The following is a 113,209-nucleotide window of genomic DNA, read 5'->3' as shown; positions in this document are numbered from 1 at the left end:
ATACATATATATAGTTTGTTTACATAATATATATATATGTGTGCTGTGCATATATTTTTTTATTTATAAATACAAACACTTACTGTACATGCATACATATTTAGGAAATATTAACATGTATTTATTTATATTTACCAATAATTTAATTGATATTTAAATGTTAATTATCTATAAGTTTTATATTTTTCTTAAATATATGCATGTATGTTTGTGTGTTTATAAATACAAAATTAATATGCACAGAACAAGACATATATTATAAACACTAACTTTTATTCTGGATGCGATTAGTTGTTTGACTGCCCTAATTTAAATATACATTTATATTATGTTTATGTAAATATTTTTTATATATGTGTGTATTTATACATACATATAAATCTACAAGCCACACACATACATTTTAAAATTAATAATTTATCATGATTAATCAATTTGACAGCACCACTTGAATTCTGTTTTTTCCATAAAGATCAATATAAAAGATTGGGAGCATGTTGATTTAATCCTGTCGATCACAACACAAGGCTTATATAAACAGCCACTTATCTCAAATGCGATTGTGATCTTTTAAGTTGATAACCGGCCCGCATTACATGCAAGATTATCAGCAACATTGCAAACTACACTTAGACATCATGTTGCATACTGTTCACTTATTCAAAAAAGATAGCTGTCAGTCAGTACACCGTAATAAACTACTGTTCTATTCCAATAGCCAACAAGTGAAACTTCAACACAAACGAAGCCTTTGTGACATGTTTAAAACACAAATCTATAAAAACTTCTGCAAGATAACCTTATAAGAGGTATCAGCTTCATTAAGCTTTAATAATTTAATTTAGATACATTTTCATTATTGTTGACAGTCATTACACAATATATATATTTACATAAGTCATTATGAAATATCATTATAATTTACAGAATTTTGTACAAAATTGCCTGACAGACGCCTTGATTGTATGATCCAGATCCTTCACATATTGTTAGTGAACCCAAGTGATAATTACAGTAAATTTTATCGTAATAATGATTTCTTTCTTGCTCACAAGTTTAACTGGTGCACGTTGAAGCCTTTTTAAAAAGATTCGGATCGTTTGACCAATTTTTCAGAAGCAAGATTTTTTTTCAACCAAAGTCTTCAACATTAAGAAATCTAATACACCAAAAAATACGTTTAAATAATGAACCATAACATTAACATCTGATATTATAACTACTGACTCAGAAAAGTTTCTTTTTTTTACCATGATGTAATATCAGCTACTAGTTTTCAACTTATATCTATCAGTAGTGTTAATGGATTACACATATATTTTGTCTTTCGTTGTTGAGGTGAAGCCACCTCATCCAGATATAGTGTGTCAAAAACACTCGAGAGATGTGTTTCCTCCCAGCTGCTCACCACATAAAGTTCACACAGTGCAGAGATGAGGACGGCCTGGGTACATCTCACGCACCCAGATCGGACACCAGGGTCATAATGGTCCATGTGGGTCCTTCTGTGAGTCCTTTGTCATGGCTCAGTCTTCTAATATTTCCATTTTTAATTCCCTGCATCAGATAAATCCTAAATAGGAAGAGTTTCCTTATTGGCCCCATGTCGAAAAAGAAACAAAAAAACAACACTTTTAAAAGGACGTGTTTTGAAAATACCCTGTATGGCTTGCTGACAGTGTCTTTGCATTGTGTCCTGCAAACGCATTTTAAAGAACAGAAGTACTGATAAATTCTCAAATGAAAATGCATTGTGCTGCAGCTCTCCGTAAGAGATAAACGAAACAAACAAACAAACCCAAGCATGCTTTTAAAAGATATATCTGATATACAGCGTAACTATCGGAAAATAGACTTTCAAGACCGACTCCTTTTAAAATCAATTGTAAAGCTTTCTGGGATGCAGTTGGCTACGAAGTGAACATATACTAACCAAAAAAGCGAATGCTTAAAATATATGCAAATACAAGCATAAATATTTGATCCACAGAGTAATCTACATATGACAAATATAAGTGATATACTAAATGGCTGGAACAAGCTGCTGTACTTCATGTTCGTATCCAGTTCCTATGATGTTCCTCGCGGTTTATGTTCTCAGAACAAAACGCAGAAGAGTCCTGATTTTTTTTTTATCATCCAGTTTTTCCTCCACATTTGAAATAAATCAGCAAAAACAGTGTACTGTTTAATTCTCTTTTTTAATTCTCTTTGTTGGTGGTGGTGTTTTTTTTCCATTTGGTCCGTTCCTCTACTCCGACCTTTTTAATGGACATAGTAAAGCCAGTAAACTACGTTGAAGAAGGAAAACACGGTGGGAAAGATCATTCTCGACCACTTGTCGATGGAGTTGACGTCAGACAGGTCAGGTATGTTCACCTTGAGCTGAGAAGCTCGTCTCCTGAGCCGGCTTTTCTTCTGGGTGGCGTGGCGCTCCAGGGCGCTGTGCCCATAGTTCTGGCGGGCCATGGCCGCCCGGCGGTACTGGAGGGTTGAGCTGTCGTATGCTAGCATGGTGCTGCGCGGGTCACCCAGCCCCCTGGACAGATCAGACGGTCCCATTTCATTCTTCATCTCCACCGTGGTCAGCCGGATTTCGTCTGGTGTCATCTGTATTGACAATAAACATCATGGTATCAGGTCTGTGTGATGCTGACATCACTATGATCAAACTGAAGACATGTTTATGAGCCATTACGTGACATTATATTGTTAAAATAAGCATTTTTTTTAGATCTGTTTTTACGTTGAGTAGAGGTTTTAGATGATGTCACTTTTGTTTCAAAGCCAGATATGATTTAAAATCACAGACCGCAGGCCAATGCTGTTTTTCCATATATTGAAATGGGTACATTGATGGATCTACATATTGAAAATAAAATGGACTGTCGCTTTAAAACTGTGATGAATGAAGTACAACTGCACTTGGCGAGAGTACAAAAGAGAAAATGAATCATCTTTGGTTGTTACACTGCACCCATAGTAAAACTGTGGAATAAAGCTTTCAGGCTGTAAATATTCCTAACTATTTCAACCGAGGCATGGTTAAAATTCTGTCTGCATATAAATCAGCCAAATAAATGCAAATAAAAAGAGATCAATGGTGAGGAATCAGACTGCAGAGATGGAGGGAGGGAAGGACAGAAGGAAAGCAGGACGCCTCGTGTCTTACACTTTCAGAGATTGGGTGATTTTTTAAACGTTGCACTACTGAAACTATTTCTTTAAATAGATATTTAAAGATTATCATAGCTTCTCACTATTCATTACAATTACAAGATTAAAATATCGTTGCCCGGTTTACTCACCCACTCAAAGATTAATAAATAGGGTCTCCAAAAATCGAACAAACTTGTGAACAGTAAAACAATCTTTCTCTTTCTAACTATTTGGGAGTATATTTAATACATCAAAGCATGTTTCAACAAAATCTCATTTGCCTAAATTAATTGATATATCAAATTCAGTATATATATTTACTTGAAAAAAACTAATACTACTCCTGGCTATACAAAACTTAACAAAGCTGATATTAAACCCATTATCATTGTAACAAATTAAACTGTAATTTGTTTAAATTACCCCAAAACTAAAATTGCTTACACTGAAGGTTGTATTTGTTAAGTAATGGTTAATGTACAGGCAGCCGATTGTTATTGTGGAAATAAACCAGCGTGATCAGGACCCGACGCGAAGGGTCTTGTATCAATGAAGGGGTTTATTTTGCGATAACAGCCGGCTGCTTGTACATTATCCCGCTTATTACACGGCTACTCGCCACATGAGAAAACAACTGAAACGTGAATATAAAATATTTTATTAGCACATTTTTACCGAATGCAGACATTTACTTTTTAAGGTAAGAAATTACGTCACAAACAGGGAATTTGGTTTAATCATTTGTAAATATAATGTCATATATGTTTTAAAAGACATATTTATATAAAAAAAAAAAAAACCTGTCAAAATGATCGGCTGCATCTTGGTAACCATGTGTTATTAGTTTGGAGAGGTTGTTATCTGGGTTTTAACGAACCTGTAAATGTTGCGAACGTCCAATTGAAATCAAGCATTCCAACGAGCCGTGTAATGAACAGTTTATTCATTAGCTAACATGAATTAAAATAGAAAAACACTTCTGTAGCATTTATTAATCTGGGTTCATGTTAATTTAAGCATTTTTATGATCAGTGTTGGGTGTAACTAGTTACTAAGTAATTAGTTACTGTATTTTAATTACTTTCCCTTGAAAAAGTAAAGTAAGGGATTACTCATATGTATTCTGTAATTTAATTACAGTTACTTTTGATGTACTTGAACTAAATACTTTGTGAAATATATGCGTGTGCAATAGTGTAATTGACATCAAAATTCTTTAAAGACATCAAAAGAAGTCTTTAAAATCTGTGCTCACATTTGTAATACTTTGGTCAGTTAATAATATTATTTATTTGAATGAATTAAATAAGCCGTTTCATGTCTATCCTTGAATCACTTAACTAATCAAGGTTGATGTAGGATATAGAAAGTAATTAGTAATGAGTAAGTAAATACTTTTTGGACAGAGTAATTTGGACAGTAATCTAATTACACTATTGAATATGTAATGAGTAACTAGTACTTAATTACTTTTTCAGAATAACTTACCCAACACTGGTGTAAAATAGTGTAATTGACATCAAAATTCAAAGTCTTACTTTAAAATCTGTGCTCACGTTTGTAATACTTTGGTCAGTTAATAATATTATTTATTTGAATGAATTAAATAAGACGTTTCATGTCTATCCTTGAATCACTTAACTAATAAAAGTTGATGTAGGATATAAAGTAATTAGTAATGAGTAACTAAATACTTTTTGGACAGAGTAATTTGGACAGTAATCTTATTACACTATTGAATATGTATTGAGTAACTAGTAATTAATTACTTTTTCAGAGTAACTTACCCAACACTGTTTATGATAGATGGTTAACATTATTTAATGCACCACGAACTAACATTGACATTAAAGGGATAGTTCATCCCCAAATATATTTTTTTATCATTTACTTGCCCTCATGTCATTCCAAACCTGTATGACTTTCTTTCTTATGCAGAAAACATACAAAGATATTTTGAAGAATGTTGGTATCCAAACAACACTGGTCCCCATTGACTTCCATTGTATGGACCACTGAGGCATTTCTCTAAATATCTTCTTTTGTGTTCCACTAGTCTTATACAGGTTTTGATTTAATGACGGTGAAAAAAACATTTTATCCCTTCAACTAAAATAAATAAATAAAAAGATTGTTAGTAAATGTTAGTTAATGCACTAATTTACTAATGTGAACAAATACAACCTTATCGTTAAAATGTCACCCTAAAATCTAGTATAGTTAGGTTAACAGCCCGTGCACGACGCTACTGTCAGCCCTCTAACAGGATTGGTCGTCTTGGAAAAAGTCTTGGTTGCAAACGGTAACTCAAAAAAAGGGGCAGAACAACGTAATGGTGAAAATGAGGATGGCTACCAATGCTATTCTACAGAAGCAACAGAAACTCATCCAAAGAAATGAGAACAAAAAGAAAGATTGTGGGTGTTTTTAAATCTGATTGCTTATCGATGCAGAGCCATTGCATTTTTGGACTTCAGTACCTTAAGCCTTTGATCGCCTAGTCCTAATGCTGCATCCTCCGCAAAGATCGGATCCCACATCGAGTCATACCCGTCAATTTCCCTCTGTTTCATTCTGGCATAGAGAGCATCATCTCTCTGAACTACACTTCCCACCAACCACTGCAAGCATACAAAATCAGCACTGTTACAGAGTATGCAGCAGTCAGAGAGGGGAGAGAGAACTCTGTCAATAAGATGAGAAGGAAAACCCTCCAGGTGCTGCAGGCTGTGAGCTCGGACGCGGCCCGCCCCGGCAAGAGCCAGCCCGTTGTTTACGGCTAACAAAAGTCTGCACCGATCTACCGAATTTTTCATCACATAAAAATATGATTCTAAGGGGTAAAAGCCATTAGGTTGTGGTGGCGAACAAGCTTAACCCACTAGAAAAAAACAGCTATACATCCAGTGTTTTAACAATAGCCAAAGATCAGTGACCCTCGAAGGACACTGATAGAAATCACAACATATTACTTCAAAGAACTGACCGCCTGCCGACTGCAGGCTTTGCTTAACAAGCTCTAATGATGCGCAGCGTACCTTGTTGGGGTCTGGCCTGAGCTTCTCGTTGTTGGCGGTGGCAGCTTTTTCTGCTGCCTTCTTCTGCCGCTGCGGTCCCCTGCCGAAGAAGATGTAATTGACGAAGGCGTATTCCAGCAGGGCCAGGAACACAAAGACAAAGCAGCCCATCAGGTACATATCTATGGCTTTCACGTAGGGGATCTTGGGAAGGGTCTCTCGCAAGTGCGTGTTGATGGTGGTCATGGTCAGCACCGTGGTGATACCTGGAGTTCAAAGAAATCAAAGAGAAATCAATACATCACTGTGTAGCTCAAGTCTGTGCCAGAGTTTTTTTTTCATAAAAAATATATAAAACTTTGAACATAATTACTCAGTTCAGAGAACAGCGTGACTGTTTCTAGCAAAGTAACAAGTAGGAGCTGCCAACAAAGCAAATAAAGAGGTTATTTGTGTGTCATCTGCACACATGCATTGAAAACCATGAAACTTTTAAGGGATAGGCAAATATAAAAAAACATTCCATAAATGATTCACCCTCGTGTTATCCCCGATGCAAAATAGCTGTAAATTTTAGAGTAACATACTAGCAGCAGGGTTAATGTAATTTTTACAGTAGCATTATTGTAATTTACAGAATTTTTCTGTATTCTCTGGTTTCGGTTCTGATACAGTTTTTTTTTCATTTGTTGTATTTTTATAATAAATTACTTAAATGTGATAAATTTAAAGGAAGTATGTAAAAAGCAGTATATAGAACATATTTTACTGATTGTTAAATATTAATGACTTTTAATTGATATGAACCCATTTTAAATTGAGCCATATTTTAAAGTCATATGCTTTAAAAAAAAAAAATTATAAGCACATACACCAAAAAATGCTGTGTTGTAATAACCCAACGGTTGAGTATGTCCAATTTTGACCCAAAAATGGGTTTAAATAACCCAACATTTCTTAAATTGTGTTTTGTATAAAGCAATACTCACAACACAAAATAATTGAACTTACAACTTGTTAATCTTAAAAAAAAACATTGTCAAATTTAACGTTGATATTTGCATGAAAAAATACATAAAACTGTATTTTTATATTTAAAATTCACAACAAAGGAAATATTTGTAATCACATAAAACAATAAAATGCCTTTATGTTATCTATCAATATTGGAGCCAACATGGCAAACATTCTGCATCTGGTACACACATTTTTAATCAGAATAACTTCATTGGGTTAGTAAAAATCATCTTAATCAAAACAGTATGTTTTTGAGAGAATAAGATTAATACTTTAAATATGTTTAGCGATCGATGCGTTTTATATTTATGTAAAGATGACGGCACAACGGTAACGTCAAATCTCATTGGTTGTTGCGAACAATAGTGGTACCCATGCACTTCTATTGTAGGGACACCCAACCAATGCAAGTAAATGGGTACCACTGTTGTTCACTTAGCAACATTCTTCGAAATATATTTTGTGTTCTGAAAAAAAGTTTGAAATGACAAGAAGGGGAGTAAATGATGACTGAGTACTGTACATTTGTTGAACTATACTTGTGTAGATGACCAATTTTAAAAACCTGAATCTAACCCAAAGTATAACACTCTAGTCATCCCACACAATTTGAATAGTCATTGTTGAGAAGAGGTGTGCTGTTACTTTACTAAGCTATCATATATGTAGGTCGCCTGATGAATAGCAAACCAGCAAAAATCCCACAGATTTACACTGCAGAGAAACCCTGGATTTATCTAAAGACCAGAATATCACAGAGACTGAACACGGGCTCCTCTGAGCAAGCAACTAGCTAGCACAGAACACAGCAACAGCAAAAAAAAATGAGTTGAAATCCACCCACAACACTTTAGCAAAATCAAGTTGCTCAATGTTTCTTCTAACCTCTTGCAATCTTAGCAATCAAACAAATCACCTCTATTTCTGCCACATTAGCACTGTGTTTGGTTTGTTAGTCATCCACATGGCATCCCTGGTTGGCCAAATTCATATTTTTAGACTCTGGCAAACATAGTCGACGCCAAAATCCCTAGCAATTATTTCCCAAGCCACCCAGAGAGCAATGAGAAAGAGATGTCGAGCCTGTAACTTCTAACAGAGCTGCTGTGTTTCTGTTTAAACAATACAAAGCTGAGACATGTGTTTCATTGTCACATGCCTCTCACTGCAGAAAGATTAATTCTGACAAGCTCACCCAAATATAAAAGGCCTGCCTTCCTATCATCACTGATCTATTCTCTCCGAATCCCCCCTCAAGATTCAGTGGCAGGAGGAGCCATTTTGTCATATTGGCAGGAACACGGCCCTGGATGTAAAACTCGTCAGCAAAGAGCATCCGGAGGAAGGTTTGTCAGTTTAATCAGCAGTAATACATCACAGCAGATCAGCAGAGGCTATAGTATGCAGATCTCATAATATAGTTTGGAACTGAAGAGAGGCAAACACGGACAATGCTGCATCGCATTTGCGATTTTAAAATGATAACTGTCCTGTTTTTATAATTAAATCTTGAAATTTTTCTGAATTCTCTGTTAGCACTGACTGGCAATAAGGGGGTTCTGTCAAATAGTAAATGATGAACATATAGATAACATATATTCCTAACAGTTCCTAAATTACTCCTTAATATAACCTAACTTTAACCAAATAATCAGAACTTTCCACAAATCCTTACATTTAATACATATATATATATTGTCCTATTTTTACCTTAGTGTTCCAAAAAAATTACTGGTAATTTAATTTAATTTAATTAATGGTAATTCTGCCAAGATGTTATCTTTAAGGGGCATTTCTGTCAATGCTTAAATATTGCAATTGATTGCAAAATTCAAAATACAGCAAAAAAAATTAAACTTTATAAATCCCCTCACATAAATACGATAGATTGTACCAAATATCACGGATTGTTTTACATTGTGGGGCAACAGTTAAACGAACCCTTTTATGTTGCTTTGTTTATGTTTTTGTTCAACATATAATCAATACAGCCATGTATGTGTTTACTTTATCTCAAATACAATCAACATTTTTTTTAACATTTTTTTTTTAATGTAAAATGCTTTTCGTCTATTGTAAAAAAAAATCTTTCCTTTATTATTTACATTCTTTAGTAAACATTAAAATGGATCTCGCAGACCCGAACATCACTCAAGAATTAAACTCATAAGAGAAAAAACTACAATAACTGATATAAAAGACCAGTGCTAGAATTGAGGGGGGGCATAAAGGGATCCCTCAGATACGTTTTTAATATAAAAACAATGACGAATCAAGAATTTGTGCAGATGAGATATGTTATATATTGTAAATAAATGATTTACTATTTAAAAGAAACTATTTTAAAATATGTTTTAAGATTTGTTGTCCCACCCAAGATAAATGGTGGGGAAACCCCAATAAGACATGATGCAATTCGAGCATTGAGACTGAGACCCTAATTTTAGTAAAAAAAATCATAGTTATTAAAGTATAACCTAATTGAAATGAGAGGTTACACAGTTATCCGCACCTAAACATGATACAGGAAATCAGAAGAACCACCATAACTGACCAAAAAATGACCGTGAGAAAAATTCAGATCCCACCTCAATAAACTTTTAAATAAACTATAAACTATTGTGTCCACCACAAGTCCAGCAAACATTCAGTAGCCGCCTCTTTAAACTAAACTGCAAAATAAAATGCACGCATTGTTAACCTTCTGTACACAAGCATCAATCGAACAGAAGTCCCACCTAAAGCCACACGGGCAGCAGAAGCATCATAGTTGATCCAAAAAGACACCCAGGACAAGATGGTGATCAGAATGGAGGGCATGTAGGTTTGCAGGATGAAGTAGCCGATGTTCCTCTTCAGCTTGAAACTGAGAGACAGACGTGGATACGAACCTGATCCAAAAACAGAACGAAATTAAACAGGACAGTATTAATGTTGTGCTTTTGAATTTCATTATACTTTTAAATGAACAACTCATCCCTACAAAAGGCACAAGAGCTTCTTTTATTGTCTGAGTCATACTTAAGTCATTTCCATCGAGCTGAATGTTTCAGTCTGACGTATTACAGGGCCAAAACAATAAAATAAAAATAAATATGGGAAATGTCATAGAGGACAATCCATTTGCAATATAAACAACGCCCAAAATTCAACACGTCACCAAAAAGGATCAGAATAAGCCCTGTACAACCATCATGTGGCTCATTTCAAAACAGTAGTAACAATTTTGTACTTACTCATTCTTAATTTGACAAAAATGAAGATTCTTTAGTAACAACAGACCACCATAACAGTATATATATATATATATATATATAAGAGTCAGACAGGCAGACTGCGTGACTTTATCTGTGCCTGAAAGGCAGACCAGTGATGATAATAAGAGTGGAGAAAAACACAAATTATGTGCACTTACTCACATAGTTACTCATCGCACACCAACCGCCTCGAGCTTCGGTGAAAGGACACTGTAACAATGTCTGTAATAACGTCGCCAGCATTTCAGCTTGTAAAGATTTTGTGGGTAAACTGTAGGGAGCAAACTGGGGCTGGCTGGTGTGATGGTGTTTAAGGCCTGTGAAGGCCTGCTATCTTATTAATCCAATCGGCATAAGGCATAATTCTTCTTTTAAATGTCAGAACAACAATGAAAAAAATACAACCCGTGACCCAAACACATAAGGATTGGAACAAATTTTGAGGGGGCTTATAATGCTAATGATTTTTATTTTAATGCAATCTTTTGGTGTATTTCAAGTTCAAAATAAAAATGCAAAAATGACTTCTCATTAAAAACGCATTCACGGAAAACATTTTATATTGTTGTTTTCTTGACGCTTTGGAAAAAGCGTCTTGTAAATGCTTAAATATGAATGTAAATGTATTGTAAATGCAAAAATAGTAATTTTTAGTGATTTGCCCATACAACGTTTCTCCACTTATCCTAATAGTCGATTATTCAGAGTGATATTTGCGAATGCCAATTAAATAAATATTTCTTATCTTTCTGAATGTTCGTAAATATATAATGACTGTTAATTTTGAACATCAAACTGGTGATGTTTCTTAACATTTTCTATACATAGAGCACAAATTCATTGTATTTTCCTGTCCTCTCTTGGTTGACAAGATGTATCGGCCATGATCATCGGCTGTATTTAATATTTTAATATTTAATATTGTGAATATTGCTTTTATCGATCGATGATTATTGGCCGCTCTATCAGTTCATTTCTAGTCGTTTCAAAACCACCGCCTTCTACTATAGATCAAACTAAGTAAAAAGTAAAGCTCAACCTGTAGAAAAGACCACGTTCTTGGAGATGAGTTTATAGTCAACGATGGAGAACTGAGGAAGTTCAATCTTCTCCACCCCAGTAACGGCTCCATCTCCCCCTCGCCAGTAAAACTCGATATCGTCTGTGGTGTAGCCATCTGGAGGATCCCAAAGACACAGCGTTACTGAGAGAACATCTCCAAACATCTGATCACATCTCAACGACCGAAAAAAAACACAGAAAATGCTTGAGATACGGCCGGGATCAATCTTGCATTACTGCACCTTTCTCCATCCAAGCTGTATTAAACATTGACAGTGACATTTAGATTTCAAAACAACAAATCGATAAATTATGTATGGGACACTTGGTTATGAAACAGACACAAATGCACGTCTGTGAAGGAGTGTGTTTGCATATTCTTCATCTTTACTGAAGGTTCCCTGTATGTCTGTACCAGTTTGTCTGCTTGCAACTTATAATGAGAACCAGTGACCTATTTAGTGTATTGAATAATTAAAGATGAGCTTCTGATTTCTTCATATTCAAGGGAGTTATCTCTGTATGGGTTAGCATCCAGGTACCAGGACTTGAAACCAACAAAAGCCTTTAAGTAGGAAAACAACAATCCACCAAAACATAAATATTCTGACATATTTTCATGTTGTTTCGAATGCCAAAAAGAGGTTGAAAGTGTACCATGTGCCTTTTTCCGTGAAATTACAATGAATCAACACTGAAGCTATTTTTATGGGATTTGTTTTAACATCCTGACCACCTTGACTTCAATATTCCTTGTTTATGGATAAAAGCTTTCCTGTAGCTCAGTGGTAAGAGCATTGCGTTAACAACGTGGGTTCGATCCCAGGGGATTGCAAATAACTATGTAAAATGTATAGGATAATGCAATGCAAGTCGCTTTGGATAAAAGCATCTGCCAAATGCCTAAAAATAAAAAAAAATGTAAATGTTTTCCAAAGTCATGTGATGATCCGACTATTAAGTTATCCCTAATCTTATATCCTCCATTAAGCTTTTAACTCAAGTACCTCTGATGTTGTGTGGAATATAGTCCGCAAGTCCTATAAACCGCTTCCATAATTCATTCTGCATGGTAAACCTTAAAAGCTTTCGCAATTGTTTATTGTAACAGCATGGAAAAGAGTGACCAGCGTACTCTTCCAAATTTCTCCTTCTGCACTCGAAGGAAGAAAAAGGTTGTTTGTGTGAATTGTTTATTTAATACACGGCTCAGCAGCATGGAGAAAAAACAAGTCATACCCGGTCGGTTTAATGAGGCAAAGATATAAATATGACAACTGCAGAAGAGCTTCGGCTATGTGACAATCATAAGATCTGCTTTCTTAGCGTGGGAGCGCTGGGAGACCGTAACCGTGAAAGGTTGAGTCGTGTTCACCCCGCTGTCTGAAAAGGCTTTTACATGGACAGCAGATAAAAAAAGAAATACACAAGAGACGCGGGGACTCTCAGGGAAGGACTGGTGTTTCACTTTCCATTAAATCCATTATGTCTGCGGCAGCACGTTTGATTTTGTCAATTGACTGGCTGATTACTGTCAACAGATCCCTTAACTCGGCTCTGAGGGGTTAGCGCTACTGCTCCATCATTCCCTCGGGGCTTGAAAGAAAGCAAAAAAAAGGACGAGAAATAAAGGCAAGCTGGATTCCACATCAGAGGATACTGACTGAAGCGGAGAGATTCTACTTTGCTATGCTTTGAAATCTGTTTCTGAATCGCTGCCATTAAAAATGGATCAAGAATCAAGTTGATCAGTAAAAAGTAGGTTTAAGCTTGCGTCTTAGGCCGAGTGAAATAGCACATACTGACACGAAGCCTTTCTTTTTTCAAGATGTTACATCTGTGCTTTCTAAAAAGCTTTGGTTAATGTATGTAAAAATAACACAATTGGGGTGTCTGCTATAAAAGGGTATAGATAGAGATCTCAACTGAATTGAACAAAGTTTGAAAGAATTGTAATTTGAAAAGAGACATGCAAGGAAACATATAACCAAAATAAGAGCACAGGCATTTGTAATATATTTCATTTTTGCATGCCTCACGTTATCATTAACAATTTTTTAGGAACATTTTTTTTTTTTAATAATCGATGATTGAATCTAAAAACAAATTAATTTAATTAAATATATTCATAGAGCGTTTACTCTATGAACTCGGTTGGTTTCATTTCTCAGAAAACTATATGTTCTAAATTGTTCTAATTTTTACATTGCCAATTAATAAATTGTCATATTTGAAGAAGAAGTCGAGAGAAAATATATATTACATATAATGAATAAATAAGCATAATTAGTCAGAATGATGATGTTTTGTAATGAAACATATGCTGGAATGATGAAATTCCTCTGTTGAATTTCTCACCATACGGACCAAACATATTGATGGCTCATTTGCCATTCTCTGATTTGTATCCAATCAAATACTCTCAAGAATGAAAATGTCCACCCCCTAACATGATATAATATATAATAGTCCATCAATAATGTGAAGTGAACCAAAACTTCTGGCCCATTGATGTCTCATCCAAAATTCCGGCTTGAGGAGGACACACCAATACAAGAAAGAAAATGTCTTTTAAAACCTGTATATGACTCTTTCATCCGTGGAACACACAAGAAGATATTTTGTGAAATGTCTCAGTGGTTTTATGTCCAGAATGGAACTCAATAGGTGTCTTTAATGTTTATTTTGTATTCTGAAGACGAAATAACATCGTACTGGTTTGGAATGACATGACGGTGAGAAAACAATGAAAGTATTTTGGATTTTTGGGTGAGCTACCCCTTTAACATCTGAATTCTGTCCAATGAGACGGAATGAATGAAAGATGGAAAACGGCCAGCAATGAAAAGGCAGAATGAAAGAAAGAGCGGAGAGGAAAACAGCACTGCGCAATGCATTAAGAGCAAAAAGGAAGTCAGGCCTGACCCGCGCTGTTTTTGTGCCGCTTAACGCTTCTGGCAACTTAATGATCAAACGGAGGCAGTCTGTGCTTTAGCATCACATCACAGCGCTGTAATCCATGACTCCAGGGACGTGGATGGAACGCTAAGAAAACCTCTCATGTACTTCATTTTTTATTACCAAAGAAATTGCGTTACACACAATTACGGGCAATAATGGCAAAACAGAAAGCCCATTCATCTTGATAAAGGAGGAGATGATTAGCTTTTGTTATGGCTGTAAATGCATAATTTACCACTGCTGACAGGCACGCTGGAAAAACCAGATCCTCTGTGGCTAAGGTTCTGAAATCAAAGCGATGTGGGTGATGGATTGTTTGGCGTAGGGATGGAGGATGGAGTGAAAGGATGTGGGCCGGGTCAGCGAGGACGTTACGGCACTTACAGCTCTCGATCTCCAGCGTGCAGTTCTGCTCGTCCAGCGGGTATCGCCTCAGGTCCATCATGCAGGCAGCCGTGGTGGTGATCCTGAATGCAAAGCAGAGACAAGGGACTGTGGGGATTACTGAGGCTTCTCAAGGACAACAGGGACGAGGCAGAGCTCAACACCCCTCCTCCTCCTATTGCCTGCATCTGTATCTCACCAGTCTCAGATCTTAAGCTCAGACAAGGGAAAACCTAACAGCATCTATGGGACAAAAATGATGTTCCTGCTGAATTTCAAGTTAGCCCAGCGTACCGCTAACCACTTAGAAATAACTTCTTTTTGGGGTGCAATATCACACCTTCCGAGAGTCGCTGCTAAATTCTCCCCCTCATGTCTCACAGCCGGTGATTGTGAATGGAGAAGTGGTGACAGACTTAACCACCGCATCTGACACTTTCTGTGATTCCCTGTCATGTGTAACAATGTGCAAATCAATGCGAAGCTCGAAATAAGACAGAAATGCTGTGTGAACGTAAACAATTGCAATGCACTGAATTCAAATGCAATTCATGGGGAGACTTTGCCCTATGAATGTGAATTTGTCCCTTCGGGGCTTAACACGGTAAGTATATGGTAATACGCAGCTTCGGTGCGAAACAGATTTGCATTTGGTAAACACAAACTGCTGCATCGGTTAACTTATTTTATCATTAAAATGTATAAGCCATTAAAGGTTTTTTTCTTCTTGGATGAAAAAAACCCCTTTGGATTAGATACTAGCATAACAATTGTCAATTCTCCAGATTCAAAATATAGCTCATTGGTCGCTGGCAATAAGACACTGATCATTTCAGACGCTTTGTGAGTCTTTGAGTTTGCAGGGCCGTTAACTTGCGACCGCTGACTCACGGTCGTGCCAAACGACTTTCTCTAATTCTCCAGCGACTATGCAAATGAAGTGACTGAAATCGGCTAGTGGCAGGGCAGGTTGGTGGAAAGTTTTAATGGTGTTTTCACTTCAGAATGTCATCATCTCTAGTGGATAACCGACGGGAAGCCCAAGTTCAGCACCAAGAGCATCTTCACAGAAAATTAAAAATGAGGTTTTGAGTCTAAAATGTAAAAGATGTCCCTTAAGTTTATGTAGGTTGTTAACTTCAACTGGAGGACAGCTTATCTTCAGTAATTGAACTCACAATGCAATTTGAAAACCTTTGACTCAAACTCTTAAACTAAAAACTTTTACACTGTCAAAAATTGTTCAACATTATAAAAACTAGGGTTGGGAACCGAGAACTGGTTATGTTTTTTTTAAAGAACCGGAACCGTATGCAATTTATAGGTTTCGGTTCCGAAACCGGTTCTGGTGGCTCGTGTGACCAAGCGGTGTGCACATTCCTGTGCCGGCTTTTCCTGTAAAGGCTGTCACAAATCAAGCAAAAATGCTGTGCTGCCTCTTTAATTACGGAACACAGCATTTCCCATGGCACGCACTCCATGGAGACATCGTGCCGATCACTCGTGTCTTTGATAACTGTAAAAGTTGTTTTGTCTGATTGTACACGTACCGGCACCGCGCAGCTCCTGTCACCACTACATTACATTATATTGGTCCAATATTGTCATTGATATATACTGTATTCAACTGACTTCAACCTGGACCACTAAATAAATAGACTGCTATTGCTATGCATGTTCAGTATAAGAGCAAGATTATTTAGAGTACATGTCATTTCAAGAATGATAAACAGAGTGATAGAAAATGAAAATTATAAAATGTAAATAATGTTGAGACTCATTGCATCACACCCTCTTATGGCTGCACTCGTATTTGTAAAATAGAGGCTTTATGGAGTGTGCATGGTTATGAGCATGCCAGTTAACATTTTAAAACAATATTTTATTTATTTTGTTTAATATTTCATTGATTTATGGAAATGAACAAGTGTCTTAGCCCCCGAGGAACTATTTGGCCAACCAGCGTATTTCTGCTTAAAAAGCAGAATGTTATTGATAGTGTAAGAAACATCAACTTTTAAGAACATGTGATTGATGGATTAGCATTACTCAACGTTACTTACTACCTCACAGCAACACTATATTTAATGTAGAAAAAATTGTAAAAAATAATTATGATTCATTTAAATGGTACCAGAATCGGAACGGGAATCATTGGGCAAAACTGGAACTGGAATCGGACAATTTCTTACGATACCCAACCCTAATAAGAACATACACATCCGGTATGAACAAAACGCTCCAGTTTTGCCTTTAACAATCATTTCTGCATGTATTGTGTCCTTTTATTCCACTCTCTTTTAAATTGAAACAACAATAATCAGCAATGACATAAAGTCACCCAACAGGAATGTGAAAGACTGAGAGAATGCAAAAAAATCAAGGTCATTCCATCATTAATTCACTCCTGAACTGGTCATAAAGTACATGTTAAACATTACTATTGTGTTGATTAAAATTGCATCATTTGTGTTATTTAAAAAAAAAAAATATTATTGTTTGAAATTTGGTAGAAATCTTGTCAGTATTCACAGAATAAAACAAAACAAAAACTATGAATAGTACATTTAAAAACACCTTTTCATTTCTGTTATTTCTTTTACTATTTATGACTTCAGAATTTCTATAGACCCTTTTAGTGTCGACGTCACGTTTGAATCATGGCATTAGATGGAGGCAAAACAAAACGAAAACTGGAGGTGGCCAAACCAGCTCTGAGTCGGCTACATAAAATATAAAAATATCATCTTAGTGTGTTGTTGAGTGCCAGAATCAATGGAATACAGGCTCTAATTAAAGTTTTAGACCCGACCTGCTGCCATTAACCAACAAAAATGACGTGGTAGTTAACCTAATAAAACACGTCAAGGGGATCTTTCCACCTCGTCCACAAAACGTATCACAATGTTTGATAACAAAAGAGGCGTTTCATTAAACAGTAATTCAATTCAAAATGGTTGAACGCTGCAATGAACTACAGGCTGTAGCTGCACCATTTGATTTCATAATAAATTTCAGGCGAAAATGACACACTTATTTTTCAGTTTACACCCAAAAATCTGTCATTTTTTACTCACCCTCAGGTTGTACCAAACCTGTATAAATGTCTTTGTTCTGCTAAACACAAAGGAAGATATTTGGAAGAATGCCAGTAACCAAACAGATCTCACCCCCGTTTACTGCCATAGTTGGGTAAATGAATGGGGGACGAGATCTGCCCTGTTGAAAAGAACTGAAATTCTTCCCAAAATCTTCCTTTATGTTTAGCATAACAAAGAAATATATACAGGTTTGACATAACATGAGCGTTTCATTTTTGGGTGAACTATCTCTTTAAATGTTAATGTTGACAGTTAACAGCATTGAAGTTGTCAGGACAAAGAAGCTCTTGTTAAAACCTTTACATTCATAAAAAATCAGCATTCTAAAACACAGATACTCCTGAGACGCCTCGCTCGCCATCCCATGATCATTCCACGGGAAGCTCTGGAAGTACTGGGAGCTCTGGGAAATCAGGAAATTAGGCCAAGATGGCAGAGGTAAAAATAACCAGCTATTTATAGGCCCCTTCATCATCAGCAATATAGTCTCAGTGCATTTAGGTGTCTGTTGTAATAGTGTCTAAGAGATGGATAGATTAGGAAACAGATGGCCTCTAGATGATGAGGTTGTATCTAGAAACACGTTGCTGGAATAATCTTAGGTAAGTTCAAGGTGGAATGTCTAGAAGTACTTCAATGTCTCTTAAGTCGATTGTTTTCTTTTCTTCTATAGCTATGGAAAAATTAAGAGATCTTCCAAATTTACTAATTTAGGCAGCATTTCTAGATGTACTGTGGTCATTCCAGTCCAGTGTCTTTTGAATGTCAATAAATTCAAACCTCAGGAGTGACATAAAGTCATCCAACAGCAATGTGAAAGACTGTCTGCATGACAACACACATGAAAACTGGTTATTACATAAAACAAACAAAAAATATACATAAATCATTTTGAAATGGTCTCTTATTTTTTTCTGCAGCTGTATATCTAAAAAATGGACAATACAAATAGCAAATATTTGCAACCAAAATAGTGCATTCTGCAATGACACTTGATCTTGCTTTTGTAGGAACAAAATGCAATGCAACATTCGATAATTCTGGACAAAAATACAGACTAAACGTCAGCTTCTTCTAAAGCAATACAAACATAACGCTTCACTATGTAAGGTCTTTATACACCTCTGAAGGCATAGCTATGTATATTACTCTTCTGTGAATACTTGACAGACAAATGAGTAAAAAAAAACCTTACTCTCTCTCTTTCTCTCATCAGGTATTGGTCTGGCTATTGTTGAAACTAGTACCATGTATTATTTTACCTATTGTATTATTTCTCGTGTATGACATATCGCTTATTGGTCCCTTAACTCTCTGTCAGTCGCTTTGGATAAAGCGTCTGCTAAATGACTAAATGTAAATATTATATTGCATTTCTGTCAATAGATCTTCCAAAAATTACACACTGGACCTTTAATGTGTTTGTCACACAAATCTGTCAGGTTTATGTCTATAACAATAAACTGTATTATTGAAAACTGGTAATATCCAGTTTTTATTCATATAATACACCAACCTGACTTTATAGCTTTTTGTAACAATTTTATGAAATATGATTCACAGTTTTAATTACATAAAATTATAAGAAAAAAGCAAGAATGCAATATTCATGAGATTGTGCTGAATATACTGTACTGTAAGAATCTACTGTACTCTTTTCCCTTAATATACTGTGAGAATTCACTGCAACAGTTACAACAAACCCCTTTGTAAGGCAAGAGATGCATGCAATTCATCAAAAACGTCTATTGCCAACCCTTTTCAGACTCTCTAGTTTCTCCGCCGTACCCACTCCACCATCTTATCCTTTTCTCTCACTTTGTACCTCTAATATTTGCTTCCTCCCCTCCATTCTCTGCTCTCGCTCTCCCCGCGACCTGCTGCTTACTGGTTGATTTGTATCCGTTTGAAGAGGGCTCGACTCAATATATTAAGAGCAAAAGGAAGCTGGCCCCGACCCTCGCCGGTTAAATGCGTTTTACGCCTCTGGCAACTTGTTTCGGCCTGAAAAGGGGCTGAGGAATAAAAGTCAGATATGTTTACTCTCCAGTTGTGTTGGACTTCTCTGACTAATCTCACCAACACATCAGCCTTCTCCATGTTACATGGCTCTCTGCTCTAACTAAACACAGACCTTATTGGTATACGGCAAAATTATCTGTCTCTTGACCGCCCAACGTTTCACAATTATGGGAACGGTCAACAATGAAAGATCAAATAGTGTTGATATGAACGGTTGGCCGCCACAAGCCCAAAAAGCCACCATTTATCTATCTGTCAGAGTCTGGCTGCAATGTTACGGTTCTCTCGTGCATTGGACAGGTTTGTGTTTGGGTTGGGTACAGACCCCAAGGCACAACATGTACCTTTATTCTAAATGACCTTGTTTACTGAGACTTGTGCTGCACACCACACAGGGTTCTGACTACATTGCGTTATGAGGGATGAAAATAGGAAGCATTGAATCTGTGAAACTGTTTATCTCAGTCCTGTATCGCATCAAGGATTTTGTATATTGAACTACACGTACGTGAGGTTTAAAAACTGAAGCAAGGAGTGTGGAGAATGAAATATGAGGTTGGCATCAAAATGCCTGAAAAACTTTAGAGAGACATCAAACAAGAAAACATTATGGTTAGTTTTAACCTTGCCAAGTCATTATTGACAAAATCCCACATAAACAAATTTACATGAAATTCAGCAATTTCCCTTTCACTGATGCATGGATGGTATTTACCCACATTTACACCGAGAGATGGCACAGCAATGTGTGATTCCACAAAATAAACAAATGCTAGCTATAAATAGCAGCTTATTCGCACCAGAGCTGCCCTGTCCTCAGCCATCTAACAAAACGCCACCAGCCATCTGCACATAATAAAGTCAACCGTTCCGCAAATGAGAATTAATGGACGTTGCTTCATTTTATTGTGAGGCTCATTCACTGTAAATGAGATGTAAATGGAACACCTCTTCTTTTCTCAGTCACTTTGTGAAGTCATTTAGATTTGCTTGAATCTATTATCTCTTAAATGAGTCCGCTGCATTTATAAATAACTTTAACTGCGCTGAAACTTTTCTTAATTGGACCCAGTACACAGCCTTGCTGCACTCTTCATAATGGGTTTATTGAGTTATGTTGTGCGCTAAAATCCTGTGAATGTAACACATGACAGCTAAGTCACTGCTAAAACTATTTGTAATGTAAGCTTTATTCCCACTGAAGGCATTTTGCGAGCATATAAATCAATAAGATTCCATTTGAAACTAGTCTCAGCTTCAGACAGCGCGTCTACAGACTGGCCACGGACCGTATGCTTACCGCGCAAAGCGCATGCTAAACCAGAAAGCACTTTCTTGATATTAGAAGCACTAATCTGATTGGCTGGCTTCACAGTCAATACATTAGTTAGGGCATGTGTTCTTTTATCATTTTCGATTTATCAAAACACAACTGAACTGCTTGGCTGTTTTACATACAAGCCGACGGTTTCTTCTAAATCTTTCCAAAGAGCTTAATACAATCTAAATATATAAAAAAATGAGTAGTATTACTTAATAAAAATAAAAATATTAGAAACAGTTGTCACTTTAGTCAGATTTTACAAGCACAACACAGGACACTCTGCTGTAACACGACCTAATAGTTCATTACGCCCCAGAAGTAGCATTAAACCTGTTTGCTTTCATCTCCTGGGTGGTGTCCATGTTATTGGTTCAAGTCTTTTAGGAGCAGAATAATCAGATCTACCTCCCCGCGCTCAATACTCAGACCGGGCTCTCACAGACAGTTATTACTGACAGTTATTGCACTGTTATTTGCTTCTTCTCCTGGTAATTGAGGAACTTCCTTCGGCAGGTTTAGAAGAGCAGGGCACCGGAGAAACATGGACAACACCAATGTACCCACAACAAACACCCACTCTCACACACATATACAGAAATACTGCTGCACCGCTTTCAAATAGTCTCCAGCACTGTTTCTTAACATTTGCATACCAGCTCGGACTGGACAATATATTTACAGTCAATTTGATTGAGATATAAAATTAAAGAGCATTTAGAATATAGCAATGATTGTAATATGCTTTTTATAGGGATATTAAGTTAAACTTCAGCGTGGTATTAAACTGATTTTTACAACTCCACCACATATCGCGACTCGCAAGCGCATTAAGCTTCCGTAGCATGATTATAGTATGATTTATTTTCTGTTATTCACTTCAAACTATTCATTTTAATGCGTAGATTAAAAACGGATTCAACTTGGAAAGATGACATGTGGTCGGGCTCAACCTCAAGGTTGACTGTTTTATTGATACTCTTGTCAAGGAGAGCAGCTCAAAGTAAACTACAATATTTTTTGGTTTTGTTTGAGATTATTTTGTATATTTATAGCCGCAGCACAAACCATGTTTCAAGTTTCATGTTTTAACAAAAATTAAAAATAAATTGTTGATTGAAAATGTATTGCTTTAATGAATGTTTTGCAGATGGAACCTTGTAATTCTAAGCAGAAAGTGTTTTTTCAGCATCAATATCTATCTGCGTTTGACCTGTTCCCAAAATCCCCATTTACAAATTTCCGAAATGTTGATATTTTACATTTAGAATAAATTAAGAGTCTCTTTCTTTTTCACGTATGAAAGAGATTTGTTCCTCATATCATTTTTACTATATGAAATGCAAAACCTTTAAAGCTCAATGTCTCACAACTATTCAGAATGCATATAGAACCAAGGCGACAAATCGTTAAAATACATAGAAAGTATAAATGTAGATTATAAAGGTTAAATATTCTGTTTTGAGTAAATGTGTGGAAAACTGCATGAGTTCATATTGAAACTTTTATTAATAATGACTTTTGCAGGCTTGGCAAATCTGAATCAAGCTTGTGACATTTTTTAGATTTCTGCATCTTTTCTCAGGAGAATTATCTGAGATGCAGGATACTAAAAGAAAAGTGTTTAATCTCCTTGATGTATAAGATAATAATTGAGATATTAAAGAGATCTCTGTGAAATTTTTGTCTTATAGATATTTATTAAATGTCTACAGTTTGATTTTGTTTTGCATTTTAGATTTTAAATCTCTTTTGCAACATTGGCTTTGTGGTTCCTCTGACAAAAAATATACATTGGGGTCAATGACGTAGAAGGATATTCGTCAGGTAAATTTTAAAATAAAAAAATTATAATATCAATTACAATTATTTAAACATTAAGATGCATTGTATACATAAATGAAGACTTCATTTTTAATTAAGTAATTTTAGTGTTTTTCAGTGTATAGATGAATCGGCCATGTCATGTGGTGCGACCGTGATTTATCTTAAAATCAATTCATTTTTCTTAACTTGCTTAACACTTGTTCTCAGAAATACAGTAATTGCATTTCTTTGAGTTTTGTTAAGTTATGGTCTTACAGTACTATCATTTTGTTCAATAATTTCTTTGTTTTTCCTGTCAATCGCATGATAGCCCACTGTTTCAGAGATCATTTTTCACCCGCAGAAGTTCTATATATTTTATTTTTAATTAAATACGGCACATGATAGGTGGTCGTTACGTCATTGACCTATTTATTATTCAAATATGTAACGTAATTGTATTCTATTGACCAGCTCTAAACACAAGTAAGATGTAATTAACTTCAACCATCACAAAAGAGGTGTTTTTATTATCACCCTAACACACGCTCACACATGCTCGCCTGCAGCCTACGCTGTCTTACATATGAAGGTTTTCCATTGACAGAGCAGCGTTCAGGCAGAACCGTTCTGCGCATCAGGTCACACACTCTCTCACTTTCCATTCCACTGTTTTCTCATGTGTGTTCAGTGTCTTTTCTGTTATGTAAAAATATGTGTACGCTTATGTAATTGGGTACTTACATAATGAAGCGCTATAAATGATATTTATTGACTTTTGTGTAACTTAACAGCAGCGAATTATCTGTTGTGGTGCAGATTTTTTAATGTTTAAACACTCTTCTAACAAGGAAACTGCTGTCAGGCTGGGGAACAGAATGCGCAATATGCCGCCTTGGAATTAGCAACAACAATTTCATCCCTTCTAAACATAGACACCGATGTTGAGTCATTAACACCGGCATAATGCATCAACAGCGAGAGATAATAAAAAAAGCCCTTAACAGCATGTCGTGAATGTGTTATGTGAGTGGTTCGCAAAGAGCACCAGTGAATGGATCAGATCATAAGACTAGTTACCGAGCTTGATGGTGAGCGCAGGTCAGCATCCGTAACAGCAGTAATGATTTTAAAATACGTACCTTAATCCGTACAGAACCGTGCCGTCAGGGTGCAGCCGTATCATTCGGTTCTTGACTGTGACTCCGTGAACGAACGATTTCTTATCGTTCAGGAAGTAGGTGTCGGGCACCCACAGCTGATCGGCCACACGGTTATCCAGAGTCAGGTTGAGCGGAATCTCAGAGTACGACAAGCGCTTGTCTCGCCAGGCTTGCTGGAAATACATGGTCAGGGTGTAGTCCTAAGAATAAAGAGAATATTGTGATCGTCAGGAAACAAGAATGCTGGACATTACACTTTTGAAACACTTGACTGACAAATCTTTCTTATACTCTTAGAAATCTTATAATATGATGTTGAAATGTTCGAAATTATTTTTGTACACCAAAATTGTTCAACATAGTAATTTCTTTTATAGAAAACTCTTTTTATTAAAAAAATTATAATCCTACTGTCCTTCTTAAACATCATATCTCCATATTTGTATTAATAAATTATTATTATTAGTCACCATTTATGTTTGTTACTGGGTTTTGCTCATATCTAAGCAATTAAAAGTATTAAAAAGTTCTTGTCAACTATAACTTCCTGAAAATTCCATTTTGTGCAGGTGCAAAATTGACACAGCACACAGTTAAAGCACATGATGTTATCTCGCTTGGATGTGGTTATCACACTGGTCTGGGAATGAGGGGGCAGTGTGCTGTCTTAATGGTGACAGGCTCTTTCCAGCCCCACATTTATCTTACTGTGCTTCTCCCGCAGTGACCTGCAAGGGAACTCTTAAAACCAGCAATCGTCTTTAGCTCAAAATATCCCGGCACACATGATAAAGTTACTCTCGGGCATAGGAGGACGAAACCCCCCTCTGATTCAAAAGCAACTGGAGGAACCAGCTGTGTCCCTCGGTGTGCATATTTTTGAACAACAACTTCAGCACGACCAGGTATACACGGAACAATACGCACACCTGCGCACAACACACGTCCCATTTCCAACACTTAAAGGCAGGATGGGTAATCCTGTCCAGAATTTTTTTTGTCATGTTGGATGGAAATCTCTTTAAATCCTGATAGGAATCAAGAATTATAGTGGTTGAATAATATTTGTATAACTATATATCGTCTGTGAAAGACGTAGTACCAAAAAACGTTCGCCCAATCAAAACATTCTGGCGGAATGTGTACATTTTCAGCCAACGTATTCTGCATATCACTGCGCACCCTGTTCATGCAGACATCATACTTCATCAGCGCACTCACATCCACTGTGTCAATGTAGGGAGAATGGTGGACAATCAGCAACAATCAAACCTTCCTGCAGAGCGGACAACATGTAAATCTACAAAACGAAAGTCAGTATTTTGAAAAAGCAGTGGTGAAAAAATGTCTTGATCATGAAAGAGGGAAAAACTCAAATTAACATCGGTTCAGCGATGGAGACAGCTCCGGCAGGCAAAGGGTCTGAAAGATGATACCATGGTTGCTCTCTTTCTATTGGACTGGTATGTACACTGTAAAATCTAATTGTTGTCCTTACTTACAAATTATTTGTTAACTTTACTCAGTTGTCAAAATGTATAATTTTACTAGTTTTTATTAAGTTACGAGTACTTGCATGGGAAATAAAACAAATTACTTTTTGCCTTTAGTATATTTTACATAAATCAAGCAAGTAGCGGCAAGCGAAGCAATTAATTTACTACACCAGCGAGAGGCCGTGGAGAGCAGATCCTGCCTGTATGCAGAAAAGAATCCCAGCATGCTTTGCGCCAGACTGCATTAGGAGAGTACATTTTTTTAAATATGATTATTTTATATGTTTTTAGTGAAATTAAAGACTTGATCTGTTTAATGTTTACTTCTCTCAGATATTTAGAAGAGTTTAACATATTTATCAGTTTTGTGGCTACCACTGTTTAGAAGATAGGTGCATGTGATTAAGGTTTGCGAAGCTCATGTGTTTTTTTACCAATGACCATAGTCTGTGCATACATTTCTGAAAGCAGTCTCCTCTTGCTCATTTTGTGTTGCACGAGTCTAGGTGTTTGATTTATGCATTATTAATATAATGTTTATGTGAACTGTAGTAAAATGTAACTAAGCTATACAGTATTCAAAATTTAGTATTGCAAACTTGTCCGGGTTTACAGTGCAATAAATCCAATGGAATTTCTTAAGTTGGTAATAATAGTTAATTCTGAGCACTCCACACTAAGTCAATAGTACATCTGAGCTATTTTTTTAGTTACTTGAACTCAACAATACCATGTTACTTTACTTAGTTTTTTTAATGCAATCGGTTTGCATGCTTTTTTTTAAAGTAAGATCAACTAATTAGATTTTACAGTGTACATACTTCAAAAAGAATTTAATATATTTAGTTTTTAATTTGTTACATGGATTTACAAAATACATCCATGTGTTTGGGGGAGGCGTGGCTTTAGACAGCGAATCGCAAAGAGCAGCCATCCTCAATAGACAGACCGTGGGCTGAATCTGGACCTTTGCTTCGTTCCATCCGGACCGCAAGACATCGGACATTGAGTCGTGCATCTACACAACGGAGAATCACACACACTCTCAGGAACATTTATGTAATTTATCTTTTGCCGCTATATCCTCTCATATCTTTTTCTAGCACCAAACGTGCTTCATTTTAACCTTTTCCGATCCGCGCATGCTGCTTCTCTCCCTCCAAAGACACGCAGCATGAAAAGCAGCAGATACGTTTTAACAACAGTAGTGCAGACACGCAGAGCAGGTAAATGGACACACATCAGTAAACAAAATGAAAACTGTTTGCTGTATGTCTCCACCCTTTCATCCAGATTTGCGATATTTCATGAACCACAACTTTTTATCTACATTTACCATTAGCATTATTGATCAGCATGTAAACATTTGTGACCCTGTGAAAACCCAGTCTAAAGACTCATAAACTAATTCATTATTAGATAACAAGCATCAAAGATGAATTTCAAGCATTCATTTTAAGATTTCAATCTATAAAATGTCATTGTTCAGTCAATATTGAATATTTTGTTGTTATACATTTTCAAAGAATATTCTTTCTGTTGGATGATTTTGTGTAGAAAACCGTAAAAGGACTTTTGTTGTTACAGTGGTTCCAAATTCTCTCTCTCTGCCCCCATACACTTGTATTATGAGTGTGATTTGTTGACCAAATAACAGACAAAACACAAAATAAGCTTAAAGATCAAGATAAATTTCACTGATGCATTATATATATATATTTTTTTGTTAATAAATATTGTGATGATGTCGTCATCGAAAGGTGGTTGGCCACAATAACTGTGCAGTGAAAATCTGATATCATGACGGCCCTAATATGTATATATTGACATGTAGAAGTTTCATTTAAAAGTGTGCATGAGGCAGATGTTCAGTATTGCAGAAGTCCATCATCACAGTGTGTACAGTACCGTAAAGACACTGCTGAGCATCTCTACTCTAGGTTTCCCCCAGGAGAAGCAGCTGATGCCTCTCCGAACTCTACATGAAAACTCACAAACCATGTTTCTTTTCTTTGACATGGCATTTCGCAGGACATATTCTTTTAAAGATAAGTCATCTGTTTAATCCTATTTGCTGAGCTCCCAACATGTGACCTGCGTCAACAATCAACATACATTTCAATGTTCATTTATATATTTTTGTGTTTTTACAGATTTGAAGCTCTCTCTTAGGAGTGGTTTCCCGTGAACGGCTTCAGACTATTCCTAGATTGAAATAAATGTAAGAACTGTCTAAACTGACAACAGCTTGCACTGACACATCTTAGAATATATAAGTGCCATTGCTCTGTCTATATATATATATACACAGTCAAACCCAAATCTATTCAGACACCTTCAACATTTCTCACATTATCACAGTATATTCGCTATAGTTGGTAATAAAAAATGACAAGAACTAGATTGTGTCAGAACAAATTCATAGATAGAAAGGAATGCAATAGATAAGTTGGAATAGCTGTCAGCTGTTACATTTAAGTACACAGTTAAATAGGGCCAATTTAGGGCAACCAATTACCAAGCAATGCTTCATTTTGTTCAGTCTGTGTGTGAAAAGGTCACATAATTGGGTCCCAAATTATTATTATTAGTTTAGCTGGTAGTCTACTTTATGAAGAATTTGGGGGTATAATATGTCACAGTTTACTTTATTTTGCTATCCTCGCATAGATTAATAAACTATGGTGTCCTGCACCCACTAGTAAGAAAATATAAAAAAATATATCTGGTATCTGAATAATTTTTGGTTTGACTGTGTATATTTTTTCACTTGTTACATTAAGATAAAATTAATTCAATTAAACCTTTAACAAGCGTTTTTATGAAATAAATGTTAAGATGATTTTCGAAATTAAGTTAAAAATACTGTGATACTGTCGTAATAGTGGTACATCATTGTATGTTTGTGTTTAGGGGCTGAAACTGTAAATCTGAATGGGACCCCCAAAGTGTAATTATCAAACAATCTTGAAGGCATATTTCTATTCCAGCATATATGGAAAAGTATCTTATTACTGTACATTTTATGAAATAAAGAACAAATTTAAGGCTTTAAAAATGTAAATGTGTTCTGTACATTGTATGCAAACTAAGTTCGAATAATAAAATATAAGCTCAACAATTCAACAATTTCATTTGTTATTACTATTTACATACATATTTGCATGACTTATATTACTACTATGGTTATTCATTGATGAGAAAAGACCTTGTGTGAAATAAAAAAAGTTTAGCAGATTAACATTTAGGAAATGCGGTTAAATATACATTTTCCACGCGGAGTGCTGATGCCAGGGTACAGAATGTGGAACACCTGGACTTTGGAACTTTCTCTTGGCTTCGGTGCCAAATGTGAGCATAATTACTATGGTCACAGATGGTAGCAGATGCCTCTTCAGCTCTGTTTACTCTTCTTTGACATCAATAGATATCAAACTGAGAAGCAAACACGCGGCTTTTGTGAGCCCACACCGTAACCGGACGGATTTAGCATTTTCCCCCTCGATACTTTGCTACCGACAGAATTATAAACGATGACAGAGGTGTAGCACGCTTGTACAGCGATACGTAATGGATTTTCGGGACACGGGCGTTTAAGATCTGCTTTAATTAAAGCGTTTTGCGAGCTGAAGCAGAAAAAAGATTCTGTTAGGTTGTGCTGTTTAATCATGGTTAACAGAGCTGAAATTGCAAGTGCAAATTAATTTAATCAAGGACGTCTTAAAAACTGCTGCATAAATGCACTGATTAGAACGCATTGGTTATGAATTCTTTATGACATGAAATATCATCAACAAAAGTCTGACACGAGATGAAATAACTACCAAATACAATAAAAAAGCAAAAACAGCACCATGAATTGGTTTTTGGATTTTCCATATTTTTTTTAAAAAATGTTCTATACATATGTTTATCTAATTTTTTTCATGATCTCAGAGAACGTATTTCGTGAAAATATGGGTCAACACCATCATTGTTATACTTATAAGAAGCACTTGCATACCATTTAGATTTAATAAAGAATGAATTAAGACTCCAAGAGGTTTCAAACCAACTTTCAGCACCATCTATTAAACATTCACTGACATGGATAAAGAACACATAAAAACAATTGTCCAAATCTATAAAAAAAACATGAATAAAACAAAAAATGTTAAATCACACCATGTGTTACACTGATGAGCTCACAGCAAAACATTTCTTTTTATAATCCCCAAATATGAAAATTCTTTCATCATTTATTCGTCCTCTTGTCATTTTACACATATAGGAATTACTTTCATCATTTGAAAAATGCTGGTAACCGAACAAGGGTGGTAACCATTTCAATTTTGTAGTTTTTACTTAATTCAACTTAAAAATATTATTCAACACAATTCAGCATCAAATTCAAACTAAAAAATATACCGCAGCCAGGTAACTTATTTTTTTTAATTTTAAGTTTTTTTACAGTGCTGTTGTTTGGTTACCACAACTCTTTCTTTATAATATATTCTTTTTTGTTCTGCGGAAGTAAGAGAGTCACACAGGTATGAAATGACAGGAAGGTGAGCGAATGATGACAGAACTTTCATTTTCAGGTGACCCAGCCCTTTAAGTTTACTACAATTTTGTAACTACATTTTTTCACTTGGCGCAGTCACTGAAACAAAATCTATCGTCAGCCTTCAGTAGTTTTACTCTCTTTACTCTTGACCGACTTCCTTCTATTGACTTGCCCAGACCGACATTTAAAAATACCATAGTATTATCTACAGCAGCAGAGCAAGCCAAATCTGCCAAACGACCTCGTGTAAGATAAAGTTAAGCATGCGCCTCTTCAGATAGATATCCAGATCGATAGATCATATTGAGATTGTGACAGGATGACACAACGTAATTTGTCGGGTCTCTCCCGCGGAGAGCTGACACTGACGCAGAGGCTGCTGGGAGCACTCCATTAAGCCTGTCACAACCCAAATCCACACTCGTCACATTTAGTAGACATTCATCTCTGCAGCACAAAACCCATTTAAGATCTGACCCATGAAACCAAGTAAAAAAGTCATTATTTACTCTTTCCAACCCATGATTCCAGCCAATAAAATAAACGAGGGTGTAAGGAGATTGTGATGGAGAATGTTGATAACAAGACACTTAGCCAAGTCACCGCTGCCATGGATTCACTGTCTCCTCACCAGCCGCTGTGGACATGCAGGTTTTATTAATCTGTCACGAGAAGGATGCCATCTGAATGACTGGTTAAACTCAACAACATACTGGAGATGGTCTAAGGATACAGTGGTCATGCCCCGGGGTACAAAACTGACCCAATTAGCCTTCCTTCCTAACGGGGCGTTTTTTTCCAGCTACTTAAACACAGAGCAGCCTAACAGCCCATCACAAAACAGTACATTAACAGATTACACAAGTGAAATCTGTCACATTACCTTCACTTAATCTAAACTCATAACCGCGAGTGCCGTGATGAGGATGTTGATGACATGTTTGGAGATAAACGTCTGATGTCGAAGATGTGATTAAGTGGCAAAGTTTATTGCAATGTCAGGCTGACTCCAAACGGCAGGTGTTTCGAATTAATCTACATCTGAGCGCCAGTTTGAAAAATTAGCTCGAAAAATTTGAGTTTAATGTTGTTATTTGATTAAGATGCGTTTATAAATATTTTGTTGATTTTTATGTGTACCAAAGGGATTGCATACATTCCGCCAGTCATTGCAAAATAAGCCGAGCAGGGAGATCAGAACTCCAGATGTGCAGTATTATCCGACTAGAAAATCAAAAAATGGCTATGAAGTATTGATTTGAGGTACAGGAACTATACACACACATACATTAAAGACCTAGGGGGTTACTTTCTTTACAGAGTAGGCAGATGCAAGGAAAGTTAATTACAGCTCAAGGTGCAAATAATACAAAAATCCATTTGACTGACAATCCATAACCACATAATTTATGTAAATGGAAACATAAATATGTGTAAAACATAATTTGGCATGTCATGATTGGTTACGAGCCATCGATAACATTTGCCATCATCGACATCAACACCGGTTTAACATGTTGAGGAAGCACATTAAAATATTTTATTCAAGAAAAATTTCCATAAATAATTTTAATAAAATATATATATACCACAACCACACATGCGAAATTCAATATTTTCCATATATAAATCTACTGTATGGCTTCACTTGTAGACATAAACTAGTCGTATTGGCTAATTTAATTAAGCATTCCTTTGTTTTTGTTTTGTTTTGAGCTTCAAAGCCTCTTAACAGCATGTATGGAGAAGAGAAGTATGAACATTCTGTTAAAGGTGCTGTCTGTAATCTTTTGGAGGATCTATTGACAAAATTGCAATAAAATATTCATCACTGTCTTAGGTGAATAAAGATCATAAATAGTGAAGCTTTATGTTTTCATTACTTTAGAATGAGCTATTTCTTTCTACATACACAACGTGGGTCCCCTTGCATGGAATTCTTCATGTCGTTTCTACAGTTGCCCTAAATGGACAAAATGCTCTGCAAAACGCTCTGTAAATAAGTTATCTCCTTTTTAAAAAAGAGGAAACGTGACAACAACGTAGAGCTGTTTAAGCCACCGTAGTGCTTCGAAGGGAGGGGTGGAGTGAGGCGTTGGCTGCAATTCGCAAGTTTACCGCTAGATGCCGCTAAATTTCATACACCGGACCTTTGCTTCGCTTTGTGTGTTTCATGTGTCATTTCCATATTTAGGTAAACAGTTCTTTTATTCAAGTCTTGATTTATTTGAAAAAAGAATGACTCTACAAAACACAACAAATTAAACTCAATTCAATAAAAAATCCAAGTTGAAAGTCTGTTTGTTACAGGTCGTCTGAAGTCCTTTAATTGTTGAAATGAGTAAAAAAGAAAAAGAACATCTTTCCAGCTCTCTAATAAGATTGTCTGAGATGCGAGGCAGATCTTACCAGTGTATGAAATAATAATACAGGGTGTTGACGTCTGGGAGAGGTCCACGTGACCACATAGCTGGTTGCCTATTTATGTCTGTAGCTAAATCTTTTACCTACGTCCTTAAACATCAAGCATGAAAGTAAAAAAACTGAATCTGCAGCTTTGCCTTAAACCACGATCTAAAAATCGAAACAGAGAAGAGCCCACATTAACCCCGCATTTTTTGAGCAGAGAGGTGTTGTCATAGCAACAAAAAAGTAAAAATATCAGGAAAATAACACTGGATTTATCAGCTCCGAATTAAATACAACAAGACTAAACAGGCACCGACTTACTATGCAAAAATTATCAACAATTACGAACACTAGTACTAATTAAGTCGACCAATCTAATTTAGTCTAAATTTGTCTTTTCATCCATTTGTTATTTCACTAGGCTATCATTGCACAGCCCGGCCTCTTATTCATGTAAGCAATTAATGCTTGTCAGGATAATGATACATATAAGGGCAATGTTTCCACCCTGGTAATTATTTAGCCCATGAGCTAGCACAAGTCTGCTTCAATCTGTTCCTTTGAAGTATTCACAGAAAACTGTTCAACATGTACCCCATCCCGACTAAACACAAGGGTAATTTCTTCCCAATCCCAGGCACTCAAGAATCCAGAAGTCACCGCTTGTCCACCACAATATCACTTGGCACATTACGCCACTTCAATAATGCTTCCTCAAAACTCAAATGAGTCATCACCAAGCGCCTCAGCCGTGGAGCACGGCCTGCGTTTGCCACTTCTTACGGCCCATCTCCAAAAATAGCCTGAATTTTAATGTCAAGCAATGAAGACGTCTCCGACGTAGACTGGCCTAAAGATTTGCATTGCCAAACAACATGAGTGACCTTTGGTCGGGGCTACCTTGGCCACATTTAAACCACAGTGACTCGTGTTTACATCAGTGCGAAAAAGCAGGCAAAAAGATATACGAGGGGAGGGGGTCCTTTGATTTTAAAAGAAATAAGTGAAGAACAGTTGGGACCCACACACACCGTGGGAATCTGTATTGCTCCTAATTGAGAAATCATGCATCTATCAAATGGGGATAGTAAACGGATGAGATAGTAAACGGATACGAGGCACGTAAGAGACGAGCACGTGAGCGAACACTTGTGGTGCATTGAGTGCTGGCTGTGAATGGAAATATGGGATACTCTGAATATCGGTAATGACTGGAAATCTATGAGATCAACCCTTTGGATTGTCCTGTAAGGGAAAATCCAATTTTGCTGAAACAAAGATTTTCATCCTTTCTTTCAAACTGTTAGGGATTCGAGAGCTCAGCTGTGACAAGCAACTTGACAGAGCTAAAAAGATCACTTCTAAGCGCACACAACATAATACGAAACATTGAATTTCTCTCTCACTACTAAAATCGTTTCAATTAAGGCAGCATATCCAAATTCAGAGATGTCATTACACTAGTTTTTCCCACACATGTAAACAGAACCTGCCCTGTTTTGATCTAAATATTGTTAATAGTAGTTACGACCGTGTCCAGATGGGTCATAAATTTAAGATTAAAAGCAATATTATAAAAATACCAAAAGGAAATAGACTTGATCAGTTGTATGCATGCATTAACTATACTGCTATGTATGTGGATAAACACGTCGACAAAGCACCCTTCAATTTTCCAAATCGATGCGTGAATAAAATGTAAAGCTCTTCGCTCGGGCCATTTACATTCATCAAGTGAAAGGAAGCATGGGGAGAATGAATTGAAAACAAACGGTGTCACCCCCACTGAAATGATAAAGCTGCAATGAGTACGACCCATAAATCTTTAATTTCACAGCCATACATATTTCCCCGCAATTCCAGCCGACCGAACCCACGTCCTCCAAAAGAGGGCGCTGTTGTACGACTTAAACTTTTGCGTTGCCTCCATCAACAGTATGTTGCTTTACGTCAGAATTTAGCGGTTGACATTTGCGATAGGAAAAATTCGCCCGCAAATAACATAAAAGGCCGTTTTTAGGTCTCCACCTCATAGCCTACGCCTGTCTTTACAAAGAGACGCGTGATTCTGTGAGCGCGCACCACACGTGTCGTTTTTCTCCTTGAGAGGGCAACTTTCACCTTGAACTAGATTCGCAGAAAACGCACAAGTCGTTTGGTGGAAACGCGTTCGCGGGATGTGCCCGCGACCCGTGTCACATGAAAACCGCCGGGCTCAAAAACACAGCGTGAGATATACGGGGTGCGTGCGGGTGCGCGTGCGGGTGCGCCACTGCGCGTGTGTTTTGAATTCAAATGTAGCAGCGAAATGCAGAGCAGATACCGCAGCACGCCAATGAACTTCTGCGGTTTCACATCTGACCGTCATGTATGACCAACACATCAGCTGGTGGGTGTCAAGTTGTGTGCGCGAGATCGCGTTTTAACATAATATCCATTCGTATGCATCATAACACCAAAGGAAAACTGTTATATTTACCATGTTTACTTCGGATACCATGTCTATGCTGGCTATGTCTATATTCATTCCCACCGCCACCGGAGCTCCTGGTGGAGAGAAACGATATGATTAAAAAAGGTAATAATGAGTGAGACTGCATGCATGTAAACGCCCGCACTTTATCTCTAGACTAGACTAGACTAGACTGTTCCTAATAACACCACCTCATTATTATTATTATAACATATATAAAACACCCAAAATTCACGTGGCATAGCGCATGAAATCGTTGATTTGTTACAACCACTGAAGGTGAACACACAACTGCATGCATGACTGACATATGAACAGTTTCAGACGTGTGTCCAGCTTGAGGATCTCGTGCGAGATGTCGGCGTAAACGTCAAATGCGTGCGTGGAGGTTTTAAACATGCCATTTTCATTCCTGTCGTGATGCAACAAAGTTGCACTGAAAATCTTTAAGTTAGATCGCTTGTGTGGGAAACGCTGAGCTTTGATCAAATGCCCAAACAGCAATAAAATAGCGCGTATTGATTTCTCCGGTGTATTGACATGCACGCCTGGCCCGAGACTGAGATGAATGGACAAGGGTTGCATGAGTAATTGGGCATGTTCGTCCTCGTGACAAGCCAAATGCAACAATTATATGAATTTTACTCATGCATTACCTCCGAAATCTGGCCTCAGCCGAATGTCGTATCCCTTCATGAGTCTGTCCACGGTGTCTTTGACCACTGGCATATTGCTGGGGTCTCTGATACTGCAAAAATATCAAGAGGCATTCTCAAAATCCTCGTACATGCAGAAAAAAACACACGAAAAACATCACGAAATTTACCCGTACCTTTGCGCGCACGCCACGGCCACGATTAACGGGCACAGTAAGAAGATGTGAGGGGTTTTTCCGATACTCTCCATCGCAACAGTTTTGATGGGCTTTCGGATGTGATGAAGACACAGCGCACATCCAACTTACTGAAGCCAGTGCTGCGAAGGCAATGAGCTGCGCATGCGCACACGCCAGCTCCAGATCAAAGAGCAGCTCCCGGTGATGCTGGATGAGCTGTTTCCATTGCGGGGAAAATTAAAGGAACGATTGAACAAACCAAGTCGGGAAAATACGACATCAGGTGATCTTTATGCAGCATTTAGAGTCTTGTGTGAGTCTTTAAGCGACTTGACAGGTTAGTGGAGTGTCCTGAAGGTGACATCAGCGGTTGTCATAGTGATTCCGAACTTCAGATAGCTTAAAATAACATGCATGCGTAATATAGGAGATTTTAAGCACTGTTCGTTTCATAGTAATTCACGTTTGGTTTAAATATGTCAAAAACAAACCTCCTCGATTTTTTTTTATTCTGTGAGGAATGACAACAATAAGGTCTTAGTCTGTATTTCAGTAAACTGAAACTTGCTACATTTTCGGCGTTTTTGTCTACACGTTTCGTTTTTAAACAGCTCTAACTAAGTCCTTGGTGTTTCGGGTCTGGCCTCATCACGCGACCGTGTTTTTTGTCAATTTTAACAATCATAGGTAGTTTAGATGGTTAGACTTAGGTTAGGGTAAAGGTTTCTTAAGACTTGAAAAACAAGGATTTAGTCAAAACCAACAAGCCACGCCCACGGATCTGACCCGAAACAGCAAGGATTTAGGGAGAGCCTTTTGAAACAGAATGTTGATGGGTATCCAATGGTTTCCCCCCTTTTTAAATAGCCAATAAACTTCGGTCACGTTGAACCCCAATTATATTCCTAGTAAAAAACGAGAGGATATATAATACCTCAGAAATCCATGCACTTTCTGATCCCCAAATATGCGACTTTACAGCAGTCTGTAAAAGTCGTGTGACTATACAGACACTTTAGAGCTGCGGGAAATAAACTGGTTGATGACACCACAAGAGAGTTTAATTGGACTAAAAATGTGGACTCAAGATGAGTCATCGATGTCTGTAAATGTGTGTATTTACTTAAAGATAATTCGTAAACGGGTGCACTAGAAAAGCATAGATGAATAAAAGCTAACAGGACTATAAGACAAAACATATTTTCTTCGTATTGTATTGTGAACAGCGGACCATCATTCAAATAAACATCCACAAAACATCACTGTATTTTCATACAAAATCAAATAAATGTCCTGAAATTGTACACCTGCATGTTTATTCTTCAGTGCCCCAGTGGCTCTACTAAATGGGTTTTTAATGCCAGTATAACTTTTAGGAATTCACATTAGCAGCAGAGTCGAGAGACACACAGCACATATTCCTGTCTTTAATCTCTCTCTTGCAACAGCTGAGAACTATGTTCACGGTTACAAAGAGAGACATCAGAGAAAATTTAATACATTATCACATCTAGACCTCACCTTCACATGCCATTTTATCCGTTTATTCCAGCCACCATGCATACATGTGAATGTGCTAGGAATGATGTTAGTAAAAGTTCTGTTTTGCAGGTACGCTTCTTCTTTATTTTGAATGTAAAATCTTTGTCAGTATAAACCCCGTGCTTTTGATCTAGTGCAGTACGACCTGTGTCTCTGTAGAGGGCAGCCCACTAAAAGCATTGGATCAATGTTGCATCACCAGTTCGAGCTTCAGATTATGTCATCAACTCCTTAGCGTGCTACACATACACATAGAAGAGCAAAACCAGAGTGGAACCACCAGAGGAGGGTCTGCGATGTACCCGGGTTAGTACAGTGCTGTGGCTCACGGCAGTGAATATAAAGGCAAATGGAGTGGAAATTATATACAGGTGATAAAATGGGAAAGGAACAAGAACAAATGCTTGTCAAATAATATCAGACAAGCTTGTGCTCTATCAGGGATGAAGTTGCTAGATGACGAAAGTGAGAGAGAGAGAGAGGTCCAAGGAGAGCACACAAAGTCCTCTGTAGCCGGGTACACGATTTCAATGCTGAATATGTCGTGAGCTTCTCAGGAGAAATTCCCTAGATCTCCCTGTAGAGATAAAACACACCGAAAGACAAATACAAGATCAACAGAGATGAAAACGGGCCATACACGCGTTCGCAGCCTCTCACAGGCTTTCATCTCCTGTGATACTGACGTCAATGATTAATGTTTGATGAAAATCATTTTTTCTGTTTGAAAACAGGGTGGGAAGGTGCAAAGCGATGGCTCTACGCCTGTTTAAGTTGTACATTATTGCATTTCTTTTATTTCGAGCAGTATATTACAAACTCGTCCTCAATTGAACGCCTGCTTCACCCCTCGGGTAGAAAAATAACGCAACTTAAGGTTTTGAATTTGATAAGTGAGTCTATTTTGAGAGAATCTGTTGATTTTCTTGATTCGGTAAATTTCATGCCTTTGGCACAGAGGGAATTTTAGGATTAAATGTGACATTTGCTACATGATCCTTCCGAACAAATCTAATGAATTAAGCATTCAGAGGAGCATCTTTTTTATAAAGAGCTGGCACGAAGTGATAAATGTTGGATGGGGCTGTAACCTCAACAAGAGCAACAACACAGTCCCCCAGAAGGAACATCATCTCTCCTGTATTTTCCTGCTCAAGTCCTGCGGCGGTTTTAGGTTCACGAATTATGAATTGCATTTACAGCCTCCATAAAAGTACCAGTGGAAACCTGTGTTCCTGCAGAGGTCTGCTGAAAATTTAAACATATCTACAGCGTTCTGTGTACCTGTGATGAGAAGGTAAAATGAGATCATTTCTATTTGCAAAAAAAAATGACAAGGCAAAATGTTACAAAGAGTATTGAGTAAAAAAAGACATATAGACGATCACAGTTACAGCAAGGTGTATGTACATTAGTTAATAAATATAATTAACACATTTTTTATGAATATTTTTTCTGTGAGGAATAATCTGTTTACTTTTGGTTTTGAGGTTAGACACGACATTCAAATGCCAGAAACAGAAAGATGCAGTTTGGTTTAATCATTTGCACGGATAATGTCATAACTCATGTGTTATATTTATACAGATTTTATTGTAAAATATTGAACGGTGCCTGTCAAAATGATTTGCAACATCTAGGTTACCATGTTATTAGTTTTGAGCATTGTTATCTGGGAATATAAGATCTTGGAAAGTCGTGATTGGGCAATCGGGATCAAGTAAGAGCACCGTTTAGAATATATTTGAATAGGATTTAAGCATACTACAATGTGTTAAAATAGCTGCAAAATAGGGTTCATAAAATACAAATATTGACAATACCTGTGATATAAAAAACACAATTGTAAAAGACAATAATAACATTTCAACACCTGTTTAAATTTCTCTCTCTCTCTGCCTCCTATACTCATATTTTGAGCAAGGCAAAGACAACACTAAATAAACAAAACTGAAGATGAATTTGACTAATAGCACTATTTATTTTTTATAATTTATATGTATTTTATTTGTTTTTCCATTTATTTTATTTCTTTAAACAACGTGTTGATAATACCGTCAGTGTTAATTCTATTGTCTGTGATAATTGTGTCATGAAAATCTAATATTCTGACAGCTCTACTGCAAATACAATGTTTTGTTGTTGACTTCTAAAAGCGTATCAATTTAGAAAAGTCGTACATCACAACTATAACAATCCAGAGAACAGTATTGCTTTTCCAGCTGTTGTACTATAAAAAATACTGCAAAACAGTCTCAGACAGATCTCTAATGTTTTGCTATTGATGATTGGGAAGCAGGTTTTAAATCCAAGTTGAAGACTGTACATTGATGTAACGCTCATAAGTCTGAGCAAGCTGTCAAAATATACATACATATATATATTTAAAGGCGGGGTGTCCGAATTAAGCTTGTTAAGCAAAGTTGGCCCGAGTACCAAAAAAACCTTGTAGCCAATCAGCAGTAAGGTGCACAGTGCACAGGATGGACATTAGCCTGAACCGAGCGCTGATGACAGCAAAAGATGGAGGTAGGGGTGAGTCTGTTTTGTTGATTTGAACATCAACAACGGCTATGAGAAAATAATGTTAACATAATGTTATCGTCCGCTGATGTGGACACAAATATTGTTTATATTAGCGTTATAGTTAAGATTTTAATGTGAACGCACCTTTAAGCTACACTTCAGCTCCATATGTGAATGAGTAACAAGTGAACAAACCTGGCCTCTTCCATGGTGTCCTTGGTGAGGTAGAAAAACCAGTAGAAAAGATTGAAGATACCAAAGGCCAGAGGAAAAAGTACTCGTGCATATGCGTCTATGGCACTGGTGCCTGCCAGCATCATGTTGGGTGGGACGGCAGAGCCCTGAAAGAAGATGGGATAGCGAGTCTTGGGCGCCTCTAACACAGAGTTTGCCGTTCTCCTACGGCTTAATCCACTGTTATCAGATGGAGGCTGCAACAAAGAAGACAAGAAAATATAGAAATATAACAAAGACACAATCTTTACAAAAGTTAACCTTGCTGTATAGTTGCTGTCCTGAAAGAAGCACTTAACAGACTAAGATAACTTGTTTTACTGTCTGCCTGGCAAACATTTTTTAATTCATGGCTGATGGATTGGTGATCGATTTTCTTAGTTGTTGAACCCAGCGGGTCGAATTAGGAGGGTCTCTCTCAGACAAAATGATCACTTCTATGGGATCACCTCAGGGCGGTGTCTTATCTCCATTATTATTTATTTGATATACTAATTCATGTTCCAGCACTTTTAAAAACAGATATATTATCAAGTATGTCGATGACACTGCTCTAGTGAGTCTTTTACAAAAAGGAGAGGAAGAGCAGGGACCTGTGTTAGATTTCTTTTTAAATTGGTGTGAGAAATAAAAACTCCTCTTAAATGCTTTCAACACCAAGGAGATGGTTATTGATTTGACGGTGAAAGATTTAACCGACACTAATTAATGGGGAGCAAATACAACTAGTATCACAATTTTAAATATCTTGGTATAGTCCTGGACCATAAGCTCAAGTGGGATGTGTGGACTGATTATTTAACAGATGATGTATTTCCTGAAGAAACTATTGTCTTTTAATGTCTTTTAAAGTGTTATGACACTATGTGTTAGTTGCTGGTATAGCAATGCTTCAGAGGCTCACTAAGGAAAGTAGTTACGTTGTCAAGTAAATTACGGGGAATACTGTTACCAAGTATAGAGAGTATTTATAAAGGGAGAGTATTGAATAAAGTTAATGTTATTGTGAAGGATAAGACGCACCGCACCCTTTATCCTATGCCTTTGAATTATTGCCATGTGGTCAGCGGTTGTGTTCCCCTGTGCATGAAAAACAGGTCCAAACAATCTTACATCCCCAAGCAATCAATCTCTTAAATTCTTCTTTTTTTAACGTTAAATGCTGATCAGCTTGTCTGATGTTTTTAAAATTCGTTTTTTATGTGTATATATGCCAACTGTGACTGTCAAATGCCTGTGTGACCATGTTGAAAACTTACTTTCCCTACAGGGATAAATAAATAAACTGAACTGGGCTGAAAACTGGTCCATCATTAATGCGTATTTGAAAAAATAAAGGAGGGGAAATTGATTTTATATTTATGCATCCAGTCTCAGAGAACTGGAGCAGAGAATTCACAAGAGAGAACTGGAGCAAGTGCATCTACAGAACAGGTGAGAGATGATAAGTGTCACGGCTCACTATTTTTAAAACACAAACCATGAGCTCACCACGTGAGAGCAGTCCTGAGAGATGCTACATGCATGTAGAATTAGCATATCAAACTCAGCACAACAGATAAGAAGCACCGTGCACACAGAGGTTGAGAGCTATAGAGAGCGGGCTTCTCGTGGTGGACACCGACATCTATATTTTAGAAGAAACATCTGATGTGTAAATGAGACACACAGTAACTGAGAACTCAATAAAACCTCCTGAGCTGTGAAAGATCCATCTCTGAGCAATGAAATTTCCCTGTGGACATGTGAAAAGGTTAAACAATGAGCTGTTATAGTTGCTGTGGAAGGTTCATATACACAGCTGCAGCATCACAATAAAAGGTTGCACGGTTCACTGGTTTGTGAAGAACATGGCTCGTGTTGCGCAAATCATATAACCAGAAGCCATGTCAGCTGCATCTTTTGACCAGGGTACCCTGTTAATTACGCTCTGCCTAAGCAGGGATTGCAGAAGTTACCGTCTCCGGCTCATCATCGCTTCCTTGGGCTGTAGAGTCTGGAATGGAGGTCTTGGAGACCCGCCGTTTTTCCCTGTTGGCCTCCAGTGTGGCGAAGTAATTCACAGCCGCAAATTCGACGAGAGCCGAAGCCACGAAGGCAAAGCAGACGGCGATGAACCAGTCCATGGCGGTGGCGTAGGAGACCTTAGGCAGTGAGGAGCGGGCGCTGATGCTGAGGGTGGTCATAGTGAGGACGGTGGTGATACCTGAATGTCAGATGTTATGAGGTTGTCATGATGTGTGCTGGGCTGATTTGCATTTAAATGAAATCAAATAAAACATCACTTTGATGCACAATGATAAACTATAAAAACAATAAGTCATTTGAGATGTCGAGGGAAATTTTCATGTGAAACATCAGTCATTTAAGTAATGTTTGGAAAGTAACCTGGAATTTTATGTTTCAAACAGAGATGGAGATATATAGAGAAATGTTGCCGATTGCAGTTTTAACAGATCAGATGAATAAAGAGTTTTTTCTTTTTGTCAATTCTGTCAGAAATACTTAAATTTCATATTTATTAAAAAATCCAAAAGAATTAAGGGATAGTGCACCCAAAAATGTAAATGCCATGAATAACTCACTCATAGTTGTTCCAAATCTGTATAAATTTATTTGTCTGGTTGAACAAAGAGAAAGATATTTGGACGAATGCGTGAAAACAAACAGTTCTTGGACCCCATTTACTGCAATGGTAGGAAAAATTACACTGTAGTCAAAAGTGCCCCAGAATCACATCCTGAATAAAAGTTTGTGTTAACATTATATATGTCTATGTACTGTGCAAATTAGTTTTGTATAACACAAACATGCATATATTTAAGAAAAATATCAAATTAAACCGAGATTTAAATAAAAATTACATTTATATAAATAAATACATGTAAATATTTCCTAAATATATACAGTTTATTCAAAATTGATATGCAAAGTACACAGACATATAATATATAAATGCAAACTTTTATTCTGGATGTGATTAATCGCGATAAATCATTTTAGAGCCCTAAAAATAATGAGTTTACTTCAGTGTCATTTTCTTGCATCAGATTAGTCCAATTTATGTTTGAAGAATATTTTACTCAATTAAGAAGACTGAGATAAGTTAAAATAATTGAATCATCCATCAGAAAAAAGTGTGATACCTACGTATAATAACACATCTCTCCTCACCAAGCTGAATATTATAAAGTAGTGTATCATTCATGTCCATACAACTTTGGCCGGGTTTCACAGACAAGGCTTAAGGCCCAGATTTAAATGAATGTTTGAGCTGTCTCAACTGAAAATAACTTGCCCTAACATATCGTCAAATATGTCAGTGCCAATGTTTTGCCTAAAGATGCACATAGGTAATGTTTCTTTCTAAAGCATCTTTTTTAAAAGAGACTCAAAAATCTTAATCCAACTAAGGCATAGTCCTGATTTAAACTAAGCCTTGTCTGTGAAACAATTTACACATCATTGGTGAAAATTTTGGGTTAAGCCATTTGCTATTATAAAAGTGATTTTATTGGCTTTGTTTATCAAGCAGTAATGCGATTTATCTAAAATTATACTAAAGAGCAAAATATTCACACATCACAATGCTGTGTGCACACTTTATACCTGCCACCGTACGAGCAGGCACAGACTCCTTGTTGATCCAAAACGAGACTTGAGACAGAACGACCACCATAATCAGTGGGATGTACGTCTGGATTAGATGGTAGCCGAGCTTCCTCTGGAGATAAAAATGGACAACCTGGACAGAATACAGTCCTGCCAAGAGAAAAACAGCATTGACTAGGTCATGCAAACAGAGAACATGCAGAATCCATACACATTCTCTGATCGTGTTTTTATATTTTTTAAAGAATTTTGGATTTTGTATTTTAATTTGTGTACCTAATGTGAAAAAAGGGAAAAATCAAAGGAGACATTCAGGCTTTAGCTCACTATCTCTTTTAAATGGGTTAACTGGGCCACACTCTTTTCATTTGGATTTGTGCCTGATCCACTTCCCACTGATCAGATGGGTCCACAGCAGGTGGCTGCTTATTTGCTTGCCTGTAAATTGGTCTTTACCGAGCTCCTGGTCATCTATGGTCCACTATCAGACCTTGGAACCGGCTTAATGCATTGCAGCTATTTTTGAAGGCAGACAGCATGAATCAGGCCTGATCAGTTAAGCATCTTAGATTGAGTCTTAGAAGGAAAGCTGGCCTGACGTTTACTTCTTAACACACACAATCACTTAAAGGCGGGATGTCTGATTTCTCATTGCCGTTGTTGATGTTCAAATCACCATAACAGACACACCCCTACCCACATCTTTCGCTTTCGTCTGCGCTCGGCTCGACTAATGTCCATCCTGTGCACCTTACTGCTGGCTACAATGTTGTTTTGGTACTCTGCCCTAGTTTGTCTAAACAAGCGTAATTTGGAAATCGGACACCCAGCCTTTAAGCATATATTTTGCCAGCTTTCTAAGAGTTATAAGCGCTATATCAAGTCATTCAAGGAATTAATAGTATACAATATATCTGACATGCTGCATTGTATATCTTCCAATAAAAAATTGTTTTAAAGCAAACCTGTGCTGAACTTGTAGGTTTGACTGGACAATGTGTGTCGTACAAGATCATACTGGAGCAAGCTTGAAGACTCAGGTGGCACATCTATAGACCCCTCGAGACCCTTCCTCCATGTGTAGATAATTTCACGATTAGTATAAGCATCTACAAGAAAAAAGAATATTGATATAAACTAAAGAAAACTGTTTCTCTGTGAATGCTTTAAAGGATGGATGGATTTACAGCTTCCAAACAGAAGAGCACATGCGTGTCCATCCATAGGAAAGTCCCTCAGCTGCATTGGACAATCTGAACTCACGGTTAGTCTAAAATATAGAATATTAAACATTTAGTAGGTTACATAAGTTATATTGTTTATTCTATAATTATATTATTCTCATGTATTGAGAATATTGTGGCACTTTAAGGGTTATTCAGATTTTCTATGTCTCACCTCATGGTGTAAAAGATTGTTCCATTTTGCATGATGCGGAACAGCTTGTTTGGTGAGGTCATGTTGTGTAATAGAGACCTCTTTGAATTACGAAAGAATGTGTCAGGTGTCCAGATCTTCTCCACCATGCGGTTGTTTAAAGGAAGGATTTCAATTGGACCATCAAACGCTAACCTCTCATCAACCCACATTTGACGGAAAAACATATCCATTGTGAACTCCTGCCAAGAAACCGTTTCTTTGCGTGATTTTTTTCTTCTAAATCCAACTAACATGAATACTTACTGTATATTAAATTTATTTTTTCTTTTAAAAAATTTGTGAAAGTCTCGACAACCTAATATCAGTGAACAGATATTAGCACTGTGAGGCAGAACTAATACTTTCGCTTATTATCTACTAAGAAGACAATCTACCCACAAGGCAGGAAACATTATAATCATGTTTTTCCAGTGATGCGAAATCCGTAAATGAATAAAACACAAGAAACTAACAATACATCATTCTGTACCAAACTAATTTGCAAGCAACAAAGAGAGGCTGTGGGTGCTGTATTTTCTTACCATCTTAACATCAGAAACTGGTCCAAAACTTGTGACAAATATGTCTGTTTTTACCTCAGTAACAGAGACTGTTAATACAAACAGGTTATGCTTTACACATGCAAATAAAAAATCATGTTCATTTTTATAGCACCGCCAACTTTCATCAAAGTAAACGTGAAAAAATAAGGTTGGAAAAAACGTGTTGAACAAACATAGAATAAATAATGAATAATAACCCTAAAAATAGAGAAAATAGAGAAAAATGTGTGGTCTTTAAGGGACATGTCACCCCAAAAATGAAAATTCGATAACTCCCCCACAAGTTTTTCCAAATCTGTATACATTTATTTCCTATGATGAACACAAAGATATTTGGAAGAATGCTTGTAACTAATCCGTTCTTGGACACCATTGACTACCATTGTAGGGAAAATGACTATGGTAGTTAAAAGTGCCCCAGAACTGTTTGCTTTCATACATTCTTCAAAATAGATTATTTTGTGTTAAACAGAACAAAGAAATTTATAAAGCAAGTTTTTCCTATTGTATTTAAGAAATGTATACAGATTTGAAACAACTTGAGAGTGAGTAGGCCTAAATGATGACATACATTTCATTTTAGGGTGAACTGTCCCTGTTTACAGCAAGGATATACAATGTGACGTTATTGTTACAAACTTAAAATTGTCAGTTTTTTTCAAAATGTATAGTTTGTGCTCTTTGCTTACCTCCAGAACCTGGTCGTAGTCGATTGTCATAGCCCTCAAGAAGTCGGTCTAAGATCCGTGTTATATTTTCTGAATTTATCTTTTGCTTTCCCGTTACATGTGCAACACTAAACAGAGAGAAACCACCATCATAATAAGTCCAATTAAAATAAGCATTCACGTAAATAAATTAAAGCACATCCCCCTTATTTGTCACTCACCTCATTAAGCAGAAAAATGTCAAAAGTAAAACCATTTTGCTGTCTTCTGTCAATAGTTAGAGATCATAATGTGAACTGAATGTGAGGTAAGACACTTTGACAATAATCAAATTAAAGGATTAGGAGAATCCACTTGCTTTTTTAGCAACAGGTTAGACTAGCTTGACATCAAACTTTCTTTTTGAAGATGGTAGTAACGTTCATTTTATCTTGACAAACAAATATTTATTCATTTTTTTAGTTGTTTTTGTAAATGTTAAGCATAATTTAGTTTTCGAATGCGTAAGAAATCAATTTAGGAGCGTAGCTGCGCTCCTGTACGCTAGATGGCGCAGTCACACTAGCGCATTCAGTGACAGAAGAAGACACTTCACGATAGTACCAGAATGTTAAGGAAAGAAATGCACTGGAGTGACTGTAATAACAGGTGTAATTGTGACTAATTCACTTCTTTTGCGATATCAAACAAGCTGCGTTTATGAGAGAGCGCTCGGAGCAGCATTATGTCATTAAATTTTGATGAGAGGAGCGGTGAAGTGCCATGTAAAACAGCATGGGGCTCATGGTATCAGACTATGGAAGAGGTTTTCATCGAAGTCAATGTTCCTCTTGGTACTTCAGCTAAAGACGTCAAGTGTAACATCGGCAGCAAACAGATTGAGCTTCATGTCAAAAGCCAACAAATATTCAAGGTAATAATAAGCAGTTTTATCAAAATACCATGCTTTTTGTTTAATACAAATGTTTGGTATGCTTCAGGTGTGGTAAAAAGCATAACCATAAGTTTATATTCGAATTAACAAGTGTTGTTTTATAGTTATAAGGTACATGACTAGAAGAACTGATTTGTCATCAAGGAACTTTTTGTGAATAGTCTATACATCGTTACATTCCATCAACCTGACTCAGTGGCATTAGTGTAGTTACAGTTCATGTACCTCTATGGGTTTAAGACATGCTGTTTTAGTGTTAACATGCATGTTTATTATCCCACCGAGGTACAGCATATTACTTATAGAAGCTGTCCGCAACTTATCCAGTTTCAACTGAGAACTGAGCTCCTTAATGTTCTGTTGTGTCACAGGGAAAGCTGTTTGGATCCACAGTCAGCGATGAAGCTATGTGGACGTTAGGTAAGCCATTCACAGATTCATGTCCAAATAAATAGTCCAGATATCTTTACTCATAAATTACAACAAATACCTGGAAAGTCTAAGTCAGTGCTCTATCGTGCTGTTCAGAGGACAAGAAATTGATCCGGATCGTTCTTATGAAAACAAATCGAGAGGCTGGGAACTGCTGGCAGTCTCTGTTGGAGGGAGAGTATGCAGCGGACCCATGGGTGCAGGACCAGATGCAGAGGAAACTCACACTGGAAAGGTTTCAGAAAGAGGTGCGTAATTTACATAAATCAACATCTATTTAAATCTATTTTCTTCAATGCTTGTCTTTTCATACTTCAAACAGAATCCTGGATTTGACTTCAGTGGGGCAGAGATTTCTGGAAACTTTCATGGTGGTGGACCGGATTTCTCCAATTTGCAAAAATGAACCAATTTATCTACTGATATATTTTCAGTCACTTCGAAGAGTTATTTGTTGTTTGCTTGCTAAGAACAAAAAGCATATGACACCAGGCTGTTGATAAAGCCAAAATCATTCACAAGCAGCCTTTTGATTAAAGTCTTTCTATGGCAGTTCATGGCAGGTTTTGTTTTTGTAATTGAAAAGTTGTTTTAGAAGACTGTTGAATCAGCTCTTTGGTGTTTTTGCGCTTCTGTGTCAATGTTATTAAAGGAGAGCAACACAATGTGGCACCATCAAACAGAGCCTTGTTTTGTTTCAACTGGCACAACACAAACACTGGCTCTACCACTGGTATTAGTCTACCCTATCTACCAATATCAACAGGTGCAGTGCTCAGAAAGTCTGGTTATAAACAAATCTTTGTGAAAAAACTGTTCTGGTCACCAAAAAAAAAATGAAAAGCAGTAAAACAAGCACAGATATTGAAGCATTTCAATACATTTTATTGAAAGGTCCAACTACATAATTTGCAGGGTGCAGCTCCCATTTTCAGTCGAGCCAAAACAAATGGGAGTCTAGCATGTTTATTTGCTCGGAAATTAAACTTTCACCAATTTTGATAATTTTGATAGTTTTGACCATTTGTACCATGTACGAGCAATTGGTCATAGTTACTAGAAACTAGTGTAACCAAAGTAACAATAAATTTAGCCTGGTATGCCAAAAAACAAAATTTTCCATTAAAGGCATATTACATGTTAAAACCTCAGACATCCTGTTTTCATTACGCCATGTTAGAATACAGAACACCATTAAAAAAAAGAAACTCGTTTCATCACCTTGGGTAGGAGTGTGCATTACGACAGCTGACAACCTAGGGTGGAAGTTAAGGGTTTTGGGCCTGATCTCTTGGTTCCGTTGTTGACTAATCACAAAACCCTTCTCCCTCCTCTTCCACACAGTGGATTGAGGACCTAGGCGGTTCTATACTTCATTGCTTTAAACAACCAGCACCTTTGGTGCCGATTCAAATGAACATACTGTAGACATGCAAGCTTGAGCAGTGCAACCTCTGATCAACTTGCTGAAACTCACCCTCGACTAGCAAATCTCAACAGATAATAGATTCAGTAATGTAAAATAGTCACAGCAAGAGTTACAAAGAACAAAAGCTGGAAAGGAAGAAAGTTTGTTAAAAGAAACTATGTAAGCAAATTGAAATCTTGAAACACATCAAGTTGCTATGGGCACCCAGTACAAACTATCTTAAAAGGCACATTCAGGAATTGTGGGTAGGTGAGCGATCTTGTAGTAACTGGGTTTCAGTTGACGAGCGGTTCTGCCCGAAATCATCCATCGCAGTCTCTGGCCATTTGGCTTCAAGCACTTGGTTGTGGTGGCATATTCGACCAGGCACTTGGCAACAAGTACTCTCACACACATCAGATCTCCATCTTTAACCTAGAAACAAAAAACATGTTTTTTTGACAATCAATCAATGACAATCATTTATACATTGAGTGATTTCAATGACTAGTTTCATATTAATACTACAAAAGTACTTTCTGAGATTCCCATTTGAGTAACTGGTTGCACAACACTCCAATCTCCACCCAATATACAAACAAGGTAAATAAAAAAAAAGTCCCAGTGGCTTGTGTGGCCAATAAACTTGCTAAACAGCAAACTCACACTCAAACTCTCCTGTAGACCATCAAGTGCTTCTTTCATAGCGGGAACATCACATTCATGCAGTTCCAGGATCTCCAAAGACAACAGGGATAAAGCAAGCAGGGAAGGCTGTAGAGACAGATGTATAGTCAAATTGTTTAAACTGTGGACATGCAGTTCAGTATAAACTGGACTTTATGCACCGGCCTATCTGCAAAATAGTTGAAATAGCTTACTTTGATTTTAGTGAAGACAAAGGAGCAGTGGCATCCCTTCAACTGAGCCTCAAGCCTTTCAATGCTCAGATTAATCGTACTGAAAAAATAAATAAACCAGTATTAAGCCAAAAACTCAAGGGCAAATTTAGAACTGTCTAGAACAAAACAACATTCTGCTAACCTTCCAGCATCCAGCTGCTCTTGAATCCGAGCATGAAAGAATCTAAGGAAGTGAAGGGCAGTTGGAGCTTTGACTTTCCAGTACAGTTTTTCCAGAATGATCTTCTCCATCCTCATCATGTCATGGACAGTAAATCGGTTCTGGCTGATTCTGATGAGGTCGCTGGCCAAAGGCACATTCTTCTCTTCTTCTGAACTCTTCACCGCAATGTAGAAGCAGCAAAGGCCAACACAAGACAGATGTTTGGGCTGAATCTGAAATCATACAAAATAAATTTAGATACACTTCAGTAAAATGCAGAGATGTCAAAAAGTATAAACTGTGTAGAGTCATTAAAAGACTCCAAATGATGTTCACACCTTCATCACAGCCAGAAATCGATCCAGAAGATTCACAGCAAGGGAGAACGTCTCCGCGCTGAAACCGAAGAAGCGAGTCAAGGAGAGAAGGTCTCGAACTTCAAAATCTCTCAACTTGACAGTCACCCTCAGACCATTGTCCTGAGCAGACTCGATGACTCTGAGTCCGGTGATCTTTGGTTGATATCGAAACTCTTGGTCCAGAAGAGCTTTGAGCTGAACTGCAAAGGGCAAAGCCCCGGTTCCTGTAACCTGGTCAATCATCTACAATAATTTTAAGAAAAACGTTAAAATTCACACTAATATACACGTCACATATATTACTAGATGTTTATTGGACTTTACGTAAAGCCAAACGTAAAAACCTATCCCTCCATACGTTTATTGTATTAGATTATGTCATCATGCGACTTAGAAAAAAAGTTTTTAGGGTAACGTTAAGAAGGCTGTCAAACTTATGGTGGTAAAGGTCTAAAAGAAAGACTTAAACAGCAACGTCTGGAAACGATTGATTTATGGTAGACAACAACTGTTACCATTACGCTGACGCTAAAACGTATTGTCAACATATTGTAAAGTTTAGTAAGGGGTGCAAAAAACGAGTGACGGTCTTGTACGCCTGTACATGCCCGGACAAGCCCCAGCTCATGAGAAAACGTGCTGTACACAAATACGCAGTTTACTCGCTTGAAAACTTCCCCTTAAACATTTCTCTTTTCATATTTGCGTAAAGCGAACGAGGGTCTCACGCTGTTGCCGTCGTGCGTCAGTGTTACGTGATAAGCGTTGGTCATGCCGGGGCATGTCCGCTGACCAACGCGAGTTTGCGAACAAGATGTTTTAGCACTTTATTAACAATAAACCGCGTCAGTCGACACTACTGTGAGTTTATAAATACATCAACTCGCCGTTTTACATTTAGGCTATTTACATTCCTTTTATTTTCAGTTTAGTTTAAGACGTGAAGATAACCAATGTCTGCTGACAGAAAAAAAAACATACAAAGGCCTGATCAGTTCAAACAAAACCCACCAAAATCACGCCGTAATGGCAGCAAAAAACACCGTTTTGACTTTTCACAGTTGAAATCGTGTCAAAAGTAGACATAAACACCTATTTAACTTACCTTGTTGGAGATTTGATGTTTTAAAAGGCAAGTCAATAAAGCGTGGGTTAACGAAATAAGATATAAAACAAAGATATAGATAAAAAGTTAAGTATGTCGGTTTAAAGCAAATATAACTTCTGCGCCTGCACACCCCAACCCTTGGCGTCAGGCAGGGACGTGCACCTCTCTTCCATGTTATATATACTGTGAGAAACTCAATATCCCAGCATAGAATCACCTTATTGGGCAGTACTCACACAGCGCACCATCATTCTAAGCTCCCATTTGTTGAAATTTGTTCACGATCACTCCCACCGGCACAGCAGAGGCGGGTTTTAACTCAGCTTTGATGTGTAGAAAGTAACAGACAGACCCACAGAAAGTTCTGGCATACCAACACAGTGTATACATATATTGTTTTCACAGTCTTTTACATTAGATAAAGAAACATGTACATTAAAGAATCTTTACCTGTTCGAGAGTTTTTTTAGCGGTAGCGTTTTAAGAGATATTGGCTCTCTTCTCTAATTAAATGATCTATATTCAACCGCATTCTTTTCTATTGATCAAGCAGAGTGGCAGAGAATTAGGACATAGGCCTACTTCTTTCACAACTGTAAGGTTTATAAACACGTAGGCTACAACTTTAAAAACTTGTTTTTCGTTGACTGACCTTCTGTCCAGTGCTGCAAAAGAAAAATATTGTTGCAAAATACAACATAATCCAGAATACTTCTTAAATATAAATAAATGTCCAATTAAAATCTAAGAGGCACGCCTACGTTTTAGATTTGTTTGCTCACTTAGAATTCGTCATGTTGCAGTTCAACTAGCCAGCAGATGGCGCCAAACACAACAACCCTAAAATCACTGAGTGGGTTGTGTCTTTAAATACCAACAGCAAATCTACATTTTCCATGCATAAGAATCACAACATGCTGGGATCCAAAAGCTTTTTTCTGCATTTTCATATAAACACGGAAAATCACTTGCCTCTTCTCAACTCCTCCTCACAGCTATTTCTAGAATTAAACAACATGACAATCTGACAGCCTCAAGGCAATGCCTCACAGACAGCATTCCATTTGTTCCAAGAAAATCTAAAAGAGAGATCCTCAGTGGCAGGTGTTGGACCTGCCTTTTAATATTTTTAGCATTTAGAAAGATTTTTTTTCATTGTAGGTACTGTATGTGATTGTATATATGGGCCATGGTTCATACAAGTATGACGAATACAGTGCTGATTTGAGAATGGATAATTGTTTGTTTCTTGCTAGATAAATATTCATAAATGTAAATATTACTCTTTTAAATCGGGGCATTGCATTTGCCCTGTTGCCTTTGTTTGGGTGGCAAAGTAAAGCATGCTCACAGTCACAGCTTGAACACGAGACTGTACAGGAATCCTGCTGTTTGGAGCACATGGCTCATTACTAAGATTCATCTGTAGCCCCTTTCACTGGAACTTTTGGCAAAATGACATTAAGACTCCCGGCTATGGCAGATCTGATAATGTCTGTCAGTGCACACATAAACTGACTGAAGCAGGTCAACCTGAAGCCCACACCAGGACTTATAACAACCTTGATATGAAACGACCTTGATGTATTGACTTTTAGTTGTCAGTGTGATGGTTAGGGAAAAAAACGTTTTCTTATTTGTATTGACATAATGGAGTTTGGCCTGTAATATGTTATGAAAGAAAAAATAGACAAACAGCTCTAGTTTTATCCAAATGGGATAAATTCACTCTCACATTCATTCTGATTTTACAGGTAGACCTGGATGACACGTGAATGTTGCATCATTGTAAGACCTACAAATTTTCTCTAAATTCCAACAGCAAAGCCAAGTGTCATGGATACATACTCTGCTCTGCACAGCAGGCTATGCCAGCCATTTGCCAAGTGAAGGTCTTTGGTGTCAGCCTCAATCTGTTTCTATATAATCAGACGTGCCAGGAGGACGCTGTCTGTCATCATGCTGTAATGCTACAGTATTTGAAAACTTATTCCAGGCACCTCTCCCACAGCATCAGAGGCAAACAGGAGAAGCCTGCAAGTGCAAATAAAAAACCTCAGAGAGAGAATGACAAATATCTGCCTGTTTTTATAAGACGAGACTTAAAGAGATGGGATCACACTAAAAATCTTCTGTGGCAAGGAGACTAGAAGAAACTACATCTGCTCCATTGCTTTACAAATGTCTCTAGGTGCATTTACATAATCAGATCAGGAGTTATGTTATGTTCTTGGACACCAAGAGTCACTTGGGCATGACAGCGTCAGTTGTTTCTTCACATATTAATAATATGATAAATGAGGTTTTATCCCCATGGAGGAAGAAAGGAATCTTTTGAAAGCACTAGACCCCAGACTGTGAAACAAATATCTTCCAGACAAAGTAATTTTCAAAAACTAAATTTAGGGAAATGTTTATTTTCAGGGTAACTACTCATTTGAACAATCTTGGCGAATGGCAGCAGCTAATTTATGAAAAAATGAAGAAAATTTGAGATAATAAGCTACAAAGCCCAAAAGAAGGCATAACTAACACTTCTCAAATATTACAAAACTTTGAAATAACAATTAAGTTTTGATGTCTATAAGACAGATGCATTTGAAAGTACAGCACATTTAGATGACCCTCACACTTCCACTGTCTTTTTCTTATTTGTCTTTTTTGCTCTCCGGTTCCTCCGTCACATCTTGAGGGACTGGTTCCCCTCCATCAGTACTCTCCTGCAGAAGTGTCTTTAGTTCCTCTGTTTTCGCTTCCTTGCTGTGCTTCTTACATTTTTGGAAAATCTCATTTAGGTTGAACTCTCGAATGATGTTTTCCTGCAAAACGTACAAAGTCATGTCTCTGGCAGCTGCTTTGTAAAACCTGATGGTGTTTAACGTTTTCAAATTCTTACACTCTTGAAAAAAGGTGCTTCTTGGATACCATAGAAAAACCTTTTGTTTCCATTAAGAAAATTTGACATCGGAAGAACCTTTCTGTTTCACAAAAGCTTCTTTGTTGTGAAAAAAGGTTCTTTAGATTATAAATAAATGAGAAAGAGATGTTTTACCAAAAACCTTTGGCTGATTGTGTTTTTGTGGAACCAAAAATGGTTCTTCCATGGCATCGCTGTGAAGAACCTTTTCCATAATGTTTAAGAGTGTACCTCTGTGAAGCTCCATGCGATGGCCCATCCCTTCTTGTCCACTAGGGGGCGTCGCATGACTTCCCGTCCACCCTGCAACAGCAAAAGAGAGGGCAACTGCTTGGAGAGGGGGGATGGGTTTACCTTATACCTGTATAGAGAGTTTGGGAACGTTAGTGGGAATTTAGTACTACATGTGATAAAAAGGAAACAGAAATCACTGTTGAACAAGAATATAGTATAAAAATACCTTTCTGCAACTGCTCCATATTGTCCAATGTCCACTTTTCCAAATTGGAGGCCTGCACAGTTATACCTGATAATTAAAATCAAACCACAATAGACATCAACCACAATAAGCAAAATGATGTTACACATGTGTGATCTGTATGTCCTGTGACTTACCGAAGTGACAATTCAGCAAATATCGGGGAAAATGACTGGCACTCTGGAGACCAGTTGGCATAAAACTCTACAATCCATGTCACTCGACCATCTCTCTGTAGTTCTTCCTGACATCAGAAATTAATTACATATCATTTGTATTAGTCTGATTTAAGCTTTAAACCACAACAATATCTCAAAATGTTTAATAATATTTTACTATAAATTCTGTAACCATGACAAATGAATTATATTATATTGTTCTTTGTAAGTTCCAAACACATTACCTTATGTTAACATAATGTGTTTGAGTTTTACTCACATCTATGGTTGTCTCACTGAAGTATTTGATGTACTCAGGACCCATGTAGATTGGTGGTTTACATGCAATCATAAACACTGCAATGGGAAGGTTAAGTAAAATATAAATGAAAATAATTATAACATATTATAAATTACAAAGATACTGAATCACATCCTGTATTTACCCACACACAGCATGAGGTAGAGAAGACCTAGTCTCAGGTCCACTCTGAAGAACAGCACCACATTAGCAACCTTACTGAAAAGAAATATATTCCCTATATGTTGCTCCAGAGTGACTGTGTGTAAGAGAGAGAGAGAGAGAGAGAGAGAGAAAGAGAGAGCGAGAGCGAGAGAGAGAGAGAGAGTTTATCCATTGATAATCATCCACATGGTATGACTGCATCTTTGGTAACAAAATACTTACTGGCTCTTCGATTCTTCATCATCACGATTGCACTGAGAAACATTAGAATCTCAATCTCTCTCTGCAGGTAATAAACATTTATGCTATTACAGTATAATACATTAGTTTATATGTGTACATTTATACTTGATGTTGTACATGCTATCATACATTTTACAAGCATAAGTTATTGCATCCCTTAGAAAAATGGGTTTATTGAACGTGGTAAATGTTGATTACCATTCGTATTACCATATTTTTACTCCAAAAACTAAGGTTATTGTGGCAAGACCCCAGTAAATTAATGTTAGATATCGCGACAAATAAAAAAAACATGGTTAAAAAAGTTAAACCGGTTACATTTTCATAAATGATGTCACAATAAATAATAGTAAATGTTCATTTAATTAAATGTCGACAAAATCTGTTTGAATACTTCTCATTTTATAATTAAAGCAATTAAATTAAGCAATATTACGATAAAAAATTAAGTAATTCAATAACACTTTACGATAAGGTGCTATTAGTTAACATTAGTAAATGCATTAGCTTACAATGAAAACAAATCTCCATTTATGATTCCTTGTTAATGTTATTTGTCAATACAGTTATTCATCTAGTGCATTGTGCATTAACTGATGTTAACAGTGACAATGTTTGATTGTAATAAAGTATAAGTAAATTGCTTAAATTAACATGAATTGATATTAATAAATGCTTTAGAAGTATTGTTCATTGTTACTTCATGTTAGCCAATGCATTAACAAATTGATAACAAATAGCACCTTATTGTAAAGTGTTACAAGTAATGCTTAAAGTAGATATTAAATTAAATGTGTTAATAATACAGAGCAGGAGTAGCCTAGTCATTAGAATAATAAATGGAAGGCTAAGTTAAACGTTATAAAAAGTAATATAAACTTATAAAAGGCACTCTAGAATTCATGTTGAATCTCTCTATGCCGTAAGATTATTTGCTCCACTAACCCAGTCAAAGGCGCATGAGTTGCCGTCCTCTCTTTGAGACGGTAAATGTTCGCACAGTCCCGTACAGCAACGCACTAAAGGAAAGGCAAGTGTCAAAAGCAATGAAAGGAAATAATATGGCTTAAAAAACCATTTATAAATCCGCGGTAGATGATAAAAAATGGCAAACAGCCCTCTGATTAAACTCATTGCTGCACACTTAGTGAAGACTGACTTCCATGTGAGAAAGTGAAGAGAAAGGGGAGATTAGAAATAGAACATGAACAGCTGTTTGGGGGATTGAGTGGGTAACGTGAAACCAGGAAAACGCACTTTTTGAAAACGGTCTGAACTAGCAGCTGCTGGCTTTCCGTAGCGTGACGCGCTGCTCTTGGCGGGGACTTTTGTAAATATCAACAGTTCGGCTGCAACATGGAGGAGACCGAGAAGAAGACCGAATCACATTCATTTGAAAATAATGCGGATAAAGTTGGTATCCATGAGAATGTTTCATCTGAAGCGTCAGCTCGCCGTAATGATGGGGTTAAATCATCTCAATCTAAACCGAGACTCAAACTGTTTCAAAAGGTGATGGAAAAGAGCCTACAGTGGCTAGTGGACAACGCCGGGTAACGTTAGCTTTTTTAACTTTCTAATTTTCTAATTTACCGCTAACAGTTTTAATAAAAACATTTTTTATTTTTCTATTCCTTGCGTCAGTTTCGACAGATTTTCCCATTACCTTCAGCCACTGTCAAAGCAGAACCCGCAGCTGACTGAAGCCATGCACAAGCAGTTCATCAGCCAGCTCCAGACTTTAGTCCAGGTAACATACAGTCTCATGAAACCTGTCAAGAACATGTCAAATTATGTTTTGCAGTAAGAAAATAGAATCTGATTTAGGAACAATATGTGATTTTTTTGCAATATGAGTTTACATTAGAATTCATTCCCCCATTGGTATTTGGTCGTTTGTAACATATGCTAAGATCATATGAAGAAATATTACTACACGCATATTAGGAAATAACATATATTATTGGTAACAAGGTAATATTTTATTAATGGAAAAAAATATTTTCCCCATGAATAATCCTTATAATTTAGGCTTTGTGAGCTTTTATTTGTGAGCTTTCATTAACACGACAGAAGATTGCTTTTTTTGTGTTTAATATCCGTACTGTATTTGTGCATTGTGTTCATGTTGATGCGTTGCTTTTCTGCTCATAATATTGTGTGTGTGTTCAGAAAGAAATCGGCAGTGTGATTGAGGAGGGAAACCTAAAAGTAAAGCTCGAAGAGTTGGACAAACTGGAGGAGCTTGCAAAAGGCATATCAGAACCTGCATGGTCAGAAAATATTTTAAAGGAGAATTCCCTTTAATGATTTGTTTTTCATACATGAATATCATTCTCTTAGTATGACTTGCCTTTCGCACACTAGATAAGAAATGTTCGCTTTGTATTTCAGGCGACCAAGCGGTGTTCCAGAGCAGGATGTGTGCAGTGACTTAGTGTCATATTATAAGAAGCAGGAAGAGTATATGCGGCTGCAGCTGAAGAAACTGCAGAAGGAGAATGCAGCCCTTGCTCAGAAAGTGCAGGCTGGTCGAGAGAGCATCACAGACACAGAGCAAGGCATAGCATCAGCAGTAGAAGAATGGAGGGTGCGAGAAAGATAAAACATCCATGCGTTTTCTTTAAAACATATTCGCGCAAACATAACTCTTGTTTTTTCTTATCTGCAGACATCTCTTCAGGATCTGGAAGCATTTGTCTTGACACTTTCTCCTTCTGAGTCTTTCTAACATCCATGGACTTTTTTTAATTTTGTGAACCTGCATGGTTTCATTGTAATAATATCCCCCTAGTATGTGTATACTCTATTTCATTAAATATCACTTGTGCTTTTTTTATATTGTGTCTCGATGTGTTTTTGTCTCTTTAAGAAAAATAAACAACATATTTGGCTTAGTTGTACAGGAGAGAACCATTGCAACCATTTTCTGCACTGTTTTATTGTAGAACTGTAGAGTAAATGACACTTTGATAGAAACAAACGTACAGTTTGTGAAAGTTTGTAAAAAACGTGGATGAAAACTTTAAAGAGGTGTTATGAAGGACTGAATATATGGGCGATTGAATTGGGTAGCCTTTTTACTGACAACTAACGGACGGTGCGCCTATTGTCGATTTATTACGGTAACGTTACTGTTATGATGATGTAGCCCACAGACTGAACACAATATAAGTAGCGTGTCGTCGGTGTTCATTTGGCTTTTTATTTATCAATTATGTATAGATAGTTTAGTTTCCGAAATTATGGCGGAAATATTTTCAACTTTGTTTGGGCAAAGTGATGCACAGCCTCCAACGGGGCAGACAGCGTTCGGGTCCGGGAAACCTCCGCCGCCAAACCAAGCTGCCGGTGCGGCTCAGATGCCAACGCAGCTCGGGGATGAGGGGCCTACACTTAGAAAACCCGGAGCCATGAACGAGCCATTCTATTTACTGCGAGAACTGCCCGGTAAATAGTCTTAATCTTGGTGGAAAATGCAAAGTGGGCATTTAGGCATATGTTTACATGTGTAGAGGTAATAAGCTTCGTCTGATAATGCTTCTTAATGACCTTTTATGTCTGTTTTTGTATAACGTTAGTTGGAAACGAGTTGACGGGAAACACAAACCTCATCACGCATTATAATCTGGAACACGCGTATAATAAATTCTGCGGCAAGAAGGTGAAGGAGAAGCTGAGCAACTTTTTACCAGAATTGCCAGGTAAAGCCAGTTTTGTTACTGTGAGAGACCAAAGAATTAGCTTGTAATTTGGCGTTAGTTACTTAAGTCTACAGTGATGTGAAAGGTTTTGTCATGATTGTGATGTGTCATTTCTTCTCTTTCAGGTATGATAGACTGTCCAGGTGTTCAGGATGGAAGTTCTTTACGTTCTCTCATAGAAAAACCTCCAGTTTGTGGAAACTCCTTTAGCCCACTAACAGGAGCTCTACTTACGGGATTTAGACTACACACTGGCCCGGTAAACTGATGCAAGCATATCCTAAAACAGACTTGTCCATTTGAACATCTTTTGATAGAGCTTCGTGCTCATAATTTCTGTTTTGTGTTACAGCTTCCAGAGCAGTACAGACTGATGCACATACAGCCACCAAAGAAAAAGAGTAAACATAAACACAGACATCATCGACCTCAGGATCCATTACCACCAGGTTACATGATATTACAAAATATGATATATTCAAATTTCATTTTACTGTTGAACTCCTAAATAACTGATTTGAATCTTTTACCGATTGCATTTATGTAAGGATAATTTGCATTCGGTTAAGTTTTTCATACGCATGCTTAACCGTATTTTACTTGTGCAGAGACACCCTCAGATTCTGACCCCAAGAAGAAGAAGAAAAAGAGGGACGATGACCCTGATCGTAAGAAGAAAAAGAAAGACAAGAAGAAAAAGAAGGTGAGCCTGATAAAGGGATGCAGAACATAAGAAATACAAGTCAAGAAATAAAGAAAACATTTTCATACACTTTAGATCAATGAAAAGAATGAATATCAGTGCATTGAATCTTGCTGTTTGTTTGACCTTCCGTTATGGTTTTTATATCATATTTTAATGGTAAACACTTGAAATTACAGTATCAGACACAAACTTTAGCTCTTGGTCTCATTTTAGATCCCTTTTCTGCATGATATTAAACAATTTTCTTTTTTCCTCTTTAGAAACACAGTCCTGATCATCCTGGTCTGACTGGATCTCAACCCAACAGCAACAGCCTGAGATAAAACTAGTGTTTGTGTGTTTACGCGTGTGTATGTGTGTACATGAGAGAATATTAAACAGTGTTAGAGACTTTGATATGGACCAGTGTGTTTGAGACGAATGTTTACACAGATCGATTGTTTAAGATTTCTTCTTTTCTGCTCAAAACAAATAAACTTTTGTTATTCTCTGTATAAACTGTTAAAATGACACTGAAGACAAATCTGCCTTAACATATCGTGGGCCACATCACTGATCAATAACCATAATGCAGATATATCTTCAAAAGCTCTGACAAAGGTCAACCAGAGTAATGTTTTTAAGGAGCCATAGTGTCTGTGGTTGTTGGGGAAATCGCAATGTCTTTATGTTTTCTGCATATGAAGTTAGGTTGAGGAATGCATGAGAAGAATACTACACACTTCGCCATAAATGGTAGTTAAGATTTGAGAATAAACGTCTTAAATCCTTATATGAAAGAGCACATTTTTGGAGGTGAAAGTGAATCAGTTTGTTCAGACAGAAGATGGCAGTGTTGAACAAAGAAAGCACAGATTGATTCTTAAAGGGGCAGCTCACCCAAAAATGTGAATATACTCCTCACGATACAAACCTGTATTCTTTCTTTCGTGAAACACATACTGACTAATAACTAGGAAAAGAGTTTGGTTATAGCAATGTCTTTTTTATTTAGATAATATTTTTTTGGCTAAACTAGCTATTTTCTTCTAGCTACTACTATTAATGCTATCAACTACTACTATCAACATGCAAATCGCGTCGAATGTCATTTACGGTAGTGTAGCATGTTGAAGTCCCAGATTTTTACAATAGAATCGTCACGTGACGCAGACCGACTCGTTTGGCAGGATTCCAGTTTGACTCAATCTACCGTCTACTACGTCTTGTCATCCTAAAATATTACAGTGCTTAAGCAGAACTAAAAGTCGTTGAACTGCTTTGGTCAAGAACTGTGTTTCTCAACCAGGAGACCAGGGCTTCAACAAACTATAGGCCGAAACAACTAAAACGTCCCTGTTTATGGAGACTTTGTTTAATTTTATCAGTTTGTTTCTTGGGAATCAACCCAGATAGCACAATCCATCTGGATTACATCTATTTGACGTCTGCATTTCAATCTGCAAGACATCTGAAATACATAGTTTGCTCATCTGCAATACGACTCGGAGACGTCTGTAATACATCTGCTAAAGATCTGGAGATCTGCTTGATTAAAACATCTGCTAAACATCTTAGAAAGAGCAGCTTTACATACTTTCTAAATCATATACATCTTACAGACATCTTCTAGATGTCTATATAAACTCTGACAACAGACATCTCCAAGACGTATTGCAGATGAGCAAACTATGTTTTGTAGATGTCTTGCAGATGTAAATGCAGACGTCAAATAGACGTAAGCCAGATGTATGTGTGCTATAAGGGAAAACATTTTTAGTACAGAAATGCTTTCACTGAAATTAATCACACGAGTCAAAACATTTTGCATGTGTGTACACACCTTTATTATTTTGGAATTTCAGACATTCTAACACTGCTACATGGGATGCTATATTCCTGTCACAGCAACAATGTCCACACAGCTGTATTGCATCTTTGTCCAAGATCAAATGGCTTTGGTTTCCAAGTATGATTTGAAATCACGTGACATAACTTAAGGCACTAATTTCACACACACAAAAAAGCATGACAAAACCAGTCCAAACTTTAACACGTTCGTTTGTCTGGACCCAACACCTTTAAAAACACCTGTCACACAAGCATTCGTTTACAGCAAAAAATAACATGAATACATGTTTCCTTATTTACAGAGTACAAATAGTTTTAAACTCGTAGACCTTTAAGGTATCAACACAGTCAGCAATACAAAAGTACACTTCCTTTCAGTGCCTACCAAACTAATATAGAAAAGCAATACTTGAGAAACTGACCTTGAATACACAAACATTTATGTTGGTTGATAAAAATCTGCCTGATATCTTAACTCTGGAGGATAATTCACCTTTAGTGAAACATTGCTCGACAAGAATGAAGTGATACACTTTACAAACAAACCTCCATCGTCTGTGTCTTTGGTATTGATACACTGCTAAATGTGTCTCAAGTGTTCAATTGTACATCATGCAAAATACTCAACATGCTTTTTCTTTGGTGAAACAGAACAGACGCTAAACAGACCGAGTATCCACTGTTTAGAGGGTCCGTGGATGTCTGAGGTAGCTCATGTCTGAGAAATACCTCCAATGAGTGAGCAATTCAATAAATATTTCTCCTTAAAAAATAGCTAAAAACGTTGTATACTTTTTACAGTCTGATTTTAAGATTTTCTATATAAAAAATACTAATCTAAAAAAATGGTTTGGCTGTTTATCAAAGCAATACTGGTATAAGATCAGTGTTTGCCATTGTCAGCCAAATGTGTCAAACCACGAAACATGAAAATGCAGTGAGGATGTTGTAATGGCAGAGTTTGGTAAAGTAACACATCTTATGTTGAGCTCTTTTTGAAATGTGACAAGTCCTGACACTCGTGTGAAACTCAAGTTTCCTGAGAGACGTAACCATTGCCGTGTCCGTTGGCCAAAGGCTGGTTTATATCTTGACCGTTAGCTTTTCCTCCTGCTTTCTGCTGCAAAAGCTGTCTGCGATGGTAGAACAAGTATCCCGGCAACAGGAAACCAGCAAAGGAGAAGATCAGAAGCCCCAAATTGATCTGATGGGATTGAAAAGAAAGTAATGTTTTATCCACAAGACATTCTATCTTTATAAAAAATTTGTGAGCTCCCATTCTGCTCCAAGCTGCCTCGTTAAGGGTTCCTTTTGTATCTCTACAAATATACAAACCATAAAATGTTTTTTTTTTTTAGTACATATATATGTCAAAAAGACCCTTTGTGTACCTTTAAAGGTACAGTTAAAGGTACATTTTTTGGAGGATCTGTTGACAGAAATGATATATAATATAAATAACGTATAATAATGTGTTCAGAGGTGTATAAAGACCTTACTTGATGAAGCAGTATTTTTTTATATATTAGAGCTATTTCTATCTAAATACACCTCGGGTACCCTTGAGTGGAATTTGTCATGTTGTTTCTAAAGTTGCCCTAAACGGACAATCTGGTCTACAGAGTGCATTTCGTATCTATGTTATCTCCTACAGCAAAGAAGAACAAATGTGATGACATTTTATACAAGTGCGTCTTCCATTCTTGCTACGGTTACGCCTGGTGTTTACACTACTCCAGAGTTTCGACCCCGAAAACTGAGACTTTAGAAAACACAGGTGTGGTTGCCCAAATTCGCTTACTGAATGGGTCGTCTATATCATTGCGTTTGCTTCCCTGATTCGTTAAGACCCGGTCATATGAACCATTACGCTACCTGAAGGCGACAATGACCAGCCTCACTACTCTGCATGTAAACATCAGGCTCGTTTGACTTCAAGCTGCGCAGCCGCTGCATACATGGATCGACGTGGTGACATTACAGCAACGTGAAAGAGAATCGAGAGCTGTATGCTTTTAATTAGCTCACTCATTACTGCAATGTCTTTGTCAATCGGTCTGCTTGGCGTCGAATGAAATCAAACAAGCCTAATAACATGGATTATCACATCTACAAGACATTTATTTTCCTCTCTATCATGTTCATTTTGTAGTTGTCGGCCTGTAACTAGTAACCAACTGTCATCAACAACCAACTTATGTATTCCCATACAACTGTTTACATTTATGTGCGCATGCACATGGTCTGAATGGTCAGGTGACATGCGTTTTCGGTAGTGTAGTGTAAACGCAGATTATTCCTAAAACGCATGTGGAAACGGCAATATAAACGAGGACCATTTTCGTTTTAAAACCCTGCTTTTGTATGACAACGGGCGAATGTTAATACCACCTTAGTCCTGTGTCAGCCACTGTAGTGCTTCGAAAGGAAGGTTGAGGGGTGGAGCGAGTGTTATTTACTGCTAGCTGGTGCTAAATACTGTAGGACCATTTAAGGTTAGGGGAACAAAATATTTAACAATACCAAAAAGTAACACCACAACAATGATTAAAGGTACAATTTTGTCCTAATCTTCTGATGGTGTGCCTTTTATGGCAGCATCTTATTAAAAAAATATTTACTGAGCTCCCTAGGGTTGTCATGATGATGAAATTTGTCTGATTGTCTAATAGATATAAATTCGTTGTCTATTTATTTACTATTTTCGAACTATTATACATTTTTTGTGCGCTACATTGATTAAAAAACTGACACAAATGATTGTGACTATTTTGTCTTTTGTAATCAGTCATTTGCGATTATCAATCATTACCATAACAGAAAAGTCTTGATCATGCAAACTAAAACTTGTATCAGCTTTGTGTTTTTTGCGTGTTGATCTCCAAATGATGCAGGTGAGCAATAATAGCGGTTCTCTGAAATAATTGCGATTAAGTCAAATACCCACATTCAGGCAATTGTTTATTAGTTTTAAAAGCCCTAGCGCTCGCATCAATGCATTCTGGGCCTACGTCCTTTGCAAAGCAACATGGGATAGCTTGTTTAAGCCAATTTAAGAAGTGTTACTAGCACACTACAAGTGTTGAATGATAAGAACCGTGAGTCTTTCTTACCCAGTAAGCATCTCCATTTAGATGTCCCACCATGATCATGAAGAGGGGCTGCTGCAGAAGAGCCAAAACAGCACTGATCATAGACTGCAGACCAGTAAGAGTCCCAAAATGATTAGACGGGTACCTGTGACAAGAAGAGAGTGGTTATTCCGTCGGTTTAAAGCTTCAAAACTATAAACGGTGTCTTTGTTTTGTGGTTGTTATGAAGCCTTGTGGCACAATTTAAGTGACAATCGAATCTGTATAAGTGCACTAGGGTCATTCTTTAGGGGGGGATGTGGGATTCTTATACATGTCACTGGGTTTGAATTAACCAAATTCTCTGTAGTACGACGAGTAATTCTCTAGCAAACAGGATAAGCCTGATCTTGGGAGGCAGATATGTACTCTTACGATCTGATATTATAAAATCAAAGTCTAACCTTGTCAACAAGTTTAAACAAGAATCAAATTTATGTGTACACTTACACAGCTGCATACAGGCCTCCGCAACAGGAGTGAATGAAACCTCGTACCATAGTGTGCAAAATAAATGTCAGAATCTGGACAAAGAGAGAGTAGGTCACAAGTTAACATAGTCAAAAGGACAGCAGACAAGCTGTACTCTTTTCTCTTCATGAGTCTTAATACACACAACGTACAATATAAAGAGACAATGAAATTCATTTGTCACACCTGTAGAGGTAGGTTGTCAATAAGCGAGAGGATTCCGAATAAAACGAGCAGCAGATTCGTGAAGGTAAAGGCTCTCATGGCATTGGTGAGTTTTTGGACCTTTCTGTCACGCTTGGGTACAGCACTGGTTCTGCAGGAGACAAAAGGTGTTTGTATAATAGACCTTTTTCTTTGCTTTATCATACAATGTCAAAAGTTTAAATTTCTTACTCTTTTCCTGAATCCACTGTATTCTGATCCACCTCACACTCCTTCATCTTCCAATCCATGATGTAGCCAATCAGAGGGCAGGTGACCAGACACAAGAGCTGCATCGTGCCGAAGATGGACGAGTAAAAACTCACTGCAAGTTATATGAAGAAGGGACACTTATTACACTCAGCTCACGTTCACAAGCCAACAGACTAAAGTGAAGTTTCCTACCTTTCTGCTCTGCCTCATGCTCTATTTCTTTTGAGGCTAAACAAGACAAAAACAGCTATTAAAAACAGATGTCAGACCTACATCAAATCAGATGTTACAGATGGTGAAAAGCATCACATGCAAGTGTAAATTGACTTACGGTGCTGTGCTCCGTGGGTGACCAGGAACTCCAGCATCTTGTTCATGGCTCCCATAAAGAAAATGATTCTCAGCTGAGTCATGCCCATGGTGATCAGACTCCACAGGAAGATGGCAGAGAACACGGAGCGACGGAATGGTACAGAGGCTGAGGAAAAAAACATTACAGTTGTTTGTATGAGTCACCTTCTGAAAGTCTTCTCATCATTCACAACAGTCAGGGGACAGACAGTACATTCCATTCGATGTATCCTACTGTGAGAGAGATGCAATGCCACGTCTAACCTTTAAAACAAAGTTTTTTAGCAATTTGAAGTTGGGTGAAGACACTCTATACTGTTTAAAGGTTTCTACTATTCAAAATGTAGGAAAAAAATACAAATATTTAACTTTGCATTTATGTTGTGACTAAATTAACACCAAAGCCGAAATGAATCAGGTCTTTTCTATTTTAACATCTTCAGTGTAGTCAACCTTAATCTATAACTTATAATTTTCGTTTTATCATTTTATCAATCAGATTCTTGTATCATCGTGGGGCGTTTTTAAACTGTATACAAGGAGTTCAACCAATTCAGGGCTCTTATTGACTGCTTTTTTTCTTTATTATTTGGTCCAAGTCATCCATTACAACATTGTTTGAATCAAATGGGTTTGTAATCACAGATTAATATTTATGTATTTTTTCATGTAATTAATACCTTGGCAAAACTTTATTATTATCAGCAACAATAATTTCATTCTGTCATGAATCTATGTTCTGTTGAACACAGAGAAAGATATTTGGAAGAATTTTAGCAACTGACATTTCTGGGACATCACTGACTACTATAGTAGAAAAAATGTAAACACTAGTGAAAGATACCCTAGAACCGTTTGCTTTGCTAAATTCTTCAAAATATCTCATTTTTTGTGCAACAGAACTAAAAAAGTTGAGGCTGAATAAATGAAGACAGAATTTTTATTATCAGGTGTAGTATCCCTTTTAACATGCCAATCTTATCAACTCTTTAGGTTTCACAATACGGTAAAAATGTGAAGCTGTATTTTCCTTTAGAGGAATGTTGAGTTATTTGTGTATGAATGTAAGAATGTGTCTCACTTTTTGTCTCTTGAGCAAAAGCAGACAGTTTCTCAGTAGAGCTCTTCAGCTCTTCTGAAGCTCCTTCAGCCGATGTCAGTTTGTGGTTTTCAGCTGAACGCATCTTCTTCCTAAAAGTGTTTTGGAAAGTCGATCAAAAATGTTTACTTTAACATCCACTTTAAAGATTAACATGGAGATTGCTGTATTTCTTAGTAATGTTCTGAGAATTAGAGCATTGCTTCTCAACTGGGGGTTCGCGGACCCATAGTGGTCCCTGGTGTAATTGCATGGGGGTCCGTAGAAGCTTTAAAAAAAGTTTTCTGTTATTTTCTTGCATTCAGGGTTTGGAATTAATTTTAATAAAATTTCTAGGGAAGTTTCATGTAAACCGAACCATATATAGCCTATTGCGAGCGGTCGGCAGCACCGTCGACTGCTCTGTTTGCTTTTGAGTTGCTCTTTGCAGTACATTGATGTCTTATGCCAGGTGGTTCTGCCCACCGCCGCATAAAGTTGAACATGACTATTTTCATTGAAGCACTATGCATAACCATATTCATGAGCTTAAGCTCTTAGCAATTAACAGTAATGGCATCAGTTTCACCTCATCAATTCAACACGCGGATGGATCAGAACTCAGAAGTGTAACGGGGCCTCCTACTGTGAGAAAGTGTGCATGTGCAAACAGCAATGTTTGTTAGTTCACTCATCTGTTTCCGACACCGGAACGATTGGCCTCTAGCCGAGCAGTATTGCATCAGATAGAATGTTTTGGTGACTTAGTTGTGATTATTGTGTAATTTTAATGCAACTGAAGACCATTTAATGGTAGTCATGTGTAATTTTAAGTTAGGCTTACATTTATTGATTTAACAAATAAATATTTTTTGACTTTACTAATCTTTTTATTTTCCTTATTTAGTGGAAATATGTTTATGTGCTGGGAAAGAAAGTTGGATTTGGTGTGAGCGCAGGGGTCCATGAGGATGGTTTGAGATATGATGGGGTCAAGTACTCTAAAAAGTTTGAGAACTTTGTTTTTGAGCACTCTTTGACATTTATATAATTTAAAAGAATATAGAATGAAAAAGATTGAAAGAAAGATTTTACTAACGTTTCTATTTCTTCAGGAGTAGCAAACCCCTCTGCTGGCCAGTTCAGGAAACAGTTGAGGCAGACAAGACCCGCTAGCCCTGCCCACATCCACATGATCACAGAAAACGACACCCCAGCATCATATATCAGCTGCGGAAAGACATAGCCACAAGGACGACATGTAATATTGATGAGTTATTTGACAAACAAAACAAGCATAAACTAAATGAAACAAGCATGGACAATGAACTTTCATGAGCCCATGTATTTCTCAGTAAAACAGTTAAAGTAGTGGAAAATAAAGCGAGCAACACTTTACTCGGGATTTGATTGCAAATAAATGCTATTACATGATTGTTTAGATTCCCCCTCTCACATGGTCATATTACTTTAATACTGAATCACTAGCCTTGAAGTTAACATTTGGTCCTATACAGTCGTAAGAGGCCATTTATGACATTCAGCAAACATTTGTATCTGTTTTGTTATCCTGTGCAAGACATTGTTTTATGTTTGAATTTTTTTCTGCTTTTATGTTTCATTGCACTTTTTTTCTTTCTTCTGCAAAAAACAAAGATGATATTTTTATGTTGGCGCCCATTGACTTCCATTATACAGACACAAGCGTCATTTCTTAAAGGGGTCATATTGCTCGAATATGGTTTTTCTGTGTCTTTGGTGTGTTATTATTTGCCCATGCATGTATAAGAATTGTAAAATTGCAAAAAGGAAAGTGTTGGAACAAAAGATGCATTCTATCTAAAAGCGAATGCTCACCCGAACCTCCCTGAAACGCCTCGTTTTACAAAACCCCCACAAATCTATGTCAGTTTGAAGAATGAATTATCTTAGACTGCCCAAATGTATACGCAAGTAAGGTGGGCCTGATGTTCCAAATATGGTAAGAGGCGTTACATTTCCGTCACATGTTTGCAGTATTCAACCAATCACTACACACTGGTTAACTGGCCAAGTTTGCTTTTTCAGAGTGATTAGCTTTGTAAAAAATCTGGGCGTTACTGAGAGGCGGGGCAAAGAGGAGATACAAACATGCACTATATGTGTAAAATACAGGGTTTTTGAACCTTAAATCGTGTTTACACAGTGCATTACATCTAAAACAAACTATAATATTAGTTTTAGCCGTGTCATATGACCCCTTTAAAATATAGTCTTTTGTGTACCACAGAAAAAAATTAGCCATATATAGGTTTTGAATAACATGATGGTATTTTTATTTTTGGAGGAGCTATCCTTTTCAATCAGCCACATAAAGACATCTACAGTGAAGCTTACGAGTTCTTAACACACAATCCGTGTGATCCAGTTCACATTCAATCTGATGCAATCTTTCATCAGCGGCTCTGATTCGAAGCACGTGCTACAGGTTAAACTAGTTCAGTCTTTATTTACATAAAGGTTAATACCTTGACTCCAGGGAAGGTGACGGCTGACGATGCATACGAGCCTATCATCAGAGACAGCACGGTGGAGCTCAGACTCCCAAACATGTTTGGCAGCTATCCCAAGAGAGAGAAAAAGCATATCGTTAGCTGACCACAAACTTACAACAAACAGAAACATGACCCTAAACAGAAACTTGCTGCCAGACTGCTGTGGATAGGTGCCATGCGGTTGCCAAATCACAACTAATTCTTGTCCCTGGATATGCCTCTAGAAAATGTGAATGATTTACTTTGAACAGGAGTGTGTTTTACTATCCAGGTTAAGCACTCTGTGTGAAAAATACACCTCTGTGTCCTCCTGCCCTTCAACATGTGAACACAGAGCGATATAACAACATGCAGGAATGTGTCACACAAAGCTCCACTTTAAATACCAAAGATTCCTTATTGATTTCTTAGACGGAAACACACACAATTTTGGTTTCACACATTCGTGAGGACTTTTTCCACACAAGTATAATGAACCCTAAACACACCATAAAAGAGGATGATTTGTATTACAGGACCAGTCAGATAGCATGATAACTGCAAAGTCAAACAGGTAAATAAAGTCATCAGTTTAATATCAGAACAAGATGTTATCAGCTTTATTCTGGTCCTATGTCACATTAAACCATGAGGAAAGAAGACCTTATGCTTTGTTTTCCACATAAGGACACAACACACTCACATGCTTGGTAGCGTGTTTACCTACCTGAGGGGCTCTGGTACAGGAATGTGTTTTTGCATGAGAGAAAGCGTGTGTATGTCTGCTGGGTATCTGAGGCCAGCTGATATATATAGCCATTCTTTCCCCCACCAGGTGATGATATCATCGAACCCAACAGTAGGTCACACTCTGTTGTGTTTCTATAATGTGTGCCCTTGTCCGTCTTAGCCAGAGGTGGATGGGAAGAGAAGGGCGTCGGAGAAGGCGTGTAGCCAGTTTAGAGTTCTGATTGGACCATGCGCAAGTCACGCGCACGTACCCTGTGACCGAGCAAGATGCATATAAATAAACAAAAGCACACGCGCACCTGTCATGAAGGAATAAAACTTCAAAAGCCCCGTGACAGCTGCACGACAGAAGTGGCAGGTTCCTGTGACCCTGCGTGAGCTCTTTTATTCAGTTTTTCTTACTGTGAGAGATGTGAAGGTCAGACAGATTCCCCCGAAGCCGTTGAGTGATAGAGCCAGAAAAATTAGCGCTGAGAGGACTAGAAGAAAACAAAAGGTATCATTACAACAATGAATAGGTGCTTTTAATCATTTAAAGATTTCAACACCTTGAAAATGGACAAACAAATCATTTATTTAATACGATTATAATACAGTCCCTTAATAATACAAATTAATATTAACATAAATGAAAAAATATATAAATAGTTATATTATTAGACAAAAGTAAAAGTTTATGTCTGCTTAATAACTGTCTGTGTACTGTGCATATTTATTCTGTATATATAAACACACACACATGTATATATTTAAGAAAAATTTGTAAACGTTTATATTAGGGATGTAACTGTCAACCGGTTGAAAATCGATTATAATATGTGAAGATTCAAGTTGGTTGAGATGTTAAATTAATCGCAATACATGTTTTTAATATTATGTGCCACTGTGTTAACTGCAAACTTGCTAAACGTGGATGTGCTGATATTTCTTTTTTTATGTCAATAAAATCGAAGTTAAGCTCAGACAAAGTCTTAGTTTGTTTATATTAAAGAGTTTTTTTATTTTATTATCTATTATTGGATTTGGAATTCGTTTGAAAATGATAAATAATAAAAGATTATAAAGCGATAAAAGGGCGGTTGTTCATTTCTAATTTGTCTCAATTCAATTTGTAAAATAATTTTTATTATGAGATCAGTATCGTGAATTGCATCGCGAGTTGAGTAAATCATTACATACCTAGATTATATAAAGTTTAAACTATTGGAAAATATAAATAAATGCATGAAAGTATTTCCCAAATACTATCCTCTAAATAGTACTAAAGTACTATTATCTGCACAGTACAGAGATATATTAAGTAAACACAAACTTTTATTCTGGATGCGATTAATCGTTTGACAGCCCTAGCTTCAAAAGCTATGTTTATGGTGAGAGATGTGTTTGATAAAAAATCTTTTGATAAAAAAGTGTTTACCTTCGGGCTTATAGGACGACAAAGACATCATAGCACAAGATGCAGCAAAACAAGCACTGCAAAAGGAAAAACAAAACAAATAAATGACTAAACAAAAGAAAGACTAACAAAGAAATACACTTAATGAAACACACATTAGAAACATAATAATAACTTGGATGTAAAACTGCTTATATCAGTACATTACAAGCAATATATTGTAATTTCTCTACTTGGGTTGTATTTATTCTCATTTTGTGTTGGTTTAATAATCTAAAGAGGAGCATAACCCGGTCAGAATATGTATGTATACAAGTGTATATATATATATATATGTAAGAATCACCTGCCACCGAGACGCAGTGGCCTGGGCCCGTAACGGTCCATGAGAATACCCAGTGGCAAAGTAGCGGCACTGAGCAAAAAGGAGCCAATGGTGAAGCCTACGTTCAACATCTCCTCCTGATCCACACAGGTCGGCCACTCCTCCAGTACGCTCCCGTTTACAATCTCCGTCTTATTCTCCTCTATAGAGGGAGAAAGAAAGCAAGACAGAGGCTTTATTAAGTTTTAAAGCTCTTCCAGCAGCTTAGGTTTCCCAGCGTCTCTGGTTCACTTTCCATTTGCTTTAGTAACTGCGCACATGTTCCATGAAGTGGTCAGACTTTGTTTAATGTTTTCGTTTTAGATGATCTGCATGGCTCAATTATTTCTGCTTGCTTGAAAGGTTTGTGTGTGTGTGTAACTAATAACCTGTGCATAGGTGAGAGTAAAAGCCTTGTTGTTTGAGCATGATGAGCAGAGATCCCCACCCCAACAGCACTGCGGAACAAGACAAGTTTTCCAGCACTGCTGTGGCGGCCATCCACCAGCGCCTCCTGAACGCCTGCTCGGGCGAGGGAGGCATCCCCCTGTCAAACAAAGAAAAGCCTGTTAATGACACCAAAAAAAAACTATGTATATGAGAAACTTTGGAGGATGTGGGTACGAGTCCTGTGAGAACTTTGTAATACGTTTACATGTGAAGTCTCGTTTTGTTCTCATCTGTTCTTAAACTGTGTGTTTTTCCCACGTATGTTATATTTTTAACATTTTTGCTCTTATTGCTCTGTGCTGGTAAGGCTCTGCTCTGTGCTTGCTGCATTTTCGTGGCTTGTTCCCATAATGGCTGCTTGCAGCTATATTTATATATTGTATCATTTATGTTATATAAAATATAAACATTTAACATATAAATATATTTTTTGTTAAATTATACATTCATTTATGTGTATTCGTATATATACCAAATTATTATAGACAACAAATATTCAATTTCTATGTAAAAAAAACGGTTATTTAGCATACGAGTAGTTGCAAGTCATCGTTGTACAGCCCAAGTTGAATTTATTATTTAAAAAACTATAGATCAATGTGAATGTTATAGGTCTTCCAAGCGATTAATTGCATTCAAAATAAAATTTTGTAGCTATATATTTTCAAAATATATGTGTGTACTGTACTGTATTATAAAAACATACATTTAAATATGAAATTTCCATTTTTATTTATACAATCCAATAATTAAAATTATATATAAATGTTTATTCATTTTTATATTTTTCATAAATATATGCAAATTAATATGCACAGAACACAGACATATATTATGCAAACACAAAGTTTTACTCTGAATGACCATTTTTGGCATTATGTACAATCTTTCAACAGAGTAGCATGCCAACATTAGGCAATCCTCACACGCCAAAGCTTCTCAAAGGGTGTGTCCAACGTTTTCCATTTGCTGCTATCTACACAGTTATTCCTGGTAAAAAACGCCCACAACGCACACACACAAACTGTCAGATTGCACAAGTAAATTTGAAACCTTTACTTGTCATCTTAGTAAAACAAACCATGTTTGTGTCAATAGAGCAAACAAATGTTTGAACCCTGATTTTATTGATGATAACTCATTGACTTCTCCGAATGTTCCAAGTTTGTGCTTGTAAATTGGATGAACGAATACAATGACATGACTGAAGCCGGTCATTATAACTTGGTTAACCAAAGCGCTCGATGCATACGCTGAATAAATACACAGAGAGAGAGAAGAGTGGGGGGCTGTAGACGATTTAATCAATACAATGGCAAAAATAGAAGGAATGGAACGGAAACTGCTGGGGTTCTCAGCAGGAAACCAGTTCAGTGTGTTGTGTTTAACACCATTAGACACAATCCACTAGGTGCCTTTGTCCTTAACAGCCCGGCTTATGGGTGGATTTCTTTTGTAACTGACACGGCCTTTTAGGGAACATGCCTGAAAATATACTCATGTCGACTCATGAATGAATGAATGCAAGCAGGTTTCAGTAACTGTTAGTTCCATCTCATTTTCAAGGAGATATACACGGTGCTAATAAGATTAAGAGTTTGATTTCCTGGGAATAAAACATTTTCCAAACACATGTGAATGTAAATTTATGATAATTTTTTTGTTTCAACACAATGCAATGCCATGGCCTGGCCAAAGGCACGTGTGTTTGTTTACAGTGTAAGTAAAGGTGATGTTGGTTGTGCGTACTATAGTGTGTATGTGAAAACATTAAGAATTGACTGTAAGCCTCTTGGCACAAAGGTGGGAGAACCACAGTTCACACATATCTGAAAAGTATCTATTCACAGCTTCTTTCTGTGATGCGTGCGTCACTAAAGCGAATATTCAAACACATTCACTGTGTCCACGAGAAAAAATATAAGCCTAGTTGAATTGATAGAGGGAAATCTTCATTCATACTCAAGTGTCCTTGAGGAACCCAATGTTCTATTCTGGTAAAGTTGCAACTCACCCTACAAAGGTAAATTGGTGCCTAAGGCCGTTTTCAGATTGGGCTCATTATGCGTCTGAACTTGAGTGAGATTGTTCCCACCGCCCTCCACAAAGTTGGTTTGGTTTCACACTCAACTTGATTCTGTCGAACCCTGGTGCGGTTTCCTTGGTCTTACGTCATCAAAAATGTGCACTGCGCATACGAGAAAATGGATCAAGATATTGTGTTTTTATTCATTTGGTGCTGTTATGTGCAGATTTGGGTGTATGCTGCTTGCAAACTGATTATTTTGAGGAAACAGTGGATTACCATTGACCTGCCACTCTGTTTCCACTCGCAACGCAAAAAATACGATGCAGACTTAAGGCCATTGGACATTGAGTCCAAAATGTGGGTCCGAAATTCCGAAAATAAATATGACCCCACATTGTGCCAATCACATTTACACACTGCATCCGGCATTTTTCGAATCCGTAGCAAGCATTTTGAGAGGCTTTGTGACCATTCAAGACACCATCCAAACAAGCACAAAATATGAAAAAATTCATGTGTGAATGCATCTCTATACATATGTTTAATTGAAGGAAATACGTTGTAATCGTCTTTTACGCATGCGCAGGTCACTTTTATTGCGCACCCGGGTCCGTGATTCTATCACATTCATGCGGACCGCGCCATAGTTTGCGGGCAACCGAACTCAGACCACCTCCTTCAGGTAGTCTAGGGTTCGGTAGCCAGGTGCGCACCCGGGTTCGCTTGACATCTTTCACATTATTGATTTTTCATGCGAACCGTGCCCTTGTCCTCACTAAACTTCAAGTGTGAAAGCCACCTTTAAAGTAAGGATATGCATTAGGGAAATAAGACTTGCAGACGTTAAATAGAGATTTGCATTGGAAGAGTACGATTTGCACAGCTAAAAGTACGACCTAATGAAACCACAATCAAATCTTTCCACATCTTTCGCCGATTTTGCCACGCGTTGTGATATTAATCGATCCTAATTCAGGAGCATTTGGATCCGTCACCGTCAGTCATTCAGAAGTGATGACTAACGTAACCTTTTTGGCAGTCCCCTCCGCCCCCTTAAATTATATTTTCCCTACTTTGTTTTCTTCAAATGACATAGGTTTGGCCACTAACAACTTTAAAATGTGTTTTTTATACGACGGGTCTGTGAAATGAACATTTTCTCTACCGGGCAGATGCTCGAGACCGCACCATATTGTTCGCGTATCTGAACCTATAAAACGCGCTTGCCACAAGCTGCTCCGCCTAAAAACACGGTAGATCATCTAAAATGTCGAAATGAGTTTAAAAACAATGTAAAGTAAAAAACACAGTGATGTTTTGTCGTATCTGTAAGGGGACCGAAATTAGGGAAACGCATAAAACGCGCCAAACTCATAGAAGGCGATGAACTCGTGTAAGAACGCCACGTGTCCTGAATATGTAATAACCAAAGTCTCTATTTACACTAGTCTAAATATGAAGCCATCAACGTCAAAAAGTGTACGCTTATACGTCTGCTGCTTCACTATTATAGTTAAAAAGTAACGTAAGGAAACGACTTACTTCATTTTTGTATACTTTCTAGATGTGAACCGTAAGGTATTTCCAGGGTCCTCCGGATTCGGCGCTAAAAGAGAACAGTACAAAAGCACGAGTGATCTCCGGTTACCGCCAAAGTCAACTTGAAGATGAAGTTAATCTGACTAGAGCTTCAGCTTCGTATTTCCCCTGTGCGGGAGATACACATCTGAAAGGGGCTTTAAGCAAAAGAGCAACTCCCTCAACATCCCAAATTTTACTGGATGTATACATATTCATAACGTACACGCCCGTTTGTCGCACATACACTATTGTTCTTAAATTAGCAATTATAATGAATCTGCTGTTAACCAATTTGTCCATACCTTTACTAGAAAATCACCAAGGGTTCACAGTGTCCTCCAAAACACCATAGTATGTTTTTATTGTTTAGCTTTTAAAAGGGCAAGAATGTTTAATGGTTAGTTATGGTCAAGTACAAACTTAAAACATTATTCAATGTTGCAGTGTTCGAACAGAATTGGCGACACCTGGTGGTACTGTCTGGAAACGGTATGCAACACAACAGTGGATGTACAGTACTAACTTGAATTGAACTCTTAAAAGAACATGTCTAGATATCCATTACGTAGAAGTGTCAGCAATACTCTTTGTTCATGGTCCTTGGTGGAATGGGCAAAGATGCAATCACACAGTTTCTTTCTGTTAATCTTTGATACTGCTTTATACCTGTATAATAATGTATAGTTTGGATGGTCATATTGTCTCTTTCCATTGTTATTATCAGTACCCACTGCAGAGTTTCTTAAAAGTGGGTATGCTCAGTTTGTATTTTTTACATTAGGTAATGCCTGACATAAACAAAACTTCTAATGCATTTATTGATTTTTGTTCATGTTAATTTCAGCATTGACTAATGTATTTTCAAATCGAGCATTAACATGAGTTAAAGCTCCATGAACTAACGGGAACAATTGCATTGCCAATACCTAACATTAACAAGAATCAATACATTCTGAAAAACTCTTTTGCTCGTGTAGTTATAATGCATTTACTAACCTAGCCTATTAACAAATACAACCGTATTGCAGTATTACAAAAATATTAAACCAATGATTCATGATTCATCATCCACCTTTGTCGGAACACCTCCAGCACAGCTCAATATTTTGGTTTTCTTCTTCATTCACACCTTTTTAACACATTTTAGGCTTAACAAAAATGGGAACACCTGAATAGGGTGTGTGAGACATTTAAAATATGCGGTGCTGTAGGCCCTACTGTACATAAGATGAACTTGTATGAAATGTGCCATTCAGGCCTGAACCTATAAAAACCGACACATTGTGACCAATACCCACTATTTTATCCAATTTCTGAATACTTGGTGTAAAATATGTAAATTGTATCATACATAAATCCAATATTGTGGACGTGCAAACGTGTGCAATAAAGCGCTCTTTCTGACTTTTGATACCCAGTTTCACCCCATAATAATTTTGGCACCGATAAAGATGTATTGACAACATCAACATCTCAACACTAAAGTATGTGAGGTAGCAATAAAGTAGATTTTCCAAGTTTAATATACCAACAGAATGTCGAATTCCATCGATGAAGAATGCACCACTTGAAAAAAACTATGACAAAGAAGTATCTGTCTATAAATAGAGGTTAACATTTGATTACAAGAGGCTGTTGCCATCGCGGAGACCGACTGTGAACAGGGACCTCTAGCGGTATAATGTGGAACTTCATCGTCTCCTCAGGCTAAATGTTTGGTATGTTGAGCTTTGTATTTGAGTTGGGTGATCTATGTGGTTATAGTGTTTCAGTTACAGAGGATTGAAAGGTTTAAATGGCTTCAATCATGAAATTCACATGCTTGTCATCCTGGGTTTTTCAACAACAAGTAGATTTATGCAGGACAGATAATTTCCTCCATGTTGACTGACTGGGCAAGTCCAAAACAAGACGTGATTTCTTTCAGTTAAAGCCATTCTGTTGTTGATTTACGCTGTGCTTTGTGCTGTGTTCCTGTTGCATTCCCAAACATCTGTTGAGCTTCAGCTGGCAAACACCTTCTCCTGCAAAATGTCATGATACGCTTAGGAATTCATTCTTGACTTTTAGCGTGCTGTCCAAAGCTTCCCCAAACCATGAATAATGCAGTTTTGATGTGGTGGGCTTTGTTTTTTTTAATTCTAAACTCATTTTATAATTCAGTTGATCACATTTTGCCAATAGCATTGCATATCTTCCAGGTGCTCATGTGCAAACATATTTCAATTTTAGGAGCAGTGACATCATTTCTGCGGATCTCTAGCGACCACAGTTCCTGTTTAGTATTTTATGTATCATAGACATGTGCTGGCATTTTCAGCTAGTTCTGTGAGACCTTAGCTGATCTGTAGGATTCTACTGCACATCTGAGCATTGAGCACTGTACAGTCTTTATCTTTGTAGACCAATCACATGCAACGCGGACCAATTTTTATTTACTCAATTTGTATTGATAAACGTCAAGGTTTTAAGAAAATTTTTGTAAGCCTATCCATTTAAATACATCACATTAGCTCCAGATTGACTCCAAATTTAGCAGTGTTTTTATGTCAATAGCCTAGGCCTTACAGCTTCACAGAGTTTTTTCACCCAGCACTGTGAATGTTTACAAGGTGTGTCACATAAAGGCATATTGTACATGTGTTTTTTGTTGAAGCACACTTTGTTTGTGTATTGTTGTAACTCAACAATGAAGATCAGATTTTACAACTACACCAATTTATGCTAAAATCCATTGTAAACCCACATGTTTTTAAAGCAGCTGTATCAATATGTTCACTCACCACAGATAGAAATTGGCACATTGAATAAACGCAATTTCCCTCTATAATAAGCACACATTTTTTGTTATAACAGAATAGTACATGAGACCCAAAAATAATTATATTTGCCATTCCAAACCTTATGACTTTCTTCTGCTTAATCAAAATTAATCAAGAATAATCAAACAATCAGCCTTTAGTTTAAACAGGTGTTAGAAATTAAATCTACAACTTTGCTCATGCAATATGCTCTATGATTGCTAAAATGATCTGAGAATTATATTAAAATGACACAATGATCAAGTGATCTTTCATATTTGTCATATCTTCTCAATGATTTAAGCACTGGATTTATCAGGGAAACCAGTCTAACAGTATTAATACATATCCACACATCCAAAGTGATAAATGAAAATAACAATGAACATTATTACGTTATTAGCGGCCCTGTTTGCAATTAAAGCTTCAAAGCAAAATATGCAATCATAAATCAATGAATAACTACAAAATCCATTGTTGATGTAATCCAAACCACCAGGGCCCTTCAAAGGGAAAAGTCAAAAATACAGATTAGGATCATGAATTTTAAAAAAAATATATATATAAATATATATATATATATATACACTGGAAAATTACTCCCAAGGAAGAACATGCTGGAATTCACCCTAAGACTGCAAAAGTCATACTAACAGAGAAAACACACTCAGAAGTGACAGGTGGGCCAGTACCCATGATGACTAATACCAGGATGTGGCAGGGACTACAGAAGATTACATTCACAAACCCATCTGAGGATGGTGTGTGTCATTTCTACTGAAAACACCAACGTAATCTGATTTCCACAGAATTTCAATGCCCCTCATTTGTAACGATGTATTGTGACACGTGAAACATTCAGCTTTAATACCAACGAAGTCAGCACATTGTTTACCACATTCAAAAGGTAATTTCTATATGATTATTTACTTGTGCTTTTCAAAACATATACGATTTTCTTTCTTCATTGAAGGAATCTTCTGACCACACTGTTGTTTATTCTTTTCATCTATATCATTTAAACATTGACTGGTGGCCCCCTTACTAAGCAAAATATAGGGCAATATATTGAATATATCAAATACATCAAATAAAACTCTTTCAGAAAGAACGAATTATGAAACACAACTTAATTTAGCAGTAGGGTTATGGATCTTAGTTTTAAAAGGAACTGTAGCTATTTTAAATCAGTATTCAGTTGGAAGAAATTATGCATGCTGTAACTATTGTAATAATGCTGTGTTCTAGTGAAAGAGTTACATTTTAATAATCATCTGTTTCCATTACAAATGCGTAGATGCAAGAATCCCACATCTGTAGTGTAAAAACATCTTTAAGGGATATAACAAATCTGTCTGCATTTATTCACCCATGTGTTGTTCCAAACCTGAGCACAAAAGAAGATATTTTGAGAAAAGGTTTTTTTTGTGTCCATACATTGGAATTCAATGGAGGTCGGTGTTGTTTGGTTTCAAACGTTCTTCAGGTAATCTTCTTTCATGTTCTGCAGAAGAAAGAAAGTCATACAGGTTTGGAATAACATGAGGATGAGTAAATGACAGAAGAATTTCTCATCCCATTAGGATGTGAAGTCTTTGTATAAACGCAACACTGAAAAACCCATCACAAACACTTCTTCCGTTAGATTAAATTTCATTTCAGATTTTGAAGAATCAGCATCCACCTCATATTTAAATAACGTTGTGACGTACAGATACGTTCTGACAACAGCACGTAACCTTACAAACTGTCTCAAGTGCTTTGATGAGATTTAAATTCCTCCAAAATTAGACCTTATTATCATTCCTCAATTTCTCTGTTCCTAATGATGACCAGACTGCAATCAGTATGAACACATAAACAGACATCTCTCTCTCTCTCTCTCTCTCTCTCTTTCTCTCTCTCTCTCTCTCTCTCTCTCTCCTCTCATGTGGTTTTAATTTTCATCCCCAGGCACTGCTTGGAGTTTGGCTAAGCTTGAGTTTCATTGTAAAACTTCAGTAAAAGACGCACTTCGCTTCCAAGGCTGAAACACAGGACTTGAGTTTATTATTATTTCTTTAGAGGATCTGTGAGGGGGACCAGAGGGCTCCATCTCGCTCTCATTGGGCTCCTGGGGGCAAGGGTGGCTACCTTGTTTAGAATCAAACAGCTGCTTTTCATATCCACTTGGTGGCACCAGAACACTTAACGTTTTATTAGCATCGCATTCTTAGTATTTTATGTTCCATTTAGCCTTGTTGTTTTAGTAAATACACAGTAAGATGATCGTATAAAATAAGTGCTTTCTTTCACTTTGCAGTTTTGTGGTTTGGCATTTCCTTGAGCATTTCTGTCTGAGTATTCTCCATATTGTTGTTAAGCAGCAGAACTGATTAATTGTGGGTAATTATACCGTGTAAATATTTTGGAGTTTGTTCCCCATGATATGTAGACTACAATAGGATACGTTGACTTGTTTAGTGGTGATGTTCAAGGCTCTGAGATCTTTTTACATAGTAATGTTCACTGTTTCTGAGTCTTAAGGATCTGTGTTATATAAAACTTAAATTTCATATCACATCTTGTATGTTGCTTAGCTTTCTATTGTTAAAGCTGACAGTCATATCATTCATTCCCAAAATTATGATTGTTGATTTGTAGTGTAAGTCTTAATTTTTACACTGCAAAACTAAACATTTTAGTTGCAGATGATGTAGTGAAGACCGGAGATATATTTGGTTCCATGTCTGTAACTGTGTCTCAAAGTTTGATATGAGAACAGGTATTTCCCCATATTTGTCTGCTACAAATTGTAGTTTAGATATCCGCAACTGTCCCCTAACTTCTAATATAAATTCATGTCAAGTACAGAGTGCAGCTGTTAAAATCCATGTCTGGATAAAACAGAAAGCAAGCTTTTAGACAGAAATATACACTGAAAAAGGTTTGTTGGAATTACTCCATTTAATCATGCACATTGGCTCCACACCATTTCAGAAAACGTTTTTTTAAATGCAAGAAAACTTATCTTAAAAAAAACGTAATTATATCGTGTAGAACCGATGTACATGATTCAATTGAGTAATTCCAACAAAGTTTTTTCAGTTTATTTTAGTGATCAAAATAAAATAACAACTGTAAGCATAACAATTACATAAAAAAATAATATATCACTTTTATTACATCAAGAACAAATACATGACACATATATGGAGATTTCAGAGACTTCAGAAGGACAGCAGCGATATGAGAGTTAGTTGCTCACAAGTCAAGTCACACAATGGTCACTTTTGTACAATCCTTGTGTATTTCCTGTTACAACCCTCTGCATGATTTTTCAAGTTATTTTAGACTTAATCTATAAAAAGTGTGTGCGGATATTTGACAAACAGAAGAACCTGCAGATGAGATCAGTCCTGTCATTTAATGTCCATTTACATGATTGCACATCAAATTATAGGCCAGATACAAAATTGTACAGTTGAACTCAGATCGTTTATTTATTTTTCTATTTGAATAGTTTATTTTTAGATGGAGTTTCACATTTTCCACACATACCCCTGTAGATATTTGTAATTGCTTAAACTGATGTCATTACAACTCCACATGTTATAACACTCTGTGGTCTTCACCATCCCATTGTCATATTTTGAGTTCCCTCAACTTTGACTTCTTTAACAGCTTGAGGGTTTTTTATTTGTGTACTCACACTAGTATTATCAAAATATGATATATCCTTCCTTAGACCAAAGAAATCATTGAAGAAAAACTGTTTTTGTAATTATCTCATACAGGTAGGAGATCTATATAAATTAACTGATCATCTTTTTGGAAATCATCATTGCAGGCTAATTTCAAGTCGAGTCAAATTGATTTAAACTCCAGCAGAGAGGAAGGGCTTATGTTTAGGTAAGAGTCTGATGGGCGGTTCGTGACCTCCAGCGACACGGATGATGGATGATGGCGGAAGACATGAGAATAAAGTCGAGGGAAAAACATAGGATAGGGTTAAACTGTAAAACAACGAAAGGTGTCTTAAATGTCTGAAATGGCGTTATTAAAATCTCCACCCGCACCCATCCTGTGGCTCAAGAACAATAGTGTTGTCATTCACACAGTCCGAGCTCCTAAACTGTTCATACATCCTCTTTTGCTCAGTTAAATGCAGCCTAAGGAGACCAGTTTTCCCCGCTGCAGACTCTGTAAACGTCAAACTGAACAAACCCCTTGACTTCTATAGACTTGTAAACTGTGGTGTACACGCCGTGCAGCTCTTTGTTTTCTGCTGATTGTGTGATTGCTTGTGACGGGAAGTTCAGTTCAAATCCAGCTTCAGCACTGCTCCATAAAAAGCTTCTTTAGAGCAGGTCACCAATGAGTTTTGACAGTATAACTGTCCCCTTTGTCCAACAACATTAGTTTCCTGTGTGTACACATGGAATTTGAGCTGCAGAATTCCGTCTGCTGTGACCCTTTGATCATTTATATTGCTGGGGTGTGACATCTTAGAAATGTTTTGGTATAGAAATCATTACAGTAACAAAAATCATTGCTTTAATAAAATAAGCCACTTTCAACGAAAACAGCACATAGGACTTGAAAGTCTTAAAAACGCAGTATCGCTGTATAACCTCCAGAAAAATTCAGATATGTGATATAGAAAAGTTTTATTTAGAGTGTAATAAATATTTATGCATGCTATATTTTATATGAAGTTTGAACTTTGCATTGTTTACATTGATTTCTATGCTTTTTTGTATTTTCTAGCAAAATACATTAAAATGAAAGAAATAATCAATATTAAAAATAATAAACTTATAAAAAATGTATGTTAAAGTGTTCAATAAAATAAAGATTCAGCAGAATGATTAACCCTTGTGTGGTGTTCGGGTCTATAGGAATTCTGTAGCAAATAAATATGATTTATGGTTTTCTCGACCTCAGACATTTTTTCAAGATATACTTGTTTTTTTCCACCCATATTATAGACTTTTTTTTGGTATATTTATTTAGTAATAAAATGCATAGCACGCTTTTCATATCTGTGATTTACTAGAGGCAAGAGACAACTATGAACCATATATTTTCGATGTCCTTCCAAAACCTCAGATGTCCAAATTCGCTGCTTTCAGGAAATAGAAAAAAACACTGTTCTTTTTAAATGATAACATATTGTGTTGCACTTTTAACTACTTTTTATTAGTAAGATATTTGCAAAACCCAGTAACAAACCTAAAGGGTGTCTAACAATAATGACTTATGACAAAAAATAAAACTTTACTTTTTACTAAAGTAAAACTTAGTTTTACAATAACTATATATTTTTCACTTTTTTTGTGTGCACTTTAGAAGCGTAAAGTAACATGAACATGAACACCACAAGGGTTAACACTGTTAGAAATGCAGTGTGATTGTTGACATGTTTTTAACACTGAGATATTTGTTCAGTGTAGGAAAAGATTTATGGCTTTTTTGCTTTAAATACGTAATGTGACAGCAATTTGTACCCTATTCATGGAACGTGTCAGAAAGTCCATTTGTTTGACTGCACAGATTGTAAAAACTCTGTCTTTCTTAAGTAAATTTGTTTAATGTAACCTACAGGTAAGTGATGTAAAATCTTAGTGGTATGTATACGGAGGCTCGGTAGCTTGACTCTGGCTTATAAGTCAGCATCCGTAAAGATTTCCAGAGGTCATGGTCTCATGTCAGAGTTCGTACAAGTGACTTCTTACCTTCAGAGTCCACACATGTCTGTAATTTCACCCCAATTGCTTCCTCAAACCCTCCGTATGTGTATGTGCATATGTGTGTCTTTGCTTTAAAACAGGTGTGTGATTCTAAACAATATTGCTCAAGCATTTAAAGGAGGCTCCACTAACTTTTCATCTTTTCAACATGTTTCCACCTTGACAGTTCTCCATGAATGGAACGTAAACATACTCTTATAAGGTGCTGACTTCAATGCCATAATACAATGGCAGTGTTAGGCAAGATCTTTTTCTGTGAATTCGAACAAAGTCACATTTTAGATTAGAAGCCAGAGGGCTGAGTTTCATCTATTCAGCAACAACAAAGCTCCTAATAAGCTTAAGTGAGACTTTCATTAATAATAATAAAGAAGCCTGCAGTTATCAGACTGTAAATATGCAGAACAAATATATTTTTCATGAAATAGATTTTTTTAGTTTCCAAAAATGTGTTTTTATACCCTCCTGAAAGTGAATGGGAAGTTAACACAACTAAAACCTAAACTATCATCTCTGCAGTAGCTCTCAATCTCATTCACATTAAAACACATTTCAGTCAGTTACAAAATCGAATCAAATCATGATTTTGAGACTTACTCATCAAATGTGATACAAGTAAAAAATCGTTATATTATAATGTGCATTAGCACGCATCAGACACACAAAAAAAGTGCTGGGTTGTTTTTTACCCATGCTGGGTAAATATCGGGCAGAACACACTGCTCGGTTAAAAATACCCAATGCTGGGTTATTTCAACCCAGCAATTGGGTTAAAAATAACCCAGCATTGGTTCATTTTAACCCAGCAGTATGTTCCAATATTTACCCAGCATGGGTCAAAAACAACCCAGCACTTCTAAGAGGGTACGAGATGTCCTGAAGACATTCTCTAACAGATCTTATCCCATGACAAAATTTGGAATATCGCACACGAGTTCAAGAACTGCCCCTGGTAAAAAGCAGCAAACATGTTTGAAGTGAAATGAGGTTGAGTAGATGATAATTACATTCTCAGCATTTCTCAATGTTAAATGAACTCCTGTTTTGAATAACTGGCTCGAAGAATGAAGATGGCACGTCGCCAACTCAATTTAATTGCACTTAACGTGGAATCACTCGAGGGCGGGTGTACCACCGTCAAACTCCTCTGCCTCGGTCGAGCCGGGCGCACGATCTCTCTCTCACTCTCTCGCAGCGTGAGAAAGCCATTCTTCACCTGTCAGCCTGTGTTTGGGTCACGAAGAAACAACAGAGCGAAATGAAAGAGAGAGAGAGAAGAAGCAGAACGGAATGGAAGAACATCACGCGCTCATCCGGATTTTTAGGAACCGTTACAGTTCATTAGTTTATGTTGAAAATTCTTGGAACTTTTAAAAGCCTCCTAAAATAGGCCCGGCCACGTGTGTGCGGAGGGAAAAATCAGATTACATTCACGTGTGTGTGCATGAACGCTTCTTGTGTGTACGCCATGTTTGTAAAACAGTGTGGGAGGTTTTCTTGCTGTAATCTCTGTCCTTCCATCTCTGACACTAAAAGCTTTTTATTTACCCCTCACTTACACACAAACGCTTTCTATATGTTCATCAAGCTAAACCGTGTGTGTCCTTCACATTTCAATTGACATCCCCGGGTCTTTCCAGCATTATCACCCTTTTTTCTCTTGTTCACACACACATTCAAAACAAACATGTGCTACCCATATCTTGGTTTTGATGAAGTGCCAACATGAGTTTCATACCTCCCGTTGAGGTTTATTTAACTAATTCTCCGTCATCCAATGTTTTTCCTCATTCAACACTAAAGTTCTGTACACTAAAACAACAGTGAGCCTGCCTATCTAGACAGCATCACAATTTGCACTTTTAACACAAAGACTGCTCCAGGCACTAACATTATAAGATTTGGCATTAAATATATGGCAGCATCGCAAGCATTCCTTGTGGAGAAGCCAATCCCAGAACGCATTGCGATGAATGCAGTAATATTTGGACATTTTTATGTGATTTACTGTTTTTTCATAAAATCATCATTCATAATGCATGAATATTCGGATAAAGTTACATAATCTTCCTGTTTTTAATATTGACTGAGTAAAGCCATTTCAAATTTCTCCAATAGTCAATTATATTTGCCGATTCTGAAGATTAAATTAATATTTCTTAACTTTCTGAATGTGATTAATTTATATAATTACTATTAATATTGAACATAAACTAGTGATGGTTCTTAAAGATATAATCACCCAAAAATGAAAAATCTGAATTACTCACTCTCTGTAAATGTAGTTAAAACAGAGAATGATATTTGGACAAATGCTTTAAACCAAACAATTCTAGGTCACCATTGACTACCAATGAAGAAAAAATGACAATATATTATTTAAAAAGTTCCCCAGAACTGTTTGCTGTTAACTCTTCAAAAGATCTTCTATATACTGTAGCATCATTTTTTCCTACTATGGTAGACAATGGTGTCCAAGAAATGTTTAGTAATAAGCATTCTTCCAAATGTTCATCAGAACAAAGAAATTTATACTGATTTGGAACAACTCAAAGGTGAGTAAAAGTTGACAGACCTTACTTTTGGGTGAACTATCCTTTTAACATTTTCTATGCAGAGCACAAATTCACTGTATTTTCCTGTCCTCTTTTCACTGACAGTATAACTGTTTTATCATCCCATTTTTTATAAACATCGGCTGTTGTTAAAAAAATTGGCCGATATCCGTTAGTGTGGGGGGGGGGGGGAATTATCAACAAATACTGTTTGCCCAATATATCGGTGCAAAGTGAATATTTATTATGTTTGACAATATTTATGTGTAATTCAATAATAAATAATATCGAATCTTAAATTATTATTTAATGAAAAGTATTACATTTAAAATGTGCACAGTGTCTTTTTATATTTGTGTGATGTGTTACACTTTTGAGTTTTAAATCAATCACTTATAATTTCAGTAACGATGCCGTAGAATCTTAGATAGACAGAAAGGCACCTCACTTCGACGTCATGGAGTTACATCATTTACACACAAAGACGAAGCTAAATTTATGAGGACCTCTCCAAGACTTGAGTTTTATAATGATATAGCCACCCTAAACCTAACCTTCGGAGAACCCTGCTGACAGCATTAGATTTACAGCAAAATATAATTTGCCATGATTTATGAGTCTTTCAAGTAGCGAGAACCACTTGAACTGTCATCACGCGGCGGTTTTTAATGTTTCACCTTTTTTTTCAAACCTTTTGCCCTCTCCAAGTACAGCCAAACCTGTGCTCACACACATCGCCTTCTCTGTAGGGATTCCAAAATAATCTTTTTTTTTAAAAACATGTTATATAACAATAAAACACGCCACGTTACATTAAAGTCTTTTTTCCCCCGAGGCTCACGTCAATACTCACATACATATGAACGCACGGCGACTGCGGTTGCCGACTCTTATCTGACTGGGAGGATCAATTGATTAGGCAATACATCAATGCCCTAGGTTTCCCCCGCACGGAGTGGTTGGGTGAGTCGGCCCAGCCCTGCGGTCAACGAACCGGCGTATACCATCGCACGGCACGGCGGGGGTGTGGGCGCGGCAGGTGGAGGCCGTGCGGTATCGGGGCTTGGCGAGAGGTGAAAACGAACAATAACACGACATAAGGAGAAAATAGAAAGAATCTCGGAGGCAGACCGAGAGAGAGAGAGAGAGAGAGAGAGGAATGCAGTAACTCCCTAGGCAGCGGTGCAATCCTCTGGAGAGAGAAAAAAGGAATTTTTATGTGCTGCAGGTGATCGGGGCTCCAGACGACGTGGGAGGGGCCCCTGGCGAAGATGGGAAAGGAAAAATGGAAAAAGACAATGACGCAGAAGGAGAAAAGATGGAAGGAGATTGAGGGAGGGATAAAGACACCCTAAATAGGCTCGTGCTGTTGAACTGATGATAGACGGATGATTTAATGCGTGATTGGCAGGGGGAGAGACGCTCTCTGTTCAACACGTGGCAAAAAGACGCAATGGCACGAAATGAGAGGATTCGGAAAGTCTGCTTTTAAACTAAAACAAATAAAACTACTTTACAGTCGCACAGATAAACAAACTTTCTGAAGTACCAGCACACGGACCTGATGTGATTCACACATGCGTGATTCAAGAGCCACACGCGATGACACGCACACACGGGCGCACAATGCGCTCTTTGTTGGCGATGTGTGGTCATCCATTTAGGGGCCGAAGTCGACTGGACTCTGCATTACGCATTTCGCTGAGTCTCAACCACGTGTATCTCCCCGCGCGCGCCCGTGCCCCCTCTCCAAACTCATCTTTTCCCGTAATTTGTGATAATTGCACATAAAGAGTGTGTCACACCCCTGTGTGCGTGCACGGGTGTGGTGGTGATAACTATAGTGCAGGTGTGTTGCTCAAAGGGAAAGACAGATGCTCATTGATCCTTTAATTTTAGGCCAAACATAGCCCGAGGAGAGGAATCGCACCTGAATGTTTGTTCACCTACAAAATCAATTGTGTGTGCATTTGTTTGGACTGCTATGTTTAGGTCTGAAGTGTTTGTGTGAAATTTGTTTGTATCCTGTATAAGTGTATATGAATGTTAACCACCTTCGTGTAGCCTATGTGTGTGTGTTGTTAGGTGAGCAGCGCACTAGGGAAGCGGAGAGGCGTGAGAGACAGACAGAGGGATGAGAGGATGTGGGATTACATGAAAGGACAGAGTGGTCGTAAATTTTGCTTAGACAGACGAATAAAAACTCTCACTATCCTTCCAGTCCCTCTGGTTTTTCCTCAAGGGGTAAGAGTATACACACACTCACACATTGTAAAGATCTTTTGTAATACCAGAAAAAGTAAAAAGTCACAACATTCTGTCATACCCCATAAAATAAATAATATTAAATAAATACAACATACAGAAAATACGACATACACACACACAGAAAAACACTGTACAATGTACACACACATATTACCCTTTCCTTAATATTCACATGTGTGACCAGGTTTCTAAAACGGAGAGTTCACCCAAAAATGAAATTCTTTCATAATTTGCTCACTGTCTTTTCATTTCACACCTATATGACTTTCTGTCATGTGCGGAACACCATTTTTTAAAGAACATTGGTAAGCACACAAAATTGGCCCAAGATGACTTCCATTGCATGGACAGACATAAAACCAAAGACATTTCTCAGAATATCTTCTTTTGTGTTCCACAGGAGAGAGAAAGTAACATACGGGTTTTGAATGACATGTAGGTGTATAAATGATGACAGTTTTAATTTTTGCCTGAACTATCCCTTTAATAATTACGATATTTTATACCGACGCAAAATCCATGTCCAAAAAAATAAACCATAATGATACTTCTGTTTCCTCTTCAGTTTATCCACACAGAGTCCTAACATCAGATTTCTGCATCTATTTCTGAATGCGTAGGTGTGTGTCCGTTTGTGTTCGGGTGGAAAATGACGAGTCGATGCCAAAGTCAGTCACTGAGGCAGCAAAAGCTCTCCATTGTCTCTTCTGGTTACGCCACACTTCCTACACTTCCCCGTTCACCCTTTCACTACTGCCCGATTCCAGCCATGATTCACTTTCCTTCTGCTGAATCACGTCTTGGTCTCAATGGGTGCTCTTTTCCCTTTGTCTCTGATGTACTTCTCCTCTCCCGGCCGTCTTTTCTGTTTGGTGATTTAGTGCAAAGCGTAACCATCAAACGTTCTTAGATCTCCATCCATAAAGCATGAAGCAATCTGTTTTGCACATAACTTTGCTCTGTTCCAAAGCTAGTGAGCTGCCTCCATCGGCTGCATTTTAAGAAGTAATGCTGTCTCCCAAGATACATATTTCGGTCAAAATCAAAAGCACCATCAGCTGTATTCTTCAAGGAGAAAGCAGTCCTTCGTGAAAGATACAGGATGGTGGTCAAAGTAAAAGAGATGCTGATTGTGAATGTCTTTTCATTTTCTCAGTTTTCTGAGCCAATATTTGTGTGCGGTGTATTTGTTTGTTTATTACATCATCTCATTGTTAACTGTTTGTGAATCAGTCTGAAGTCGAATCTCCAGTGATAAAGGTTTTATCTCAGTTAGGATGCTCTCTTAAAGGGAGAGTTCACCCAAAATGATAATTCAGTCATCATTTTTTCACCCTCTTGTTATTACAAACCTGTTAGACTTTCTTGTGCAGTTTCTTTTTTAACAGCGGTATCCATTCACTGCATTGGTTTTGTGTCCATACAATAGAAGTGAAGAGGTTCAGACATTACAGACATTTTTCTAAATATCTTATTTTGTGTTCTGCAGAAAGTCATACAGGTTTGAAATGAAAGGATGTGGGTAAATAATGACAGAATTTAGTTTTTTGGCAATAGACAGCAAGGCCAACTCACTACGTTTCGAACCAGAGCCGTCATTTATTCTCAAACGCGCAGTCGCTTCTTCAGTCTGGTGAAGTCTTTGGCGGACCTCCACAGCCAGCTCTGTAGCTCTCTCAGTACCCAGAATCCCTCCACCTTACGTGAGAAATCATTCGGTGCGGGATGGGACGAGAGAATTGGGCCGGCCAATAAAGTATGAACCTCAGCCGGTCCTCCGTACTGATAGAGGAGGGATAGAGGAGACAGACCCGAATGAGATGACTGTATAGAACGTGTAGAACGATGCGGGTGAAGAGACGGTGAGGAAAAGAGTAAAGGCTCCTTTCGACTCATTTCTCCAATTCCAAACTTTAAACTTGTGTAGTTCTGGGTGTTGATGTGGACGTTTTTATTATAGTTCAATTTTGTTGATTTCTCTTCATCAAAACTTAGCAGTCGTCTCCTCTTCCGCCATCTCTCCGTACCCTCTTCCCTCCCACCCTCCTCCTTCGCAGTCCAAGTTTCTTTTCTCCTCCCTCTACGGCCCCTTTCCTGCTCTCTCCCTCTCTCTGTCCCGCTTCACATCCGCCCGGCTCCCTCCATCCCTTGCCCGAGAGGTAGCCTGAACACCTTGGTTTCGAGGCAGGTAACTCCGCAGGGGGGCGGGGCTGTTCTCAATCACTCCCTGAAATGGTGACATGGGCAGGGCGTATCCTTGAGCTGGCGTGGCATATCCTGAGGGAGGTGAGGTGTAGCCCAGGGCATTCATCAAACCAGATATTGAGCCGAGTAACCCGCTGAGGCCGGAGCAGAAGTGAAGGAGGGAACTCTGGAGGTAGGGGCACAAGGTGGAGCGCGCCAGCTCCTTCACGGCACAAAGGAGGACGCTGTACGCACGCTGATTCTGGGCCAGACGGGCACCGTTTTCCAGTCCACGCCACAAGTCCACCCGTGTGGCCGCACTGGGCACGGATAAAGCGGAGCTGTTCGGACGTGGAGGGGAAAAGCCAGGATCGCTGAAAGGTGGCCCAAGATAAGATAACTGTAGACCAGATAGTAGAAAAAACATTAGAAAGATATATGTACTTTTACAAGTTGACAAAAAAATTATAATAATAAAATGTTTTCTAAAATATAAATATAGCCATACTTTAAACTCTACCTGTTTAAATCAGGTAGAAAATCAAGAGTTGTTTATCTCCTTAACGGTTGTTCTATGACAATATAGCAATTCAATAAAAAAAAAAAATATTAGTTTTAAAATGTCAACACAGGAAAGAGAGATGTACATTTTATGCTTGATAATAATTTGGCAAGGTAGCAAATATGAGCTACAACTCATTTTAAGACAAGAGGAAATTAAATAATACAAAGGGGTCAGGGGGAAAGTGCATTTGCAAGAAAAACATTTATATACGTAAAACCTCATATTTAGAAACACCCGCACAGATCACATATATTTACACACACACATATAAACAGATGACATCTTACGTAAGTGTCTCTGATTTCTTTCAGCTGGTGGTCCAGGTATTTAGTCAGCTCGTATGTTCTTTCTATCGAGCTCCTCTCATTGGACAGACTGAGCGTGCGGTCCAGCACCTGGCCACACCCCATCGCAGCAGCCAATAGCAGCATCAAGAGAACTTGACAGACTGAAATAAAAAGCGGTAAGAGCGGGGATTTCAGTGCTGGGTTTGCAGTTTGATGCCGATGTGTTATTAATGCACAATTGAAAATGATGCTCATTGCTCTAAGCAATTCATTATGGAATACAATTTTTTTATTTTCCTATTGTCAAAATATAATTGATTTATCATAGTTTATCATCTTTTTCCTCAAAATAAATAAAACAAATCATATGGAGAAAACATAGTTAAAACTGTAATTACCAAGAGCAGGAATTAAATTAACACAGCATATGGTTTATATATTTTTAGCTGCAATCGTTTTGTGACTTTGTAAAAAAGCTTAAATTAGACTTTTTTATGAGGATGTGTTTTTTGTTTCACTGGTGATTGTACAAAGTTTGACATTATATTTACTCCCAATTTTGATTTGTAAATTCTTAAAAGAACAAAGTTATGAAGATAAGTGTATTTTGTATAATTCTATTTAAGATCATTTATATAAATGTCTTTATGATAAATTACAATATAAAAATGTAAAAATGCAATGGCCCCCCAAAAAATTTGGACATTTAACTTACACTTACAAATTTCTAAACATAAACAAATGTATTAGTTTTTATTAGAAATAACAGTGGTCTTCAGACCATTTTAATAGATTTTTTAATTTCCCACGTGTGTCAATAACCACAGACTGCTATGATCTGACGTAGCAAAATTTTGAATTCAAACTGTTTTATTAATTTGTATTAATATTTATCATATAAAATAGCATAACATAGATAAATCTTCATTGTTAGTTTTTTATACATTGTTGCCATCACAACATTGGACAAATTTGCATATTACTCTGTCAACTACCCATATATAGTTCATAACATCATGATCTACTAAGTTTGACAACCAGAGATTGAAGATCGTGCTTGCGTTATCTGTCTTTAAAATAAATGCACTTAACTCTGATAATAAATTGTTTAAAATACTGACCTTCATTTTTAAGTATCCAGATACGTTCTGGGGCCACTGTATATTTGTAAATGTAAGAGCTTACGTGTGTTAGTACGTGTGGTCCTCTGCGTCTGGATATGTGTGTTTGTAGTTCCGTTTGGATTGAGTGTATGTGCATGCCTGTACGCAAAGCAGAGCATCTGTTATATTTCTGTATTGTGAGTAAGTGTGTGTGAAGGTGCCAAACTAAGGTCGCTTTTACACCCCACGTCCTCGGACATCACACAGGGAAAATGATGGCAAATGATGAACCTTCAAACTTCTAAGAGGGTCACAGAGTACTCATATTATGTGTGTGTGTGAGCCTGAGGGAGTCCACTGCCACATCACACTCAATCTCTCTCGCCCAATGTTCTCTCTCTCTCCTGTGTCAAGCAGTCAGAGGAACATGTAAGAGATGTGTAATTACTTGTTTGAGGCATTGTGTTTTCAACAGGTGTGAAATAGGTGCACCTCCACCCCTTTCGTTTTCCTTTTTATCTCCGTTCGTCTCTTTTTCTCGAACCCCCCACTATCCTCCCGTCCATCAAGCTTTTCTCCGTCCTTTCTTCTCGCACCACTCTTCATCACGCGTTTTCCTTCCTGTCACACATTGTCTTTATCCCTCTCGCTCTTTTCCCCCGTCAGTACGAGTTGCTTTTTATCTTCTCACACACGCCTTTTTTTCCTCCCCTTCTTTTAAAGTGGTTTATCTCTTCTTTGCCCCCGGCCAAAATAACAACAGCTTATTAACCTCGATTAGCTCTGCCAGTTTTTCTTTTCAACTCGGTTGCTCTCTGTTTTTCCGCTCCTTTCTCCTCTAATTCACTCATTCTCCTTCAAGAGGGAGAAATTCTCCTGAAACAAACTCAGCGGAACATCCACAACACCTGACACACACACACACACACGCCTTAGTAACACAAACTCACACAGGCACACCTTTTCCCCGACCTGAGGTCAGAAATGTTCCAAAACACTTTCTGCATGTCAGAGAGATCTCAAATCATGATCCAACAAATCATCAGGAAACATTGTGGAATATATGCTTTCTTTGTCAGTTTTTATCGAAACAAAAATCTCACAAACCTTTTCCCCTGCTTGCATGTATTCTTGTAACCAAAACGTTCTGGGCAAGAATTGACTGCCAAAGTAGGAAAAATTGCTTTGTAAATTTCTTTGTTCTGTTGAACACAAAATGAGATATTTTGAAGAATGCAGGAAAGCAAACTGTTCTTGGGCACTTTTGAGTACTATTGTCATTTTTACCAAGAACTGTTCATCTCTTTCTTATCTTTGCATAATCTGTGGAACCTTTTTTCGGCCCAAAGAACCTTTTGTGAAACAGGATCTTCAGATGTTAAAGGTTCTTTATGGAACCAAAAGGTTCATATATGGCATCGATAAAACTTTTGAAGCACCTTTTTGTATGATTTTAATTTGAGATTATGTATTTATATAAATTTATATAGTAATAACATGCAGTGAATGGATAGTGCTATAAAATAAATATACATAGATGATTAGGCAATGGAAGAATTTGATGCGACATGGATACCGAAATCTGTGACTTTGATATCTGTATAAATCTAAGCACATGTTTTGAGATTGTTGAGATTTCCATTGAACACGTTATGTCTTTTTTCTGGAGAAAATTTTGAGAAGCAAAGTCTCTCTTGGGAAAAACAAACAAATCTCAACAAACAATGACATTATCACAAAAGGCATTTCAGAACACTAACTAAACTTTTCTAACAAAAAATCTTCCATTCAAATTCACAGCATCAGTTGCCACAAATTCACAAAAAAATGAAAAATCTGTCATTATTTACTCGACCTCTTGTTATTTCAAACCTTTTTGACCCTTATTCCACAGGACACAAAAGAAGATATTTTTAAGAATGTTCGTAACCGAACAGCACTGGCACCCATTGTATAGACAAAGCAAGTAATTAGGTGCTGGTTTACAACAAAATGTAACTGTAAATCTCTAGTGGTCTGAGCAAAAATAGTGCCGCTTACCTTCACAACCACCCATAATTTAACTTCCTGTTGGTCAGAACTGCCATTTATGTTGTTTTTATTTATAAGTGAGTTTATTAATACAGACGCAACCCAGAAATCAAAAATCACACGCGGTCACTTCCCTCTTGTTGTTTATGTGGTTGTAAGCGCAACAGTTTCTAAAAACAAAGCTCTGGCATATTTACATAACCCCTGAAACATATCCCCCACGACTTTATTGAATAACTACGGGTTTCATTAAGCAGGATTTGTGTGTGTGTGTGTGTGTGTATGTCTCTGCTTCAACCCTGCAGCTGGCAGCAATGATATGATGTCAAATCTGTATATCAGTCAGTTTCGTCTCTCTTTCCTTACACACACACACACACACACACACACACACACACGTAGCCTCTTGCCTTTCATTCTCGGTCTGATTTGTTGCCGTTGTGTTAACACTAAACAGACGAGACTCAGAGGCTCCAGTCAACAATACAGAGAATTCAAAGTTATGCTGCAATCACATAAAACTTTTTCTCTCCTATCACATCATATAAAGTTCCACTGTCCATATGATAGCCGGTCAGTTCACAAAGAAGCTAATGTTTCATATGAACGAGTGTGTGTGTTTGTGTGTACGAGAATCGAGGGTCATGTTGTGTGTCTGTGTACAGTTAAAGTAGAGATTTATGTGCAGTCTGCACTCAATCAAATGTGCATTCTTTCACAGACTAGACACACACGCACACACACACGCCAACTTTAGGTGGCACTCAGGATGAATGTAAGAATCAAAATGCATGTGCAAACATTTTCACATGCATGTGACAAACATGATGGAAGTCTGTAGATTTAAGAAACATCACACACACACACACACACACACTTTCAGTGTTTCAATCACTCAGTCACACACTTACCCTCTGTGATCTCTACAAGGGGGTATACACTTTTCAATCTCCCTGTGGATAATTCGTTTGAAACCTGAATAAATGGAAGTTCTCCTGGGAATGTTGGCCTTGTTGGACCTTTAAGACAAAGGAACGCAATAAAACCTGCATTTACAGCTCAACCTCTTTTCCTTGAACTTTCCTCACTTCTGCATCTCTGACCATTTTCCCTCACGCTTTCATTCCTTCTGTCAAAATCCTCTCAGAACAATGTAAATGTTTCTCTCTTGGGCTCCTCTACCTCTGTAATTAACTTTCTTCCTTTTTCTTCTTTTCCTTTTTTAATTATCTCTTCCCTCCCCCTGTTGCCCATTTCTCCATCTCTCTGACTCAAGTTTCTCACTAAACGTCCCCTACAATGACCCTCTCCCGTAAATAAAGGATGACTATCTGCTCATCCAATCTGGAAGATCAAACGTGGAAAGAAAGAAAGAATAAGGACAGAAAGAAAGAAGGGAATACACGGAAAAGAGAAAGGGGCTTGGTGAAGCGAGGGGCCATGTTAATTTGGGAAAATGTAAACAGCATGTGTAACTGTTCAAACCGTGACCAACTCATTTTATATCATTCCCCTGTGCTCCCTCTCTCTCTCTTCTTTTTAGAGGGAATCTGGGCTGCGTTAACCCTCTTTTCATCCCTCCATCACTCTATCTTTCTCCTTCAATCCTACACTTCCCTCTTTATCCCTTTACCTTCTCTCTCCCTCCCTCCCTCCCTCCCAAAAACCAGTTGTCTTTTCCAGACTGTCTCTTCACCTAGATTAAAATGCAAATGCATGGGGCATTGTGACATGCTGATGGTTTGGGGTTTCTTTCTTCTGAAACCATCTGAAGGAGTTTGAGTGTATGTGGCAGTTTGGTGTGTGTGTGTGTGATTGGTATGATAGATGCATGTGGTGCAACATAAACTGTAACAGAGGAAAAAAAGAAAATGTGTGCGAGTGTGTGTGTGTGTGAGCGTGACAGTCTGCTCTGCTGCTTTATTCAGGCGTAAATCGCATCATTTCGTCACACACCCTTCTTCCTTTCACAGACACGGGTCCCAGAAGACAGGTGCTATGTATGTGTGTGGGTTTGTGTGTTTAGACCCTGACTAACATGAATCATGTACTTTCTCATATCAGTGTCGGTTAACAAGACAGGGGTGAACTTGCCCCATGAACCACATGCCTAATGCACTTGAGAACAGGAATAAAGGCAAACAGTACTCCTGTGTCCAAATGTGTTTCCAGCTTTGACACTGACATTGTTGGGATTTTTTTAGTTTTTAGATGAAAAGTTGTTTTCTTGTGTAATGTTTGTGAATCCTGCACATAGAGAACAAAGTTCTCATTAGAAAATAATGCTTGATCATAAATAACGTGTAAGGAAGTTAACCTAATGTAAATAGTTGATAAGCCTTGAGGTTTAATAAAAATAATGTAAATTCAATATTCTTCAAAATATCCAATATTCCAACAATCATCTATTACACAGTTTTTTTTAACATTTAATTATTTTTTACCTTGGCGCTGACATTTTGATTATTATTATTATTGATTTAAACTATGAAAAAACATAGAAATCATTTAAATTAGTTCTAAGTGAAGGGAAAAGAACTAGGTTATATGAACTAGTTACGTTAACAAATTTCTCTTCTTTTTGTCCATTCTGGTCTTTTAAATGCGAGATTTCGCTCACATAAATCGTAATATTTAACGTATATTGATATTAAGACATTTAGACTAGAAGAGACGAGCGGCTCTATTTCTGCGAACCGACGAATCAATTTAGATCTCACAATCGCCTACAGATTATGCAGTGCTAAAAGCCGAAAACAATTAGATTTGATCAAAAAATGTAAATAAATTGATTTAAAAATGTTGGGGTACTGTATTAAATGACACGACGGATTATATTTAGGTTAATTGTAAATGAATTTAAGTTAAAATGTAAAACTGACATTGTAAATATTTAGCTATAGGCTATATATTAAAATTGATTAAAAAATTATAAGCCATCCCCTCTCTCTCTCTCTATAGAATAATAGGCCTTATAATAATAATGTGTAAACCAGTTTATCGAAATCTTCTCCGCTTTCAGAAAAAAACTCTCACTTACCTTTCGAGCGTTGCATTTTACTGGATCGAATCGTTTACTTCCGTTCTGATCAGTAGCCCAATTCTTTCTCGGGTTATGAAAATATATTTAAATTAATTGTATAAAACTCCCTTTTCCCGCTTAGTCAACTGTTCCAAAAGCTTCTTCCCAAACGTTTGATCACCGTGCGTCTGTCTGGAGCTTTGGACAAAGTATCCACAAAAATATTTGTCCAGAGAAATTAAAACTCATTAAACTCAATGATTGACAGCTGCCCAGAGTAACCCCGGCGCGCGCTCTCTCTATCTCTCTCTCTGTGATGTCCAGGTGACTGTGACGCGCTCGCTCTTTGCGGCTGTCGGTGAGACTCGCTGAATGACGGACTGACTGACGATGATATGAAGTGATTTTATACACATGCCTGAGAGAAAGTTCTGTCCCCCTCTCCTCCTTCTGCATTCCCTCTCTCTCTCTCTCCTCCTCCTCATATTCTTTCTCTTCAGTGATTCACCGTTGATTCATCTTTTCAAAAGTGAAGTAAATGAGCCCGTCACGAGACTCTTAAACCGCAAATCTAACAGGAATTTGACAGATTTTGACAAATTGGCAGGAACTCTCAACAGATTTTTCATGATTTATCTGTTTATTGACTCAGCATCAGCCTTTGGGTTATATTTAGTGATGTAATTTGGCATTGAAAAAACAATTAAGGGACAGTAGGCCTATTTATAATGGTGGATATTGTGAGTCTTTATTGTTCGTCTTATGTCTCATGCTTCTGGTATTACCAATACTGACAGTAAGATTTTTTGGATTTTTTTACAGTCCGCCCCCACATACCACTTAAAAGTACGTTTGTGTATTTTACACACATGCGTGGGTTTTTTCGGAAGTGCGTAAGTGGCATTTATGAGTAGGTAAGCACTTAATTTCAGGGTATGGCATTAAATAAAGAGATTAACACGTCGATTATTACATAATCCTAAACAGCCTACCTTTCCCTTATGATCTTGTAAGTGACTTGGTGGCATGTATTTGATTCGTGGCTCTAGCGCCCCCTGGTGTTAATTGTTAAGGCGCACCCCTTTTTGCTTTTATTACTCATGTGAAGTTAAAAGTTAACAATTACTGACTTTTCCAAACGTTTTTACTTTCCAAATGCGACGATTGTATTGTTCAAAAAATCGAAATACGTTGTCAATGAAAATAATCTCTAATCTCCAGTGTAAAACACTAAAAATAATCTGTTTTTATTATTATAGGCTTTCTTTTAAAATAGCAAATTATTCTTGAAATAAATCGTCCACACGATCAAAGACACCTCAAATGATACATTCACTTCCATTATAACATAGGCAGCAGATGTAAAACTGCGTATGGATATACTAATTTAAACACCCTGTGGCTTATTTGTTTGTTTGTATTTATAGCTTTATTTAAATGTATATATTGAAAATATTTATTTATTTATTTTCATTTTTTCCAAGGTTTACAAATTATACAAATACAAATGTAATGTAATGTAATGCAACTTTTCAAATGCTTTCATTTCGATTAAAAATCATCTAAAAATGTATGTTTTAAAAGAAATCTGTCTTTTTGATGGTGTTATAAAATAATAAACAGGAAAAATTAATTAAAAACGAAAGACGTTTTTACTGACGCGGTGTCATAGGAACGGATGACCTTTCAATACTTCTTCCGGGTGACTGTGTTCAGAACCGGAGGTTGAACGCGGGAAAAGGGAGAATAGAGATACTTGATTATTGTATCACTTATTTCTGTTGTTGAATCAAATACCTTCAATACCGGAAACCACACGTATACATATATTGAGTCGATCTTCATCCAAAGTAAGTGTTAAATACGTTTGTATCTTTCAATAGGGCGTTTTAAAGAAGCCGGCTAAGGGACAGCATCTGCTCAACATGTGCAGTAGTGTGAGAACCCAGCGGTTGTGTGACAAAATCCAGTGAGCTGCCTACCTAGACAGATCTGTCGGCATTGTCAAATGCGAATTTAATGATTAAGATGCTTGACGAAGCAACACAGTACGCTTGAGGTGCAGTCAATGCCCAACTTCATTAGCATATGAGTAAACAACTTTTAGTGTGATGGTTCTGAATAGATAAATTACTGGTAATACTGACGGTGTTGATGTTGTTCTAAACGTATTTAAAATGGTTTTCTGATCTTTTGTTCGTTTATACTTAGAGATGGGAGACACTCTGGAGTTTAACGAGATCTATCAAGAAGCAAAGGGTTCATGGGTAAGTGACACGACTCAAACATTAAAGATAATAGACTACAGGAAATTATCTTGCAAGTTTAAGTATACAGTTACACATACTGACTATAAATTACTGTAAACTGACCACTGGGTGTCGCAATCTGGCATTGTATTAATGCCGGCTAGTGAATGGTTATTGTTAAAACAAACCACTAGTACTGTACTGCATACTTTGCAGTATACACTGTGTGTCATACTATTTGGACAAAAAGGTGTAGGGCTATGTGGTGCTAATGCAATAATAAACATTCTAAACTGTCACATGACCTCATTTTGTTTCCATTTCTGTCTACAGTATGGTTCTCAGTCTCAGATCTATAAATCACAGTGCAGTGTTACTCCACAGATAGCAAATGTGATTTGTCATCTGGAAATTCCACCCATACAAAACATTTGCGTATTATGCATGTATACTTCTATACTTTGTTTTTCAAGCACTGCAAGAACATTTGTCACACTTACTCAGAAACCTGTATTGACTATGCATTGTAATTGTATCAGAATGTGTATATTGTAGATAAATGTATTATTCCTTTGAGATGGAAAACACAAGAGAAAGTTATCTATACTTAAAGTGCATTGAAGACTAAAGGCAACAAACATTCTGTTGTTTTCCCCTCCAGAATGATGGCAGACTAAGGTTCGGAAAGCAGTCTGTGGTCTATAAAAGCAATAAGACGGGGAAGGTGGACAGTATTCAAGCCAATGAACTCTCTGTTGGCCAGTGGCGTCGGGTCTGTCTGGGTCATGGGATTAAACTGACCACCAGCTCCGGACACGTCTACAAATATGATGGCTTTAAAGACACAGTGAGTTTGTTGGTCAAATGTAGTTGGCTGCATATTTATAACCTATTAGTGATATATTTCGGCTTCAAATATGATTTTAAAAGGGAAAAATAACTTTTCTCGAATGGTGATGTTTGTGGTGCAAAAACGAAGTTCCGTAGCTTTAAATGATTTCATCGAATAGGACATTATTTAGCCCGAAGATCAGTCCTGTGTGTCTGTGCACGTTTGTGTATGTGTAATTCAAGATGTTACAAGAAATGCTTTTCTCCTGGGGTTAATCAATGGCCTGCATTAATGGATTTGCGCTGCGTGCGTGTTTGCATGAAGTCATAATGCGCAGTGTTTATTATTAGGCAGCGTACCATAACTCCGGAAATATCTGTTAAATGTAACATAGACAAAGTTGACGTGTGTGTTTGTGCATTCTCTTTATATTTAGATCTGTTATTTAGCAGTTAACTTTAAAGTAATTTTTGTAATTGTTTTATCTGTGCTTTAGAGGAAAAGGAAATGTTTTGATGATCAGGGCAGTCTGTGTGTGTGGTGCTGGTTTGTGTAATCTTAAAGTCATCGTGAAGGATTCGGTAACCCAGTGCCAAACTCATTAGCGCACAGATGGACATCATACACACACACACACACACACACACACACACACCTGGTGGAGTGACATGTGGAAGTGATTGTGGACTGGTGGATAAATAAACAGACTGATTGAACGTGCTCCGCATCAGCCTCCGGCCGGATTACGCTCACCTCCGCCTTCCCAGAGGGCCGAGCAACGCAGCCAACTCTCTTTATTAATGACCCTGGTGCTGGATCAGAGGGAGAGATTCATGGAAAGTAATTTTGTTTATCTCTTCTTTCTTCTCCCTCTTTCTCTCGACATCGCCTCCCTCGCTTTGCTGTTCCACAGGATTTTGAGAAGCTTTCTGCATTTTTTAAAACGAACTACAAGCTCGAGTTGACAGAGAAGGATATGTGTGTGAAAGGCTGGAATTGGGGCACGGCCAAATTTGCAGGTAAACACTTTTGGTGATGCACAAATTTGCTGTTATATTGCAAATTCTTCTGCACAGATCCCTTACCCTACTGTGAATATAAGACTTAATATAACTTTAATCTTTTACTGATTAATCGCGATTAATCGATTTGAAAAAAAAAATATTTCTGTAAATGTATACACAATTTTATTGGGTATGTGTGTGCATTTATATATACATATAAATATGCACACACATTTATTATTTATTCAAACATTTACTTTGGAATCGATTAATCATGATATATCGATTTGACAGCACAAATTTTCTAGGCCAAATCAGACAAAACAAATAAAAAGATAACATTAGCTGAAACTGCTTGATCACCAATATACGGGGCTGTATGTAGTTTAGGCACCAGTGCTACAGAGGTTTAAAGTTTTGAAGCACAGGCCAAACAGTTGAAGCAAAATTATAAAACAGCTGTCATCATCTTTTAAGTCCCTGTGACTGGAAGTTACAATCTTATTTATTTCCGTGTTCTTACATTTCCGAGTGAAACTGAATCTCTAATGAGAAAGATGATTGGATGTATAAAAACAGCCGTTGCATTTTGAAATGGAACTGGCAGCAGACTGACAGTTGAAGGGAGGAGTTGACGGATGCTCCGCCCAAAGCGTCTAACATACATTAAGTAACTATTACTATATATTTACTAAATTCTTCAACATTTCATGAAAAAATAGGCAGTGCCATTTTTTATTTCACTGGGACTTTGAAAAAACATGCGCAAAAAATGTCATTATTACAAACTAAAATCAATACAATAACGTATTAACACAAACCCTTTTTTGCTTTAAACTCTATAAACAATACAATGTTTACTCTTTCATACAGTATATAATATATTAATATGGTCTTGACATGCACCTTTTCTGTTGGTTCAAATTAATTTCAGAGTACAAATTTGATCTAGTGTATTCAAAGTTTAGCAGTTGTCAATGTAAAAAAATCCAAAATGAGATGAGTCTGTTTTAAAGAATTAAAAAATCATGTTTTTTATGATGTTATCATGTTTTCTTGTGTTGGTTAGCTTTATTTTTTGGTAATTATGGCTAAAATCAAAACAAACCAACAGCAGTTGACATCAATCTCATTTTGGAACCAAACTCTTTATTTGAACATATTTACACACATTTATATTTGTGGACAAATATAAACACATTTAATACTATTCCGCGGAATTCTGAAAATTTTAACATTTCATAATTAACATGAAAAGTATGGCCTTGCTTTTGAGGAAGAACAACTTGAAAAACTTTATGTGAGCAAAACCTATGAGAGGGAAGATGTACACACAACATGATTACTAAAAGTATGGCATTTAAAAATGTAAATTCATGTTATTTGGCTCTTAAAACACTTATTTGGCGCTTGTGTTGTTTCTCTCTAAGAGCCAATGGATCCTTAATTGAATGTTTTGGCATTCAATTAAGCTTTCGTGATTTCTTACATGTTATCCAACATCGCGCAGATCATAGGGCGCTAGAAAAATGGACTCCATGTAGGCGTTTTAAAACTTTGGTATACTATTAGTTAACCTCACAGTCACGCAAGCACAATAATAAACACACATCACACAATTAGTTGCCCTGTCTAATACACCAGCCAAACTGTATTGCACGCTTGCTACACTATGAAATTTATTCTTCACACAGACCGATTTTTTTGTAACATGTGCGACTCATGTTCCACTGTACAGCCCTGCCAATATACCATGCGTACTATTAGTAAGTCTATTTGTGTACCCAGGGCCGCTGTTATCGTTCGACGTGAACGACAGTCCCGCGTTTGAGGTCCCACTGAACAGCGTTTCCCAGTGTGCAACTGGAAAGAACGAAGTGACATTGGAGTTCCATCAGAACGATGATGCGGAGGTGTCGCTCATGGAGGTCCGCTTCTATGTCCCACCCAACACTGGAGATGATGGATCAGACCCTGTGGAGGTATGATTAAGTAAGCACTTCTGTGTGCATGCGCATGAACCTCTGTTGATACTGTCTTTCTGTCTCACAGGCATTCGCTCAGAATATTCTGTCGAAGGCAGACGTTATCCAAGCCACTGGAGATGCTGTGTGTATATTCAAAGAGCTTCAGTGCCTTACACCGAGAGGAAGGTAAACGCACACATTCCAACACAGATCGTTACACTTAAAGGGATCATATGGCGCGAATACATGTTTTTCTGTGTCTTTGGTGTGTTATAAGTTGCCCGCTAATGTTTTGGACATGTAAAATTGCAAAAATGAAAGTGTCGGAACACAAAATGCATTCTATCTAAAAGCGAATGCTCTCCCAGACCTGCCTGAAATCCATAGTGTAACCACACCCCCACAAATCTACATCAGTTCGTGGTGTGATTTGATTAAGACCACCCAAATACATACACAAGTAAGGTGGGCATTCCTGTCAGTACAATTGCTTTGGAACCGGATGTTCCAAATATGATAAGAAGCGGTACATTTCCGTCACACGCTTACAGTATTCGACCAGTCACTACGCACTGGTTAACTGGCCAATCATAGCGCACCTCGGTTTTCAGAGCGATGAGCTTTGTAAAAAATCTGCCCGTTTCAGAGAGGTTGAAACTGTTGAAATACAGCGTTTTTCGTGTATACAGATTGCATTACATCTAAAACAAACGATAATATTCATTGTAGCCATGTAATATGACCCCTTTAATGGAATTCAGTGATGTAGACTAGTCAGTTGCTAACTAGTGTGGACACAGATCATTTAGTCGCCTTTTGTGTGGATTTTGAGTCTGCTAAATTTAGTTGAAAATGAATATTTTCTTTATAAAAGCGTAACGATTTTAATATTCTGTAAATGATGCTTGACTTCTACTTTAGTTTTGTATCATTTGGCTTGACTTAGTGTTTTTCCCTCAGGTATGATATCCGTATCTACCCCTCTTTCCTCCACCTGCACGGTAAGACGTTTGACTATAAGATCCCCTACACAACTGTACTGCGTCTCTTCCTGCTGCCACACAAGGACCAGAGGCAGATGTTCTTTGTGGTGAGTTGATTGTTCATACGTTCATTAAACACAATCATGCTTAATGTCAATTCATTCTATAGATGTAGGAAATATAGATAATTATACACTGCAATTTTTGGAGACATGTAGGATGAATTAAAGACGACTGATTATTCCTAAAGATCATCCCTTAATTTTTTTATTGCATGTTGTTGTGTTGCTGCCCTCTGCTGGTTCAAAGCAGAATTTATGTTAAAGTATGCTTTTTCTACTTGGGCTCAACAGAACAGGCCAGATTTTGTTATGTATCTTTTATATAAAAATGAAATCAAAGCTGACATTTTTTATCAAGTTTTGATTGTTTTTCTTTTTCAGATCAGTCTAGACCCACCCATTAAACAGGGTCAGACGCGCTATCACTTCCTCATTCTCCTTTTCACCAAAGATGAAGATATCAGCCTGACTCTTAACATGAGCGAGTGAGTATACTTTCGGCCATCTGACAACATGGAAGCGGGTCTTCCGTAAGATGTTAAAGCGATATTTCAGTGGCAAAACAAAATTTCCCCATGTTTCACTAACCCTCAAAGCATTCTGACTGAATATGACTTTCGTCTTGAAGAATAATGCAGTCAGAGTTATAATACCATGTATTATTTTTCTTCCAAGCGGTAGAATGGGAGTGAATGGGGGACAATTTTATTAAGCTCCAAAACGTGCATCCATCGATCAAAGAACTGCTCGACACAGCTCCGTGGTCTTAACATCAGTCTTCTGAAGCGAATCGATGCATTTGTTTGTCAGCTATCCCTCGACTGAGGCTTGTTTTTATGGCAAATGAGCTCCAGCACATAGGAGACATATCTCATTAGATCAAAACAAAAAATGCAGAGTTCCGCCACCGGAACTTACGACACATCTGCATCATTTGCCAGACAAACATGCCTCAGGTTCACGTGCAGCCGAGGGATAACAGAAGCTAGACATTAACGTTAATGGCACTCTCCATATGGATATTTATCTTAAACAAATGCACCGATTCGTTTCAAATTCTCAGTCAGCTTTGCTAAATCTCTCTCTCTCTCTCTCTCTCTCTTTAGGGATGAGGTGGAGAAGCGGTATGAAGGGAAGCTCAGTAAGAACATGAACGGTCCTCTTTACGAGATTGTCAGTCGGGTCATGAAGGCTTTAGTCAACCGAAAGATCACAGTGCCTGGAAACTTTCAAGGGTAAAACACACAACTATACTCCTAGTCTAGATTTTCTTTTGAAATACCACCTAGGGTTTTTATTCTTCGAATGTGAGGTCTTTAGAGTTATAGTAATATGTAAGTGTTTCTCTCTGTGTCTGCAGTCATTCAGGATCTCAGTGTATAACGTGTGCGTATAAAGCGAGCTCAGGGCTGCTGTATCCACTGGAGAGAGGCTTCATCTATGTGCACAAGCCCCCGGTTCACCTGCGCTTTGAGGAGATCTCCTGTGTCAACTTTGCTAGAGGGACCACCACCACCCGCTCCTTTGACTTTGAAATAGAGACCAAGCAGAAAAACCAGTACACCTTCAGCAACATTGAGAGGTAAAGTATAATACCCATAATCCCTCGTAATGGCCTACACATGCTATAGACCGTTTTCTTCTGATAGCATTTGCTCGAGAATGCACAACAACAGTGTCTGTAAATCATAAAGAATTTAATATGTGTGTCATGTTAGGATTTTGGGCAAATGAGATTTATGTGTACTTTATAATAACTTTCTTCTGAACCTTAATAGTAGTCTGTTGTGCTTTATATAATGTTAAGCTAATTTGAATGGTTAGAAATGCAATTCTTTTTTTTGAGTATTGTGTTTAAGGATACAGTGGACTGACTGACTTGTGTTATACAGGGAAGAATATGGGAAACTCTTTGACTTTGTCAATGCAAAGAAACTGAACATCAAGAACAGAGGAGTTAAAGAGGTAACAACCTAAATTTAGGACTACTTTTTTAGTTTTCAGATTATTTTATTTATTCATTCCCAAGATTTAAATGAGTACAATGAAAATTGTATGGTATGGCCTTTTATATGAACTATTGCGAGCATAATATACACTTATATCAATTAACTGTACCTAGTAATAAACCAGATATTTTAACTAAAACACTTTAAAGCAGTATAAATGTCATTTGTGGTCATCAATGACCCTATATAGCCAGTCGAATCAGTGTTTTGAAGAGGTAAATTGAAATATACTGTTCAGAAGTGCTGATTTGCACATTTTAATGAATTATTTAACTTTCCTTTGTGTTGGGCTTTGGTACTGCTCATCTCTGCGGATGAGTCTGATGGTTTGAGCTATATGTGGTATATGTATGGGTTGTGTGTCATCACATCCATTTGGATCTCTCATTGACATGTACTGTACGTGGCAGTTAGGAGAAGGAGTGTGTCCTACACGGCGTATTTATTAAAAGTCATTTTAACATGTATTTACAAATATAAATGAAGTAAAACTGACATTTGGCAGGAACGTGAACCACGGTTTACCGCTTACCGTTATGAATCGGTAAGGAGACAAAACTGAACATAGATTTATTATGTACTTGTTTATTAACTGATTTCAGCTTATTTTTACCCAGATAGTTATGAAGCTGAGACAGTATTATAGCGTTTGTGTGGTATAAATTTAATCTACTGAAAATATCTGCAATTTAATAGCCAAATAGTGCATCTTAAAAAATTATATATCGTAGTTATTAGAGATATCACATAGCCTTAATGCACAACTAATTGGTTTTTGATCCCTTGAACAATGTGTTCCGACTGAGAAGTGTTGATGATTTCTTCTGCATATTCTCTAAATCTAATACACAGTTAAGAGCTTTCTCCGTGCACAATGTATGTACGCGATCCGAGTCTGGTTTTAACTAAATAAACAATCCATTTCATTGATGGATGGGCCCTCGTGGGAATAAGCAGGAAGGGCTTTTGAACCTCTAATTCTGTGATCAGTGCACGCAAGTGTTTATACTAAAGTGCCCGTGGTGGCGACACATTTCAATGCATCAACTTCCTCTAGGCCACAGCGACCCGCAGTCATGCCTTAGACTTGCCATTATTTATCAAACTGTTTGTTTGCAGGGTATGAAAGGCGCTGAAGGGTACAGCGATTCTGATGAAGACACGCATGACGCCTACCTGGAGAGAATGAAACAAGAGGGCAAGATCAGAGAGGAGGCGGACGGAAGCGACGAATCAGAGGGCGACAGCGGTAACTGATGCACTGGAACAAGAAGCTAAATCGCCATGTTTGAGGCTTGTACAGTGGTCGCAGCAGATTCCTAATGTCTTATTTGTTTCTGTAGATGAGTCTTTTAACCCCGGAGAGGAGGGTGATGAAGTTGCAGAAGAGTAAGTGAGACTGAAGCTATTTTAGCACATATTAACACGATTTTGGAGGCTCAAATTTTTTTTTCATAATGTTAAACTTGCAAAAGAAATTTTACTCCATTCTGTCTAATAATAATAATGATATTTCTGTGCAGGTATGACAGTAACGCCTCAGAGAGCGAAAGTGAAGGAGAAGATGGAGAAAGTGAGGATGAAGGCAAGAAGAAGAAAGTAGAAAAGAAGCCCAAGAAAGTGGTTAAGGAAAAGAAAGAGAGAAAACCACGGAAAGAGGTCCGCAACAAATCACAGACATCTGGAATCCAACTAATATTGCATATACTCCAAACCAAATTTATCAGGGCGAATCAAAGTCCCCAGAAATGCTCACAATGATCTTCCATGCTTCATCATTTAAGTTAATAGGCTTGATGGGACTGCACGCTGATGTAACAAAACAGGAAGTTCTTACTCCGATGACAGTCTGGGTGGCTCTGTAGGACAAATGTGGCATTTAATCCCAACAGTAGACTTTTTATTAAAGCTTTATTCCTCTGTCTGTGTACAACAGAAGAAAGTGAAGGACCCTGGTGCTCCTAAGAGGCCGATGAGCGGGTACATGCTGTGGCTCAACGGCAACCGAGAGCGAATCAAGAGTGAGAATCCTGGGATCTCGGTGACTGAAATCTCAAAGAAGGCTGGAGAGATGTGGAAACTACTGGGGAAAGAACGGAAAGAGGTCAGTGACACACACACTCACACCTGGAACCTGAACGTATTGACATTACTTAAAGAACAAAGATCCAGGAAATCGAACTCTGGACCATAACTTCAACATTAACTGATTTTCACGACTTTGGTAAAAACACATCTAAATAACACTGTCATTGTTTTGCTCAGTGGCAACATTAATATTTTATGCACAGAGATCTTTCTTGCAATGCGAGTTTGATGTACCACTGAATACATTTATTAGCCAAATGATGCCACTTATTTTTTATTTTTCTGTGGTTTGTATTATTGATTCTCAGATGATTTCGAAATGAATTCATAATGCTAAAGTGATACGCAGAGTGAAATGACTTCTAAGAAAAACTGCATTTTCTGTGTCGGATCTGTCTCACAGGAGTGGGCGAAGAAAGCAGAAGAGGCCAAAAGACAATATGAAAAAGCTATGAAAGAATATAAAGCGACTGGAGGTGGTGCGTCTGCTGATATCAAGTGAGCAAATACTCCGACACTGTCCAGATCTCATTCTTAAGCTCTTTAGATCTCTCTCCGTAACATCTCTCCAAAGCATTACAAATTTCCCCAACACATTCTAGATCTCAATACAGATCTTTCTCTTGCAAATTCCAGATCTCAAAAACTCTCTAGATCTCTGTCCAACACATTTTACATCTCAATCTAGATCTCTCACCAGCACATTCTAGATCTCATAACTAATCCTTTCCATCAAATTCCGGATCTCACAACAGATATCTTTCCAGCACATTATAAGTCTCAAACCAGATCGTACTCCAGGCTGTCCCTCTAGATCCCACTCAAAGACACTTCATATCTCATTCTAGATCTCTGTCAATCACACTCTAGAAGTCTCTCCAACGCATTACACAATCTTCTAGCACTTTTTGCTTTGCATCGTTCCAGAACACTTTTCAGAAAACTATTTTCCAATTTAAAAAAAACACTTGTATGCTTTATCCAGTAACAATATTTCATGAGGTAATTATTGCTATTGTTAGAGTAAAACTTGCTCACATGATCTTGATTCTGTTTTGTGGTCTTTTGAGTTGGTTCTTGTCAGTAATCTGCTTGAGCCTTTTTACCACAATATAGTTACATTAATCGGTGTGAAATTGCTTTAAAAAGTGTTTATAAATATAATTAGAAGGTGATTTTTTTTTTGTTTACGTTGACATGAATTCTGAATGCACAGATTTTATGCTGACACAGTCGACACTTGTGTTTCTAGAGAAAAGAAAAAGAAAGGAGGCAAGGTGGATGCTAAGAAGAGTGGAGGAGAAAAGGAGCGAAAGAGGGAAAGTGTGAACGAAAGCTTTAAGAGCAAAGAGTTCATCTCCAGTGAGGAGAGCTCATCGGAATCTGACAACCGCAAAGGCGGCAAAGGCGGTAAAGGCAGCAAGCGCAAGGTGTGTGATGGACGTGTTTGTTTTTATTGGAGGTTTTAATTCAACAGTGCAGCCACGGCTTCTTAAAGCTATTTTATGTTTTCAGAAGATTTAAATGGTTAGGATCAAGGGTTAGTAAATAATGACTGTCTTTATCTTTCTTAGGCTTCTAATGATGATGATGAGGAGGAAGAGGAAATCCTCTCCACGCCACCCAGCTCTGGAGACGAGTCGGGGTCTGACTAATGTTACACAAAGACATTTCCACATCAGCTCAGGTTACACAAACAAATACGTGATGGTTATTTGGACCAAGACTTTCTACTTTCGGTCTGTGTGCATTCGAAGCACATTTTTACACCTGTTTTTTCATCCGGACTAAGAACATTAAGACGACGGGTCATTTTTTTTTTTTTTTCTCTACAGAGAGCATCTTCTGTAAAGCTCTCAGAGTTTTGTTTCCACGTTTGTTAGACAGACATTTATTCAGGGAAGTGTGGTTAGGACTGCCTGTGTAGAGGCTTTTTACAGGCTTTTGTTTGCCATTTTCATTCTAGACAAACTGCACTTCAGAAAATGTCATGCTTTGATAAAGTTTTGTACTTTAAGCTATCAAAAGTTATTCAGGAATTGTAATAAAATTGAGCAATTCAGCACCTTCTCATGTGTGGTCAGTAATCATCAATTTATAGTTCAGCACTCCAAATAAACGCTAGGAACTTGGCTTACTACAAAGCACACTAGACTTGATTTGAAATGCATCAATTTAGGTTCAAATGTACTCATGTCATTGCAAACCTGTATGACTTTCTTCTGCAGAACACAAACCGTTGGTTACCAAACAGCGCCGGCACCCATTCACTTATTTTGTATGGACACAAAACCAATTCAAGTATAGGGAGGCCTTTAATGCAAAACAATTACAGAAATGTATGGGGCAAGGTGTGCCTAAGGGAAGTTTTTGTTAAGCAACTAGAATATTATGAGAGGTTCTGGGATGTTTACAATGAATCAGTGATCGATTGAATGATCTGTGGAAAAATTGTAGTTAACCTATTACAGATGATATGAAAATCTACCTCAAGAATTGTCTTTGATCTATTGTCATTGCAAGAAGGTCAACTGA

At 37.4% G+C, this 113,209-nt stretch overlaps 10 protein-coding genes across 14 annotated transcripts; 4 read left to right on the top strand and 6 right to left on the bottom strand.

The window, feature by feature from the left end:
* Positions 1-334: 334 nt before the first annotated feature.
* gabrb2a (gamma-aminobutyric acid type A receptor subunit beta2a) lies at positions 335-36,338 on the bottom strand. 2 transcript variants are annotated; one of them, XM_056770383.1, is made up of 10 exons: positions 36,027-36,338; positions 35,851-35,942; positions 35,201-35,268; positions 24,250-24,470; positions 14,858-14,940; positions 11,490-11,627; positions 9,932-10,084; positions 6,198-6,442; positions 5,640-5,780; positions 335-2,610 (listed from the first exon to the last, which is right to left on the bottom strand). In XM_056770383.1, the coding sequence occupies exons 1-10, from the start codon at positions 36,098-36,100 to the stop codon at positions 2,266-2,268; spliced, it is 1,560 nt and encodes a 519-aa protein (XP_056626361.1). In that variant the 5' UTR covers positions 36,101-36,338; the 3' UTR covers positions 335-2,265. The 2 variants fall into 2 exon arrangements, with proteins under 2 accessions (XP_056626361.1, XP_056626362.1); XM_056770384.1 differs by lacking the exons at positions 35,201-35,268; positions 36,027-36,338.
* A 3,636-nt stretch (positions 36,339-39,974) lies between these two features.
* gabra6a (gamma-aminobutyric acid type A receptor subunit alpha6a) lies at positions 39,975-47,047 on the bottom strand. The gene is made up of 9 exons (XM_056770385.1): positions 46,815-47,047; positions 46,615-46,721; positions 45,905-45,972; positions 45,342-45,562; positions 45,131-45,213; positions 44,909-45,052; positions 43,941-44,093; positions 42,290-42,537; positions 39,975-40,528 (listed from the first exon to the last, which is right to left on the bottom strand). Exons 1-9 carry the CDS (start codon positions 46,847-46,849, stop codon positions 40,256-40,258), a joined length of 1,332 nt encoding a protein of 443 aa, XP_056626363.1. The 5' UTR covers positions 46,850-47,047; the 3' UTR covers positions 39,975-40,255.
* A 127-nt stretch (positions 47,048-47,174) lies between these two features.
* Positions 47,175-48,624, top strand: nudcd2 (NudC domain containing 2). The gene is made up of 4 exons (XM_056770387.1): positions 47,175-47,506; positions 47,899-47,947; positions 48,056-48,207; positions 48,282-48,624. The coding sequence occupies exons 1-4, from the start codon at positions 47,318-47,320 to the stop codon at positions 48,363-48,365; spliced, it is 474 nt and encodes a 157-aa protein (XP_056626365.1). The 5' UTR covers positions 47,175-47,317; the 3' UTR covers positions 48,366-48,624.
* Positions 48,625-48,823: 199 nt separating this feature from the next.
* Positions 48,824-52,067, bottom strand: ccng1 (cyclin G1). Its single transcript, XM_056770386.1, has 6 exons — positions 51,897-52,067; positions 50,771-51,034; positions 50,412-50,665; positions 50,249-50,327; positions 50,034-50,141; positions 48,824-49,802 (listed from the first exon to the last, which is right to left on the bottom strand). Exons 2-6 carry the CDS (start codon positions 51,032-51,034, stop codon positions 49,608-49,610), a joined length of 900 nt encoding a protein of 299 aa, XP_056626364.1. The 5' UTR covers positions 51,897-52,067; the 3' UTR covers positions 48,824-49,607.
* A 2,270-nt stretch (positions 52,068-54,337) lies between these two features.
* tmx2a (thioredoxin-related transmembrane protein 2a) lies at positions 54,338-57,297 on the bottom strand. The gene is made up of 8 exons (XM_056769537.1): positions 57,107-57,297; positions 56,141-56,201; positions 55,899-56,012; positions 55,733-55,809; positions 55,432-55,538; positions 55,277-55,342; positions 55,048-55,177; positions 54,338-54,718 (listed from the first exon to the last, which is right to left on the bottom strand). The coding sequence occupies exons 1-8, from the start codon at positions 57,293-57,295 to the stop codon at positions 54,548-54,550; spliced, it is 915 nt and encodes a 304-aa protein (XP_056625515.1). The 5' UTR covers positions 57,296-57,297; the 3' UTR covers positions 54,338-54,547.
* Positions 57,298-57,384: 87 nt separating this feature from the next.
* Positions 57,385-59,000, top strand: si:dkey-6i22.5 (polyamine-modulated factor 1). Its single transcript, XM_056769539.1, has 5 exons — positions 57,385-57,714; positions 57,806-57,911; positions 58,334-58,434; positions 58,556-58,751; positions 58,833-59,000. The coding sequence occupies exons 1-5, from the start codon at positions 57,518-57,520 to the stop codon at positions 58,890-58,892; spliced, it is 660 nt and encodes a 219-aa protein (XP_056625517.1). The 5' UTR covers positions 57,385-57,517; the 3' UTR covers positions 58,893-59,000.
* A 225-nt stretch (positions 59,001-59,225) lies between these two features.
* Positions 59,226-61,083, top strand: med19a (mediator complex subunit 19a). Its single transcript, XM_056769538.1, has 6 exons — positions 59,226-59,611; positions 59,743-59,865; positions 59,991-60,124; positions 60,218-60,314; positions 60,474-60,568; positions 60,832-61,083. The coding sequence occupies exons 1-6, from the start codon at positions 59,407-59,409 to the stop codon at positions 60,892-60,894; spliced, it is 717 nt and encodes a 238-aa protein (XP_056625516.1). The 5' UTR covers positions 59,226-59,406; the 3' UTR covers positions 60,895-61,083.
* A 1,290-nt stretch (positions 61,084-62,373) lies between these two features.
* slc43a1a (solute carrier family 43 member 1a) lies at positions 62,374-77,117 on the bottom strand. 2 transcript variants are annotated; one of them, XM_056770182.1, is made up of 15 exons: positions 76,894-77,117; positions 73,262-73,419; positions 72,855-73,035; positions 72,530-72,585; positions 71,515-71,591; positions 70,357-70,449; positions 68,949-69,079; positions 67,853-67,962; positions 66,752-66,898; positions 66,613-66,648; positions 66,400-66,532; positions 66,190-66,319; positions 65,983-66,056; positions 65,515-65,638; positions 62,374-63,605 (listed from the first exon to the last, which is right to left on the bottom strand). In XM_056770182.1, exons 1-15 carry the CDS (start codon positions 76,896-76,898, stop codon positions 63,432-63,434), a joined length of 1,629 nt encoding a protein of 542 aa, XP_056626160.1. In that variant the 5' UTR covers positions 76,899-77,117; the 3' UTR covers positions 62,374-63,431. The 2 variants fall into 2 exon arrangements, with proteins under 2 accessions (XP_056626160.1, XP_056626162.1); XM_056770184.1 differs by lacking the exon at positions 76,894-77,117 and adding an exon at positions 75,337-75,478.
* Positions 77,118-92,361: 15,244 nt separating this feature from the next.
* On the bottom strand, positions 92,362-99,843 carry clcf1 (cardiotrophin-like cytokine factor 1). 2 transcript variants are annotated; one of them, XM_056770196.1, is made up of 3 exons: positions 99,499-99,843; positions 93,325-93,485; positions 92,362-92,872 (listed from the first exon to the last, which is right to left on the bottom strand). In XM_056770196.1, exons 1-3 carry the CDS (start codon positions 99,512-99,514, stop codon positions 92,369-92,371), a joined length of 681 nt encoding a protein of 226 aa, XP_056626174.1. In that variant the 5' UTR covers positions 99,515-99,843; the 3' UTR covers positions 92,362-92,368. The 2 variants fall into 2 exon arrangements, with proteins under 2 accessions (XP_056626174.1, XP_056626173.1); XM_056770195.1 differs by lacking the exon at positions 99,499-99,843 and having other exon boundaries at positions 93,325-93,615.
* Positions 99,844-101,191: 1,348 nt separating this feature from the next.
* ssrp1a (structure specific recognition protein 1a) lies at positions 101,192-112,736 on the top strand. 2 transcript variants are annotated; one of them, XM_056770193.1, is made up of 18 exons: positions 101,192-101,330; positions 101,692-101,747; positions 102,391-102,576; positions 103,475-103,580; positions 105,354-105,547; positions 105,618-105,718; positions 106,493-106,622; positions 106,959-107,062; positions 107,684-107,812; positions 107,938-108,159; positions 108,470-108,542; positions 109,706-109,835; positions 109,930-109,975; positions 110,110-110,245; positions 110,523-110,690; positions 111,078-111,172; positions 111,927-112,104; positions 112,249-112,736. In XM_056770193.1, the coding sequence occupies exons 2-18, from the start codon at positions 101,694-101,696 to the stop codon at positions 112,327-112,329; spliced, it is 2,133 nt and encodes a 710-aa protein (XP_056626171.1). In that variant the 5' UTR covers positions 101,192-101,330; positions 101,692-101,693; the 3' UTR covers positions 112,330-112,736. The 2 variants fall into 2 exon arrangements, with proteins under 2 accessions (XP_056626171.1, XP_056626172.1); XM_056770194.1 differs by lacking the exon at positions 101,192-101,330 and adding an exon at positions 101,384-101,539.
* The last annotated feature ends 473 nt before the right edge of the window (positions 112,737-113,209 follow it).

Source organism: Triplophysa dalaica, chromosome 16 (genome assembly GCF_015846415.1).
Source record: "Triplophysa dalaica isolate WHDGS20190420 chromosome 16, ASM1584641v1, whole genome shotgun sequence".
Taxonomy (NCBI): domain Eukaryota; kingdom Metazoa; phylum Chordata; class Actinopteri; order Cypriniformes; family Nemacheilidae; genus Triplophysa; species Triplophysa dalaica.
Note: the sequence above shows the minus strand (reverse complement) of the source record. Positions and strands in the feature narration are given on the sequence as shown.

What these genes read in the sequence shown, in the direction of transcription:
- clcf1 (XM_056770195.1), bottom strand. Translation starts at nt 93,579, where the DNA reads ATGAGCATCATTTTCAATTGTGCATTAATAACACATCGGCATCAAACT. An exon ending in AAGAAATCAGAGACACTTAC is followed by an intron (nt 92,873 to 93,324) that starts GTAAGATGTCAT and finishes TCTGGTCTACAG; the next exon opens with TTATCTTATCTTGGGCCACC.
- tmx2a (XM_056769537.1), bottom strand. Translation starts at nt 57,295, where the DNA reads ATGAGTTTAATCAGAGGGCTGTTTGCCATTTTTTATCATCTACCGCGG. An exon ending in GATGAAGAATCGAAGAGCCA is followed by an intron (nt 56,013 to 56,140) that starts GTAAGTATTTTG and finishes TCTTACACACAG; the next exon opens with TCACTCTGGAGCAACATATA. An exon ending in TATGGAGCAGTTGCAGAAAG is followed by an intron (nt 55,178 to 55,276) that starts GTATTTTTATAC and finishes CTCTCTATACAG; the next exon opens with GTATAAGGTAAACCCATCCC.
- slc43a1a (XM_056770182.1), bottom strand. An exon ending in GTCGTCCTATAAGCCCGAAG is followed by an intron (nt 71,592 to 72,529) that starts GTAAACACTTTT and finishes GTTTTCTTCTAG; the next exon opens with TCCTCTCAGCGCTAATTTTT. An exon ending in TTGACAACCTACCTCTACAG is followed by an intron (nt 66,057 to 66,189) that starts GTGTGACAAATG and finishes CTCTTTGTCCAG; the next exon opens with ATTCTGACATTTATTTTGCA.
- ccng1 (XM_056770386.1), bottom strand. Translation starts at nt 51,034, where the DNA reads ATGATTGACCAGGTTACAGGAACCGGGGCTTTGCCCTTTGCAGTTCAG. An exon ending in GATTTCTGGCTGTGATGAAG is followed by an intron (nt 50,666 to 50,770) that starts GTGTGAACATCA and finishes GTATGATTTCAG; the next exon opens with ATTCAGCCCAAACATCTGTC. An exon ending in GAGCAGCTGGATGCTGGAAG is followed by an intron (nt 50,328 to 50,411) that starts GTTAGCAGAATG and finishes TTATTTTTTCAG; the next exon opens with TACGATTAATCTGAGCATTG.
- nudcd2 (XM_056770387.1), top strand. Translation starts at nt 47,318, where the DNA reads ATGTCATTAAATTTTGATGAGAGGAGCGGTGAAGTGCCATGTAAAACA. An exon ending in AAAGCCAACAAATATTCAAG is followed by an intron (nt 47,507 to 47,898) that starts GTAATAATAAGC and finishes GTTGTGTCACAG; the next exon opens with GGAAAGCTGTTTGGATCCAC. An exon ending in TGGAAAGGTTTCAGAAAGAG is followed by an intron (nt 48,208 to 48,281) that starts GTGCGTAATTTA and finishes TACTTCAAACAG; the next exon opens with AATCCTGGATTTGACTTCAG.
- gabrb2a (XM_056770383.1), bottom strand. Translation starts at nt 36,100, where the DNA reads ATGGAGAGTATCGGAAAAACCCCTCACATCTTCTTACTGTGCCCGTTA. An exon ending in TCAGGCCAGACCCCAACAAG is followed by an intron (nt 5,781 to 6,197) that starts GTACGCTGCGCA and finishes GTATGCTTGCAG; the next exon opens with TGGTTGGTGGGAAGTGTAGT. An exon ending in TAGGCGATCAAAGGCTTAAG is followed by an intron (nt 2,611 to 5,639) that starts GTACTGAAGTCC and finishes TTGTCAATACAG; the next exon opens with ATGACACCAGACGAAATCCG.
- ssrp1a (XM_056770193.1), top strand. Translation starts at nt 101,694, where the DNA reads ATGGGAGACACTCTGGAGTTTAACGAGATCTATCAAGAAGCAAAGGGT. An exon ending in ATGATGGCTTTAAAGACACA is followed by an intron (nt 102,577 to 103,474) that starts GTGAGTTTGTTG and finishes GCTGTTCCACAG; the next exon opens with GATTTTGAGAAGCTTTCTGC. An exon ending in AGAGGCAGATGTTCTTTGTG is followed by an intron (nt 106,623 to 106,958) that starts GTGAGTTGATTG and finishes TTTCTTTTTCAG; the next exon opens with ATCAGTCTAGACCCACCCAT.
- med19a (XM_056769538.1), top strand. Translation starts at nt 59,407, where the DNA reads ATGGCGGAAATATTTTCAACTTTGTTTGGGCAAAGTGATGCACAGCCT. An exon ending in TCAGGATCCATTACCACCAG is followed by an intron (nt 60,315 to 60,473) that starts GTTACATGATAT and finishes TTACTTGTGCAG; the next exon opens with AGACACCCTCAGATTCTGAC. An exon ending in AAGACAAGAAGAAAAAGAAG is followed by an intron (nt 60,569 to 60,831) that starts GTGAGCCTGATA and finishes TTTCCTCTTTAG; the next exon opens with AAACACAGTCCTGATCATCC.
- si:dkey-6i22.5 (XM_056769539.1), top strand. Translation starts at nt 57,518, where the DNA reads ATGGAGGAGACCGAGAAGAAGACCGAATCACATTCATTTGAAAATAAT. An exon ending in TGGCTAGTGGACAACGCCGG is followed by an intron (nt 57,715 to 57,805) that starts GTAACGTTAGCT and finishes TCCTTGCGTCAG; the next exon opens with TTTCGACAGATTTTCCCATT. An exon ending in CAGCAGTAGAAGAATGGAGG is followed by an intron (nt 58,752 to 58,832) that starts GTGCGAGAAAGA and finishes TCTTATCTGCAG; the next exon opens with ACATCTCTTCAGGATCTGGA.
- gabra6a (XM_056770385.1), bottom strand. Translation starts at nt 46,849, where the DNA reads ATGGTTTTACTTTTGACATTTTTCTGCTTAATGAG. An exon ending in TGCTCTTCTGTTTGGAAGCT is followed by an intron (nt 45,053 to 45,130) that starts GTAAATCCATCC and finishes TTTTTCTTGTAG; the next exon opens with ATGCTTATACTAATCGTGAA. An exon ending in GCGATGATGAGCCGGAGACG is followed by an intron (nt 40,529 to 42,289) that starts GTAACTTCTGCA and finishes TCTTTGTTGCAG; the next exon opens with CCTCCATCTGATAACAGTGG.